Consider the following 144,179-nt stretch of genomic DNA (forward strand, 5'->3'; position numbering starts at 1 on the left):
CAATTTCAGACTTCAAGTTATATGACAAAGCTGTAATCATAAAGACAGTATGGTATTGGCACAAAAACAGACACATGGGTCAATGGAACAGAATAGAAAACCTAGAAACAGACCCACAACTATATGGTCAACTAATCTTCAACAAAGCAGAAAGAATATGTTGGGGGAAAAGACAGTCTCTTAAACAAGGTGTTGGGAACACTGGACAGCCACATGCAGGAGAATGAAACTGGACCACTTTCTGACACCATACACAAAAGAATAAATTCAAAATGGATGAAAGACCTAAATGTGAGAGATGAATCCACCAAAATCCTAGAGAAGAACACAGGCAGAAACATCTTTGACATTGGCCATAGCAACTTCTTACTAGATATGTCTCTGGAAGCAAGGGAAACAAAAGCAAAAATAAACTATTGGGACCTCATCAAAGTAAAAAGCTTCTGCACAGCAAAGGAAACAATCAACAAAACTAAAAGGCAATTGCCTACGGAATGGGAGAAGATATTTACAAATGACATATCTGATAAAGGGTTAGTATCCAAAATCTGTATAAAGAAATTATCAAACTCCACACCCCAAAAAACTAATAATCCAATCAAGAAATGGGCAGAAGACATGAATAGATATTTTTCCAAAGAAGACATCCAGATGGCCAACAGACCCATGAAAAAATGCTCAACATCACTCATCATCAGGGAAATGCAATCAAAACTATAGTAAGATATCACCTTACACCTGTCAGAATGGCTAAAATTAACAACACAGGAAACAAGAGATGTTGGAGAGGATGTGGAGAAAGGGGAACCCTCTCACACTCTTGGTGAGAATGCAAACTGGTGCAGTTCCTCTGGAAAATAGTATGAAGGTTCCTGAAAGCATTAAAAATGGAACTACCTTACGATCCAGCAATTACACTACTAGGTATTTACCCAAAGGATACAAAAATACTGATTCAAAGGAACACATGCACCCTGATGTTTATAGCAGCATTATCAATAATAGCCAAATTATGGAAAGAGCCCAAATGTCCATTGACCAATGAATGGATAAAGAAGATGTGGTATACACACACATACACACACACACACACACACACACACACACACAAATGGAATATTACTCAGCCATTAAAAAAAAGAATGATATCTTGCCATTTGCAACAACATGGATAGAGTTAGAGAGGATAATGCCAAGTCAGTCAAAGAAAGACAAATACCATATGATTTCACTCACATGTGGAATTTAAGAAACAAAACAGAAAAGCATGAGGGGAGAGAAGCAAACCATAAAACAGACTCTTAACCATAGAGAACGAATTGAGGTTGCTAGAGGGGAAGTGGGCAGGGGATGGACTAAATGGGTGATAGGTATTAAGGAGGGCACTTGTTATGAGCACTGGGTATTGTACGTAAGTGATGAATCACTAAATTCTAAACCTGAAACTAATATTACAGCACATGTTAACTAAATGGAACTTAAATAAACACTTGAAACAAACAAACCAAAACCAAAAAGAAAACAAAACAAAAACAAGAAGAAACTAGTTTCTAAAACATTGTTAGACTTGGAATTTTTAGTCTATTCATTTTTTTTTAATAACAACAACAACAACAAACTACACTTTGCCACAGATTCCCTGGCTGCACTTCTATTCTACTAACCTTAGGAAACTTAGGAAGGATAAGCTAAGAATATTTGCCTTTTAGTCCTTTAATTTTAAACCAGATGGTGGGGTGGGGCACCTGGGTGGCTCAGTGGGTTAAGCCGCTGCCTTCGGCTCAGGTCATGATCTCAGAGTCCTGGGATCAAGCCCCGCATCGGGCTCTCTGCTCAGCGGGGAGCCTGCTTCCTCCTCTCTCTCTGCCTGCCTCTCTGACTGCTTGTGATCTCTCTGTCAAATAAATAAATAAAATCTTAAAAAATAAATAAATAAATAAATAAACCAGATGGTGGGTTTACTTTATGTGAGAAATCCAGTTTACATGTTATTGCCTTTTGAGGGAAGAGTTACTAATTATATGAGTCATGTCAACTCTTTCACATTCTAGGCCATTAAAATAATTCTGACAATGGGGGAGAAAACAATAAGGGAAAATGACTGCAACCATTAGATGCTGATTTATTTTTGTACAAATTATGGGAAGGCCCGCAGTTAACTTCCATCCTAGATTGTCACTCTTTGAGAGACTAAGAACTTGGAGGTTTCTTTTGTGTTTCACTCCACACACACCGCTTCCTTACTCACCTTCTAGACTCAAAGATTATACTCAATACATATTCATTAAATCCAGTGAATTTTACAATTAAACTAATTAGTTTTCTTAAAAGAAAAACTTTTCCTGTTATTTTACCCAAGTTAAAGACTTTTAGGTCCATATTTGCTCAAGTATCCAATCAATTCTAAGTATCATTATTAAAGAAAAAACTTCAGTTTTGAAATAACAAAAGAAAAATTGTGTGAGATAATGTTCTTTAATTTTAAAAAGCCTTTAGTTGTTTAAGAGTAGGAACCTGCAGGGTTGCCGCCTGATTGGCCCAGTAGGAAGAACATGTGACTCTTAATCCAGGGGTTGTGAGTTTGACCCCTACATTGGGTATAGAGATTACTTAAATAAATAAATAAATTTAAAAAAAAAATTTAAAAAACAGTATGAAGTTGCAGTGAGTACTAAATAAACCATAGAGATCTAAAGCACAGTATAATAAACAGATAATATTGTACTATAACAATGTTATGCAATGAATATCACTGCAATAGGAACCATATTACAATATATAAATGTATAAAAGTAATATGTACACCTTAACTTTACACAATGTTATATGTCAAATTTATTCAACAGGAGTTTACAAATAAAAGGGCTTTACAGTTCAAAGTATGTTCACATAATTTCACCATATATATATATGTATACATATATATATATACACACACATATTTTTTACATACACTTACTATATGTGTGTGTGTGTATAGGTGTACATATACATACATATTATCACTTAAATCATAGTCACAGCTACAGCATATTCTTAGGTTTTGCAGACAGGGCTATAAAGAAATTGCCAGAATTAACAAAAATAGTTCAAAATATCACACATTTATGAAAATTCCTAAAGACAGGAAACTTTCCACTGGCAAAATATATCTTGGGAGAAATTACATGATTTCTTCTCCAGTAAAGTCTTGGAAGCCGTGGCAGTTTCCAAACCTCAAGTGAGACCACTGAGGGTAGTCTCTTTTCTACCATAAGATATTGATGAAAGATACTCACATCAGCATACACTGAAGCATTATCACCAGTGAAATTTTTTTCCCAAGAAATAAGAAGAATAGATATGAGCTAGGGTTATTTTATAAATCATATTTTGAATTGTCAATTTTTTCAGGTGACTAAACTGAAGGGTAGAAGATAGTAAGCCATTTGCCATTTAATCCATTTCATTTAAAGGATCACTAGCTGTATTTAATGACATCCAAAAATAAACTCTTCAGATGCTGAAATACTAGGCTGGGAAGGCAGGCAGTAGAAGCAGGAAGGTTATTCTAGTTTTATTTCATTTTCTTGAAGGGCAAAGGCAGCTTCTCATTCATAATAAGAAACTGACCCCAAAGTGACAGAAGGTAAAAAACTATTCCAGGCCTATAGAACCTGAGTTGACAATTGATATCTATCCACAACAGCAGCAAATTGTTTCCTCCTATAAAAATTTAAGACAGAGTCTCTGCTTTTTATGAAGCTAGATACTGTGGTGATTAGTTCATCTAAATAATATAAGAAAGTTTTATGTACCAAAGTATAAGCAGACCAGCTGCTTGATTTTGTGCAAACAGTTCTTAGTGATTGCATAATGCATGTTTTTCAAAGGACCTAAGACTCACCAGAGACTTATTTCATTGAATATTTTCAACACCCATTGTAAGTGGGCCTTTTTGTTCAACAGTGCTCAAGTGCATTAGCATCATCAAACTGTATAAGAACATCAAGTTCTGAAACTTTCTCCTTATTTTTTGTCTTAAATTTGCATATTAGGGTTTTTTTTTTCTTTTTATTTCTGGTGCAAAAATACCCACCTAGATAGTATCTGTCAAAAAGTTGTCTTCAGTAATTAGGCAGCTATTGCACAGTTAGATGGTTTAACTAGAGACAGTATGTAATACTTTTAAAACAGTTCTTTCTTGGGATATAGTTGTCTCTATTAAACACTGTGCTTCTTATTGCCTTTTCTCCTCTCTAGAGCCCCTGTATTCTAACTATGGAGATCTCTGGCTTACTCATGTGGAATCCATTTATTTTTATCAAGGTGGTAACCTAATTTCAGAGTCAGTAATTATTGGTGGGACACAGGAAAGAGTCATAACCTGCCAAAGAACATCATACCAGGATCATCTATAGTACTTTATCAAGGTGCACACTGTAGACCTCTGTCACTGGAGATTTGGCATTGCTTTCCCTGGAAGGTGTGAATGGGAGAGTATAGGACATTCTACAGGCTGAGAACAAGTGGCACAATGAACTACTGTTGTCAACTGTGAATATGTGGTATCCCTTAGCTGAGTTGGTGTAGAAAAAAATTGAAGACTACTCTTCTAAGTATTACCCACTCAGAAATACACTTAACACCTCTCTTCAAGCACCAGGCCTTATATATATTAAGTGCACAGAAAATGTTAAATAAATGAGTTGATCAATTTATAAATAAAATGCAAGCTTTTCATATAAATTGAAAATTTTAACATTTGGATTTACAGTCTAAAATTCTTGATTATCATTGTGGGACAGGTGATTTCACAGTAAACACAGCTTCTAAACAAAGCATTCTGAGATCTCTATCGGTGAATTAGTAAAGTGAGTATACTAATTCTGTGATATCTCCAGTAAGGATTCAATGTAATCAAAGGTTATAATCTTCTTCCCTCAATAACTAAATCGATCTTCCATCCAGTGGATCTACACTTGCTCTAAAAAAAAGCAAGGGGTTTATGGAAGGGTAGAAAAGACAACTACCTTTTTACCATCTATGCTCCCTCAACAAGCTACCATACCTCTTCAGTTCCAATTTAGACTCAATCAAACTGAGCGTCCAGAAGTCAACATGGCTAAAGGCATAAATAGTTCCTCATGGCTGAGATAGCTAGCTGTCCACCATATGTGGGGCTCCTCTCTTCCATAATATAAGCTACTGTTGAAAGTGGCTGTCCAGTCAAGGACTACATTTCCCAGCTCTCCTTTCATCTAGGTGGGGCCAATGTGACTAGTTCTTGCCAACTGGATGTCCACAGAAGTGAGATGTGTCACTTGTGGGCTAAAGCATTTGAAGAAGTAGATGGACCTTCTCCTCATTGCCTCTTTCCACTTTTGCCAGTCAGACATAGAGACAAAGTCTTGAGGGATGGCAAAACCACAAGATGGAAGGAGCCTAGACCCTTGAATCACCGTATGGGCATAGAAGAAAAGCACCTCCAATCGGGAATGCCCTCACTGCCCCTTACACGAATAAGAAGTAAATCTGTATTCTGTTTAGCCACTGAAATTTGGAGATTCATTTATTAAAGCAGCAGGAATTATAATAATAAACACACTCCTCCACCTTTTGTAATTTATGCTTCAGCAATAACAATCTATGTACAACTTCCCAGATCAAACATGCAGGTTCATGCTTCCATGTTTATACATGCTGATGCTTCTGCTTATAATCCGTAATTTTCTTTACCTATACTCTCTCCTGTCCGGTCCTTTGTCTTTGAACAATTTGTATTAATCCTTAAAAATCTAGCTTTAAGCTTCTGTGAAGATTTATTCTGCCAGTGTGCTCCATTCCCACCATGTACATCCCTAGTTTGTACATAATTCCACTTTTGCACATGTCACAATATTTTAGAATTCTCCATCTATAAATATGTCAACCATATAACATACACATTTGTCATGTTTCCATACTCTAAGGCTCCTAGCAGAGGGGTGATACTGAAGAGATTTATGACTCTATTAGGTCTTCCTATCTAATTAGGACTTTGTTTATATTAAATTAATCTGATCTGTGGAGGATAAGAAACAGAATCTATTAACCACTAGAATATGAGGAAGCAATGAAGGAAAGGAATCCTGTTGTATGCTGATAATTAGTCACCGAATGAGGAATAGCACTACAAACTTGCAAGTAAAAAAAAACAAGAGAACACGTGCACTTCTACAGATTTCTAAATTTGGCAGAAGTTCAAGGGAAACACAAATCCTGATATGGGGCAAGGCCTGATTTTTTTTAGATTAAAGCCGAGTGGTTCAGCATAAGATGTTTATGGCATGCAGATTTTCACACAAATGGATTTTATTTTAAAAGACATAATCCCATTTTTGCTGCCATTTTTGTGAGGATTAAATTAGATAATACATGTAAAACCACCCAGAATAGGGCCTAGAACAAAATGAATATTCAACAAATGTTGGATAAATGTACTGTAGAATAATGTCAATGAGGGACGCCTGGGTGGGTCAGACAGCTCTGTGTCTCTCTTCAGCTCAGGTCATGATCCCAGAGTCAGCATCAGGCTCCTTGCTCAGCAGGGACCCTGCTTCTCCTTATCCCTCTGCTTGCCACTCCCACTACTTGTGCTCTCCCTCTGACAAATAAATAATATCTTAAAAAAATAAAATGTAAAGGACCAAAACAGTAACTATTTTTCAGCCAAATCCATGTGGTTTTACACCTAAGTGCTGACCTAGATTTTTCATTCTCCTAATCCTTTCTCAAGCAGGGTGAGAAGATGATACAAGAAGGAGAATATGAGACACTGTTGATAGTCATAAGGCATTAGGAGGTGAGGAAGCATATTTAGAAACTCCTCTGTGCCCCTCATTTGGTACAAATATGAGACAGGTTGTTTTTCAATTTAGAAAGAGAACCTCTCATTGAATTTTTCTTTTTAAATTATATTTTATTCTAGTCACTAGTTTTACACTGGTCCCAATAAAATGCACATTATAAAAAATAAAAAACCTCATCTGATAAGCCTATTACCTTATGTTCATGGCTGCCAGATTTATTCTATTGAATTCAAATTTGCCTGTGGCAGTGCCTTGTATCTAATTTGTGACTTTTACAAGGTGAACCTTGCATCATTTTCCTTTGCCTCTGCTTTCATTTATCTAAATGAAAACAGTTTCTCTTAATGCATAGGTTTGCTTGAGATGCCATTAATACCACAGATGGGCCCTGAAATGCTCATAAAAAAAAAGCATCACAATAAATATTTATTGTTGTTTCACCCAGACACACAAACCTGGCATATTTTTAATATGGCTGGCTACTTGGTTTCCCTTTTAATAGAGCGTATTTACTTGATTTCATTTTCTCAAATAATTGCTCTTCCTCTGAGGGTTATTTGAGGGGAAGGGGTGGCTGAAAGAGCGGAATGAATTTTGAAATATTTGAGAGTGAGGCCAGTGGTACATTTAAATTGATTAGAAGGAGACTGAAATGAAATGAGGGTCAAGTGTTTTGTGCTTAAATGGATGAAACTGTATGGAATTTATCTAACTCAGAAAAATATCTGTGTTAAACACAGCATTTCATAAACACAGCTTAGGGAGAAACAAATAGTTTTCCCGGTTTGCTACATTTCACAAAGAATAATTCTCAAGGGGGAAAAACAAATCATGGCGAAGCTAGTGGTGTTCTCTTCAGCTTCCATATCCTTTATGGTTGGTGCCTTGTATATTTTTAAATCATATTTATATTCCAGATGACTTCTACCAAAAGATAAGCAATATTTGCTGACCTTTGAGAAAATCCTTAGGAACTACTTAGAACAATCAATTTCATTAGACAACACGCAATGAACAGAAAAACTGCCCTCTTGTCGGCAGAACTCTGCGAAACACACCTCACTAGACGTACAGTCCTGAGGGTCCAGAACTCATGGTCTGATGGAAAAGGCCACGTGAATGTGCCCAGGATACAAAAAGGGGCAATCGGTCCAGTGTGGGTTTCAGGGGGCCTTTCTTGGATGATGTGGCAATGGAACTGGATTTAAAGAATGTGAGGATATGTAGGAAGCAGCGGGCAAAAAGGGAAGTGGAGAAAAGGAATTCAGTCAGAGAGTAAAATACGAACTGAGTTTGCCAGGTGTGACACAGCAACATGTGCAAGGGAGATTAAGACTATTTCTACATCTAGAACATGTTTTCACACTATTTTCTCGATGGCATTTATTAAGCACATTGCTTCTAGGAGTTTTCTCTTTTTCACTACTAGTTCTGCTGAAGGTTTATGTAGTTAAACCATGTTTTTAAGCACACATAATGTTGAAGACGGAAACATGGAAAACTCTCTCTAATGTCCGTTGTACAAAAGGAAACCTAGGGGCACCTGGGTGGCTCAGTCGGTTAAGCGTCTGCCTTCAGCTCAGGTCATGGGATCAAGTACTGTATTGGATCCTTTGTTCAGTGGGGAACCTGCTTCTCTTTCTTCCTGCTGCTCCCCCTGCTTGTGCTCTCTCTCTCTCTCTGATGAATAAATTCTAAAAAAGCAATTAAAAAAAAGGAAATCTAATACCTGTTATATTTATATTTACTACATGTGCATACAAAGAACTCCAAGGCATCTGATCAATTGTGAAAGCTATGGGAAGAAAAAGGAGCACCTTGAAAATACTAAGGTTTCCTTTTTAAAAAAAAAAGTGATCTTCAAAACTAAGAAAACTTTTTTTTATTTTTTTTACTTAGAAGCATTTTATATGGCTTTTGGTAATTAAGGGAGAGCTTGGGGTGAGTTAAGAATCTTTATTTAAAAGAATGATAACTTTAAAGAAAGTTATTTGAAGAAACTGTAAATAAAAGTAAATTTAATCTATTTAAGCTTAGATTTAAGAAATCCCTGGTGCATCATTTGAGCCAAATGAAAATTACCTCCTATAGATTCCTTTAGATATTTCCCTAGAAACAGCATCTCCTGGGAACCAATAGAGATATGACTACTATTGGGGAAGTATACCCTTACTACAAGGGAAATGTATTTTTCTTGGTTTGTATTTCCATGGGGTTTTCCATGCTGATAGTATAATATTTATTTGTTAAAAGAAGAGATTCATTTCTTAGTTCCTCATTTTTAATCCACCCACTTTTAGGAGTTATATGCATCTGAATTTATACCAATTCCTAGCAAGCAATTATATGTGGCTTTTCTAATTAAAGCTTCCTAAATTGAAGGAGAAAATAATTTACATTTTGTCAGAGGAGTTGAGTCTGCAGAGGATTCTTGTTTTATAGGTGGAACATAGTGCTAGGACCAGCATTAATCTTGCAAAAGCAGATTTTGAAAATCTTATTTCTCTGACCACAGCAATGTTGGGTGGGCTCGAAACTATTCAGAAAAGTCCTTTATGATAAACTGTAATAGGCAATCTAGTTAATAGCCTTCAGTAACCTTTCCATATGTATAGATATTGATTCCATAATTGGATTGGTAACTCCTTAAAGGTAGGAATTACTGTGATGTGTACTATCTTGAAAACTGATTTTTCCTCTGGAAGAATCTATTATTTCCAATTTTCATATTAATCAACAAATGATGATTACTGTCTAACTTTTCTATTAAGGGTTTGTCTTTTTAGAGCAGTTTAAGGTTCACAGTGAAATTGAGAAGGTAAAAAGTTTTCCCATATTCCCTGCCCCCACACATGCACAGCCTCCCTCATTACTGATATCCCCCACTAGAAATAGCACATTTATTACAATTGATGAATCTATCTTAACACAACATAATCACTCAAAGTTCATACTTTACAGGAGGGCTCACTCTTAGTATTAATACATTTGAAAGGTTTAGACAAATGTACAGTGACATGTATCCACCATTGCAGCATCACACAGAGTATTTTCACTGCCCTAGAAATCCTGTGTTCTACCTCTTCATCATCTCTCTCTTCCCCATTCCCAAACACTGGCAACCATTGATCTTTTTACTGTCTCCATAGTTTTAAGCCTTTCACAGAATGTTATATAGATGGAATCATACAGTATATGGTCTTTAAAGATTGGCTTCTTTCACTTTCCAATACACATTTAAGGTTCCTCCATGTCTTTTCATGGCTTGACAGCACATTTCTCTTTACCACTGTATAATATCCCATTGTCTGAATGTACAACGGTTTATTTATCCATTCACCTACTGAGGGACAGCTCAGCTTCTTGTAACTCTTGAGCAATTATGAATAAAACTGAAATAAACAGCCATGTGCAGGTTTTTGTGTAGGTACAAGTTTTCAGAACCTCTGGGTAAATACCAATTAACATCACTGCTAGCTCCTATGGTAAGAGTATACAAGAAACCATCAAAGTGTCTTCTAAAGTGATTGTACCATTTTGCATTTCCACCAGCAATGAATCAGAGTTCCTGTTGCTCCACATGTTCACCAGCATTTGGTGTTGTCAGTTCACGGATTTCAGCCATTCTAAAAAGTACATAGTAGGATCTCAATGTTGTTTTCATTTACATTTTCCTGATGACATATACTGTGGAACATTCTCTCATGTTATTTGTCATCTATAGTTCTTCTTTGGTGAGGCATCTATTAAAGTCTTTGGCCTATTTTCTATTCTGATTGTTGGTTTTCTGAAGAGTTTCCAGTTACCTTTTTAACTTGAAAAATAACCTTTGGAGCATTAGTATGAACTAGAGTAATTCTCAAACACAAAACCTATCAACTAAAGGAGAAGTGACAACCCATAATAAATGACCCTGCAACACTGGGCAAATGATTATAGCAGTGATCCCTTCAGTTCTCTCCCAAAAGGACTGACAGCCACTTACTCAGGTATCGATATACTGAGGGAAGGGAATACTTGTTGGATACAGGGTCCAAATTATGCTGATTCAGCATCTAAAGCACCATAATGGTTCAAGCAGGGACATATGGGTATCATTCAGGTAATAACTAGAGTTCTGGCCCAGATCCATCTCCCAGAGTGTCCAAGGTTCCATCTTGTGGTCATTTCTCAAATAAATATATGGAGTGGATATAGTAAGCACTAGTAGACTCCTCGGATTGATCCTCTGACCTATAGCATCAAGAGTTATTATAGTAAGAAGCACCAAATAGAAGCCCCTGAGACTACCCTTCCACACCACCAAGACAGTAAATCAAAAACAATGCTGCAACCCAAGGGAATAGGAGATTAATGCCACCTTCCAGAATCTAAAAGATGTAGGGGTTGAAGAGACTGTCTATTTAATTCACCAATCTGGTCTTTCAGAAACAAGATCTATCATGGCAATGACAGTGGACTACCAAAACTATCAAATCACAGCTCCAGTTACAACTGCTGTGCCGAATATGGTACCTTTATTGGAAGAGATTAACACAGTCTCATGTATATTATATTCAGCTGCTGATATGACAAATGCCTTTTTCCCATACCTATTAGGAAAAGGGATCAGAAACAGTTTGAGTGCATTTGGAATGTACAGTGGTGCATATTCACAGTGTTGCCCTAGATCTATGTTAATTCTCCTGTTGTCTGTTATAATACAGTCCAAAGGAACCTGTATGATCTGATCATCATACAGAATATAACTTTGGTTCATTATGTTGATGAATCATGTTCATAAACCTGATAGGCAAGAAATAGCAAGCACTCTGGATGCCTTCATAAGACACATAAGATTTAGTAGGTGGAAGAAAAATCATGTAATGATTAAAGACCTTCAATATAGGCATCTTGTGTTCTGAGGCATACTGGAAAATCCTTTTTAAGTATAAATTACATTCTACCATTAAGGTAAAAAAAAAAAAAAAAGCACAATGACTCTTATTTTGGGTCATATGGAAGACAGGTTGACTTGAATGGTGCCCCAAGAAGTCACAGGAAGTCTTTGGCATGCTAGAAGAGCTTCAGAAAAGACCTCTAGGGTATTAGAGCAAGGTCAAATAATCTGTAGCAGAGAAAATATTATCATTGAAGAATATATCACCAGTCCTAGCCTGCTACTAGGCCCTGATAGTATTTTGCATACTGCAAAAGAGACACTAAACGGTGTTCGCACAATTATCATGAACAGAGTAGCCATAGTGGCAGAGCTGGAGGTGCTGCCTGGTCCCAACAGCTTAGGCTCACTCTCACCAAAGCTGACTTAGCTACTGCCACTATGGACTTGCCAGCAACAGAGACTAATGCTGAGCTCCCTATCTGAGTACCATCCCTCACCAGCAACATCCAGCCATTTGGTGGCTAGTTGATTACATTGAGCCCCTTGCACCCTGGTTTTCTATTGACCAAGAGAACATGTATTTTAGGTATGGGGTTGACTTTTCTGCCTGAAATGCCTTGACCAGCATGACTATCTAAGGTATTATAAAGTATCTGCTCTACCCTCATGGAATCTCACGTAACAATGTCTTACAGCAAGAGATCTACTTTAAAGCAAGGGAAGCTCTGTGATGAGGAGGTGAGTGTGTGTTATAATAATCCTATCACACAGCACACAGTTCAGAGGGTGCCAGAATCACCAAGGAAGAAAATGGCCTCTTAAAGTCACAGCTAAGGCACAGCACAGCTATCCAGCTTGGATGCGACATCCTGTAAGAATATACACTTTAAACCAAAGCGATTAGATGGTACTGTGTCATCAACTGGGAAAAAATACACGGGTTTGGAAACCACAAGGTAGAAGTAGGAGTATCACTGGCCATCATCACTCCCAATGACCCACTTGGGCAATTTGTGCTTCCTGTCCCTGCAGTTTTTGGCAATACAGGATTGGAGACCTTGATTCCTAGTCAGGGAAGCTTAAACTTAAAGCTAGCCCAGTAGAAGTGCTAACCAAAGTGGAGGGAATCTAGAACTAGTGATGGAGGGGGAGAATGAGGAGGACCACTTATAGCCTGGGCTCCACTATAGCATCAGGACTGATGTCCCAATAACATTCCTCCTGTTAGTTTTCAGAAATTATAACCAAGCAAGAATCCTGCAGAAGCTGTGTCTGGATAGAGCAAAATTAAGGTGAAAAGCAAGTGTTTCTGCATTGCAAGGGTAAATCTGTAATGAACACTAGTGATGCCTAGCCTAGACTACCCTTCTGGCCCATACATCCCTCTCCTAGAGGTTAAGTGTTGACTGCTAATGGCTCACAGCTGCCCCCTTCTGGGAGCCTCCTGGTCCTGGAAACTAGTACTTCCCTTCATAACCATGAATGGGAGGACCTCAGCCAGTGACTGACCTGAAGTGCACACCAAACGCCATCCCCTAGCTTCACGATAGATTACTTCGGTACCACAATTTGTGCTTCAGAGCTTCCTTGTGGAATAAGACTAAAGCTAGTCTATGAGGCCACATCCTTGCTTAGCTTTTTCCTCTGACCCATCCCACTTCCCCTGCTCCCCTTCTCCTGAGATTGTTCCCTCAGTAAATCACGTGAACAAGAATTCCTGTCTCAGGCTCTGCTTCCAGAGAGCCCAATATAAGACACTATTTATATAAATTAAATATACACACACATCAACAACAATGCAAATTTGCAAGAATACACATAAATAAAAGGAAGTACATCAAACACATTATAAACATTGCCTCAATGGGGAATCTGCATAAAAGAGAACAAATCAATAAACAAAATAAAAGACCAATCTACACTGACCAATGTAGATACTAGGACAGGAATTGAGGAATGTGATTAACTATGCACTGTACACCTGAAATCTAAAAATAAACAAACAGGTAGTTAGATAACTCTTTTAAGCAAATTCTTTTTTTTAAGATTTATTTATTTATTTGAGAGAGAGAGAACATAAGCGGGTAAGGGACAGAGGGAGAGGGAACAAGAGAATCCCAAGCAGACTCCCCACTAAGCACAGAGCCCCATGCTGGGCTCAGTCTCACCACTGTGAGATCATGACCTGAGCTGAAACCAAGAGTTTGATGCTCAACCAACTGAGCTACCCAGGTACCCTACAAACTCTTGCCTTATACTATGTAAATATATTCAGGGATCAAAATGTGCTTTCCTTAACATTTGTTATTTGAATGTTCTTTTACCTCCCAAGAGGTCAACTTGAAAAGATTCAGAAAGGTTAAATCCCAGTTGGTTTTTATGGGTCTGGACCATCCTTCTATCTCATATTCTAAATAGAAAATTTGTAAATGATGCTGAATTTCTTACTTTAACTAATCCCTACCTTTTCTTCTGTCTGCTTGGCTCCCAGGTCTCCCTCACCATTCCCCATCGCCACCCTTTACACGAACAATGTGAAAACCTTAAAATCAATATCAAATCTACCAAAAGCATTTCAGTCTGAATTATTTTCTTTTGGCAAGCCCTACAAGTATGTAGTAACACCACAAAAATGAAAGAACAGAGAAAAAGGCACTGAATAATGGATTTAGCATAGGAACTGAATAACGGATTTCCTTCAGACTGTGTCTTATGTGTTTTGGTGTCTCCATAACACTAGGCACAATATGTGGTCTGCTTTCCAACTGAATTTGCCACTATGCTTCTTTTCTAATTCAATTAGGTTCAACTTGTAGATATTGATTAATGATCACTCTTGGTTGCTGCAGAAATCATTAAGACGCAGTCCATCTATTTAAAAAGTTTATCATCAGTGTTAAGGAGAATATTTGAATATACTGGGTCTTCCTTCAAATTTTGGAGGGGAAACGTTCACATTCCTAACTTCTAAAAGTGTTCTCATTTCTATTCTTTTAAAATGATCTCTATTCTTTGCCTAATAAAGAGTTCAAATAATTTTCTGATATAATCTTTCTTTTCAAATCTGCTTTGTAAAAGTTTTATATTATCCATAATCTCTTCCTTGCCCTGAGATGGCAATGTTTTATTTATCCCGCCCTTTTGGAATGCCAAACTACCCAGAAAATTCTTCACAGATTTTCAAATGTCCGTAACAACACTGCTCTTTCTCTTGATAGCAGAAGTGGCTTGAGACTGTAGGGATGTGAAGGGATTTCATCAGAATAGGTAATTTCTATAAGAAGCTCTCTGGGTTTTTTTCAGGTACAACTGACTAAGTCATTGAGAATATTGGGAAGCTGTTCTGTGCCCTGCTTCTTCTGTTTCCAGAGCCTCAGAGTCCTGCCAACTCCATTCATATATAAGCAACTATCCTGTTATGTCACTTGGTATCTTCTTTATAAAGCAGAAGCACAAAGTTCAGACTGCTAAACTAGCCTCACAATCTGGCAGTCAACTATTTTACTTGATTTACATTCCCAGTGTGACTTCTGTTTTTCTTTCTCAATATTCCCAAGCATCCCATGAAATTTCACTCCTGAGTGGTACTATACGTATAGTATATATACATACAGATGCAGTGCCTGTGCCCCCTTACTCTACCTGGTAAACCAGGGCTCATTTGGTGAATTCATGACTGAATGCCCACATCTCTCATCTCCTATGGTCTCAGTGCTAACAAAAGTTATTTGTGGGTAAGATATTGGTGTTCCAGAACAGCTTTTATTCCTACCTGGTCTATATCTGATCAAAAGGACTGGCTGCACAACCCTTCCCCAAGTCATCCTCAATTCAGGCAACACAGGAAGAAACTCCAAGGCAAACACTTTCACTTTTCCACTTAGACTTATTCCTCTCACAGACAGAAGTACTCACCCTCTCCTCCTCTAAATTTCATCCAGCTCTCCACTCCAACCCCCTCCTCTCTCTCACATCATCTTTCACTTGCACATGTTCCTCTACCCCTGAGGATAGAAGTGCCCATGTAAAGGAATTACTGGCTCTTTAATGTCCATGTGCCATTTTCCATTCATGGGGTTTATCTCTAGTCCAAGATTAACCTGAAAAGTTAACTCTCCTTTTGAAATACTACACATAGTTGAAATTCATTCTTACAAGTCAAGGAAACTGGAATTACCTACTTTGTTCGCATGCACTTTCTTTATCCCCCAGAACACCTTCCAGTAAGAAGAACAAATCCTTAGTGCAAAACTCGAACCACTTTAATTACGGGATATAAGAGCAGCAAAGGTCCCAGGACCAGCTTGATTATTGGTATCAAGAGTTCCCAGGAGAATCGGTTCACTTCAGCAGAAGCTGACCCCTTCGGAGAGACATGATCCTTCTCTCCTCTCTTCAGACACTAGAGACAGCTGGGAACACTTGGTGGGAAAATTAGGAGCAGTAAAAACCTTCATGTCTCACATCTTTCCCTCACTAATCCCTACCATGCTCTGGGATCCCACACCCACAGATTCTTCCCCTCAGATCTCCCCGCTGTGTTCTCTGGAACATCCATAGAATCATAAACAGAGTATCCCACATCCCCAGTTTCTTGACTGAACATTTCATCTCCCACCTCTCCATACTGAAAACTGGCTTTTCTCATCAGACACCACATTTCCTGTGGCTTCACGAGAAGGGCCAGTGTCACCTTACTTCCCAGTGCCACCCCCATACCTCTCTTTTTCTTTCCAACGTGTGTAGCAAATATCTGCCTCTTTGATGCTTTCCCTCTCTGGCAATATCCTCCACCTCACCATCACTCTTTGAAGACATTAGCACCTATCTCATTAATTTTTCCACCTCAAGATCTGATGTCATTCTGGGGAAAATTAACAACCACATGAATTACCCAACACCTTAACCTCTCTCCTTGGTCTTTTCATTGCTAAGGGCCTGCATATCCAGTTCACTCACAGCCTCCCTGGACTCTAAACAGGTACTTCTGACGACTAAATTAAAGCATCCTGCTTTGGCACCACAATCTTCACTCCTGCCAGCTACCCGCTATAATTACTCCTCCTATTCCTTTAACTTTCTGATCCCTCTGGTCCCACCATGTTTCCACTTCATTCCAAGCAACAAACCCCTCCTCACTTCATTATTTTCCTCTCAAGGTGAGCCTCAATATTTCAGTTCCTCAACAATCACGTGCCAATATTCTCAACTCCTTTGAACATAATCTCCCCCTAGCTCCCATGTGGAAAAAAGAAATCAACTTTATTTTTACTGTTTTATTCCAATGTTTAACTTGGGATACACTATATATTTATCTTACATGTTATTTTTTTAATTTCCTATGTCTTACTATATTTTAACTTTTAGGTGATTTTTCCTATTTAGCATTTCTTAAAATTTTCTTAACTGTTTGGAATAAAGTACCATGTACTTGAAAATGCCATGCAGAGCAGAATACATGCTGAAAATATAGATAAGTAAGATGGTTTGCAGCCTGACTGCAAGCCTAGCCAAGAAAAATTCTGAATAACCAGGTCCCTTGTTTGCTTCATGGGGAAAATTGGCCAATTTTTAACTAAACATTTATAATATTATACTTTTTATCTCTGTCTGTAAGAGAAGCAGAGGAGTTGCAGGTGAGAGTACAAGGATTAGGTAGGAGTCTGTTGCAAGGGAAGTCTTCTGCTGTGTCTCCCTATATGCAACCCTGTTAATCCTCCATGGTAAGTGCTTCCAATCAGGGCCATCACAAATGGTTGCACAGGTTACCCCCTGAAAAAAAGCACCTAGTAAGGAAGTAAATAGGACTAGAAATGAATGTACATGCTCTAGTCTCTGACCTGTATGCTCTGGCTTGAAGGAAGAAGTACATTTTTCTAATTAATATAAGGGCATAATGTAAATGACCTTTTCCCCATCCCCCCCAATGCTGAAAAACATTTGAGACAAGTTGATCCAATAAAACTACTACTGATATCCTTCTTTATGTATGGTGTCTACAGTCTGACATACCCGAATTTGATCCCAGCTCAAGTGCTTATAGACTAGGACCTTAGACAAATTACTTGACCACTCTGAGCCTCAGCTGTCCTCACCTGTAAAATGGGTGGGTACTAAGTTTTTATAAAGAGTAAATGAGATAAAAGTAGTGAAGCCCCTAGTATAGTACCTGCATATAGCATATACATAATAGATATTGGCAGTTAACTAATAAGAAAGCAAGATGAATGGATGAGTGGATGGATGGATGGATGGATGGATAGATAAAGCAAAATATAGTTTTGGGCTGTTTCTAGTAACTCTGCCTTTAAAGAAGTGACATACAATCTACATGACTAGAGTAATGATAGTGGAGGAGAGAATCCTAAGGAAGCAACAAGGGAAAAATTTGATAAATGAATTTATGCCTACAATTTCTGCCATTTATTTTATCTGACCAAGGCAGAGTTTTATTACTACAGGACAAGAAATGATACATATCGTGGAGAATTGCCCACCTCTCAAGTCTCTGACACTTCACACCTAAAATTAAAGACCTTACGTATTTTATGAACAAATTAAGTGAATTACTAGCATTGTAGGTGCTCAGTTTTACTGATAACTTGTTTACAGTGACATCTTATTTCTAAGAAAATGCTACTTATCTAATTTACAGATACATAGCACATGGCGTGAGTAAAATGATATTAATTAATTTCAAGCAGAACTTATAAAAAGTGAAGTAAGTAATTAAAAAATGAGAGCTATTCTCCATGATTCATACTTGTTTCTGTGAAGAACTTCTACAATCATTTACTCATTGAACTTTAGATGTTTACCAAATATATATGATTGTTCCTGAATGTAAATATAGCAAAAGCAAGATAATAGCATGACTTAGCAAAAATGTGTGTTAACTATGAAATAATTATTGCTACATCTTGTTGTCTCCTTTAATTAGTCTCTCCCTTCCTATCACTACACACACACTCACACACATGCACACAAATATCCATGGGTCCTGTATTCCAGTTGGAGGAGAATGACCACTCTGCTTAGCTAACTCCTAGGCATTATGAAGAAATTGTTGCATACCTGTTCCAACATTTTAAAAAGTTTTAAAAGGGAAAAGAATTTTTGTAAGAAAGAAGAATAAGCTGAAGTCCCTGTATTAATTTCCTAGGGCTGCCATAGCAAATTAAGACCAATTAGGTGGCTTAAAAAAATAGAAATATATTCTCTCACTCTTCTGAAGACTAGAAGTTTAAAATCAAGGTGTCAGAGTTGTACTCTCTCTCTCTGAAGGTTCTAGGAGAGGGATCTACCCTGCAAAAATCTTACTGGTCTAAATCTTATTTACCTGTTGCTTATTGATTCTCATTTCCTTCTTTTTCAGATGCAAAGTACAAACTACTTCACTAATCTTCACATGTTTAATTGCTCTCTCAAATTGGACTTGGGCCAAAATCTGTCAAATATTTTTTGCTCTATAATTCTGGGACATAGTGAAGAGCCAAGAATAAAATGAGGAATTATCATTAAGACAAATATGGCTATAACAGTCACTTAAGCCAAGAAATGAGAAGAATTCTAAGTAAGGATAGCTATTTGTCTTATTTTTAAATATCCATGTTCATTCTCAAGTGACTCCATATGAATTTATTCAAGGAAATTCCTCTTTGCTTAATTTCTACCAATATATTTTAATAGATAAGCCATTTTAGAATATTTAACATTTTCCTTTATTAATAACTACACTTATGATATATTATTAGTCAATTAAAAATATTAATTTTATAATATAAAAACATTTTGAGGTCATTACCAATAGTCTTGAAAATATAGTGGCCTTGGGTGGGAGGAGGGAGAATTGGAGAAAGGTGGTTAAACATACAAACTTCCAGTTATAAGATAAAGTACATGATGACTATAGTTAACCCTGCTACATGGAAAATAGGAAAATTGTTAGAAGAGTGGATCTGAAGAGCTCTCATCACAAGGAGAATTAATTTTTTGTTTTTACTATATATGAGATGTTAAGAAGTTAATTAAACCTATTGTCATTAGTAAAATATGTATAAATCAAACTTTATGCTATACAACTTAAGTTTATGGAGTAACATGTCAATTATTTCTCAATAAACTGGGAAAAAAGAGGTTTTTGTTTGTTTTTTATTTGTTTGTTTTTTTTTTTAATTTTATTTATTTGACAGAGACAGAGAGAGATCACAAGCAGGCAGAGAGGCAGGCAGAGAGCGAGGGAAGCAGGCTCCCTGCTGAGCAGAGAGCCCGATGCAGGCCTTGATCCCAGGACCTTAAGACCATGACCTAAGCAGAAGGCAGAGGCTTAACCCACTGAGCCACCCAGGCACCCCTGTTTGTTTGTTTTTTAGAGAAGGGGAGAAAAAGAGAGAATCTTAAGCAGGTTCCACACCCAGAGCCACCCAGGTGCTCCAAAAGATTTATCTAAATATCCATATTAATCATTACCATTTTCAATCATCTTCAATCACCAATCAAGTCACTACTACCATCAGTAGTTTCTTCGCCTTTTTTGCAGAGCAGAGCAGTATTCTACCATATGGATATACCACAATTTATTTATGTACCTGGTGAAAGACATTTGGGTTGTTTCAAGTTGTTTTGGCTACTACACATAAAGCTGAAACATAAAATTATGTTAAAAATAAGATATTGTCTTACTGTGTTAGTTTCATGTAAATTAACTAATTTAATCTTCACAAATCTGAGGTAAGTGTTATTATTGTATCCATTTTACAGATGAAGCTGGGCCTAGGGAAGTTACTGGCCAATAAGTGGCAAAAACATTACTACAAAACAGATGGTGTAGCTCAAGAGTCATTCTCAATTACCAGGTCCTACCATGTAGTAACACCTTGCACTATGTGATGTTTTGCAGTTTACAAAATGCTATCACATAATATTCTTTCCAAAACCAAGAGGTAAATATATCCATTTTCAAACTGAAGTTGCTGAGGCTCAGAAAAGTTAAGTAATCTTTCCAAAGTCTAACAGCTGAGATGTGATAAATCCAGGAAAAGAAATCCAGTTTTCTTCCAATCTGTATTCCTTTTTCTATACTCTGCTTCCTATAAAAGAGTTTAAAATTATCAACCTATAAAATACATGGTGATAGTAAAAATTCTTGTTTTCTTGTCAAATCACATTGTTTCCTTTTAAATATCCAGAATTTATCTGTTACATTTTTTTGCATGTGTGAAAAACATTCATGCTCTAATGATGAATAAAAGGATCAGTTTGGGAATTAAAACTTATAAGAACAGTATTTTTTCTGATCAATTATAACTTTTTACCAATTTACATCATCATTTGACATGTGCTAAATAATAGAACACTGGAAAGGGGGAATTAGAAGAGTCAACTTCCAGTCGTGGTTTCATCAGTAACAAGTGAAACCGGATGGTCACTTAACTGCTGTAGGCTTCAGTTTCCTCACCCATACAATGAAAGGACCCTCCAAGTTACACACACACATATAAAACAATAGATTCATTCTAAATCCTCAGAAATTTCACTTGTTTATGAACTTTAAGCAATTAAAAGTTAATATAAAAGGAAAAATAATTAATTTTGAAAACTGTAAAGATACCGCAATGTCAAAGTAATGCTGAGCATCTACTTGTACTACAGTATGTGTTAAAACCCATTACATTTTTGTTTCATTTCCCTAGGTACAAATGTGTTGATGCAAATTATATTTAAACTTGTTCTCTTTATTTAAAAGCCTTATGTTTTGTGTTAGGAGAGGATAGTTGTAAAATTATTAACTGTACATTAGTCTCATACTGATTTCAGAGGCTATTAACAATACAAACAACATCTTGGTGGTTGGGAACCAGCCTCAATCACAGCATATTCCATATGAGTTCATCTTTACAATCTGTTTCATACTGTATGCAAAACACTAAAGCTATATGCAACAGAACTGTTAAAATAGCAAATGAGGCTTGTATCTTAATAAGTATTTGGCAGGTAGGAAGGATCAGAATGGATCTTTGCAATGAATGGATGACATTTGGCCTTCTCGACAGCAACATATTGTCTTTACTGAGCATCTAATATGTGCCAGTCACTACTCTGAGCAACAGGAATATCATGGGCAGTATTATACCATCCTTTTCCTTGGCAATAACATACCAAGAACAAGATTTCTTCCATTATTTCAGCTCAAGTATTCAAAGGGAGTCAGCTAAAATATTTCAACAAATAAAACCTTCACTACCTATATCTACCCAAAAGTAAAACAGCATGCCTGGGGTCAATTGAGTATGTTGACCCTTATTTTTGGTTTTTCTTCTACTATAGGGCTAAAACCTTTGGGTGTTTGTGTTTAAGTATTTCATGTTTGTATATTCTATGTAATACAAATAGTACTAGAGAAAGATAATTTTTCATATTATATTCAAATTAAACTGTAACTGGTGTTTAAAAATTAACTTCCTTAATCATTTACTTAAAATTTGATAAAATCAAAATACCTACAATAAAAATAGATTAGCAAACATATGTGTTTCCTCAATGTAGATTTCTGAATTCATATCAAGTTTAGAGTTATCAACACCAACAATGTCCGTGAAAGCTAAGCTATGATATTCTGAGCTCAATACAGAAGGAATTCTGGAAAGGCTGTGCATATTTTTCTCTTCCAAATTTAAATACTGGAAAACTGAGGTAGAATCTAAGACCAGTGAAATGCTGAAAATTCTGGTTCTTTCTATGAGTATGATTGATATACTCTCTGCAAAGACCAGGAAAAAAGGAAGCTAGATAAAATGCAGGGGAGTGACTTAGTTGATCTTAAAGAAGGGTCTCTTAAGCACACTTATAAAAGTGGGGCAAATAATAAACCCTGCAGTATTAAGAGATTTAGAAAACCATGAATAATTTGACTAGTCACCAACTTGCAGACAAAGCATATGGGCTCTGATTTATGACTCTAGATTAATTCATATATGTCATATTTAAATTCACTTTTATGCTTATCACCTAGTACTTAACTACACTAATCAGTCGTTGATAACCTCTTTTTGTATTGTGCAAGTTTTCACTTTTAGCAACACTTTCTACTTAAACCTAAAATAAAATGTGACAACTATTCAGGAAATTTGAATAGTCATTGTATTTGAAGAAACACAATTTCTATTTAACAGAAATTTTAAGTCCAGCTATCAGGCAGAGTCCCAGTAAGAAACAGAATTTACCCTAGAAGGATCATTGAAGACTTCCAAAATCCTTATAGAAGTGTGGATAGGGATGAGGAAATAAATAAGATAGAGACAAGCAATAGTGGGAAACCATTACAACCCCTAAGACTAAAGGGATGAAGAGAGGAAATGGTGCTCCTGGAACCAAGTGAAAACTGTAGCCATAGAGAATGAGCTTTCCAGAATGAACTAGACACTTGGAGGAGTGACACTACTGCCAAAGACTCCATACCAAAGCAGGGAGGGAGCTGAGAAGAAATATTCCAACCTCCCACCCCCAGACCTCTTGCCTGTGCCTCCTCTTAACCAAATCCAACAAGAGGCCAGAACCAGAAGCCAAACCCAATCTCCTATTGAACAATTTAACCAAGGTCAGCCAGCAAGAAAACCAGATGATATCTTCAGTAGTAGTCAATCTCCCCAGGAAAAGAGCAGGATAGAAGATACACAATGGATTTGTGTGGTATGGGGGTACAAATTAATTAATCATCACACCAGAATAGCTAAGTCTCTTTTGTTTGGTGTTTTGTTGTTGTTGTTGTTGTTGTTGCTGTAAGATTTTATTTGAGAGAGAGAGATGGTTCAAGTACGGTAGGGGATGGGGTGCAAAGGGGAAGGGAAAGGGACAAGCAGGCTCTGTGCTGTGTGCAGAGCCCGACTGGGGGCTCCATCTCATGACCCGGAGATTATAACCTGAGCCAAAACCAAGAGTCAGAAGTTCAACCTATTGAGCTTCCCAGGAAACCCAACAAAGTGCTGTTTAGATTTAAAGTATGAATTGAAAACATTAACATGGTCCTTTTTCAGTTCACCAAGTGACAACAGTGTGAAGAGAAAAAGCATTCAAATGTATTCCCTAAGAGAGTGATCATTACAAAGCTATCACAAAATGGCAAATCTAAAACCAATGTTCCTACCACCTGGGCTGTTTCTCTGAAAAAAGATATGATCCTATCTTCTGGAGTGAAGAATGGAAGTATAAAGTCACATTCTAAAATAATTTGTCCTTGAAAATATTATTTTAACGGACCCTGTGAGCCAGTTACTCCATTTCAGGTACGTACCCTTGAGAAATATATATATAAGTGGAACCATCTACAGGGATGTTCATTCCAACAATACTCATATTCACCAAAATGTCAACCCAAATAGCTATCCACAAAAGAATTCATGTGGTAGGTATATTCATACATCTAAATACTCTATCATAATAAAAATGAACATACTAACACTATACATAGCAACATGGAAAATTGGGACCAACCTGATGTAGAGCAAAAGTAGCAAGATGGAGACAAATACATTAACAATATAGTTCTATCTATATGAAGTTTAAAATCTATATTATTTAAAGATACATTCATATCTGGAAAAAGTATAAAGAACAATAAGGAAATGATTACCATACAGATCAGCATTCTGGTGACCTCTAAGGGAAATGTGATAGGAAAGAGACTCACTGGGGGCTTCTGACATTCTGGCAATGTTTTATTTTTTATTCACACAGCATATTAGTTATCTAGAGATGCCTTAACAAAATATCACAGATTGGGTGGGTTAAATAATAAGCATTTATTTTCTCATAATTCTGGAGGCTGGAAGTCCAAGATCAAGGTGCTGTCAGGATTAAGTCCTCTCTCCCTGGCTTTTGCAGGGCTGCCTTCTCACTGTCTTCATATGGCCTTTCCTCTGTATTCTAATGGAGGGGGACAGAGCTCTCTTGTCGTCTTCCTGCCTTCTTGTAAGGACAATAGTCCCCCACCCTTATGACCTCACTTAACTTTTATTATTGGCTCTATGACCAAATACTGCATACTGGGATTAGGGGTTCAACATATGAATTTTGAGAGAATAAAACTCAATGTCATAACAGATGGTCCTTACATGGATTTTGGCTTTATAATTATTCACTACAGTATATGTTTATTTTATGTATTCTTCCATATGTGTGTCACATTTCACAACAAAAAATGTTTTTTAAATTATTACCTGAGTTCCTGGGGCGCCTGGGTGGCTCAGTGGGTTAAGCCGCTGCTTTTGGCTCAGGTCATGATCTCAGGGTCCTGGGATCGAACCCCGCATCGGGCTCTCTGCTCAGCGGGGAGCCTGCTTCCTCCTCTCTCTACCTGCCTCTCTGCCTGCTTGTGATCTCTCTCTGTCAAATAAATAAATAAAATCTTTAAAAAAAAATTATTACCTGAGTTCCTTTTACTTGAACATTTTGAGTTTTACAATGAAGAGGTTTCTTGATAATTAGACACGTAATTCCTTTCCAGGAAATTTTATGCTTTGAAATAATTTCCTCTGGTTCCTAATCCTTAATTATAGTACTCACCAGATATAATAAATTAGAAGGAAAAATCCAAAACATCTTGTTTCTGCAATGTCTTTGGGAAAGACATCATAGGTTTATCTCTATTGATGAAGACTATTTGTCCCAGAACACATGTGTCAAGCATCTGTTTTTAGAAGGAGATATAGCATAGAAAAATATAACTGCATTGTTTGATCTCAGAAGGGAAAAATTATAGTATGGAGAAATCATAAATAATAATTAAAATAATGCCAGTGTGTAAAAAAATACATAAAATTTTATTCTGGTGAGTTTGGACTGGGATTAATCACAGTAAGGGTCAAGTTTACTGATGAGAGTAGTGATGTCCTCAGGGAAGAGAAATAGAGAGAAAGCAACTGTAGGGCAGGAGGAAAAAGGCCTTCTGAAATTAAATGCAATGAAAATTGAGTCCTAATTAGAGCTGTGAAATAATTTATTCAAAGAATAATCTAGCCTTAATATGACATATTTGATTTCTATTCCTTGAAATTCCAAGTTCCATTTCACCTTGACATTATTTTCCTTTCATATGCAAGCATTTATCAGATATAATAAGAAATACTGAAGTAACAATTTAGGGGGCTTGAGTATAAACATTTTCTGCCAATTTTCTTTAACTTTTTCATATTTTTTATTAAGTTTTTTTTAAGATCTTATTTATTTATTTGACAGAGAGAGAGATCACAAGTAGGCAGAGAGGCAGGCAGAGTGAGGGGGGAAGCAGGCTCCCTGCTGAGCAGAGAGCCCAATATAGTGCTCAATCCCAGGACCTTGAGATCATGACCTGAGCTGTTAAGGAGAGGCCTAACCTACTGAGCCACCCAGGCACCCCATATTTTTTATTTTAATTCCAGTATAGCTAACATACAGTATACTATTAGCTTCAGGTATACAGTATAGTGACTCAGCACTTCCATACACACTTCCTTACTCCCCATCACTTGTTTCTCCCATTCCCCCCACCTCCCCTCTGGTAACCACCAGTTTGTTCTCTATAGATAAGAATCTATTTCTGGGTTTCTCTCTCCCTCCCTCTCTCTCTCTCTCTTTTTTCCTTTGCTCATTTTATTTCTTAAATTCTGCATATGAGCGAAACCAAATGACATATGTCTTTCTCTGACTTATATGGCTTAGCATTATGGTCTCTAACTCCATCCTTGCCATTGTAAATGGCAAGATTTCACTCCTTTTTATGGCTAGATAATATTCCATTATATATATACACCACATCTTTCTTATCCATTCATCTATCAGTGGACTTTTGGGCTGCTTCCATAATTTGGCTACTATAAATAATGTTGTAATAAACATGGTGCATGTATCCCTCTGAATTAGTGTTTTTGTATTTTGTGGATAAATACCCAGTAGTGTGATTACTGGATCGTAGGGTCATTCTATTTTGAACTTCTTGAAGAAATTCCAAACTATTTTCCACAGTGACTGTACCAGTTTGCATTTCTACCAACAGGGCAAGAAGGTTCTTTTTTCTCCACATCCTAATCAATACTATTTCTTGTGTTTTTTATTTTAGCCATTCTGCCAGGTAATATGCCATTGTATTTTTGATTTGTATTTCCCTGATGATAAACGATGAGTATCTTTTCATGTGTCTGTTGGCCATCTGGATGTCTTCTTTGGAGAAATATCTGTTCATGTCTTCTGCCCATTTTTAATTGGAATATTTGCTTTTTGGGGTATTGAGTTTTATCCCTTTTTTATATATTTTGGATACTAACCCTTCATTGTATAGTCTTTTGCAAATATCTTCTCCCATTCAGTAGGTTGCCTTTTAATTTTGTTGATTCTTTCTTTTGCTGTGCAGAAGCTTTTAATTTTGATGCAGTCCCAACTTCTATTGTATTTTTACTAATACGAAACTTCTTTTCCCAACATATTTTTCTCATGACCTGACATTTCTCTGCATTAATTATGTTTTGATGCTTCCTCATTTTTTTCTTTTCTTATTATTTTTTTCTTTTAAATGAGTTTCCCTGGAAACCAAATCCTAAAATGAAAAAACACCATAAAAATACTCTCCAGACATCAGCTTTCCCTTAAGGTTATTACCTTAATTCTGTCTTTTCCTTCCCTGACAAACTTGTTAAGAAAGTCTATGCTTATTCTGTCGACCTAGTTATTCCCAACCTGTTACAATGGGGTTTTGCCCCTCCATTCTACTGAGACCACTTTTGCTGGGTCATCAACTACACTGTGTTTGCAAGATTCAATGATTTTTTGGGCTCACATGCTTGCATCTGACACTTAACACCCTCTTTTACTTTTAACCAAGGTTTTGCAAACTGCAGCCTACTCCCTGCTTTTATAGAGCCCATGAACCTAGAATAGTTCTCACATTTTAAAATGGTTTAAAAAAAACCTCAAAAATGATATTTTGACGTATGAAAAATATATGAAATTTGAATGTCAGTGTCCATAAATAAAGTTTTATTGGAACACAGACACAACTATTCGCTTATCTATGGCTGTTTTCTCACCTCATAGGCGAAGTTGTAAGGCTGTCTCAAAAGCCTGAAATATTTACTATCTGGCCCTTTGCAGAGAAAGTTTGCCAATGCCTACTTAAAATTCACTCCAGCCAAGTTTTTAGGATGCCTGGAAAAGCTCCTACTTCTTTGATAAGATCTCCCAGAGCTGTTGTGAAGATTAAACTAGACAACATATGCAAAGTAACTAAGATAGCATCTGTCTCACAGTTTGTGTTCAAAACAATGTTAGCTCTCTTGTCTGCTGACTCTTCTCCCTCTATCACTTAGATGTGTGTTTCCCAAGATTTCATCTTCATTTTTTTCCTTTTTTCTTTTCACTCTCTTTTGTAAACCTCACTTTCTCCCATAACCTCAAGCATCATTTCTACACTCATGAGTCCCAAAACTACATATGCCAGTCCAGACCCAGCTTTACTTATACGCTCTTCAAGAAATCAAGCTGAGCACATCCAATATTAAAATCATCCTTTCTCTAAAATATGTTCCCTTTTGGTATTCCTGAATTCAGTTAATAGCACTGCTATTCACCCACCCTCCCAACCCAGAAATCTCATCTTTTCCTTTGTGCCTCTCTCTCACCCTTCATATCCAACTAGTCAGTCAATGAATCCTTTCCACTGCAATTCAGAAGCTTGTCCCACCATCCATAGAGCCAGCACTTTAGTTTAAGTCCTCTTCATTTTCTTCTGATATTTTTAATTCATCTCCTGGAATTCCTCACTCAATGGGCCCACAATCTGGTCCCATTTGGATATATCCTTTACATTTCCACCAGAATTACTTTTTACCTTCTTACATAACAAATGAGATCATAGGACTCCCTGCTCCATGATCCCCATGACTCTCATTACCCAAAGGATAAGTCAAATACTTGAACCTGGCCTTTCAAAATCTTACCCTCACCTCATTCATTCATCCCTTCAACAACTACTTATTGAGCATGTATCATGCAACAACTGCTATGACAGACTATGGGTACAGAGTGAATAAGGTCACCATGATCTTTGCTTGCTGGATTCCAATCCAGCAGAAGAGATCAAGATTAAACAAAGAACCATTTCCCTTCTACCCATATTGGAAAAGATACACTGTAAGATACACTGTAGATACAGTGTCATCTGCACATGTAGTGACTCTGTCTAGATTACCCTATGGTAACTTTCTCCAGCTTGGCTATCAGAGTTAATTCTGGCCTTCTTTGCATTCTCTGAACATATCTCTAAGGTTTAAACATAGTGTTATACAGCCCTGCTCATTTTACCTCCCTGAACTGTGAGCATCTTATATTCAGAGGCTGTGTCTAATTGATGCCCTCATGCCTAATCTGGTAGTTATTATAGGTGCTTTGATTAATTAGTAGTATCTCTTCTGTGATTAAAGGCCCAAAATTGGTTTATGTCTATACTATAAGAATAAGCACTATTTGAAAAAAATCAAAAGTAAGAAAATATTTAAAGAGACAACATATGTTGTTCATGGATAAATAAAATAGCATTTTATTTGCATTTTTAAGTAATTAATTTAAAAATGTTTACTTTTACATTTTGTTCATTCAGGAAAGGCCAAAAGATTTGCCAATAAAAGTATATTTCAGCTGCTAATGCTTAATTTTTATCCAGTAATTTTATTTCTTATGTTAGTATGTTCAAAGTATATTTTAGTAAAATATAAATCTCTTTGCTAAGAAATATTTGAGGATATTATCCTCACAGTAAGATATTTGTTTTATATGAATAATATATTTACATCCTGTAGATCTTCAAGTCATAAACAATGCAGAAAATAGAGAATGATGGATGGGCTGCAGAAAGATTCAAGAAAATAATTATAATAATAACTATTCTAATCTTTAAGATGTGCCAAAGGGGAGATCCAGGAAATTACCAAGCAGTTAACATCAATACTAGGAAAGAATAAGAATAAATAATAATAGAATTGATCAAGAAGTACTTAGACAAGAACAATTTAATGAACAACTAGCAGCATGAGTTCATGTAGAAAGATCATGGAATATTAACCAGACAGAAAGTGTGGGTATAAGCAGAGTCAGCCAAAGGAACCTGAACGTCTATTTAAAATTATACAACAGCCATTGAAAAAGTCTTAAAATAATCCTATAAGGATAAATATGAAATTAATGTTTGGCTCATATCTAGAAAAGACAGGACTTCATTTAAAAAGTTACTGGTCAAAAGAAACCTTCGACCCAACCACACTTCCACCACTGGATTCAAAGTGGCATATATGAATGCTGATGTTATTACTTCAATATTCTTACTCTGTCTCCCAACAAACAATTGCTCAAACTTTGCTAATAAGTAGGGAAGGGAAAAATGAAACAAGATGGGATTGGGAGGGAGACAAACCATAAGAGACTCTTAATCTCACAAAACAAACTGGGGTTGCTGGGGCTTGGGGAGAGTAGGGATAGGATGGTTGGTTTATAGACATTGGGGAGGATACGTGCTATGGTGAGTGCTGTGATATGTGTAAGCCTTATGATTCACAGAACTGTACCCCTGGTGCAAATAATACATTATATGTTAATAAAAATAATTTTTTTTAAAAAGTGGTTTTCAAGTCATCCAAATGAGGACTGTTGATATAGGCTGTCTTTGTGAATGCCTGAAACTAGTGTAGATGAAATCCTTACTAGATGACAGCTGTTAGCAATGGCAGCAGGTGAGTGCATCAAGTTTTTCTTTTTTTAAAGATAATTTGTTTACGTGTAGGGAAGTACTTTGAGGCTGCATGGTGAAGTGAAAGATTCTAAACGGGCCAGAACAAGCTTCATTCATTAGGAATGGTCTCTAACCCAGTGGAGCTCAGATCAGCTATAAACATCTCCCCTGTCAAAGACATGCTTTTCACTGATTAGGAGGAGCCTGCTGCTTGGACCAGGAATCCTGCAGCTCAACCAGCAGGGCAGGACTGTATCCTGGGCCAGCATGGGTGTTCTCAAGATGGCCGGATGCCAAAGAAGCATCAGCCACGTGGGTAGCCTGGTATCATGACCTCTGTAGTGAGAAAAGGACAGCCAGCATGATTGTGTGAATGAACAATCTGATAGTCAATAAGGGGCCAACTAAAATTGAACCAAAACAAGAAATGTGGTGGAAAATATTCGGATTGTACTATTCCAATGACAATGGGAATTTAACTAAAATTGGGATAGCCTAATCTCCTTATTGTTCTGCAACCAGTTAAATTCAAATGCAATTTTACAAACATAATTCATTTTGCAAGAATTTTTAATCTGAAAGTTCTGCCAAATTCTTTATATGGGTTAAAATATATCCTGCTTGCCACCCTAAATACCTACCTTGTTCTTCCTGAATACTTCATTTTTTAGCACCTCCAACTTTTTAGCAATGATATAAAACTTCCCTCTTTTAAATTAAATATTTAATAAATTTAAACAACTCTTACGTATGTCACTTCCTCTATCCAGAGTATGATATATCTATTCAATGATTATTAATAAAAATGTTCATGGGGCACCAAAGTAGCTCAGTCAGTTAAGCATCTGACTCTTAGTTTCAGCCCAGATCATGTTCTCAGGGTTCTGAGATCCAGCCATGTGTTGGGCTCTGCCCTCATCAAGAAATCTGCCTGAGATTCTCTCTCTCCCTCTGTCCTTTCCCCAACTCATTCTCTCTCTCTCTCTCTTCCCCTTTCTCAAATAAATAAATCTTTAAAAAAATAATGATGTTCATACATTTAAAAACACTCACATATTACAACTGTCTGGTTGGGAATTTTATTTGTATAGTATTTTTTCATTCTTATCATCTATCAACATTTTTATTGGTGAGTATACTAACCTTGCTTTTTTTAGAAAGTAAAATTTGTCCAATACTAAATTGATCCATCTCATTTATTATATCTGACTTCATCTCTAAAGTTAAGAGTATCTTTATTCCTATTAGTTTTTCCTCATTCCTCATCAACATTTAAATAATTTTAAATGTTTAATCATAGTTAAAGCCAAATATAACTTAGAATAACATGTTTTACTCTTTTAGATGTGTCCAAGCCTCTACAGATTATATTTCACATTTGCCAGCTTACTGGATAACATTTATTGGACCATGCTTATGCTCTGGTGAGTTACAGAACCTTGCAAATGTTCATTCTCTATCTTTATAAATGAAGGTAGTAAGAAATAGTAGAAAGACTGTCTAGTTAATGATATATCAAGTTTATAACTCTGTTTTTTAAGAGGTTACATTTGTAAAAGGTAGAAAATAGAAGGGGTAAGACAGTTGTTTACTCACACTACGTATCAGTTTCTGAGAATATACTACCTGGACAATTTAAATAAATTTTCCTGAGACACTGATCCTCATTATAATACATAGCACTGTAAACTCAATTATACTCAACAAGGCTATCAATCTACATGCCCCAGTCAAGAATATTCACCAATGCTTTTTTGTTGTCATAGTCATCTCTTTCTCTATATTCCTGTAAAACTATTTAAAGCAGGAATATCAATTTTGGTAAAGTACATTGAGTAAGACAGACTCCTACCTTATCAAAAGGATTTCTTAGAACAGTGACTATATTTGAATAATTGGACAACATACATGCTTAGAATTAATGGTGTTAACTTTTTTTTAAAAAGCCAACATTTGTTTAAGTACTAATTATAGAACAGGCATGGTTCTATTTGCTTTACATGTATTACTTCATTTAATCCTTATTCACAATGAATTAGCTATTATTAGTACTCACATCTTACTAATGACTAAACTCAATGATAAAAAGGCTAAATAACTTGCTCAAGTTCACATAACTTATAAAGAGAATACTGGAAAACCTTATTTTAGGAAAAGATCTAGATATCCACTTGTTTGGCCAATCTTCACTGATGGCTCATGAGAAAATGGAAAATGGACTCCAGGTCACTAAACATCTTTTCAATAAACTCATGCTACTTTATATATTCAAAAACAGTCACATAAAGTTCAAAGGAAAAAGTGGTAACTTCTGGCAGATGTGAGTGGGAAAATTAAAAACTGGCACGTGATCTGAGTCTTTGAAGATAACCAAATTTTCAAATGGCAAACACTGGAAGGTAATCTAGACATAGATCAATATGGGCAAAAGATAGAAATTTAAAAACCTGAAGAGAGGCGAAAGGCACATCTGAGAGAATCTAGGAATAGAGGTAAAAATTTTAAAAGCTGGAGAAAGAGAAATTGGAATCAAAATGAAGTTCTTTCTGTAACTTTAAACTTGATGAGGCTTAATGATACATTCTTTGGGAAAATTTTTAGAAGAGAAATACAGAAAATGTTGATTTTTTCCATTCTGAGTAATGTAAGTATCCATTTGCATAAGTTCCAATTTACGATTGCCAGTAGCTATATAATGAATTCATTTGGAAATACTATACATAGGATTAAAGTATATGATGTGGTATTTTATCCAATGTTCTCTCTGAAACAATATAACCAAACTACATGCAGTACCAGATTAGGTTAATGTTTGTTATAGTATTCATCTGAAAAGCATGGCTCTATTCTCTTAGAATTTCTGCAGTCACTACATCAGACTTCCATATACATTGTGAATATATATGAACGTTTATAACACTTTTTCCTCAGATAAATGCCAAATACTAAACTGCCATAAATATGAGAACCAGTTGTATATTCTAAATCATAGGAATGCTCTAGAGTACAGGTATAGGCACACTCATGTGGTTGCAACATTAGGCCTTCAAGTTTAGTGGCAGCAAAATGTGTCCACACAGATGTTTCTTGCTCTCCAAACAGTTCCTGTGCTAAGCTCTCTACCTTCTAGTTCACCCTGCTATACTGATGTAATTGTTACAATAAAATTTGGGTAACATCACAAGCATAAAAAGCAAAAATCGTCTAAAAGGATCCATAATTATGACCTTCAAACAACCACTTTATACATTTCAGTGAAATGCATATGCATGTGTATATATATTTGAAACTGGGTTTCCAATCCATGTCTCTAGTCATAACTCTAAGGCTCACCTTTACCTCTGTCCTTTCCCCAACTCATTCTCTCTCTCTTTCTCTCTTCCCCTTTCTCATCCAGAAAAGCCAAGTGTATAAACTATACTATTACTATGACTATACTATTACTCAGCTGATTCATCACAATAATAATGATGCCATTAATTTCTTGGGAACTTTCCCTTCTCATCTGCTTGTTTCTGGTGATAAAATATCCTTAAGAGCAAAGCCTGCCCTTTCAAATCAGTTTCACTCAAAACAGCTGACTCTCTAAAGAACTTCCAGTCCTCAAAACTATCACCATTTCTAAAACTAAGGTGGAATTCAGTACATGCAGGATTATGGTTAATGACTTATAGCACTAAATCAATTAAAAAATATAAGACTCTCCTGAACCTCATATAATAATTACAGGAACATTCCCAATTTCACTCAGACTCTGGCATTTGGTTGTCACATTAATCGAAAAGACTACTTATTCCCCACTGAATTGTATTAGTCCCTTTATCAAAAATCAACTGACCATAATATACTAGAATTTCTGGACTCAATTCCATTCCATTGATCTGTATATCAATCTTTATGCCAGTAAAATCCTGTTTAAGTTATGACAGCTTCATAGTAAATTTTGAAATCAGGAATATGAGTCCTCCAACTTTGTTCTTCTTCTTCAGGATTGTTCTGGATATTCTGGGTCTCTTGCACTTCCATATGAATTCAGGATCATCTTATTAATTTCCTTAAAAACAACTTATTGGGATTTTGATTAAGATTGTGTTTAATCTGTATGTTCTGTGGAGATTATTGCCATTTTAACAGCATTAAATCTTCAAATCCATGAACAGAGAATGCCATTTGTTTAGGTCTAATTTAATTTCTTTCAATGTTTTATGGTTTTCAGAATACAAGTTTTACACCTTTTTAGTTAAATTTATTCCTAAGTATTTTATTTTTTTGATCTACAGTAAATATAATTTTTTTTCTCATTTCATTTTTGGACTGTTCCTTGCTGAACTTATTAGCTCCAATAGTATTTTAATTGATTCCTTAGGATTTCCTAAATTCAAGATCATGTCATTTGCACATAAAAATACTTTTACTTGGGGCACCTGGGTGGCTCAGTGGGTTAAGCCTCTGCCTTCAGCTCAGGTCATGATCTCAGAGTCCTGGGATCGAGCCCCACATCAGGTTCTCTGTTCCGCAGGGAGTCTGCTTCCCCCCACTCTCTCTCTGCCTGCCTCTCTGCCTACTTGTGGTCTTTCTCTCTCTGTCTCTGTAAAACAAATAAATAAAATCTTTTTTAAAAATACTTTAAAAAATACTCTTACTTCCTTTCTAATCTAGATGACTTTTTTTTTATCTTTTTCTTGCCCAACTGCACTAGCTAGAACTTATAGTACAATGTTGAATAGAGGTGAGGAGAGTCAACATTATTGTCTTATTCTTGATTTTAGATACAAAAACATTCAGTCTTTCGCCATTAAGTATGATGTAGTCTTTCACAGATGGACTTTACATATTAAGTAAGTTCCTTTCTGGTCCTAGTTTGTTGGGTATTTTTATCATGAAACGGTATTGAGTTTTGTCAAAGCTTTTTCTGATTTGTTAAGGTGATTCTATGGTTTTTGTCCTTTATTCTATTGATATGATGTTTTACATCAATTGATTTTCAGTAAACTAATCTTGCATTCCTGGGATAAATCTCCCTTGATCATGGTGTATGATTGTTTTTATATGTTACTGGATTCAATTTGTTAATATTTTACCTACATTCATAAGAAATATTTATCTGAGTTGTCTTTTCTTGTCATGTCTTATCTGATTTTAGTATCAGGGCAATACTGGCCTCACTGCATGAATTGAGAAGCGATCCTCTTTTGTTTTTTGTTATAGCTTGTGAGGAAATTATAGTAATTCTTCCTTAAATATTTGGTCATATTTATTCTTTTACTTTTTCTGTTTTTATACTTTTAAACATGCACTCTGACAGCATGTTCAATAGGAGGACATAAATGTTACACCCTTCCACTCTGTAAACCTGAAATTAATATATGGTATCTATGATCCACCAGAGTATTGTCAAAGTTTGAGTTACAGGAAAGAGAAGTTCGCTAATTCCTCCTTAAAAAGTTTTCCAAGCTTAAAAAAAAAAAAAAAAAGTTTGGAAACATTTATCTCGGACCTGAACTGTTTCTCCTGTACCCCCAGCTCTCTCCCATTTCGCGACCCTCCCCAATGCAGAGTTCCAGCCACGTGCGCACAGATCTGAGAGGTGACCCTGGGGTAAGATCCTGGCATCCTCCCGCTTCCGTCAGCATCTGGAGGGGGAGGAGGTTGGGCCAAGAGGGTCTCCAGAGGCGGGGCGGAGGAGGAGAGAATGCAAAACAGTGCCTCGTCCCTGGAACCTCCAGAGCAGCAACGCCCCTCGCTATAAATTCAGAACTGCCTCATCGAGGATGATTCCAGCGCCTGTCAGCCAGGGCCCCAGGCAGTGGTGACAGGCAAGGGCTAGCAGCTCTGCCGTGCTAGGGCGGTGATTGATGGGGAGCAGTCCAAGCGAACCCCAGGAGTGAGGGCGCACTGCCGGGACGCGGAAGCGGCGGGCGGAAGCCCCGCAACAGCGCTGCCAGCTTGCGGTCCGACGTGGGCTCAGTGCCCTAGGCGCGGGTGAGTCGACACCAAGTCCCATGCCGGGTGTGGGGGCTGCGGGGCGGGCCTGCTCAGTTTTATGTCAAGGTGTCCTAACTGCGGGTGCTGTGTTGTTAGGCTCCCGGGGACGAAGGAGAGAGCGAGCTTAGTTCCGGCCGGCGCCCACCAGGAACGGGCAGCCCTCCCCCAAATCAGGTGAGGGGCGCCAGGGTTACATGGGCCAATTTGAGACTGCTCGCCGCGTGCCCCCAAAATTTCATTCTGATTTGACCAGACTCTTTTGAGTCCAAGCAAGAAATCTGCAAAACTGGGATGCAACCAAGTAAACTTTCTTCCTGGCTTACTGGCTTTTAGCCAACTCTTGTCTTTTCACCGTAGCTTGAGAGAGAAGTCGGTATGACTCCGCGGGGCGTCCATTTAAAAGTTGTGCTATTACTAAGGTGAAGTTTGGAGTGTCCCCAGCCTCCCTTTCTGCTTCCCAGGCAACACCCCAGCACAGCTCATTTCCCTCTCACCCCTCCCTGCAAACTGTACTGGTGGGTCCTTGGTACTGGGCATCACCCCCATCTGGAGCAAACTCTCCCACCTTCAGGTGTTCCCAGGTGTCCTTTGATTCATTAGATTGGCAAGGGGGAGAAGCAGGGGAAGCTCCACACCCCAATCTCACAGCCCTGGCAGTACACGTTTGTAACTGAGGCAGGATTTTAAGAGAAAATCTTTTTGGCTCCCTTCCTCCACATCACCTACCTCGCACTCCATTCTTCAATCCTCTTAACTGTCCAGCCCAGTCTTTCTATACCGCCAGGCTGCTACTTCTCCCCAAGACCTCAGCAAGTCTTTCTCAAAGTGTCTCCTGTCCCATTGTCTTTGGGCAGCTAGTAGAGACCCCACTATTGAACCCCACTGGGCTTCTTTACCTTTTCTTTATTTTTTGGTGGTGTATCAGAATTCCACTACTGGCCTTCAAAGCCCTCTCCTCTCAGTAAACATTTGGGTGTTCATTTTCTCCTGGGATCAAATTTGGGACTTAGCTACATTTATTTCTAGTGTCATTGAGAGAAAAGAAAGTTAACAGTGAGGGATGCAAGAAATCTGGGATGCTACTGTTCTTTTAAAACTTTGTTGAGCGACTTGTTTCTCCTAAAGGTATTTAGTCCCCAACATGACTCTCTTGGTAGACAGCATCTGAGTGCCCAGGATCCCGAGGCATTTATTTCCTTTAGCATAAGTTGTAAGCTTTTTCTAAGTCCTCTCTAAGAAACTGCCTGCTTCTGTAGTGCTTCCCTAGCTCTAAAGGCTCCACACAGATAATCTCTATTTAGGCTGTGGTGGATTCTACCACCTTCACAAGCAGACAGTGCAGGGGCAGGGAAGTGCCAGGAGCTGGGAATGGGGAGACCCACTTAAGTGGCTGTGTACTATCAGGAGAGTTATTTCACAACTCTGAACCTCAGGTCCCTGCCCTTAAGTTTCCCAACAGTAATAAAATTCCTTGATTCCTTTTGTTTCCTAGTTATTTGCTTAAAAAATAATAGTCGAAAATAACTACCCATTTAATCCATATTTGGGACCCTCAAAACCCTCTAAATAACTGTCCTGGTAAATTATCTATTCTGGAAAATCATTAAGTTTCCAGTGCTGGCTCCAAAAGTCCATCCCTACTCCCCCCCAGATTATGGCTGCCGGTTCCCATAACCTGGTTTATGGCTCAGGGAGTGTACCCCCAGTTGCCAGGTCTCAGCATTTGTTAAAGTTTCACAGTTATTACTGTCAAGTCTGTCATCTCCTCTGTCTCTCCCCGCTTTTTCCCCCCTGATTTCATTATTCTTTGTGCCCATCATGAAGCCTTCTTCTGTGACCTTAAACTGAATCAAATTCTCCATCATCCAAGTCAGAAGAAAGCTTGTTTTCTTCCACTGTTTCCGCTGATACCAAAGGAAGACTTATCTTAAGATGTATAAAATGTCTCTCAGTCACTGTTGCTTCGGCAGTGCTCCCTATCCCGAGTTTCAAGCCTAAATCTTTCCTGTCACTCTCTAATCCTGGTTCAGTGTTCAAAAACCAAACAATCTGAGGATTATTCAGGTTTCTTACATTGTGTTTTTTTCCCTCTAGTTCCAGGTAAGAAGTGTGTGTGTGTGTGTGTGTGTGTGTGTGTGTGTGTGTGTGTGTACATTTTTTTGTTTGTTGCTGCTGCTTATTACTGTTGTTGTTACTATCACTAATTATTTGCCCTATGCGGGAGGGAAAATAGTGAAAGAAAATTTAATCTGCTACTTAACCAAAGCCCTGGTAAAATACTTAGCTGAGAGAAGTCTAAAACTAACAGCTTAAATGTATGATGCGTATTTTCTACAGTTTTATCTGTGCCACCACATCCTTTTCAAGCAAATAACAGATATGCTGTATTTTGTTTTCAGATCTGTTATAGAGTCCTAGTTCCATAATACTTGCATGGTTTGGCTGCCTGATGCAGGCTTCCGGCCTTTAGCCCCACACTCATTAGTTTACCTAGTGCTTTGACTGCTCAGTCATGACTGGCCTATGCCAGAGAGTCTCCCAAGTAAGCAAGCAAATTAGAATTTTATTTAGATGTTTGAAGTAAATCCAAGTGTTGTAAAGATTAATTAAGCTGTGTTAAAGACACACTGTGGCAAATAACAAATACAGAGCCAGACCAGCTAACTATGACAAAGCAATCAAGGCCAGATTAGGAAAGCTCTTCTCCCATTTTAAACTCATCACCACTGAAAAGTGCTATTATTTTTCTTCAAAATAGTTCTCTAAGCCTTCCCTTTCAAAACTGGATTACATGGTCACCGGATTACAGGTTTGTGTTCCCTGTCATGTAATTACTTATTAAAATAGTATATCAAAGTTCACATAAGCAAAAGAAGGTTTGTTCCATTTCCAGCCTAAATTTAGCTATCATTTTACATTTTTCTATTTTATTCATTATATGAGCTTTAGCTACCAGAATTCAATTTTTTGATGGCTTAATATATAAGCTATCTTAAATCGAGGAGTGTCCATAGGGGTTTAAGATCATTTTCAACTGATTTGACAAATGACTACCATTACCCTATTAAAGCTCTAAAACACATCCAAAATAAATCACAGCCAAAAACAAACAAACCAACAACAACTAAGGAGCTATACATGAGCTATATATATATTTGCCAAATGTTTTATTAGTCAGTGTTCATTTTAATGACAAATTTGATAACTGGAAATAGAACATAAAGTATATATAGAGAGAGATCATAGAAATGACAATGACTCTTGTCATTAGTCGTCATATTAACATTGAAAGTTCTGCTGATTTTTGATCCTCTGTAGCAAACGATCACAAGGGAAAACAATTCCCTTGAGTGTTAAAACCATCTTTCAAGTATTTTACTAACATAAGATTCACTATATGCTATAAATATTGTATGACTGCTGTATTTTACATTATTCTTACAGCTCAATTTAGAAGTTTTTGTTTTATTTATCTGGTTCCTAAATAGGTGCATCATCCAAATGTCTGAAGTAGAAATAAATGTCTAGAATTTCCCAGTGATTACTACAGTTTCCTCCCTATATCTAAGAATATTTTAAATTGTGTTACTAGTCTCACATTTAATTACTTTTCTAACATTTAATAGTTTAGAAAATGGCTGAAGAAATGGGTATGCTTTGTTTTTCTTAACCGCACTATGCCTTCATATTCCAAGTCTTAAGTCTAAATGTCCTTAGAATTTAAAATCATAGAATTAATAATCATTCAGTTTGGGTCAAGTTTTATATGATTTCTTGTTCACTTTATACACAAATAAGCTGTTTTATTCTTCGCCAAATGATGTTAAAACTTATTTAGATTTAGATTAACTTTGAATGGTTAACTTCAGAGTGAGAATATTGGAGAACACATATATGATTGTGTACTATTAAAAAGAGTTTATGATTGGGGCGCCTGGGTGGCTCAGTGGGTTAAAGCCTCTGCCTTCGGCTCAGGTCATGATCCCAGGTCCTGGGTTCGAGCCCCACATCGGGCTTTCTGCTCAGCAGGGAGCCTGCTTCCTCCTCTCTCTCTGCCTGCCTCTCTGCCTACTTGTGATTTCTCTCTGTTAAATAAATAAATAAAATCTTAAAAAAAAAAACAAAAAACAAAATCATTTAAAAAGAGTTTATGATTGCTAATTTGTTCTCTAAGATGTCTTTAGATATTTACCTATTAATATTAATCAAAGTTCTTCTAGCCGCCTTGGAAAATGAAGAATTATATGTATTAAATGTATCAATAATAGTAGAAGATACTTACAGAGGAAATACTATAGATCTGAGTAATATTAGCTCCTTAAGAACACTGAAGTATAAAAATGGTCTTTGCCCTAGAGAGATGTTGGTCAAGCTAAGTACATATTTGGATATGAGACTCTCCAGGCATCTCAGCGACACTGGGGTGGGAAGCCATTTTTAAAACAAGCCTCCTTCTGTCCTCCTTTTCAGACCAGCTGGAACATCTAATGTGGTCACATTGTTTGATTCCAGCCACTTCCACAACTTTCCCTTCCTTAGGGGAGTATACCTCCTTGATAATATATGCACCACATCCAATGCTTCTTTGTATTCTTTTACTAAATGCTTCACAATTCACTTTCTTCTTGCTTGTTATTTGTTTTTAGCTAAAGCCATGGAAAATGTTAAATACATTTCTCAGGTCCCTATATTTTTTTTCCAAAGATTTTATTTATTTATTTGACAGAGAGACAGATCACAAGTAGGCAGAGAGGCAGGCAGAGAGAGGGAAGCAGGCTCCCTGCTGAGCAGAGAGCCCGATGAGGGACTCGATCCCAGGACCCTGGGATCATGACCCAAGCTGAAGGCAGAGGCTTTAACCCGCTGAGCCACCCAGGCACCCAGGTCTCTATATTTTAGAAGAGATATGCTAGAAACCACTCTTCAAAGCTCATTTGAGTATAGTACCCTATTACACACAATAAAATGACTTGAAATAGATGCTTTACTCTTACTAATTGGGGAACTAACTATTAATACTATTTTTTTAGTCTAAAGCTGTAAAGGCAAGGGGAAAGTAGAGGAAAGAGTAAGAAAAGGAGAAACAATAAAAATTGAAATGTTGAAATGGCAAATCAGTGGTTCTTCAGGCTTTAGGGAAAGGGTAGGGCAAGCATATTATAATCACTTTTTAAATCTGTATATATTGTCCAAAGTTTCCTTAATCCCACTGCCCCTACTGAGAACCACTGTACTATATATTAGGAGCAATAATCCACAATTACCTCAAGTGTCAAGGCAAAGATCAGCATCATGAGCATCACATGGGAGCTTGTTAGAAATGCAGACTTTCAGACTCCACCTAGACCTACTGAATAAGAATCTGCATTTTAACAAAATTCTCAGGTGGTTCAAACACACAATGAAGCTAGAGGAGTCCAAGTATACAGCACCTAGGCCTTGTTTAGAATGATCACCTAGGATGGTTCAGTCAGTAAAGGGTCTGCCTTGGGCTCAGGTCATTTCCCAGGGTTCTAGGATCCAGCGCCATCAGGCTTCCTGCTCAAGGGGGTGTCTCCTCCTCCCTCTGCCCCACCCCTCTCATGCTTGTGCACACTCTCATGCTCTCTCCCTCATAAATAAATAAAATCTTTAAAAAAACAGAATGATCACCTAGAGGTTATTTCATTGGTTTTTTGATAAACTAACATTTTTACATAAAGCTCACATTTATTGAGCACAGATAATATACCAAATACGTTCAGCCTTTAATACTGTTTTTATTTAATTCTCACAACATCCCTATGAAATAGGCACTGCTTTATCCTCATTTTGTAGATTGGGATACTGAGTAATAACAAGATAAGTAACTCACCCAAATGTGGTAACTAGTAAAGACTTAAACACAGGAATTTTGATTCCTGTGCTTTTAGCTGCCACCCCACATTGTCTACTCTACATTTGGCTGTCTCCTTTTTAAGGCCAACTAATTATTTGAGAATTTACTTAACATTATAATTTGAAATCAAGTTCTGTTTCATAGAAAAAAAACAAGATTTTATTTGTAATATTTGTCTGTCATCTTACCTTTAAGTGCAATAATGAAGAATTCTAGAAATTCCTTCTTTAGTTGGAAAATAAATGCTAAAGCTATGACAGCTCATTATTTAAAAGTTAAGGTTTGCTATCTCTGTGTTTTTTCATAACTTACCTAAAATTTATTCTTTTTACCTTTTGGTGTTCTGATGCTATAAAAAAAACTTTTCTCTTGAACAAGTGATTCCCTACCTACACAAACTATTCAGCCTTCCAACTGAAATTTTATATCACTCTTTTAGCTTTAATATAAACAATTATCTACAAACATGGCTCATAAAACTTGTTGAATGTAGTTACTAACCAGTCAGTCTGCAAGCAAATGGTGACTTCTTTTAAGCCAGTGACTCTCCAAATGATTGAGTCTCTGAACAATTTCTCCTAGTGCATGTAGATTCTCTGAGAGATGTCAGCTGGATCTGGCCAAAAGCCTGTTGTTCTGACAGGGGCTCACTGACATTGGTCAAAAGACATAAGGGAGTCTGGGTTCCCTGTGATCACGTTTGAGAGGAGAGGTGTGTCAACAGGACTGAGTATCTACAATTTTCCCAGTGACAAAGAGACATCATTGGGAGATGGAACTTCACCAGCTGCTTAGATCTGGAAGTTTAGGCATCACTAACACTACAGTATCTAATTTGTAACTTATGGCTTAGGAGGCAGTCAACCCAGGGCTGCCATAACGCCAAGTTGTAGGGGCCTAGCAGGGTGGTAGCGCCTAGGAGACATACTGCACACAGCAGCAGAATGTCTTAGAGCTAATAAATGATAAAGTACCAGTGATTCTCTTATGACCCTGCTGGTCTCAACAAGCCCAAATATTTGCGACTGCCATTGCACAGAATCTATACCAGGTTTTCTTCTAAATAAATTGAAAAACATGGGATCTCTTCTACAAAATTCATATATTTATACTTTCATTATCACATACATTTTTCTTCACCTTTTGACCCAAACTCTTCTCATTAATCCAATTCAAATGCATTTTACATGCTTCTAAATCTGTGTAATACACCACTAGAACAAGAATGTTCCATGAGCCCAGCTTTAGTAATTTTCTGTGCAAATGATGTCACTTTACATAAAACACATTGTACCCTGATGGATCCCAGCCCTTAACCTTCACACAGTTAAATGCGGCCACTTTATCAGGAATGGAAAAGTATCTGATGTGATTCCTACGTAATGATTTCTTGAATGTGTTCTGGCATTTAATCAACTAGGTTAATAGAATAAATTTTTAAAAGAAACACAAATCCATTCTTTTTTAAGTTCCTATTAGGTTAAGCTATATGATGAGACATTATATAGTCATTTTTACATATTTAATAATATTTAATGGCAAGGAAAGATAATCATAAGTGAATAAAGCAAAACATAAATCATGAGTGTGATTCAGCTTGTGTGTGTGTGTATTTGATAGCTTCTTGTCAAGTTGACATTATGACCTTATTTGGGTCTTTAGTGTTCTAATGAAAATAGTTATATTAGCACTGATGTGTGGTTAAATTCACTGATATACTTTTTAAATGTCTGCATCTTTGTAGACCAGATAAGACTAGGAAAAATATATAACAGATCTTAAAAGCTTTGGAGAGTTATTAAGATCAAGGCTAAGATCAAAAGTGACTTTTTTCTTTCCTTTTTTTTTTTTTTTTTTGGTATAGATTTCAGATCTTTAGACAACTGCTACTAACTCTGTAGAAAATGATACTGGCAAATCCGACCCTTTCTGATTTTTTTCCCCTAAGATACATTAGGGCCTTACAGAAGTTCACAAGGTTCATAACAAGGTGGTATTTTTTTAAGAGAAATAATCTTATGAGAAATATCTTATTGCTATAACAACAAAAACCACTGAAATTCAGGGATAAAAAGAGATTCTTGTAATGCCAAAATCATTCCAAATAAGAATGTTATAGTAAAGTTGGTATATATTGTGGTTTAAAAAGTAATCTGTAATATACCTATTGTCTTCTTGAATAACTCTTCAGCTTTAAAAAAATTTTTTACTTAAAAATGTCCCTCAGGGCTCCTGGGTGGCTCAGTAGGTTAAAGCCACTGCCTTCAGCTCCGGTCATGATCAAGCCCTGCATGGGGGGCGGGGGGTGCTTTGCTCAGCAGGGAGCCTGCTTCCTCCTCGCTCTCTGCCTGCCTCTCTGCCTACTTATGATCTCTGTCTGTCAAATAAATAAATAAAATCTTAAAAAAAAATCCCCCAAATCCATAACGGAAAATATTGGTTAAATTAGCTACATAAAAAAATTAAAATCATCATATGTAAAAAGGACAATAAACAAAGTCAAAAGATAAACAGGAACTTGGGAAAGCTATTTGCCACACATTACATGTTAAATGCTAGTTTTCCCAACATAGTATAAGCTCTTTATTTTTTTTTTTTTAGAGATTTTATTTATTTATTTGACAGAGATCACAAGTAGGCAGAGAGGCAGGCAGAGACAGAGGAAGGGAAGCAGACGCCCTGCTGAGCAGAGAGCCCGATGCAGTGCTCTATCCCAGGACCCTGGGATCCTGACCTGAAGGCTTTAACCCACTGAGCAACCCAGGCACCCCAGCATAAGCTCTTTAAAATGAGAAACAGTGAACAACCCAATTGAAAAATGAGCAAAGGCCATTACTGGGCAAACTAGTAGAAGAATAACTACAAAAAATAAGAAAACAAAAAAGCTCAATCTCATTCATAACTAAAGAAATGCAAATAAAGACAAATATATGCTTTACATTTATCACCCTGAGAAAAAAAAACTGAGATTTGATAAAAGCCAGATTTTTAGCATCATATAACCTTTATAGAGGACATTTTTAACTATCTCTCAAAAACATGAATTATACCATTTGCTTCAACAATCATTTTAAACTTTTCTAATGATACATAGTTTAAAAAATGCACATGTATAAACAGGATCATTCAGGCATGTTCTTAAGCAGCCAAAAAGGGAAACTGAAAAAAAGAAGACCGTAAGGCCCATTAACAGGGAGCTGGTTGAATAAATCATCATGTGTCAGTGCAATGAATGAAATATTGTATAGTCATCAAAATAAATGAGGCAGATGTATATATACAGTATAGATAGTTCTAGCCATATTAAATTAACAAAAAGGCAAAGAGCAGAATAGTATGATGTGTAAAATGACAAAAAAATGTGGATATACACATTTGTATGCATATGTATGCTTTTTTAAAAGTCCTAAAAAGATGGGGCGCCTGGATGGCTGTGGGTTAATAAAGCCTCTGCTTTTGGCTCGGGTCATGATCCCAGGGTCCTGGGATCGAGCCCCGCTGTTTGGCAGGGAGCCTGCTTCCTCCTCATTCTCTGCCTGCTTCTCTGCCTACTTGTAATCTCTGTCTGTCAAATAAATAAATAAAATCTTAAAAAAAAAAAGATACATTTGAAACTGTTAGTAATAAGTACCTCTAGGAAGTGTATCTGAGACATGAGACAAGAGCTAGGAGACACGAACTTTTATTTTTATACTCTTTTATAACTTGATATTTATACCACAAGATGTGTCACTACAATGAAAAATAAAAACAGACATACAAAAAAACCCAGATCTCTTAAAAAGATTTATTTTCAGTTCTGATGCAATCACACTCATATAGGTTTATATTAAAAAGAATCATTTATCAAAGTTTAACTGTAGATTCATAAGTATCTAATCTATTATGATATTTCTTATATTACTAGTTATGTCTACAGAAGTGTCTTAGAATAAGATTTTATTTTACCCAAAAACATTGTTTTTCTCCTCTAGTGTGTATCTACAAGGGTATGGGGGAACATGTTGACTGTAACGAGGAAGAAGATGAAATCCCACATGACAGACTGCCACTTTGTGCAGCCTAACTCTACATAAGGACAAACATATCCTTGATATGGACCAGACAGTTTCATTCCCTTCAAAAACACATTTAAGATGTAGTGTTAATATTTATTCTATCAACTAAAAAATGAAAATCTGACCATATTCAGTGAATCTCATTACTCTTTTCTCTTTTCAGGTTGAATATATGATAAATTGGTCTAAAATGGCTGAGCTTTCATCTGACTAAGACGTAGAAGCCATCCCAGAAGTTCTGCATCCAGGTAAAATATCTTATACCTATAGCGCTGCATCTGTCAGTGGTTTTTCTCTAATGTGTCAGTGGTGGAGGTAGCACAAGAAGCCACACACACCATTGTCTAATGACAGAAACAGAGGAAGCAGAAAAGAATGAAATTCCAGTCTTATCTCATCCCTTATATGTAGCTTTAGAACATATATATTTATATAATTTTAAATGTAAACAATGTTAGAATTACGATGATATTCATCTGTTAATGTAAACCATGTGAGAGATTTGCAACCCCTTGGCAAGGATCTCCTTGTGGCCATTGGTGGATTGTTCTTCATACTCTGCAGGGCTTTCAGAGAACCAAGAAGGAATTGATGGTGTTCTCTCCTCAGCCACCCCTAATTGGGGGTTTGGGCTCTATGAAGCACTCACTTCTAGAAGCACATGTCCAAAGACCATATGTCCAAGGACCATAAACCTTAAAACTTGACCTGCTCACCTTCAGAAAATCCAGATGTCTCTGAGTCTCATTCTTGCAAAAGTTTCCCCTACTCCAGTAAGATATAGGCAAAAAGGGCAATGTGGAATTGGAGGCAAAGTACCCTTTAATACCCATATAGTCTAGCCCCCTAGTAGGCATGAATCCCATGGAGACATGCAGCTGGGCATTACACTCAGAACCTAAGAGGGCAGCGTGGGTAATCAGAGACTGCCCCGTCCATCCACTTCCTGTCATATTGTTCTACCTGATTATTTTTCATAAAAAGACTCCTGTATTTTCCAGATCAAAAGATTTTTTTTTCTCCTCACAAAAACAGCTCAAGGAACAAGCCCTCAACCTCCTAAATTAACAGGGGAGACACTCCATAGTCCCCCCAGAGAGAATAAAGAGAGTAGCTTGTCCTCTTCTCAATATATTGTGATTACATTTTATCAAAGCAGAAGACAGATAGGACAGGTGCTGGGTGGGCAGACAAATGTTAGAGGTGATTTTCTTTTTCTTTTTATTTCTCTTTTATTTGCTTCATTGGCAAATGGGAAACAGTTGCTGGAAGGCACTTCATGGTGGTATTAGGAAACTATTTAGGATTGCTTTAATCTTGGAGACAAAAATAGAAACATTCTACAGAGTTCTGTCACTGGAAATCTTTAGGTTGGGGTGTTGTTTGGTTGTTTTTTGTTTGTTTGTTTTGTTTTGTTTTGTTTTGAGGTATAGTTAAGCTTAGAAAGCTGGGCTATACATGTTTTCAGCAAAAATCCAGCTCTAGAAAAAGTATGTTGAAATATATCTCCTAAATAGGAAGCTTTATTTTATATCCTAAGAGTTCTGAACAGAAGAACTGTTTGTCCATAATACTCCATCAGCCTTATAACAGAAAAAGCAAGACAGTAATCCAGGGGAGTTCCTGATGGAAATGATTCTATGAACAGCCTCCCTTCTCTTGTTCTGGAAGCCCTCAGTTTCTAACAGTCACATATTTGTAGCAAAACTTTCAAAATAGTATGTTGTTTTCCTTACAAACAACAAAACAGTGAAAAAAAACACTATAAAATCTTCAACTTTTTTAAACCATTAAGTTACAGATGAATGGGCAAAATGTGCTTACTTCAAAGAAGTTATTTTTTGTTTGTTAAAGTACTAAGGCTATACTAATTCTGCCACTGACTAGCAACTTTGCCTTTGGTTTCTTGTAAAATAATCTCCAAGGCCCCCACCCAATCCATAGGCACTCTACCGAAATACAAAAAGTGTGTTTAGAGTTTCTGAACATTGCAGTGCCTGTTTTACCAACTTACAACTAAAGAACTCTGACCTCTTATCGATTTAAACCAGTAATGTGTAAACAGCATTTCAGAGCTTGTTTTATAGGACCAAAAGAATTTAAGTTGAAATCTACTTAGGAAAAATAAGGAAAACAGGACATTTAAAAGAATAAATAAAGACTTCAGTGGCTTAAAATCTGTAGACTTGCACTGTCCAGTATGGTAGTCATGTGCCATGTATGGCTATTCAAATGTAAATATAAATCAATTATGATTAAATGAAATTAAAAATTCAGTTCCTCAGTTGTGTTAGCCACATTTCAAGAAAAGACACATATAATTAGTGGCTAAACTGTTGGACAGGACAGATTTACAACATTTGTATCATAGAAAATTCTAGATACAAATTCTAGATACAACATTTGTATCATAGAAAATTTGTTTATTGCTATAAAAAACTTACTAATAATTGCAGTGGATTTCCATTGTTACTTCGTAAGAAATTTTTATGGTCTTTTAAACTTACTGAGAAATTTTAAAGTATTTTTTTAAATTCTAATTTTCTCAGCTGTAGGATATCTAATATATAATTCTCATAGTAATTTTCTCTTTTTCCTATTTACTTGCATATTAAAATACATGGTGTTAAGTATCTTATTTACTCTCCTAAGGTTAGAGGCTCTTGTTTTCTTAAAAATCATGAGAAAAGGTACACGCAATTTTATTGAACTAATAATATATAGCTGTTGGTTTTTTTTAACCTCCATCATTGACATCTCCAAGTAAACAAAACTAGAAAAGAAGTAGGATCATTTCTAAAGACCCACATTTTTTTTTGTTCTTTATATTCTGTGAGATTTTTTTTACTGCAATGATAGATATGTCTCAATTATACTGAGGTAACTACAGATGACTTAGCGTTTTTTCAGAAATTGGAGAGCCATGCAAAATAAGTATTAGATGACTTATTTTTTTCTCTTTTTCTAGAAATGCACAAGATATTAGGAGTCTCTGTTTCCAAATTATTCGTATCACAGAGAACAGTAGTTTGTTTTCAATTTTTAATTAATGTAATCACCACCTGTTATAGTATATTCTTAAAGTACTTGGTCACCATGTCACCATTTTTCCACTAGTATTGATCCCATTATTAAAATGTCAGTCTCAATTACTTTCCAGTCACTTATACCTAGTAATTCAATTACATTTGGTTCCTAGACTAATGGTTGTGTGTTACACAAGGCAAAAAATTAAAAATGAATTTGTCTTTGAGTCATCGAAGCATCAAGGATTTGAAATAGCTATATAACTAAAAGGAAAGCATATAAATATCTTGCCTGTATTCCCTTTACACATTATTAGTATTATTTTTCAATAAATGCATATATAATAGAAGTTAGCACCTAGTTTGGAATTATCAAGTATGAATCCTTGAGTCTTACCAATGGGGAAAAAAAAAAAGGCAAAGTAAAAGTTAGTCATTTGAGGGGTGGTTCTTACAATAAAGAAAAATATAGATTTCTTTATAGAGTAACAGGTTTACTCCAAAGAACCTATTATCCATAGTATATCTATGGAAACACTGTTCCTAGGCTTGAAAAATAGAGCTAGATATGCTTAGCACATAACTGACCATATAAGAGACTCAAATTTAGGTTACTGTTAAGATTTTTTTTTTTTTTAAGATTTTATTTATTTATTTGACAGAGGTCACAAGTAGGCAAGAGAGGCAGGCAGGGAGAGAGAGGAGGAGGCAGGCTCTCCGAGGAGCAGAGAGCCCAATGCAGGGCTTGATCCCAGAACCCCGAGATCATGACCTGAGCCGAAAGTAGAGGCTTTAACCCACTGAGCCACCCACGTGCCCCTAAGATTTTTAATAATTAAAAGAGTTCAGAGAATTAGCACCAAAATGTGGAGGCTTTGTTTTACTGGCAGAGAGAACTTTTGACTAGTACCAAAAATACTGTCATCCTTCCCCTTCAACTAGTCATTCCTTTTAAGACTTTTAAGAAGATTTAGACATTTAGGAATCATTTTTTAAATTCCAGAAAGGTGTAAGATATTTTAGAAATGTAATAACACAGCACAGATCTGATGAAAGGTGGTTATCTGGAACTAGGTCTTGGGCACCTTTCCAGCACTTAAATTCTAGGGAACCCTGGCACAACAGGAACAATGTCATATTGCAAGTCCAAAATCCAGTCAGGAACAGCCTTCCTCCTCCTCTCACCCAGGCAAGGCCAAAATACGTCTATACACAGCATAGGTCACCATAAAAAGCAAATAGAGCTGCTGTAGATTAAACAAGGCAGTGGATAAAGGATAGACCCTGAACCTTGGCTTCTCAGTGATACTCCCACGTTAAAGAGGAAGAACAAAATGGGCATTTCACTGCTTCTGGTCCCTCTAGTATGGTCAGTGTACAGAGCAGGAGGATAAAACAATTGTCTTAACAGTGTAAAGCAGAAAGTTCAAACTGCTTTGGGCAGTGTGAAAGCAATGCAAATTTGACTCACTAAGGACAACAGCTTCTCATGTGATATATATAATACTAATAGGTTGGCTATATTTTGTTCAACTCCAAACCATTAATGAATGCTTATCTCCATTTTACATAGAACATATCTATACACAGTTGAACAAATAGGGAATGGCCCTATTTGTGAGAACTGTTGCCCACAACACATGAGCTTGGTGGGACAACTGAAGTAGTAGTAAGCTCCTCTTGGATTTCTGCTAGAATTTAGACTTAATTAGATGGATGAGTTATACAGAACTTACCACCTGAATTAAAGAGTGAGAAATAGAGTATAAACCAATTAAGTGAAAGAAAATCATATTATGAATAAAACAATAAATGTCAATTAATTAAAACTTTTATTTTAGCTTCCTTAAGGTAATATGACAAATTTAACAGACCTAATTCAACATCTTAAAATGAAGAGATCTAGGTAACCTATTTTATGATTTTTATCTTCTTTGGAAGATGTTTGACATCTTTAATTTTCATATTTAATCAATTTTGTTTCTGTTTTTAGTTTCTGTGGTGTCGCTATCCATCAACTCATATTGGTTGAGTGTGTGTGTGTGTGTGTGTGTGTATCCCAAGAGAAAGTAATTCTGCAATCCTCCTCAGCAATTCATTTTAACAATTAAGAACCCTTAAGCTAAATAGAATAATTCAATTCACAGGAAACTTTATTCAATATGTATAATTAGTTTTAGTTAACTTTATTAATGAAATGTCGCAAATCAATTAGGTTTGCAATAATCAGATGCTGAGGACCCAAGAGGGGCTATATCTCTCACAAGAGGGGAAGGTGATATACAATTTAGTTGGGAAGCAAATGTAATTAGATTTGATCAGTTGAGTATTCCTGTCCTGTTGTAGATTCGGGCACATACCCAGACCTGTGTATATAGTTAAAAAGAAGTAGAAGAAACAATGTGACTTGGAAAATGTCTTCATGGTCCTCTCAGCCACATACTGATAGCTGAAGTGGACCTTTGAAACCACGGGTAGACACATTTTCTTCAGACATTGCTATCTTTCAAATTTATTTTTCAAATCCAAATGTCTGTAAGTAGGGCAGTATATATAAACTCTCCTGTTTATCACAGACCCCATTGTTACCTAATATCTTAAATAGGGTGCTTCACACATTTATTTAACTGCTCAAATCCTGATGACATTTCAGTTTAAAACTATTGTGATCTAGAAGTTGGTTACTGAATGGGTATTGGTTAATCCTGAAATTTCTTCCTCAGACTCTAAAATAAAAATATCAAATAAAAATGCATGACAGTAAGAATCCTTCTGAATGAGAATGATGTTAAAAACAAGCTATCCCTATTTAGAGTTGTGGTTTGCAACGAATTCTGCTGTGATTCACTGAGTATTTCTGTCAGATACCTACATGTCAGGCACTATTCTCAGTCCCGAGGACAAAGTGTGAGTAGCAGACAAAAACCCCTGGCCTCAGAGAACTTATAATCTAGTGCATGTGGACAGAAAAACAATCAAGTAAAAAATGCAATATGTTGCATGACATGGAGAATGCAGATAGAAATGAGAGGGGAAGGAAGGAAAGCCTCCTTTGTAAGAAGGAAGGAACTCTGTGGACATCTGGGGAAAGATTCCTCTAGGCAAAAGCAAAGCATAAAGCAAAAGCAAAGGCCCTAGGCAGTACTATGCCAGCAAATTCAAGACACAGCAAATAGGCCAATATCCTTAAAAACCACAAAAGAAGAACATATAACGAAAGAGAAATCAAGTTATTGAAGGATAGCAAGACTAACAGGTAGAAACTGGAGACTTTAAGAATGGATGTTAGGAGAAGAAACAAATGGAACTTTAAACCTAAATGATTTAAAGACCTAAAATGCTTTGAAATGTACTGAAATGTTTCCAAAATGTTAGATTTTTAAAAGAAGTCAGGTCTGTGGTTCAATCCCCAAGAGTTGGTTCTGTGGCTATAACTTGAACTCTAAATATTAAAAAATGTGTATTTGATGTCCGGTCCTCCTGGACACCAACTGATTTGTTTGGGGCCTTTGGTATACTTCAAAAACTCTTTGCCTATCACTGACCTGTAATCCCTGGTCTCTGGGCCTGAAAGTAAAACTCAAGTAATAAAGACTTGGGGGTATATAACCTGGCCTTTAAATTATTCTTAGTGAAAGTTTTGCCATCTTAGACAAATATATCAGTGAACTTAACACTGGTGAACTTAACAAATCCCAGGGATACTAACAAATGTAAAATGATTTTATATATTAGTTATCCTATTTCAATTATTTTATCTCCAAGTCCAATAAAAAGAAAATTCTAAATAAAAAGATACATTTGGGATTGTAAATGTGGCATTCATCCACATATAACAAGGAAGAAAATTACTTAATAAAAATTTTCAAATTCAACCAACACTACAAATGTAGGATAGTCTGAATGAGAAGGAATAGCCCTGACTTTGCATTATATTTTAGTGGTGGTGTTTTCTCATAATCCCCATGCTTTTTTCCTGTCCTGCTATTCTACAAGATTTCCTAATGAGGATTAGGGAACAAGTGTATTTAACAATCTGTATTTGCAGGTTGGAAACAAGAAAATGAAGACTAATGGTTTCTCTCCTGCTAATTTGATTTTCTACAGCTTCTCTCCTACCAGCACAGGCAAAAGACTTAGTTACTATTTCTAGCAGATGGGCCAAGGAAGAGACAAGCATCTGTGATGTCATGCTTCCCCCAAATGGGCCAGCTGCCCTACAGGCCTCCATTAAAGACTTCCCCAAGAGTAATAAATGAGAAGTGATCATGAACAGAATAAGAAAAAAAAAAAAAAAAGCAACTTCCTTTATTCTAGAAAAGCAGTACTCAGTGGCTGGTTAACAATGCTACCGTAAATGTTTTTGTACATTTCTTTTGCACAAGTGGAGAGTTTTAGGGTATGTACTCAGAAGTGGAAATGGTGATTTGATTTCCAAAGTGGTGGTGATATAAGGAGATTCCTGGGAATGGGGTTGTACTGAGTTGACAGAAAGACGTAGGGGTTCAGTCCTTAACTGCCAATGTGTGGCTGGCTCTCTAAACTGTAATATGACCCCAAAAGAACTTTTTCTGGTATACTTCCAGGTCCTAAGGCTAGTTAATAGTACAAATGGTTGTTTATTGATAATTATTTAGGAATTTATTTCCTAGTACCCCACATATCAATGACATCCCATAAAATCAGCCTGCCAAGGAACTAGAACATTTTGAGTACACAACACATAACTTTAAATGAGAGGTTTTCCTTTTCTCACATAAAAACATGAAAGTCAGTTTGAACTGATGTGGACTCCTGTCCAGTTGAGTGCCTCTGATTTCAGAAAGCATGTACCTCTTTTGTAACTCCAGCGTGTCCTTGGAAATTGCTGCATAAAGGCCAAACTGCCAAGTCTAGTCCTTCTCTGAGAAAAACCTTTTTAGTTGTATGTCAGTAGCTGGTCTTTGTTCTCTTCAGTGCTCATTGCAAAATACAGCAGTTCTAATTCTAAATCCTAATAGTATTGAGAAGACAAGTTGAGTTAAAATAATGCCTGTAATTTAATCAGTATTCGGTCCCTAATAAAAAGCTAGTTAGTCACAACTTCCTTCCCAATCCCTCTCCCACAGATTTCTCTCCTGAAAGGAGATACTTACTATACCTCATTTTAGGGAATACAAACTTTCCTCAGTTGCTGGGGCTGAAGTAATGAAAGATATGAAAATAGTATTTTAAGCACGATCACATTTTTCTTTCCATTCTTGGAGGTTCAACAGATTCTTAATTTCAGTTTTTTTAACTTCCCTGAAAATAATTTGTCCCTACTTACCTACTATTTCAATGCATTATTTTATCTTCTTAATCTGGTAGACTCAAAAGTTTCAGTCATCATCCAGATCAGAAAAAATAAGTGAGATGTAAAGCATCTAAATGGCAAATCTTCTCACTCAAAAAGCTAAAAAAAAACAAAACAAAACAAAAAACAAAAAAAAAACTCAAATCCAGGAATGAATTATCCTTGAAATTCTCCCAACTTGGAGTTTAGTTTTAAGGGTGAAAACTTTGGGAGACCAGTTTGGGAAGCAACCATGCCAGGTACTGTTTGATACACATAATCTTAACTTCCCACAACACTTAGGAGGTACTATGATGTTACAATTGTATTATATTGTTATTTTATAAATGTAGACACATAACAGCAGAAAAAATAATGCCCATTAACTGGACACTTACTGGATCAGGCACTGAGTCAGTCGCTTCATCTGCATTTTCTTACTTAATCCACCAAAAAGCAAGCAAACAAACAAACCCTATAGGCAAAGTTCTCTTATTGGTTTCATTTTTTTTCGTGGACACTGAGCCTAAGGGGTCCACTTTGCTAACCAATGTCAGGACCAGAACTGGAATTTGGGACTGACTCCAACACCCTGGTTCTGATCATTTCTTTTCCAGATGTAACCCATCAAGTTCTCCAGAGCCTGATAACTTCCTGCCGTTGCTTTTAATTAACTGCTACACCATCAGCATTTTTTACCATATATGTATCTAAGTGAACACCTTGTTAATATTTGCTTATACGGATATAGGGTGCAAGTTTAAGCTAGCATCATTTTGTATAGTAGGAGAGTCCAGAGCTCTGAAAGGAATGTTTAAGATACGGTAAAGCAAATATTTTTGTCACATTTCAGTGAGAAAACTGTTAATTCATATGCCACCAGCCAGACACAAAAATGCAATAGGAAATGAAGAAAAAAAGTAGCTACTTTAAATAATGCGGTATGTTGTACAAATTAGTGCACTGTGAATTAGTTTCCTTCTTCTCTAGAACTGATCATTTGGATTATGTAGGCAAGCAGTGTAAGACATTACTAAAATTATCATTGAATCCTAGCTTTGAGATCTACGGAAGACACTAGGCAATTTGCCTGAGAAAACACTTTTTAAAAGGATAGGGATGGGTTATTTCCCTCTCTGTTAAATATTAGCCTTTGAAATGAACCCAGCTGATCTGCTAAATAACACTTGCAAATTGTTATGTTTTAATAAAGTGACAGACTGAGAGAGAAGTCACACTAGACCCGCTTATGCTTCTGGAAGCAGTACAGGCCAGAAACATTATGCAATAATGCCTTTTAAAAGAAGGGAGCCTCTTAGCGTTACACCTTGCCTGGCAACAAATGTAGCCACTTACTCCAAATGCAGGCATAATTACAATCTATGAAAATCTAGCATCAGAATCCCAAACCCCTGGTGCAATACACTGTAAATTATGGCTTTTATGTCTCTAATATTTTCCACCATTCCTTTTAAATATGTGAATATATGAGCGTGCTGTGTTTCAAGGAGCCTTGCTCTGTAAGGCTGTAGAAAGGTTTTACCATTATCAATCGGGTATCCTGTAAACAGGACACCTCATTTTTAGATTTCTGGAAGGTTCAGAGCCTGCAGTGCTACTGGCAGAGGGCAGGTCCAAATGTGCTACTCCTAATAAAAAAATCTCCGTGCAAACATGGAACACAGTGAAAACTTGAGGGACCCAAGGTGTAGGCGCCACTAACAATCATCACCTCAATTACAGCTTTAACCATGCAAACCTGGGCTCATTCGTTGGTTTATAAAATTACAGCAGAGCCTTATAAAGTAAGCGTGAAAGAACATTAATTTTTAGTCTAATCTTGGATGACCAATAAAAGAAAAATCTTTTCTTAAAACCCTCACAAAAGTTGTAAAATTGGTGTCTTAAAACTGAGAATAACTTCAGTCAAAAGAGAAAAATAAATGCTTTAAAATCTAAAGTTAAAAAACCCAGACATCTTAGACTAAATCAAGGGAATAACTATTTTGCAGAAAATAAATTTTGTTCCTGTGATTTGTGACTGGCCATTGAGTTTTGAGCTTGAGTATGAAGCTGTGCTCAGCTGTATAGTGGAAATAGCAGGGGAAACAGGTTCTTCTGCTTCATTTCCTAAAGCGTGGTGATTTTTTATTCCCAGGTGTTATGTCTTAAAAAGATCTTAAATCTTAAAAAACAGAAATAGATTTTGAAATTGAGTGCTGAAAGTTTCAGCTAGTTGGGTATGATTTTTTAAATAGGTAATACAGACCTCTAGTGGTTGAACAGTTTGAAAGCCTCAGCAAGGAAAAGAAATTGTGAGGCAAGCGCAGGCATTTTAAGGAGGAGAATTTTTTAAAAGGAAGAAGGTGGGGAGGGGAGGGGGAAGGGGGGAGGAGGAGGGGAAGGAGGGGGAGGGGGAGAAGAAGAAGAAAGAATAGTTACTAGTTAAAATCACTCACATTGCAAAATGCACATATTTCACACAAAAAAAAGGTAAGCATGTGCTTCAAGGAAATGTGAAGCACCTGCCATCTTCACTGTGCTCCTTGATTCTCCTAAAATAAGCAAGGACCTTCCCACCAAAGTTCCGTCAAGAAATCTGGATCTGGGGGGCGCCTGGGTGGCTCAGTGGGTTAAGCTGCTGCCTTCGGCTCAGGTCATGATCCCAGGTCCTGGGTTCGAGCCCCGCATCGGGCTTTCTGCTCAGCTGGGAGCCTGCTTCCTCCTCTCTCTCTCTGCCTGCCTCTCTGCTTACTTGTGATTTCTCTCTGTCAAATAAATAAATAAAAATCTTTAAAAAAAAAAAAAAAGAAATCTGGATCTGTATTGATTTTCAGCCAAAAGATTAACATCCAGTTCATCTATTATATGAATGGACCGGACAGATATTTGTGTTATGTGAAACAGATTTTCTCTCCTTGGTACACAGTTCTGCCTCGTTGGGACTCTTCTAAATTCCTCATGAAAGCGCTCCCCAAGAAAATGCAACAGACCCTCACACAACCGAAGCTTACCTGTCCTATTCCCCAGTCCCTCCAACGACAGCCCCACACCACCAGAGTGGGCTTAGTGACTGGGGCCCTCTCCAGTCTGCAGAAAGGGCAAACTGTTGGGTCCATGCACAAGCTTAAGTGATTACTAAATGTCCCACTAGACTAGGTTTCTAAACTTGAATGAATGCACAGATTACCTGAAGAATCTTGTTGAAATGCAGATTTTGGCTCAGTAGGTGAGAATGGTGCCTGAGACTGCTTTACTAGTAAGCTTCCCAGTGTTGTTAATGTGCCTTATCCAGGGCCAGCTGGTAGTAGCAAGGAAACTCTTTAGTAACATCTCTTCTTTTTTAATTACACTATTGTTTTTACTGATTTCTTTATTTTTTAATGGCATCTCTTAGAATTTGATTTTTGAATTTATAAAACATTTTAAGTTCTCTTTCACTTGACTCTATGTATGTATCACTGGGAACCTGTTACTCAAGTTTTGTGAAGATGATCTTAAACTTTAAAAATAGATTCAGTGTCATCTGTTTCGCCTGGTGAGTTCATGGTGATTATGAGCGCCTCTCTAAGCACTTGCGGCCGTCAGGCACTTGTAGCCACAGTTAAATATCTGATCAGCCATACTGGGACAGTGGGTGAGATCAGGTTTTGTGCATGTTGAAAAACTATCTAAGGTCCCAAAGTAACCTCCACACCATAAAATCAGGAGGAATAAAAAGCAAAAGCTGAAACTGTAAGAGTCAACAGATCAGAGTAGAATATGGAAAAATATATTTTTCAGACAAAATGTATTATAATTCCATCATCTAAATAATTTCCTATTATAGCATATTGTCAACCTTAATTTTGAAATCCATAATTTTAGAACTTATGTCACTGAGTAGTCTTTAAAAGCCTCTTGCAAACTTTTAACATCTAGTTTCAAATCAAAAATAATATATTAACAAGCTGTAGCATGGAGGGAGTACATAAATTATCATCATTGCCCTGCATGAACAGTAATTCACAGGTTTGGCTCAGACACAACTTAGATGAAATAATTAACTATGTACAGTACTTAACAGTAAAAAAGTAATTAATCTAGCTGCCTCATACTGGTTTGGCCTAAATAAACATGCAATAAAAAAAGCCATACAATTTTATTATTTTCTCACATTCCTAAGTTGGAATTTTAATATGTCAGAAAAAAGATCTTTTCTTTAAAAAACATCACTTTCTTTTCAAATGTCAATGTACTGATTATAAGCTGAATGAGTTCCAATATTTATAACTGTGGGCAGATGTTCTCAATATATAATGCAGTTTACTTCATAGGAGTTTGGTAAAAGTGATTAAATTAAGGCGAAATAAGGAAAAAATCAGTTTTTAACCACAAATTACACAGATTCTGTTAATGGTACTATAATTGTGTGGTGTTATAGCTTTGGCAGAATGTTTTGGATAAACCTGTTTTTTGCCCCATGGGTTCTTGGAGGAGACAAGTTGCCTCTTGGCTTATAGACCCTTTACTAGCAGACCCACAGGTAAAGGGCAGGGTCATTATTTGGAGTGAGGGCAACAATTAAGGCAAGTGTCCCTGCTAGGGAGAAAGTTCATCCCACTCAGGTATCGTGTTTTGTTTAAAGTTCACTTTCAGGGGGCGCCTGGGTGGCTCGGTGGGTTAAGCCTCTGCCTTCGGCTCAGGTCATGATCCCAAGGTTCTGGGATGGAACCCCGCATCGGGCTCTCTGCTCAGCAGGGAGCCTGCTTCCCCATCTCTCTCTCTGCCTGCCTTTCTGCCTACTTGTGATCTGTCAAATAAATAATTCGTTTAAAAAAAAAAATTCACTTTCAGTGTATGGATACTCCTTTGCCTAATCTCATAGACTATGATATGTTCTCCCCTATATGATACCATCAATTAATCACTGTATTATTATCTCCATTTCATAAATAGAAAAGAAGAGGAAAAGGCTGAGTAATTCTTCCAAAATCAAATAACATGCAAGACGTAGGGTCAAAATCAAACCCAGAGACTTCTGTATCCAGCCAAGACAGACTAACAGGGATTTACTTACCTTCTCACCTAAGACAGTAACTATATAATACACACACACACATACACACACACACACACACACACACACACATAGGTAAAAAAAATGATTTTTTATATATATGAAACAATATATGAGGAAAAATGGCTTTCAAGACAGTATATACCAGGCAATGAAGGGCAGTAATTTCTAAGGGATGGAAAACAAATGAAGTGAACCCTGTGGTTGTCCCAGCTCACTGCCTGGGGATAGTTTCCAGCCAAGGCATAAAGAAGAAGAATCCAGAAGGAGCTCCCTGAGTTGAAGAGATGTAGCTAGGTCTCCTAGTTGAGATGGAGCTAGGAATCCAGAGAGGCAAGGAGCTAGAGTCACAGGGCAGTGTACCACGGAGTTTTACAAAGGAAGGGCCCAGTAATCTACAAAGTATCCCCCTTGTGTTTCAGCGCATGTGTATGAGTAATCATCCAAAAGGATTAGAGTGTATCCAAAGCCAAAAAATGGTTTCTCTTCCCACCAGACAGGGTAAAAACCCCTGTAATTCATGGGGCATCCGGTGGTATACTCAGAAGGATTTTTTTTGCCTCCAGAGTAAGAAAAAAAAAAAAATCAGCCCTAGACTAAATGCTCCTCTGGTCCCACCTAAGAAAGCATAAAAGCCAGATGTGAAGGGATCAAACCGTTTGCAAGTAACTTAACTGCTTTCCAGAACAAAGCTGCGGAATAATTTGTAAGAATACAAAAACATCCAATAAATAACAAGGCAAAATTCATAGCATTTACCATCCATTCAAAAATTATCAGGCATGCAAAGAGGCAGGAAAGTACCATCTATAAAGAGGAAAAAAACAATCAATGGAAACAGATTCAGTTATGATACAGATGAGAGAACCTACAAGCATATTAAGTGATTATTGTAAGTGTGTTCCATATGTTCAAGAAGCTAGAGGAAAGTTTGAATATTCAAGATATGTAAGATATAAAAAAGACTGAAACTGGATTTCTGGAGATGAAAACTACAGTATCTCAGATGAAAACATACATCAAGACTTTAGATACTAAGATGTTCCTTCTACTGTACCCACAATATTCTTTTCTGGATCCTGAGTTTGATCCCAGCAGCCTAATACTTAATACTTGCTTATTACTACAACTCCCAAGCAAATGTTGCCTTTAGCAGGTGGTTACCAGCTAAAGACAACAGCATTCCTGAAGTCATGGAGCCCTCATCCCTATCCCATCTCACTTTGACCCCTCCCCATCCCATCTCTGCCCAATGAGCAGATTCTACTACCCTCCATGGACTGCCACTCCTTCATTCTAGCATGAAGACTTCTCAGTAGAGTAGCTGCTAGTGGTCCTCAACCATAGCATCTCCTGAGTTATAAGGAAGTTTACATTATCAGACCAACATTTTCTATCTTTCTTTACTGTCTTACTTTAAAAACTCTAGAGCTTGGAAAAGCATAAAGCATGAAATTTGATCTTTTACACAAAATAAAATTAAAATAGAAGTTAATACTTTTACAGCTCCCCACTCTTCCCATCTAAGGTACTATGTGTAAAACCATGAACTGTGTTCTTCCAGCTAACCAGGCAATTAATCAAAATGTACATGTTGTCCTTTGCAGAATGCAAAATATGCTTACGAGAAATATTTTGTCTAATGAAACTGAAAAATCAACTTGTCCAGGAAACTATTAGGGCTAGAGGCCAAAGAAATGTATCTGCTAGCCAAGTGTTACCATTCATCAGAAATACTCCATATTCAGTATTAATCCTGTATAATTCCCTCAATGTATCCACCTAATCAATACCAGATACATTCTCCCTATGTACTTCTGTGTTTGTTCTTAAACCTGCAGTGAATTAACTTAGAAAATATATTGGTATCCAAAAGTCAAATGAGTAAATAATTTCTTGCTTGGAGCATCACAGTTCACTTTAGAAACACTTTACTCAACAATGAATAAATAACATAATAATAAATTATTTATTTCAAAAATAAATATTTGGGGCACTTATTAAAAATATTTTAAAGTTTAACCTCATTACCAGTTATATAACCAGAGCCATAGGGCTGTGTGGCTCTATGAAATAACATCAGTACCTTTCATTATTGATCTTCCTTTTGGTACTAGATGATCTTTTTTGAATAAATGTTAAAATAACATGAAATATTACCCAAATGTCACAGATTCTATACTGTATTCACCCATTTGGAGATTTTGGTTAAGTGCAGCAACAGCTCTAAAAGACTAATAGTATCTTTAGCAATACGGAACAATGAAAAGGGAAAAATAAGTTGCTATTAGGAACAGTGAAGGAAGGAATGACATCTAGGCTGCCCTTCTGGGAGAGTTCTCATCATCTGAGCTAGTCTCCCCTCCTGCACACCCAGATGGGGAAGATGGGCTGGATGAGAGCAGGGATGAACAATAACCTCAGCCCATCACATCCACTACCTCCAACTCCTCAGTCTGATTGTTGTTGAATATGGAAATGGAAGGGGAATTTCTAAAAGAGGTGTACTTCAAGTATTTAGTGTAATATAAAAAACACTGAAATATAGGGGTCTGCAGCATCTTTCTGAGGCTTAGGGTCTGCTTTCTTAGTTGTAAAATTAGGCCATTGACCTGGATCCTAGGTTATAAATCCGCAGCCCTCAGACCAAACTTGATCTGCAGAAGAGTTCTTTTCTACACAGTGTTGCTATTATTATTACTATTATTATTATTACTATTATTATTTGTATTAATTGAATACATTTCAAATAAAATTTTAAATTTCCAGCTTATCTTCAAAAAAAAAAAAATCAGCCTGTGCCTCCCTACATCACAATTGGCACAATTGGCTATAGTTGAGAAGTAAGACTCCCCAACCCCCACCTCCTCTGAGAAAGAGGAAGGGTCCTCCATTCACTACTAGGACTGCTTCACTCAACTGTTATTCCCAGCCCCTGTAAGTATTTGAATATGTGAACTTTGGTGCATGTAATTTCTAGAGACTATTCTAGCAATAAAATGTTATGAATTTCTGACTTAAGTTGTTTAAATAAAAGCAAAAGACTGTAGATAATAATAGTTCAACTACATTACAGGTGAAACTAGACTTTGCTTGGATAACCTGATAACAAAAACACCATACAGAATATAATAATTGTGTATTTTCACAGGGACAAAGGGTATATATATATTTTAAGTGTATATATATATATATATTTCTAATATAAATTAAGATACTAGAAGCATCTTTAATATATATATGCCCTTTGTCCCTGTGAAAATATACTATATATATATATATATATATATATATATATATATATATTCCTCTGAAGAAAAGCAGTAAATATGACCTATAAACTTCCTTCTACAGCAGAAATTTCTGTGACTTCCTGATCCACACTGAGATAAAACTGCTCTCCAAACCGAAACTAAAAGACCATTCAAAAGTCGTTCAACTTTTTATGTAAAGAGAACATCTTAATTTGTTGGCATACCATAAACCATGCAATTTATCTAGAGAATGGTTGTAAACTGGCCATTGACATGTATGCAACTATGCCTACTGAAATACTGATTTCTGAACACTTTCTTTGAATTAGAAGTTCTTCATATCAAGATATCCAAAACTATTAGTACACTGTTAGTCTCACAAAATGCTAATGAACTTCACAAATCTGCCTACTGTATTCTGAGTACAAAAATACTTAGCTTATTTTGTTTCCCCATTACTTTATATAGTAATAAAGTAATATCAAAAATGTTATTACCAGAAACAATAGTGTTATATAATTATTAGAAAGTGAATCTCATGAAATCATATTAAAGAACAACAATTACCACATGTTAAGTCTGATAATTCAAGGAAGAGACTTATATGAATACTAGGGGAGTTGTTGGCAAAGAAAATCTTTTCTCTGAATTCTGCATTTTGAAGGAAATTTTTGCCATTTAATTAGTTGAGGTATGATTCACCAACCAAAGGTCTATAGTTTGATATTTTCCCCCTCCAACTTAAAGTAATCTTAAAACCATCTGCCCTTTATATGTTCATACTTTCACTTCTTTTAAAAAAAAAATGGATCCTTCCTGGGTCCTTTACATTGCTTTATGACTAAGTATCAAAGAAGGTGAATAATTTAACCAATTACATGATTAAGTCAAAGGTGGAGCCTTTATCTTAACTGACTTCTGTGACTGCAAAGCTTATGGGTTATTTCTTATGATGCCTGACAGCCAACAGACTCTACTAAAGTTAATGTTTCCTTTTAAAATTCTAAGTGCTGAACATATACCTCTTAATATATACATTAGCTTTCCACTTCAGTCATGGGTTAAACTTGTTTTTATTGTACCTAGTCTATTCACACTGAATGGGTATAATATACTGTCTTTTAAGGAAATTATGTTAAACATGTAATCTTACAACATTCTTCCACTGGCAAGATAGAGGCTTTGTAGTCTCAGTCCCATTTGTCAGGTCAAAGTCCAATGAATGTTTAATGCTTTGCCTAAGGTTTCAATTTCTAGAGAGACAAAGAGAAAGCCCCAAAACCCCCCACCCCCAGTTCTAGACTAGGGTTTGTACTAAATCTTTTTTTTTAAACCCTGCTAACTTCAATCAACTGATTTCTACTCTTCAATTTCTTAAATTATGTTGATCTCTTACTCACTACTTTTGGTTTTATATAGTATTAAGATTTGACATCAACATTCACTACATCTTTTCACTCTTAATTCTGAGTGTTTCCATCTGATTGCTTATTTTTGTACTTTATGGGTTTTTTTTTTTCTTATTTCTGTTTTACCCCAATTATCCAGGAAAGGCTGCCTGCATCTTTTGAAAGCTCTGATGTTCTCAATGAAAAGACCTTCTAAATGACCTTGTTTGTCTCCCATGGAGTTGCATATCACAACTTCAAATGCCTCACTAAAATGTTACCAGTTTGGCATCAGTATACAGAAAAGGCTGCACTCTGTGATAAGAAGTACAGTGGTGTTTTCCTAGTGAGAGAATAGAAAATAGTGCCATTTTTTTCTTAACGGAAAAAGGGGTAATATAGTTTCCTCAGATTTAGCTGCTATTTCAAACACAATGGTACTAGAACTAGTTCATAAGGAATTTGTAGTGACAGTACCACATGAACCAATAATTAATATTCTGGTCATTGCTCTCTATTAGTGTTGCTCCTTTAGAAATCCTTTTTTCTAGAAATGTTCTTCCTTGGCAACAAAAACAATTACTCAGTGCCTTTATGGATCAGAAAAGAAGTTGGGTAGAAGAAGCAAGTACGAGAGACTCAAACTAAGTAACTGAAACTCCTGGGTTGCCAGACTTGCAGAGAGTTATGGTTTGTAACTAATGGTATGTTCAACCTCTTTCTCACTTTTGTGTACTTGGTTTTATTCTAATGAGAACCTTGATGACAGACTACATTTAATGTGTTATTCCACAGGGGATGGGGGGGAAGCCCTCATGTGAATATAAAGTTGAATTTACATTTAAATACTGCAAAGTCAGTTCAGACCCTAACACTGCAGACTGACTCTGGCCCTGTCAAATTCCCAGCGGTGTCTATGGCAGTGATGCCACCAGAGGGCAGGGTTTGACTTCCAGACATGGTGTCTTCCTCCTTCCAGAGGTAACTTTGGGGCTGCTACAATAGCCATCAAATCCCTTAAAGCTCTTATAATGATTCTAAGCCCAAATCTCTCTTCTGGTGTACTTATGCAGGATCCTGGAGTTCTGGAAAATGCTTAGAGAGGGTAATTTCTGGAATGATCTGGCACAACAAATATTTAGTCAACTCATAATTTCAGAGCTCCTACTAAGTACTCAACATGGCGTCAGATATTTGAAGGTCAGTCAGCAGGATTTTACCTTTTGATCTATAGTTTCCCTGGAATGATATGAATATAATACTTGAAATAAAAGCTACTAATAAACTATAGTATACAGTTAACTTATTCCATTAAAAAAAAAAAAACAGGAACTATAGATACCAAGAATTGAAAAAAAGGAGGAGGGACTAGAATAAGGTTTCTCAAGAGCTGCACAATTGACATCTTAGGCTAGATAACTCTTTATTGTGGGGTCCTGTCCTGTGCCTTGTAAGATGATTAGTAGTATCCCTGGTCCCTACCCACTAGATGCAAGTAACACTGCCTCTCCCCCATCCCCCTGTTCTAAGAACCAAAAATGTCTCCAGACATTGCCAAATGTCCCTGGAGGGCAAAATTACCCCTCATTGAGAAGCACTGAACTAGACTATGAAATGATGACCTTAGCCCAAAAACACCTTGAAATTTTAGAATCTCTAAAATATGGGGGGCCTGGGTGGCTCAGTGGGTTAAAGCCTCTGCCTTTGGCTCAGTTCATGATCCCAGGGTCCTGGGATCAAGCCCCGCATTGGGCTCTCTGCTCGGCAGGGAGCCTGCTTCCTCCTCTCTCTCTGCCTGCCTCTCTGCCTACTTGTATTCTCTCTCTGTCAAATAAATAAATAAAATCTTTTTAAAAAAATGTAAGGACCTGCTCTCTCAGCCTCAGTTTCCTCATCTGAAGAATGGGAATAATGCCGCTTATCCTCACAGGCCTTATTGTAGTTTTGTTAAGACTACCTTAACAAAACACCACAGCCTGGGTGGCTTCAACTACAGAAATTTACTTTCTCATGGATCTCCAGGCTAGGAGTTCAAGATCAAGGTGCCAGCAGGGTTGGTTTCTGGTGAGACTCTGTCCTTCACTTGCAGATGGCCACTTTCTCATAGACTTCTCACAGACTTCTCACATTGCTTTTCCTTCATGTAAGCACATTCCTCTTAAGAAAATACCCATCACATTGGATTAGGGCCCCAACCTCATGACCTCATTTACCAATAATTACCTCTTAAAAGGTCCTACCTCCAACACAGTCACATTGGATATTAATGTTTCAACCTATGTATGTTAAAAGGACACAATTCAGTCCAAAACAGGGCTCTTATATATAGGAAAGCAATTATCATGATGCTTGGTACATAGTAAACATTCAATTAATCATTATTCATAAATATTACTAATGTTGGGGCCCCTGGGTGGCTCAGAGGGTTAAGCCTCTGCCTTCAGCTCAGGTCACAGTCTCAGGGTCCTGGGATCAAGCCCCGCATCGGGCTCTCTGCTCAGCAGGGAGCCTGCTTCCTCCTCCTCTCCCTCTCTCTCTGCCTACCTCTCTGCCTACTTGTGATCTCTGTCAAATAAATAAATAAAATCTTAAAAAAAAGACTATTGAATATTACTAATGTTAATACTAAGCCACATTTATAAGTCCTTTGAGTGAATCACATACCAGTAAAATCACAGAGTATAAAATAACTGTACATTAAATAAGTTTATTTGAACACTGAGTGTCACTTTGTGCTGAAGTTATTAACTGAAAAATTTAAATTGACATTTTCCCCACTGATACAGCTAATCGCTTCAATGATGCTCTATCTTCCTTTATGTGAAGTTCAAAGGGCAGTAGGTCTTGCTTCCCCAGCATCTGATGAGTAGTTAATATTCCATAAATAAACTTGTAAGTACTTTGGGGGATTTCTCTGTGTAAAGAAAATACAGTAGTCCCCCCTCCCCCACCTTTATGTGTGGTTTTGCTTTCCACAGTTTCACTTACCTACCGTCTGGAAGCAGATGATCCTCCTCCTGACATACTGTCAGAAGGCCAATAGTAGCCTAATGCTAGGTCACAACCTATGTCATTCACCTTACTTTATCTGGTCACATCAATATTTGATCATCTCACATCATTATAAGAAGAGTCAGTACAATGCAAGGTATTTTGAGAGACCACATTCACATAACTTTTATTGCAGTATATTGTTACAATTGTTCTGTTTTATTATTAATTGTTCTTAATCTCTATGCCTAATTTATAAATTAAATGTTATCACAGGCACTCATGCAGAGGGAAAAAACTCTATAGAGTTCTACTCTTCATGACTGGGGGTCTTGGAATGTATCCCAACAAATAAGGGAGGAGTACTGTAAATATTTCTCCAAGAGGAGGCTTAAGAATGATAATTCATATTCACTCTCTAATTTGTTTTATAAGCTTCATCTATCTACAGAAGATAGACCCAAAATAAACTACGGAGAAAAAAATAGTTTCAAACATCCATGGTCTTCAGCGAGAACCAAGTAACTATGGAAATTTTGAAATTGCAAAGGAACATGGACCTTCTTTAGCCAAAAATATTTGTTTATAAAAACTTGAGGATGTTAGATATTTCTATCACACTGGTTTAGCATTTGAAATTTCTGCTGGCTCAAGTGCAGTTTCGCTGTCCTATTTCTGACTGTGGGGTTCCCTCCCTAACCACAACTGATTTCAGATTGGAGGCTAATAACTCTGAGGACAAGAACAGAGTCAACTTAGCTAGCTGGAAAAATAAGAAGAATTTTACTGTTGTGAAGAGAGGGAAGCGCTGTTGTTATAGCAGGTTCAGGAAGAGTGGAGTTGACGTTGGCAGTTTTTGATTTGAACAGTTTTGTTGTTGGTCATAAAAGCAGAAGTTGCTTGCTGAAAGCAAAGGCCAGAAAAGGAGAGAGTTGCTATGGCTAAGTTCAAAACAAGAGGAGATGGTGATCTTGGTGTGGCAGAGAATGTTCAAAAATAGTCTCCTTGTCCTTAAAGAGTTGCCGCTGCATGAGTAATGTGCCACTTCACTACATAGCCCTTCTATGCAGAAATGCTATATTTCCACTTTACAAACCAAGGGATACATTTTAGTTTACAGTTAGAGGAGAAACATACAATCAAAAGCAAAAATGGTATACTATCTTATGCAGCTCTCTGGGAAAGAGTTCATCTTTTGCCCTACCACTCAGACTGCACACAAATACTAGGAATATATTTTAATTTCAAATCTGATGTGTGACATCTGGTAACCCATTTATTGCTAATGAAGTTTTCGCAGAAAGCAGCCGTCACCAGTATCTCATTGTATTTTTCAGCTGGCAAAGTATTGTTACCTTTCATTGGCCCAGCATTTGTGCCACTTATCATAGGCAGTTTGGTCAGAAAATACAAGTAGTCCCACATAGAAATGAATGGAATGGTAAGTAACAGCAGATAGAATGGTCTAAACTTCTTATTACAATCAGAAGTAATTGTAATTTATACTTAAAAATTATATAGGTATTCAAGAGAATGACTGGAGCTGGCAGAACCATCCAGTCCAAGTAGCTTGTCAGCAGTGCCCTCAGCCTCCCTCTCTGAGCCTCCTTACCTCTTTCTGGTACACTCGCTTCTTCCACTTGCAGTGCCCAATGCAGTTTCGCAGTTCCCCTTCTCCAGATTTGCTTATAAGGAGGAAATCTGTCGTTTATACCATAGCGTAATTTAATAACACTAACAAAAGTCTCAAATCCACAAGATCTTAGGACATCACCACATACATAATCTCATGAGGTTCCCAGCAATGTTGTGAGCCTGACAGGACAGGTATTTTTTTACTTCTTCATTATCAATTATCATTTTTTATATGAAGAAAATGAGTCACAGGTTAAGAGAAAAGCTAGACTCCATAGCTCATAAGAGGTAAATTCATGTACTGATTTGGATCTTTTTGGTTCCCATCACCTTACTCTTCCACTGTGTTAGTCTGGCTTTCACCTGAGTCGGTGTATCTCCTCCCTCAAATAGATCTTGGAGGTATGGAAGTGGGTATTCCCAACCCGATTCCACTTAAAGAAATTCCAGACATTTATGAATGAGTGCAGAGAGTATTTTATTAGATAATATCCTTTGGGGCACTCCTTAACTACACTAGTCCTGAATGTCTGGAAAAATACACAGTCTAATGAATAATTCTCAAGCTGTATTTTACGAGTCTGTCATACTTAGTTTGGGTTTTGATGCCTCAGAAGAGCCAAATGAAAGCATTTCAGCTGAGGGCACTTTTGTCATTTGTTGGATTTGGTTTTGCCTATTAATCATGATTAGCAGCATACAAGCCAGAGTTGCAAATTAAGACGAGAGTAGGGCAATGATTTTAAAACATTACTGTGCATCAGAACTACCTGGAGGGCTCATTAAAACATAGCCTGCTGGACCCCACCCACAGAGTTTCTGATTCAGTAGGTCTGGAGTGCAGCTTGAGATTTGCACTCCTAAGGAATTCCCAGGTGAGACTGATGCTGCTGTTCCTGCGACCACGTTTTCAGAACCATTGCTAGAAGGGCTCTGTAGGTGAGAGAAGCATCTAACGCTGTATTGTCCAATTTGGGAGTCAGCCCCAAGTGATGACTGAACTCTTGGAGTGTTCAGCTACTTTCAACTGAGATGTGCTGGAAACATAAAACTATATTCCTAATTTTTAAGAACTGGTACCAAAACAAAGGTAAATTATTTTCATTTTTATATTGATTACATGTTTAAAGGATAATATTTTGGAAATATTGGATTAGATAATGTATTATCAAAATTAATTTCACCTGTTTCTTTTTACTTGTTAAGTGTGGCTACTAGGAAACTTTTAATTACATATGTGGTTCCCATAAAATTTCTTTTGAATAGCACTGACCGAAAGAATTGGAAAATAGCAGTGGGATTAGTAAACCACAAAAATAACAAATCCCAAAAGCTGTAAGTGCTTCAGGATCCAAAGAAAATAAATCGGTTGGTCAGATTTAGTCTCAGGGCTCCACTTTATACACAAGACATTTGCTGCCATAATATTAAATGTAGAAGCCATACAGTATCTACCATTTGACCTTTCTTTCAGCATTAATCAAATGCCTCATTATAATTCTTGAAATAAATGCCTTAGATTAAAATAATGAAAAGCATTTCTGCTGAATTTCTGAATGAAAAAAATTCCATTAGTTTTTGAAGTTCTGAGCTTTCCTTCATTAAGTTTCACTTATCCTTCCATTACAGAAATCATATTGTAAAATTTATATTTTCAAAGTGCTTTTATGTCTTCCTAAGACTTCACTGTTTACCTTTAACAATCTATGAAACAGAAGTGAGAACAAGGGTATTTCCATTCTAAATCTGTTGTAATAGCTAAAGAATAACAAAGAGGTTAAATTACCTCTGTATGATTGTGTCAGTGGTTAGTGACAGAGCAGACTCTGACAGAACCCTTGTCCAGTGCTTTCTCTAAGAGACTATTCTGCTGTCTCTTAGTTTTTACAGCATTTGGATGTTTAAAAAAAAAAAAAAAGCATACAAAACTGTGCTTTAAAAAAAAATGTAACTCGGGGCACCGAGTGGCTCAGTGGGTGGCTCAGTGGGTTAAGCCTCTGCCTTTGGCTTGGGTCATGATCCCAGGGTCCTGGGATGAGCCCCATATAAGGCTCTCTGCTCCATGGGGAGCCTGCTTCCTCCTCGCTCTCTGCCTGCCTCTCTGCCTACTTGTGAGCTCTGTCAAATAAATAAATAAAATCTTTTAAAAAAAATATAACTCTGATAAGATCAAACATTACCTTTACAGAATTCACTTTCATAGGACAAAAGTCCATTTATCCTTCAAAACACTGACCAATGTAATACTTCAAAATATTATTCTGAATAATCTATTACTGTGAGGTTCTTTTATAATACTCTGCCTTGACCTCTGTTTTTTAATCTGGGCAACTGAATCCCATTAACTATTTGCTAAGCTTTAACAAGTTGTTTTTTCCCCACAAAGAAATCTGAACGTAGGTTTGTTTTGTATGAGTTATTTTAACAATAACACACTGTGCCACTTTTTACATAGGATGTTATAATCCTGACTCCCTAACTGTAGGGCATGCTTGTAATTTTGATTTGCAGCCATGAAACAATCCTTTCACCTGGAATTGCCAGTGAATTACACAGGTGATGCCTGAGAGGTTCATGGTCTAGAAACCAATCAAGCTAGTCTAGATTAAGGCTGAAATCTATACCTTTGACCTCAATAACCTAGGGTCATAACCAGCTATCCAAATGCTGTGCTGGGAAAATATTTCTTTGATTAGATAATCTAAAAAATGGGGAGAAAAACCAATGTCACTGTAATGTAATATTCTTACACAGAGTTTATCTTCAGTAAAAGGTAAAATTCATTTTGTTTTTAAGAAAAAGCCTTCTTGTATTTAACTATCAAATCTTATTAAATCATTGTGGCATTAATAACATCCATATCGATAGATAGATGTTGGCAGATTTAATGATTTATCAATAGGTCATTTCTACTTGTTAAGCCATCATTGCCTTTGTCTTCAAAAGATACATACCTGTTCTAAAGAAAGGTTATAAAATTTCAGTGTTTCAGGAAATTTCTTTAACCATTTACCAGTTCCCTGAGAATGCAGAGGTCTAGAGGAGCTAAGTGATTGGTTCAAGGTCACTTAGTGAATGAGAAAGCCAAAATTTGAATCCTAGTCTCCTTATAATTGTGTAGGACCAATTTGTAGAATATCATTCAAAAAGTATTTCTACTGCAGTCAGAACATTTGGCAATTTGAGGAAACATATACAATATGGGTAATATTTAATCCTTCTAGCTTGTATGATTATGTATGATTTTGTGATTTCTATAATGTTAAAATTTTTAATCTGAAATGAATTGCCATGTGGCCAGTAAACTCTTTTTTTTTTTTTTAAGATTTTATTTACTGGAGAGAGAGAAGGGGAGCAGGGACAGAGGGGGAAGCTGGCCCCCCGCTGAGCAGAGAGCCTGATATGGGGCTCAATCCCAGGACCCTGAGATCATGACCTGAGCCGAAGGCAGAGGCTTTACCAACTGAGCTACCCAGGTGCCCCTGGCCAGTAAATTCTAACCCAAAACTCATAATACATATAAATTCTATAATAATATCATAATTTCTAAGAGTACAAATTAATTAATGCTTCCTTTCTTTCCCAGTAACTTTCCTCATACCCTTTAAAGTGGAATGTGAAATAAAATAGGCAGTTTCTGCTGCTGATTTAAAGTCTCAGAGAAGGAAATATGAAGTGATTTAATATATAAAATTTGGGATTTTGCTCACAAGTTGGGTAAAACTGCTGTTGATGGAGATGCCCACATAGGCGCTGCCTTTTTCATTTATTGAAAAAGAAAAGCTTGTGAACAGTCTCCAAGAGTCCTATTATTAAAAATGATGTTTCCTCCCTTTTGATGAATGGCTGAGATGCTGATCCTTTGAAATGTGGTTATGATTCCCTTCGGGAAATTCTATGAGTCCCTAAGTTGAGGAATTTGGGAGTATATGAGAACTGGAGTTTATTTATATACAAGCTGGATTTATTTTCCTTTTCTCTTAGTCTGTGCTCTTTCAACTCTTTCTAGGCTCACTAAAGCCTTCCATGACCCTCTATTTTTAACATAAGAATATTTTCTACTAACACCAACAGGTCAAAGGACGATTTCTAGCATATGATTAGACTTAATGACATATATCTCATCCCTACCTGTTTCTCTTTTCTTTTTGAGATTAAAAAAATTAAAAATACAACAAAAGACAGCCAAGAGTTTAGTACAGAAAAAGAGTAGGAAGAAATATCATAGGAATAAAGGGAGTTGTTTGGGGGCTTGAGATATTCATCACAAGTGAAATATTTGAACTGTAATTTATGATAAATAGCATCTGAAGTGGAGAGAAATTGAACTGTAATTTAGTGTTACATTATTGATACTGAAGTACTGAATAATTCTAATAAGCAAAAATTTAGGATTCCCATTTTACTTTCCTTGAAAGTGTATACCCTAATTTGGAAGGAACTTCTGAATTTCCTTTCATAAAGCTGAGTTCTTTCTATTCTTGGGCTATTTTGGAAAGCAGAGGGGAGGGCTAGTTGAGGATGGCAGAACATTTAACCACCATCACCACAGTTTGTTACCATTGGTTATGTGCAGAAATAAGAAGACAGTTCCATTTTCATTTCTTGTGAGAGCAGGCCACAATGAATGATGTTGACTTGGAAAGAGGGCCAGAAGCCATTGTTTACCACTTAGACATATCATACAGCCATTCATTAAGTTTAAGGACACTGAATCTTGAGCACTTATTTAGTATGCATAAATAATTGCAACAAAATATATTGTGTGTTCTAAGAGAAATATTCACCTAGGAATTGAAGAGGTAAACAAAATCATCTCCCAGAAAAGTATTTAACATATAGAGTTTAGTCTAGGATTGCCAGTCATTCTCTCGTGCATCTGATTTAAAAGCATTTCTGGGGGCGCCTGGGTGGCTCAGTGGTTTAAGACTCTGCCTTCGGCTCAGGTCATGATCTCAGGATCCTGGGATCGAGCCCCACATCGGGCTTTCTGCTCAGCGGGGAGCCTGCTTTCCCTTCTCTCTCTGCCTGCCTCTCTGCCTACTTGTGATCTCTGTCTGTCAAATAAATAAATAAAATATTTAAAAGCATTTCTGGTCACTTGCCCCATGGTGCCAAGCTCTCTGCCATGCTTCCTTCTTCATGGCTGTCAGGATTACCATGATGGAGGAGGGTACCACCAGAAGGGCTTAGATGCTTCATTAAAAGGCATGAGGGTGGCAGGGGTGAATATGAATAAGGGCAAGACTATAATCCAAAGTTTATTGGGTCCAAGCAACTTAGCCATTATCTCCAAATAATGGAGGGCAACTTCTAGTCAAGATAAAGACAATGAACTAAGCAATCATGGACATTACCCTTCTTTCTTGAAACACATAAAATATCAGATGACAGCTCTGAGTAAGAATTGAGACCACATGTGGCGCCTAGGTGGCTCATTCGGTTAAGCGTCTGCCGTTATTTAGCTCAGGTCATGATCACAGGGTCCTTAGATCAAGCCCCGCATAGTAGGGCTTCCTGCTCAGTGGAGAGCCTGCTTCTCCCTCTCTCTGCCCCTCCTCCCAGCTCATGTTCTCTCTTTCTCTCACTAACTCTCGCTCTTGCTTTCAAATAAATAAATAAAATCTTTAAATCTTTAAAAAGAAAAAAGAAAAAAAGAATTGAGACCACATGGGCCGGAGAAGAACCAATACCAGTTAACACAACCAAGAGAAGGTTTTAATCAGTTTACCAGGATGAAGTCAAGACCATTAGACGCAGGCACTAAAGGCAAGTGAAACCGGCTTTCCTGGTTAAAGCCAGAAACTGCAAAATTACTGCCTATTATGACCAAAGATGAGATAACTTCTGCAGACCAGCTAAAAATTGGAGAATGGGCAGGAAGCCCAATCTGCATTATCTGAAGAAAAAGTATGGCATTGGAAACTAGGCTGAGAACTAGTATTAAAAATTTATCCAGATCAAGTGACTACTGTATACCCAAGCAAAAATTTCACAGGCTATCATCATCCAGACACCAAGCCTCCTAAAGAAGTTAATACCACTACAGATTAACGCACAAAGATTACAAAATTTAAGATGTAGGTAAATGCCAAGCAGAGGGTCGGTAGATGAATCAAATAGAATCTACATGAGAAGAGCTATGAACTACAAATAGGAAAGCAATTGGATAGGGGCTCTTAACATACAGATGTTCAAAATGTTTATAGAGATAAGGGTACAAATAGACCCCATAAAATAGGAACAGAAGGTTAAGAAGTAAGAACAAATGGATTTGAAAAAGAAACAAGTAGAAACCCTAAAAATTTTACTGCCTACTTCTATGATTCAATGAATTCACAAATGGATACTGACTAACAGTTGTTCCTGTAGAATGCCTCATTCATTACTGAGAGAAAAAAACACAGAGGAGCAGAAACAGTTGTTTTCTAAAGTCTGAATTATAAAATAAGAGCAATAAAGAGAATGACTTTTGAACAGGATGGTTTATTGAGCTGCCCAGCACTCCAAGCAAATGACTTACAAACACTACTCTACTCTTCTAGATATTTGAGAAAGATACTTTGATAGAAGATTATTCTAAAATATAATTACTTTGTCTTTTAGTTCTCTCTTTATTATCATAGGAAACTATGTGGTTTTTTTTTTCCTTAGATTGAAAACTCATTAAAAAAGGAGCTTGTAATGAACAATTTAATTAGATTGGCTTTGGCTTGCCTAAAAGCTTAAGAAGGTATTAATATTCTAATCATAAGTCTTGGGGAAATATTCTTAGAAAGAAACAGAGGAAAAGACTGAAAGATGAAGGAAGGGAGGGAGAGAAGGTAGGTGGTAGGAAGGAAGAGGAAAGAAAGAAAAGAAAACCTTCCTTCTTAGGCTTGTTTTTAAGAATAAAGGAAGCTGTCAAGGAACACAAGGTATCTACAATGAAAGCAAGCAGTGGATAAATGTAGGGTAGCCACTGTGAGCCAACGTTGTGTTTACAGCAGACCGAAAGTTCCCACCTGACTCATGGCCAGTGTATTCAGCTGTTTAAGATGATTTTTTTTACTCATACTTTGAAAAAACATCCTGGTATTTTTAGCCTTTTATGGCAACAGAAAAAACTTACCAATGATAAACGTTTTTTTAAAAAAGGATCTTTTTTTTTTTTTGAGCCATGGCTAGGTCCACGTTTGCCTTGCATTCAAAAATTATTGTAAAAATTAAAAAAAAAACCCACATTTATTAAATGCATTCTGTTTGAAAGATATGCCCAGTGTTTTGGGTTATCTCATTTAATTTCTGTAACAATCATGTACACTAAGAATCACTGTTCCCATTCCTTCAATGGGAATAATATAATAAATATATTAAAATAAAATATAATAATAAATAAGGGAACTGAGGCTTATGTTCAGAGAAATAGGGTGACTTACCCAGAGCCATACAGATTTCTAAGTGGCAGAGGAAGATTCCATTATAAGTGGTGTTTTTTTTAAGATTTTATTTATTTATTTGACAGAGAGAGAGATCACAATTAGGCAGAGAGGCAGGCAGAGAGAGTGGGGGAAGTAGGTTCCCTGCTGAGCAGAAAGCCCAACGTGGGACTCGATCCCAGGACCCTAAGATCATGACCTGAGCCAAAGTCATAGGCTTAACCCACCGAGTCATGCAGGCACACCCCATTATAAGTGTTTTGACTCCAAATCCCATCTCTTTCCCCCCTAAGTAGAAATGGTGCTATGGAATTCATATAAGGCACAGAGCCTGTGTAAAAGATGTGGTGAAACCAAGAAATAGGGAGAGATGGATCCTCCTATTTTTTTTATCAGTACATCCTACCTGCCTAAAACTCTACTGGGAGAAGTAGTACAATGAAAATTAGCTGCTTTTTGGGACTTTTAAGTTTGCTATTCCAAATAGATCACATCCTTTTCCTTTGGCTCTTCATCAAAACAGCATCCTTAGGGGTGCCTGTGTAGCTCAGTGGGTTAAAGCCTCTGCCTTCGGCTCAGGTCATGATCCCGGGGTCCTGGGATTGAGCCCCACATCGGGCTCTCTGCTCAGTGGGGAACCTGCTTCCCTTTCTCTCTCTTGCCTGCCTCTCTGCCTACTTGTGATCTCTGTCTGTCAAATAAATAAATAAATCTTAAAAAAAAAAAAAAGCATCCTTTCAGCTTCAAAGAGAAAAGACCCTACTCTTTCCCACTCATTTATCATCAATCACAGGTGCCCACTAATCACAAGAGTTCCATTTTCCCTCTTTCCTGAGAATCCAGTTTCTCTAGGAAAGTCTATCAGTGGCAACAATGCTGACTGAGAACGATATTCCTTGCACATCACTACGGCCCATGTCACCCTCACATCCGGCGCACATTCAGACCCTACACCGCTGTTCAGGGGTTGTGTGGTATCTGTAAATTTACAACAGCAGTTTCCCGTGGATGATGCTGCAGACATTCATAAGGAGGGAAAAGTTCAAGTGATGAGTCTCTTCTCTACCTCGGCTGACCCACTGTCACCTTTTAAGTTCTTACCCCTCTGTTTCCCATACATCCTCCAAAGTCCAAATGCCATCTTCTCTGGGAAGTGCCCTTGATCACTCCCCCAGTCTCCCACCACACCAAGCTGGGTCAATGATAAATACAGACTATTCCATATGACCCTGTTATGGTACAGTATTCAGCACTGGGGATAATTCTGTCTTTAAAGCTCTTGGCTGCCCCCACTGGTAGACTCAAATGCCTAAAAAGAGAATATGAACTTTTTCACTTTGCATCCCTAACTCCAACACATAGTAGGTGTTCAGTGAATATATGATAAGTGGATGACTGCCCACGGAACACACGATTTGCATTTGTGCTTCCCTGTGCTTGCTCCCACTGTTTCTATCATCTAAAATTCCTCTCCTCTTTCTGATCCCCTCAAATACGAGAAAATTTGTTTCCTTACCAGACAGGAAGTCTTGGTCATTACGTACATAAATATGTATGTAAAATGTTCTTCTAATTAGTATACTCAATGTGATGTCTGGAGTTTCTCAAGTGATATGCACATTTAAATGATAAATGTCTGGAACACCTGAAGATTCAGTCAGTTAAACATCTGCCTTTGGCTCAGGTCATGATCCCAGGGTTCTGGGATAGAGTCCTGCATTGGGCTCCTTGCTCAGTGGGGAGCCTGCCTCTCCTTCTGCCTGTTCCTCTCCCTGCTTGTGCACTCTCTCTCTCTGACAAATAAATAAAATCTCTAAAAATTAATTAATTAATTAATAATAAATTTCTTACTAAAATATCCAGGTATGTTTCCCTAGTTGTTCAGAGCAGGCTTCTATATATTAAACATTAATCAATATGGATCAGTGGGAACTGAAAAAGAAACCAACCTCAGATTGTGAAGGAATTGGAGTCCAAAACTCCAAAATGCAAACTTTTTCCCATAGAAATTCTTTAATAAATGATGTTTATAGTTCCAGACTAATCAACAAAATTCTACTCATTCCAGACACAGTATTAATGGAACCAGCCTGAGACATGTACTCTTAGAGTTAGGATCAAGAGAGAAAGAAGAGAAAGAGGAAAATTTCCTCCCTACTTTCAAGCACCCAAGCTCATGGCACCCAAGGGATTCTAAAATATTAAGTTTATTCCTTCCTATCTGTTAGTGCCCTTATGGCCAAGCTGAAACAAATATTTACCTCTGTCCTAGTTTTCAGTTATGGAGTTCACCCAGGCTGCTTTTTAATCTTTGAGATTCTTTAACCTTGACATTTTCACTTTTTTCCTAAGCAAAATCCAACTGATCTTAACCAGATGTTAAAAGAACAAATAAGTAAATTAATACACATTAAGGCGTAAATGACTGCTAGCCCATAAATCTTTTATGAAGCATTTAATTTTTAATAGAGAATAGTTGTTTACCTAAAGGAATGCATACTTCTAAACTGGCATAATTTCAGTAACTTTAATAAAATAAACTGAAAAATCAGCAAAATGTAGGGAAATCCTTCTGGGTGAGGAAGAAATAGGTCATATCTCCCTGAGAGACTAGCCCTAGTTTCCATTATATTTATCCCTTCTTTTCATCATCTTCTGTTTTAGAAACCACATATTTCTAAAAGTACTGAGGATTTTTTTTTTTTTTTTGGTCTGTTCGGTTTGGTTTTGCTTTTGGTTTTGATTTTTTATCCAAAGTGAGACCGAGGTTAACATTAAGCATCTTCTATAAGATCATTTCAGGAACAAAATGTAAATTACTTCATTAGGCCCAGTCTCAATATGCTATACCCATAGCTTTTAAGGTAAATGCTATTTACTCATTCTTGTGTCCTCTGGCTGCATTATTTGTCAAACACTTATCATCTGTCCCCTGGATTAGGCTGGGGCCTCCATCAATAAACAAGATTATTTGAAACAGGCCCTACCATCAAGAAGCTGACTTACCAGTGGAGAAGACAGGTCAACAGACAATTATAATATAGTACCAATTCCTGCATCCCAAGGGCCAAAGTGGCTTAGAAAATGAAACATCCAATTGCCCAGACAAGTCAGAAGGGCTCCATAGAGGACATTTGCTTGTTTGTGGATACTAATGCTCCCATGAATGAAAAGAGAAGAAAAAAATTTTCAATTATGTAAGACTGAGTATAAAAGGAGGAGATAATGGGGACATGAAGCCAAAACCTTGGATAAGAATAACTCTTGAGAGAGGCAAAGAGGCCACTTAAGAAACTCTTTCTTCCTAGTGTTCTCTCTTAAAATCTGGCTACTTGAGTCTCATCCTTCTCACAGCACGACTTTACACCAAGATGAACACTAGCTAGGTGTTTATATTTGTCCAGCTCTCCTGGATGCCAAGCACAGCTATCCTGGGAAGATTAGTAGTATCTTATTTTGTCCAGGATACTTTGCTACAGCAGGAAAGCACAGCCATGCTCTTCCAGGGACCTGCTCCTGGTGTAGCAAGAGGATCTTTACTCAGCACCCTTTTCCCACCCAGCGAGCCTCACCTGTGCCGGATGCTGAGCTTTTACCTCAGAGTGTGCCTGTGCCACATGGTGTGATGTTACTACCTTCATGGCATCCTCAGCCTTCCTCCCATGGCTTTTCTGATGGACTCTGCTAGGGCAGAATATGTTGATTTTCTAAATCACATAAATGAATAGCTTGATTACTTATTATGTAAATTATTGAAGCAAATATTTGCAGAAGTCTTTATGGAGTTCATTCCTGAGCATCTGAGTCTTCTGAAAATCCTAAAGAACTGCTACTATCTTAAGCCCCCATGAAAAACATGTTTTATTGATAATCCTGGCCTATTCTGCTCACTTGATATTCTTGCTATACAGATGGTTAACCTCAGAGTTCACTCCAGAAATGGCTGGCAAGCACATAAGTTAGGATATTCAGTCTCTTGTGCTAGACTGAGTTTGAAGTTAAAGAATAAAGTGGGTATTGCCCGAAGTGGCCTGGGAAACCATGACAAGAATACTTTTCCACAAAGTTTTGAGCCCTCCCCATTATCCCTTCCTAAATCAGTTCCCACAATGACCAATTTCCTCCATAACCTAGAGACAGCTATTCTGACAACTTCAGGGAGGATGCTAATAAGGTTTATATTTAAGTAAAGATTGTGAAATGAAAGAAATGGTTTGATGAATAAGATACAGATGTGTCACATTTCTAAGGTTAAAGACAAATTAATTAGTCTCTGGCTAATCTACCTCTGGAAAAACTCGTCTTCCTCAATAACTAATTTAATTCAGTGTTATTTTCTGAGATTTAGATTAGGAGTTTTTAATTAATTTGGAAGCTAGGATTTACTTCTAGAAAAAATACAAAGGACCTAGATAAGTTTATTCACACAGGAGTGTCCTTTGCATTTTTGTCTGGAGGGTATTTATCTGGAGGGTATTTATCACTTTCTAGAAAAGCAATTCTAAAAACTGATTCAATGTGTAAATTAGACTTTCTTGGTTCAGTTTTTCTCCAAAAAATATGATCTATTTTTTCCTAAGACTAAAGTTGAGTCACAGTATTTATGATTGAAAAATAAAACTATATGTTTATAACTGAAAGTTCAATTTTTTTTACCTCTTCATTTTTATTTTCTTTAGGTGCATCTGGCCTAGTGTCTAAGACTAATTAATAACCCAAGAGATCAAAATGATTCTCAACTCTTCCACTGAAGATGGTATTAAAAGAATACAAGATGACTGTCCCAAAGCTGGAAGGCACAATTACATATTTGTCATGATCCCTACTTTATACAGTATCATCTTTGTGGTTGGAATATTTGGAAACAGCCTGGTAGTGATTGTCATTTACTTTTACATGAAACTGAAGACTGTGGCCAGTGTTTTTCTTCTGAATTTAGCACTGGCTGATTTATGCTTTTTACTGACCTTGCCATTGTGGGCTGTCTACACTGCTATGGAATACCGCTGGCCCTTTGGCAATTACCTATGTAAGATTGCTTCAGCCAGTGTCAGTTTCAACCTCTATGCCAGTGTGTTTCTACTTACATGTCTAAGCATTGATCGTTACCTAGCTATTGTTCACCCAATGAAGTCCCGCCTTCGGCGCACAATGCTTATGGCCAAAGTCACCTGCATCATCATCTGGCTGCTGGCTGGCTTGGCCAGTTTGCCAACTATAATCCACCGAAACGTATTTTTCATCGAGAATACCAATATCACAGTTTGTGCTTTCCATTATGAATCCCAAAATTCAACCCTCCCCATTGGACTGGGCCTAACCAAGAATATACTGGGTTTCTTGTTTCCTTTTCTGATCATTCTTACAAGTTACACTCTTATTTGGAAGACGCTAAAGAGGGCTTATGAGATTCAGAAGAACAAGCCAAGAAATGATGATATTTTCAAGATAATTATGGCAATTGTGCTTTTCTTTTTCTTTTCCTGGGTTCCCCACCAAATATTCACTTTTCTGGATGTATTGATCCAGCTGGGCATCATACATGACTGTAAAATTGCAGATATTGTTGACACCGCCATGCCTATCACAATTTGCATAGCTTATTTTAACAACTGCCTGAACCCTCTCTTTTACGGCTTTCTGGGGAAGAAATTTAAAAAATATTTTCTCCAGCTTCTGAAATACATCCCCCCAAAGGCCAAATCCCACTCAAGCCTATCAACAAAAATGAGCACACTCTCCTACCGTCCCTCAGATCATGGAAATGCATCCACCAAGAAGTCTGCCTCATGTGTTGAAGTTGAGTGACACACTTGAAACTTGTCAGTGAAGTAATCTTGTCAAAGAAGGAGCAAGAAAAACATTCCTCTACAGCACTTCACTACCAAATGAACATTAGTTACTTCTCAGAATTTAAGAAGAAAAAGGTTTTATGGTCTCAAAGAACCATTCCAAAGCTCTGAACAAAAGCTTTTCTTTCCCTGTGCAGCAAAACAAAGCAAAGCCAGATTTTGCATTAGATAGATGAGGGCCACTCAAAGAACGATGTCAGAAACTGGATGAATGTGTTGATTGGAAAAATTTTACTGGCAGAAATGCCATCTCCCCAGTCTGCTCTTTTTCTGCTATTTTTGATTTCCACATAAAGGTATTTGGAATATGTTAAACCCTGAGAGGGGCAACAGGGGATCAGAGCTCAAGACAGCTCTGCCCCATTTCCAAAGGGCAGTGAAGCTTTTGTTCCTATTTACCTATTAGCAACTCTGACCCACTTGTACCTGCTACTGCACATTTTGTACATAGACCTGCTAAGCAATAATCGTCAAGTTTCAGAAACTTCTGTGAAATTCAACTAATGTCTTATTGATTCACACTGCCAAAATATGCCAGCTAATAGGTTTATTTGTATATAGAACTAAAAAGTGAGATATAACCCAAGTAGTAGTGTCTTCCTAGTCATATCAGTTTTGTTTCATATCTGAGAAGTATATATATTTTGTGGTAAAAAAATTATATATCATAAAATATGCCTTACAGTTATAAAAAATATATGTTCTATCTGTATATCTCTAAACTGTTGTTACTTGATTTGGCAAAATCTGGCAAACATATTTACATTAAAATAATTTTAATGTATTTAATCTTCATTACTTATAATGAATACTGATTTATTTTTAAAATGACAAATATAACTACAAACACATTTCCATTTAAACTTTAATACAACAGATAGTTTAATGCTATTGCTTATAGATTCTATATTTTGCCATTGAAAAGGTAAATAATACATTTTATTCCATTTTAGTCCAGCATATAATAAATACACCCTTTTGAGTTTTTCAAAGTTTTTCATGCAACAAAGAAAAAAACTCATTTCTTGCAACACTAAAATAAAACATTATTTTATACATAATTATTTAATAATAGGACTTTTCTAATTACACACATGATCATTATAGGACACGAAGATATAGGAAAGCATAAAAATAAGTTTTATTTAGTTCTCCTGCTTAAAAATTGCCATTTTAAACATTTGGGTATATTTTCTTCTACTTTTTTTGTATTCATTATACACACATACATATACAAATCATGATATTTGAGTCAGAATATGTATAGTACTTTGTATACAGATTTTTCACTTAATGTAATGGCTTGTTAGCTTGCTACACCATTAAATATTTTTCTAAAACATTTTAATAATTGAATAACATTGCAAAATACAAATACATTCTGATAGAGTTAGCTAATCCTGAAACTGGAACATTTAGTTTTTGATTTTTCAGTATAATAAATTGCACTGTGATAAATGTTCAAGTACTGAATCTGATAAATTTCTCAATGCAGTTCTAGAAGTGGTACAACTGAGCATACAGATATAAATATTTTTAATATTCTTAATACATATTACCAAATATTTTCCAGAAAACTTATAACAATTTATAATACTACCAACTATGTATGAACATATCTCACCACAGTCCCAGCAGCATGGAATATTTACTAGATTTAAACAAAAAGGAAATTTTACTGTAACCCAGGTACAGCATGCAAGAACTGGGATGCACATGCCCTAAAGAAAGTACTGTAGTATTTTGGCTCCCCTTGGGCAGTTGCCTCATTTTTCTCCCTAGAGGACTCACTGGCTTGGAAGTCCACACGGAGCAGGCTGATGTGATCATCTGACTCAATAAACAGTGGTAAAAGATGGAGGTGATGTATGAAATAGTCAATGGAAGCTATGGAGCCGGCATTCAGAGAGCCATTGGTGGGCTGGACAGAATCTCCACAAAGCAGCCTATTACACTCACATTCCCAAGGATATAGAATTTATTTGATAATAAATGTGGTTACATATGTCTCATATTATCTTCCTTTTACATTGTTTTGAATTTCACTAATATAATACCAGCCACTAACTCCAAAGTTCTGTTACTATTTTCACAAAGTATCACCTCTAAAAAAAAAATTCTTATCCCAAATTATAGTGCAAACTTATCCTATCTGAATTCCCTCCAAGTCAAATGTATAACCTGTTCATTTTATTTTATTCAATAGTCATCTTAATCTAAATGATTACAAGTACTTCGAACTTGCCAAACCATTTGGTAAGTTACAGTTGTTAAGCTTTCTGGCAGATAATTGTATTTAGATACCCTCCATCTCATCTGTATTTATTAGATGGCATGAATAACATGTTCCAAGCCTTGTTTTCACTTTAATTTAATCAAATCATATTATTGTGATTTTTTTCCCAATCCAATTTTGTGAAATGGACATTGGTAACTTCAGTGATTAATATTGTTTTTTCAGTAAGACCAACTTAATATTGTAGACTCTACTTACCAAAATGTTAAGATGAGATGCCATAATTTACTCTTCATGGACATCATCAGAGGTTAGGGGAACTCTGTATTTTTTGGATTATTTTTAAAATTTATGGTGAAAGGAGTATTTACCATAAGAATATAGGTGCCAAATCATCCCAATATGCATTCCAGTGGTAAACATTTCAATCAGCTGCTGTGGGCAGTATGAAAGAGAGCCAAGTAAGAAGCAGCCTGATTGGCAAGCCATGGAAAGGCTCACAGAGATCTGATACCACCGATTCTCAGTTTTATAACTCTATATACTGGGCCTTTTTTTTCCCCCAACAGAAGATGCCAATCTAGGGAACCAGAGAAGCGAAAACAGATTCAGACAAATCACAAAAGTAAAGTGAGTGAAGAGAGTGAGTCCCAGGGAATTTTGGCTATTGTATGAAAGATGATTTCCCAAGGATAGAGAAGAAAGTAAATCAAGAACAGATGAGACTAAGAAATGAACAGAAGCATGGAGGCAACCATACACTGTCTCAGTGCTCAGGGTGCAACCCTCACAAATGAGCTACATACGGGGGTTTAGGTCCCCAGGATCATGTGTATCCACTGGATCCAGAATAACCACAGCAAGATAGAATCTAAATATTAAGGAGGGAAGCAAGTTATAAAAACAGTAGACAATGGTATGGGGCAAGATCAACTTTGATTTTTATATATTTAAGTCTTCATGATGGGAGAGAAAAGATCTCTAGAACCACACTGGAGGCTTTGATGAGACTGAAAAATAAATGTAACGGGTTAAGAAAATGGAAGAGGTAGAACATCAGAGCTAATGGTTAAAGAGTCAGATTTTTCAAATTTAAAAATTTGATTGAATCAGTTAAAATATGACATCTATAACTATATCCACTATTGTCTGATATATTTGTATAGTGAACACCTGTGGAACTATCTACGCACTTTTCCTTCACCCCTTATCATAAGAATTTCCCCACCTCACCCAAGGACAGGACCACCTCAGAATGAGCCATTTTCCTACCTAATCCTATCCCCAGACCACAGTTAATTGGTTGAGGCTTGAAGTGAACCAATCAAAGATTTTTTTTCCCCCTAAGCATCTTTCAAACAAATACTGAAGAATAGCTGGCCCTTCCCCAATGCTAGAAGTTGTAAAATGTAAGCCTGGATTCTATTAGCAACTATATCCTTGGTGAGAATGAAGTTAAAAGGCAAAAAGCCCTGAGATGCTTGAGTCCTTGATTTTACCTGTGCCTGATGCCCATGTCATACTTCAGAATCCATGTCTTTAATCAAGGAACAGAATATAATGACCTATAGTGTGATAACTACATGCATTCCTTCCCACTTGACCAATAAGAATTTCCTCTCTGATGGCCAATAGACACATGAAAAGACACTCAACATCAGTAATCATTAGAGAAATGCAAATCAAAACCACAATGACAGATCACCTTATGCTATCAGAATGGCTAGAATAAAAAGACAAGAAATAACAAGTGTTAACAAGGATGTGGGGAAAAAAGGAGCCCTTATGCACTACTGGTGGGCATGTATATTGGTTCAGTCACTGATGAAAACAGTAGGGAGAATCCTCAAAAAATTAAAAATAAAATAAAAACATTAATTTGAAAAGATATATGCACCCATATGTTTATGTTTATGGCAGCATTATTTACAACAGCCAAGATATGGCAGCAACCCAAGTGTCTACTGATAAATGAATGGATAAATAAGATGTGATATACACACACACACACACACACACACACACACACATACATATAGAATGGAATATTACTCAACCGTTAAAAAAAGAATGAATGTTGCTATTTGCAACAACATGGATGAACCTAGAGGGTATTATGCTATGGGAAATAAAGAAAGAAAGACAGGGCGCCAGGGTGGCTCAGTGGGTTAAGCCGCTGTCTTCGGCTCAGGTCATGATCTCAGGGTCCTGGGATCGAGGCCCGCATCGGGCTCTCTGCTCAGCAGGGAGCCTGCTTCCCTCTCTCTCTCTCTCTCTCTGCCTGCCTCTCTGTCTACTTGTGATCTCTCTCTGTCAAATAAATAAATAAAATCTTTTAAAAAAAAAAAGAAAGAAAGAAAGACAAACACTATATAATTTCACTTGTATGTGGAATCTAAAAAACAACAAACAAACAAAAAGGAAAAACAGACCCATAAATACAGAGAAAAAAACTGATGGTTGCCAGAAGGGAAGTAGGTGAGGGGATGGGAAAAACGGGGGAAGGGGCATGGGAGATACATGGGAGATACAGTTATGGAATGAATAAGTCATGGGAATGAAAGGTATAGCATAGGGAATATAGTCAATGGTACTGTATTAGTATGTATGGTAACAGATGGTAACTACACTGTGGTGAGGCATAGCATAACATGTAGACTTGTTGAATCACTATGTTGTACACTTGAAACTAATGTCACGTTATGTGTCAACTATACTTCAGTTAATAAATAAATAAAATTAAAAATTGTTTTTCAATTTTTAAAAAAAGATCTTCCTTTTAATAATGGCTAGCACATCACTCACTGGCCATCTAGCAGGTATGATAACAATCTGGGTTCCAAAATATCTTGGTCCCTAACTTAATAAAGGATCATATTGACTGTCCCTCTTTCAAATGTCTCCTTACAAGAGGGTGACGACCAGGATATCCAATGTAGTAAATGCATTAGAAGGGAAGAGGTGTGGAGATATGAAAGAATTTATAGTTGGATGGGACTAAAAGAACTTACTGATAGTACCCACTGTTAAAAATTATTGTAAATGGAGCTCTCTCCCTGAGGTAGCATACTGATAAAACACCCTGTGTTGCCCACACAATTATAATAAGTATTATCTAGACCATGAAATGGTGGTACATGGAAATGAGTACTCCGTATCACCTGAGAGCTCCAATACATTCCCCTCTCTCTCTGTGATCTCGATGCTCTCTAAATCTCTTCAACCTGCAAATATCACATCCTACCCTGCCCAAATCCAATGAACAAGACCTTCATTCAGCAAGCTGACCTACCTTACTTGACAAATGAGGTAAATAAGGTCTAAAATATAAATTTTCATAGTCATAAAGAGCCAGAATTAGGTTACTGTCTTTTTTCAAAAGACAGTAAGTTAAAATGAGCAATTTAGCTTTTAACAGTATTTAATTCTAAGTCACACATATACAAATAAGCTTTGTATAGTAACCCTCTAAGAGTTTAAATACCTGAGATTTGCCCTTCAAGCAGTATAATAGGAAAATAGTTATCTATGTGCACAAGAGATGTAAACTTGATGAATAAATGTTCATTTTGAAACTTTTTAAAGATTTATTTATTTATTTTAGGGGAGAGAGGGAGAGAGAGCGAGAGAGCACATGTGGACGAAGGGGCAGAGGGGGAGAGAGAGAGAGAGAGAATCTCAAGCAGACTCCCTTCTGAGCCTGGAGACTGATGCAGGGCTCAGTCTCACCAGCCTGAGATCATGACCTGACCTGAAATCAAGAGTCTGATTCTTAACTGACTGAGCCACCCAGGTACCCTTAATTTTGAAACTATTAAAAGCCAGTTTGCTATCATAACTGCTTCAAATATCAAAATGGTGATGAGCCATATATGCCCCTGAGTCCATTTCTTCATTCTTTCCAGGTCTTAATAAGCTTTCCTTAAAAAACTGAACAAGATGAAAAATAATAATCCTGGCTGACCCTCCCAGTGAATTGGGATGTATTTCATGGAAACTCTTGCCAAGCCTGATGAAGTTCTGCTATTCCACTATGCCTTATCAGCACACACAGTTGTTAAATGATAATTTTCACAAAATAAGCTTCAATTCTGCTAAATGGCTGAGCACAGGCTTGGATTAGCCCATAGCAAGAAGCCCTTATGGAGTTCATTGCAGAGAGGAAAAAACATCATACATACAGATCTCTGAGCAGAGGTGTTATGAATCAGCCAGCACTGTGTGATGGAAAATCCCCCAGATCTGCATCTGCTTTGATTTGGCATCCTCCTGGCAGATATTGTTACAGCCAAGTTTCTGAGTAGTATTGAATGGACACAAAGCAAAGTATATTAGGCAGAGACTATAAAGCTGTACTTCAATTTTAATCACTGGAGACATGCGCCAACAACAAGGAAGAGAAGAGAGTCTCCAAACATATAATCTGATGCCTTTACAAATAGGTAAATGTGATTTTCATTCATTCACATAACAAGTGGATAGTAGGAAAGAAAAAGAAAAGAAAAAAGGAAGAGAAAAAAAAAGAAGGAAAAAAAAGAAGGGGGGAGGAGAGGAGTGGGGAAGGGAGGGAGGGAGGAAGGAAGAAAGGAAGGAAGGAAAGCACCTTTTTCCCTGATGATATCACCTTTATGGCTGCTCCTTGAGTCTGTTCCACCTTCTTCCAGAAACAGCCACCTATTTCCACTTGGTGTCCACCAGTTCCCACATTTAGTCCAGAGTCTGATAGAGCTCTACACCCACTGCCAACACATCCAATATGGAATGTGACAAGACCTAACCAAATCTACCCATCATACTCCCCTGACTGCAATGGGATGGGCACATAAACTAAATGGAACCAGTGAAGGTGACTCTCCTGATTTTGAAAGGGGCTACAAGACAAAATTCTTTTTCTTTCTTACACAGACTGTAGGTGGATGTGAGGAGCAGTTGCAAATATTTGGTCATTCCAAAGGGAGATGCAAGAACTTTCTGGAGTTCTCACTGGAAGCCTAAGAATGAAGCCAATGTATGAAGCCAACATATGGAAGGCTACACTAAGAAATGGGGAGAAACCAAGTCCTTATGATATTAAAATTCTATACCAGAACTAGCATTACTCTCCAGACCTTTTTTCTCTTAAGCCAGTTAAGAATAGGTTTCCTGTCAACAATTATCTACCAAAGTCCAATCTTCAGCAAAATCTAAATTACAGCTGCCAGTTATCAAATTCTTACATAGGACAGTCACAGAGTTCTCTGTTTATATGTGTTTTACTATTTAATCCTCATAATGATCAGTTTTATCAGTTCCATTATTATCCAATGAGACAAAAAGAGGCTTAAAGATTTTGTACAATCAATGCAAGATAACATTACTGGCAACTGCTAACCCAGGCATTTTGACTTCAGAATCTGTGCTCTTATTTATTAAACTATGTTGCCTCCCTCCAAAAAAGGGGGGGAGGAGGCATCACAAAATACGAATCATGTAGGTACCTTCCAAAATATTGCCCACATCTGTTTATTAAATCAGTGTCAGTAATATTTTACTTTGTCTTAAACTCATACTTAACTGGGTTTCAAGCTAGATTTCAATAGTCTTCGTCCTTGAAAGTTGGGCTCATTAATGGAAAGTACTAATTGACCTTATACAACATAACATTGGATTTTACACTTATTGTAATTTGATTTTGGATGAGCTTATATGGAGTCTAGCAAATAAACAGGCTATGACTGCTAACCATCACAATAATTAGTTCAGTGCTCTCTGGTCTTTTCTGCACCCAAGATTTTAGATAGCATTTCCTAAATAGAAGGGGGAAGGAAATTCCTAAAATAATTTTCATGTCAAATTTTACCTTCTTACAACCTAATGGAATGATGTTCTTTTGAAAAAAAAACATTGTGGAGAAACTATATTACATTCTGAGATAGATTTCCTTTTAAGATATACAGTTCAGATTTGGCAATAAATTTAGATGAAGAATATACCTGGAATAACGAAAACAAAAGTGTGATTTATTACAACTGTGCCCAGAAAATGGGAGGATAAAGATGAAAGATCACAGCCATGAATCCTGAAGACAGTTCTAGGAGCATCATAGAAAATCACCTCAAAATGGTTGGTAGTCAAAACAGTGAGAAATAAGAAGAGAGTTGCAACTGATCAGGTAAAGCATGTTCACCACCTCACCTTTTGCTTCTACTGCAGGGCAATAGAAAGCAGTAGTTATATATGAAACATTAAAAAACAATGCAATTCAGCGACAATCTGAGAAAATGACCATGACAAGATGGAAGTTTCAGCAGCCAAGATGAATCAGAAAGCAGTGATGAAATCTATCATGATGGGAAAGCAGGCATAGAGGTAGATAGATCAGTGATTCTCAACTGGGAATGAGTTTGTGCTCCAGGGCGTATTTGGCAATGTGTGGAAACATTTCTGGTTATCACAACTTGAGTGAGGAAAGTGCTACTGACTGGCACCTGCGTATAGAAGAGATGCTTCTAATTGTCCTATAATGCATAGGACAGTTCCACAAAGAATTATCTAGTCAAAAATGTCATTAAGGCCAAAGTTGAGAACCCTTGGGATCAAGAAGGAAGAGGAGAGCACCATTCAAGCAGCATGTATTAGCAGCCATGCATGGTGGTAAATGACAAAATATCTGGTCTCCAATTTTTATGACACCCCCTCTCATTTACCTGCTTTCCCCCTTTTTCCCCCTCTTTTATGTGCTTCCACTCACCTTATCAAATTGTACTGCATGTAAACTTCAACCAAACAATCTATTTCATGGAAAAACTAATAAAATGTGCAGTGTCAGGGCACCTTGGTGGCTCAGTCAGTTGAGTGTCTGAATCTTGATTTCATCTCAGGGTCATGGGATTGAGCCCTGTGTCAGGTTCCCGGCTCAATGAGGAATCAGTTTGAGATTCTCTCTCTCCATCTGCACCCCCTGCTCACTCTCTTTCTAAAATAAATACATAAATCTTTTTTTAAAAATGCAGTGTCATTTCTTGGGCTAAGTACACAAATCTATTAGGTGTGTGCAAAATGTGTATTTTAAATTCACTCATGAATGTTGGGAACAAAGGCAGTTGGTAACATAATATAAAGCCAGCGGTTACACCTCCACTTCCATGGGAGTCAAAATGAAGGTGTGGGTCCCACTGAGCATCTAATCTTCGGAGAAGATACTAACTGCAGGAATGAAATACGTGGGCATGACAGTGCAGCCAGCAGCTCCACCAGGACACTCTATAGTATTTCTAGCATCTGATGTGATTCTAATGAAAATTTTTATTGAACAAAATCAAACGTATATTTTATTTCTACTTTAAATATTTCCACAGAGGATTATAGCAGCTTCCAATAAAGAGCACATTAAAACAGCGTAATATTGTGGAAATCAGAAATAACAACCACAAAAAAGAAACAGCAAAATGACTGATGATGCAGGCTAACAGAGTAGTTGTGACTGAAAAGAATATTGGGTTCTGAACTTCCTTCAGGTGGGATGAAAATAAAAACATTACAACACCTTCAGCTCTTTTTATCAAAGCAACAGAAGACCAGGTTCTCAAGGAAGAGTATTCTTGACACTGGACACCTTAACAGAATTTCTCATATAAAGAGTCATATGATGGATCATTTTTTCATTAGGCCTGATTTTTATATGGTTATTTTTGATATTTCTATAACGACCAAGAGCATGACACCACCAATCCAATGAAGGTGGTGACGTGAGGGTACCCTGTAGTGTGGTATGAGAGCCATCCAATGTTGTGCTTGACAGGAGTAGTGATGGATTTCTGATGTTGGTGGAGACCTCTGGGTCCACTGAAATCTAGGTAAGACTGACTCAGACTCCCTGAGAAAGTCCAAGATCTTCAAAATTTTCTGCAGAAGTCTGAGAAATTTACATTTCCATGGTCTCATTTGAGCCATCTGCTTCCCCCAGTTCAGAGATCATTTCACTATTCCACAGAGGCTGTCAGATGCCCCCATTCCATGTGATACAAATGTGAAACAGCTCCATTAACACACACACACACATGCACCTACATGCACACATGCATACACACACATTCACAGGCATTAAAGGATACCTTTGATTCAAAATGTCCTCCATTGGGGGAGGAGTCAAGATGGCAGAGAAGTAGCAGGCTGAGATGACATCAGGTAGCAGGAGATCAGCTAGATAGCTTGTCACACCATTCCGAACACCTACAAATCCAACAGGAGATCGAAGAGAAGAAGAGCAGCAATTCTAGAAACAGAAAATCAACCACTTCTGAAAGGTAGGACCCGCGAAGTGAATCCAAAGCGATGGGAAGATAGACCACAGGGGGTGGGGCCAGCTCCCGGCAAGCCACAGAGCAACAGAGCACAACATCAGAACTTTTAAAAGTCTGCTCCACTGAGGGACATCACTCCAGAGGCTAAGCCGGGGTGAAGCCCACACGGGGACAGCTTGGCCTCAGGGCCTGTGGGGTCACAAAAGGATTGGGGGTGTCTGAGTGTCGCAGAGCTCACAGGTATTAGAGTGGGGAGGCTGGCTACAGAGATGGAGCCAAGGAGCTAGCGCTCAACTCGGGGTCACTTTGAACCATGATCTGTGGCACAGGCCACTGCTCTGTGAGCGGGGCCCTACAGGATCTGGGGAGACCCACCTGGAAGAGCTCAGAGATCTGCGGGGTTCAGAGACTCCAGGCGGGGCTGTGTGCCAGAGACAGACACACTTGTTCACAGGCTGGGTGAGCTCAGAGCGTGGCTGGAGGCCAGGGAGACAGGAGTGATGGAGCACTTTTCTCCAAGGGCCCCGAGCTCTCGGTTCCTCCAGGCCGGCTGGAGATTGGGAGGCCGCCATTTTCATTCCCGTCCTCTGGAACTCTATGGAAAGCATTCAAGGAACAAAAGTTCCTGAAAGTGAACCCAAGCAGATTACTTAGCCTGGCCCCTGGTAAGGGTGGTGCAATTCCACCTCAGGCAAAGACAATTCAGAATCACTACAACAGGCCCCTCCCCAAGAAGATCAACAAGAAATCCAGCCAAGACCAAGTTCACTTACCAAGAAGAACAGCAGAATTCCAGAGGAGGAGAAAGCAAAGCAAGGAATTCATGGCTTTCTCTCCATGATTCTTTAGTCTTGCAAAGTTATTTTTTTTTATTTTTTTCTTCTGCTAAATTTTTTTAACTTTTACCCTTTCCTATTTTAACATTTGTTAACTAGTTTATCTTAACAATACCTTACATAAAAAAAAGAAAAAAAAACTTTTTGACCATTATTATAGCTGTATTTTATCCTTCATTGTATCTAACTTTATTTTTTGTATACACAGAGGGTTTTTTCTTCTAAAAAAATCTGGGGTGCAACTTTTTCTAATAGATTAAAATACACTCTAAATCTAACACAGGGTTTTGTTCTAGTCTCCAGCATGAGCAAATTCTCTTCACCTTCTTTTTCTTTATTCTCCTTTATACTCCTTTTGTAGAAATTAAATTTTTTTTCTTCATTATAGTCATATTCCATCCCTTCATTGTGTTTACCCTTATATATGTTTTTCAATCCTTAAAATTTGGGAGGTAGTTTCTTCTAAGAGACCAAAATACTCCCAAAATTAAGTGGGTGACCCTGTTCTAGTCACCAGTCTAATATATATTTTTTTCTTTTTTACATTTTTTCTTTGTTTTATTATTTTTATTTTTTTTTCTGAACTTCTTTTTACCCCCTTTCTCCCCCCCCCACGATTTGGGGTCTCTTCTAATTTGGTTAAAGCACATTTTCTTGGGGTCTTTGCCACCCTTTTAGTATTTTATTCGCTCCTTCATATATTCTTATCTGGATAAAATGACCAGGCGGAAAAACTCACCACAAAAAAAAAAAAAAAAAAAAAAAAAAAAGAACAAGAGGCAGTACTGAAGGCCAGGGACCTAATTAATACGGACATTGGTAATATGTTAGATCTAGAGTTCAGAATGATGATTCTCAAGGTGCTAGCCAGGCTTAAAAAAGGAATGGAAGATATTAGAGAAACCCTGTCTGGAAAAATAAAATAATTAAAATCTAACCAAGTTGAAATCAAAAAAGCTATTAATGAGGTACAGTCAAAAATGGAGGCTCTTACTTCTAGGATAAATGAGGCAAAAGAGAGAATTAGTGATATAGAAGACCAAATGGCAGAGAATAAAGAAGTTGAGCAAAAGAGAGACAAACAACTACTGGACCATGAGGGGAGAATTCGAGAGAGAAGTGATAACCATAAGACGAAACAACATTAGAATAATTGGGATTCCAGAGGAAGAAGAAAGAGAGAGGGGAGCCGAAGGTATATTGGAGAGAATTATTGTAGAGAATTTCCCTAATATGGCAAAGGGAACAAGCATCAAAATCCAGGAGGTGGGGGCGCCTGGGTGGCTCAGTGGGTTAAGCCGCTGCCTTCGGCTCAGGTCATGATCTCAGGGTCCTGGGATCGAGTCCTGCATCAGGCTCTCTGCTCAGCAGGGAGCCTGCTTCCCTCTCTCTCTCTCTCTCTCTCTGCCTGCCTCTCCATCTACTTGTGATCTCTCTGTCAAATAAATAAATAAAATCTTTAAAAAAAAAAAAATCCAGGAGGTGCAGAGAACCCACCTCAAAATCATTAAGAATAGGTACACACCCCGTCATTTAATAGTAAAATTTACAAATCTTAGTGACAAAGAGAAAATCCTGAAAACAGCCCCGGACAAGAAGTCTGTAAAATTCAATTGTAAAAATATTAGATTGGCAGCAGACTTATCCACAGAGACCTGGCAGGCCAGAAAGAACTGGCATGATATATTCAGAGCACAAAATGAGAAAAACATGCAGCCAAGAATACTATATCCAGCTAGCCTATCATTGAAAATAGAAGGAGAGATAAAAAGCTTCCAAGACAAACAAAAACTAAAAGAATTTGTAAACACCAAACCAGTTCTACAGGAAATATTGAAAGGGGTCCTCTAAGCAAAGGAGAGCCTAAAAGTAGTAGATCAGAAAGGCACAGAGACAATACACAGTAACAGTCACCTTACAGGCAATACAATGGCACTAAATTCATATCTTTCAATAGTTACCCTGAATGTAAATGGGCTAAATGTCCCAATCAAAAGACACAGGGTAGGGGGTGCCTGGGTGGCTCAGTGGGTTAAAGCCTCTGCCTTCGGCTCGGGTCATGATCCCAGGGTCCTGGGATCGAGCCCTGCGTCTGGCTCTCTGCTCGGCCAGGAGCCTGCTTCCTCCTCTCTCTGACTGCCTCTCTGCCTACTTGTGATCTCTATCTGTCAAATGAATAAATAAAATCTAAAAAAAAAAAAAAAAAGACACAGGGTATCAGAACGGACAAAAAAACAAAACCCATCAATATGCTGTCTACAAGAAACTCATTTTAGACCCAAAGACACCTCCAGATTTAAAGGGAGGGGATGGAAAACCATTTACCATGTTAAGGGACATCAAAAGAAAACTGGGGTGGCAATCCTTATATCATATCAATTAGATTTTAAGACAAAGACTATAGTAAGAGATGAGAAAGGACATTATATCATACTCAAAGGGTCTGTCCAACAAGATCTAACAATTTTAAATATCTATGCCCCTAACATGGGAACGGCCAAATACATAAACCAATTAATAACAAAATCAAAGAAACATATCAACAATAATACAATAATAGTAGGGGACTGTAACACTCCCCTCACTGAAATGGACAGAGCATCCAAGCAAAAGATCAACAAGGAAATAAAAGCCTTATATGATACACTGGACCAGATGGACATCACAGATATATTCAGAACCTTCCTCCCAAAGCAAAAGAATACACATTCTTCTCTAGTGCACATGGAACATTCTCCAGAAGAGATCACATCCTGGGTGATAAATCAGGTCTGAACCAGTATCAAAAGATTGGGATCATTCCCTGCATATTTTCAGACCACAATGCTATGAAGCTAGAACTCAATCCCAAGAGGAAATTTGGAAAGAACCCAAATACATGGACACTAAAGAGCATCCTACTAAAGAATGAATGGGTCAACCAGGAAATTAAAGAGGAATTGAAAAAATTCATGGGAAGAAATGATAATGAAAGCACAACGGTTCAAAATTTGTGGGACACAAAAAAGGCAGTGCTGAAAGGAAAATATATAGTGATACAAGCCTTTCTCAAGAAACAATATAGGTCTCAAATACACAACCTAACTGTGCACCTAAAGGAGCTGGAGAAAGAACAAAGAAAGCCTAAACCCAGCAGGAGAAGAGATATAATAAAGATCAGAGCAGGAATCAATGGAATAGAAACAACAACAACAACAACAAAAAAACAATAGAACAAATCAACGAAACTAGGAGCTGGTTCTTTGAAAGAATTAATAAGATTGATAAACCCCTGGCCAGACTTATCAAAAAGAAAAGAGAAAGGACCCAAATTAATAAAATCATGAATGAAAGAGGAGAGATCACAACTAACACCAAAGAAATACAAACAATTATAAGCACATATTATGAGCAACTCTACGCCAGCAAATTTGACACTCTGGAAGAAATGGATGCATTCCTAGAGACATATAAACTACCACAACTGAACCAGGAAGAAATAGAAAACCTGAACAGACCCACAAACATTAGGGAGATTGAAACAGTCATCTAAAATCTCCAAACAAACAAAAGCCCAGGGCGAGACGGCTTCCCGGGGAATTCTACCAAACATTTTAAAGAAGAATTAATTCCTGTTCTCCTGAAACTGTTCCAAAAAGTAGAAATGGAAGGAAAACTTCCAAACTCATTTTGTGAGGCCAGCATCACCTTGATCCCAAAACCAGACAAGGATCCCATCAAAAAAGAGGATTACAGGCCAATATCCTTGATGAACACAGATGCGAAAATTCTCACCAAAATACTAGCCAATAGGATCCAACAGGACATTAAAAGGATTATTCACCACGACCAAGTGGGATTTATTCCAGGGCTGCAAGGTTGGTTCAATATCCACAAATCAATCAATGTGATACAATACATTAATAAAAGAAAGAACAAGGACCATATGATACTCTCAATAGATGCTGAAAAAGCATTTGACAAAGTACAGCACCCCTTCTTGATCAAAAGTCTTCAAAGTGTAGGGATAGAAGGCACATACCTCAATATCATCAAAACCATCTATGAAAAACCCACCGCAAATATCATTCTCAATGGGGAAAAACTGAGAGCTTTTCCGCTAAGGTCAGGAACACAGCAGGGATGTCCATTATCACCACTGCTATTCAACGTAGTACTAGAAGTCCTAGCCTCAGCAATCAGACAACAAAAAGAAATTAAAGGCATCCAAATCAGCAAAGAAGTCAAACTAGCACTCTTTGCAGATGATATGATACTATATGTGGAAAACCCAAAAGACTCCACTCCAAAAGTGCTAGAACTTGTACAGGAATTCAGTAAAGGGTCAGGATATAAAATCAGTGCACAGAAATCAGTTACATTTCTTTACACCAACAACAAGACAGAAGAAAGAGGAATTAAGGAGTCAATCCCATTTACAATTGCACCCAAAACCATAAGATACCCAGGAATAAACCTAACCAAAGAGGCAAAGAATCTATACTCAGAAAACTACAAAGTACTCATGAGAGAAATTGAGGAAGACACAAAGAAATGGAAAGATGTTCCATGCTCATGGGTTGGAAGAACAAATATTGTGAAAATGTCTATGCTACCTAAAGCAATCTACACGTTTAATGCAATCCCTATCAAAATCCCATCCATTTTTTTGAAGAAATGGAACAAATAACCCTAAAATTCATATGGAACCAGAGAAGGCCTCGAATAGCCAGAGGAATATTGAAAAAGAAAGCCAAAGTTGGCGGCATCACAATTCCAGACTTCAAACTCTATTACAAAGCTGTCATCATCAAGACAGTATGGTACTGGCACAAAGCATACACACATAGATCAATGGAACAGAACAGAGAGCCCAGAAATAGACCCTCAACTCTATGGTCAACTAATCTTCGACCAAGCAGGAAAGAATGTCCAATGGAAAAAAGACAGCCTTTTCAACAAATGGTGTTGGGAAAATTGGACAGCCACATGCAGAAAAATGAAACTGGACCATTTCCTTATACCACACATGAAAACAGACTCAAAATGGATGAAGGACCTCAGTGTAAGAAAGGCATCCATCAAAATCCTTGAGGAGAACACAGGCAGCAACCTCTTCGACCTCAGCCGCAGCAACTTCTTCCTAGGAGCATCGCCAAAGGCAAGGGAAGCAAGGGCAAAAATGAACTCTTGGGACTTCATCAAGATCAAAAGCTTTCGCACAGCAAAGGAAACAGTTAACAAAACCAGAAGGCAGCTGACAGAATGGGAGAAGATATTTGCAAACAACATATCAGATAAAGAGCTAGTATCCAACATCTATAAGGAGCTTATCAAACTCAACACCCAAAGAACAAATAATCCAATCAAGAAATGGGCAGAGGACAGGAACAGACATTTCTACAAAGAAGACATCCACATGGCCGACAGACCCATGAAATAGTGCTCCGCATCACTGAGCATCAGGGAAATACATACCAAAACCACAATGAGATACCACCTCATACCAGTCAGAATGGCTACAATTAACAAGTCAGGAAATGACAGATGCTGGCGAGGATGCAGAGAAAGGGGAACCCTCCTACACTGTTGGTGGGAATGCAAGCTGGCGCAACCACTCTGGAAAACAGCATGGAGGTTCCTCAAAAAGTTGAAAATAGAGGTACCCTACGACCCAGCAATTGCACTACTGGATATTTACCCTAAAGATACAAACGTAGTGATCCGAAGGGGCACGTGCATCCAAATGTTTATAGCAGCAATGTCCACAATAGCCAAACTATGGAAAGAACCTAGATGTCCATCAACAGATGAATGGATAAAGAAGATGTGGTGTGTACACACACACACACACACACACACACACACACCATGGAATACTATGCAGCCATCAAAAGAAATGAACTCTTGCCATTTGCGGCGACGCGGATGGAACTAGAGGTAATTATGCTTAACGAAATAAGTCAATTGGAGAAAGACAACTATCATATGATCTCCCTGATATGAGGAAGTGGAGAGGCAATGTGGGGGTTTTGGGGGGTAGGAAAAGAATAAATGAAACAATATGGGATCAGGAGGGAAACAAACCATAAGAGACTCTTTTTTTTTTTTTTTTTAAAGATTTTATTTATTTATTTGACAGAGAGAGATCACAAGTAGACGGAGAGGCAGGCAGAGAGAGAGAGAGAGAGGGAAGCAGGCTTCTTGCTGAGCAGAGAGCCCGATGTGGAACTCGATCCCAGGACCCTGAGATCATGACCTGAGTCGAAGGCAGCAGCTTAACCCACTGAGCCACCCAGGCGCCCCACCATAAGAGACTCTTAATCTCACAAAACAAACTGAGGGTGGCCAAGGTGGGGGGCGGAGGGAGAGGGTGGTGGGGTTATGGACATTGGGGAGGGTATGTGCTATGGTGAGTGCTGTGAAGTGTGTAAACCTGGCAATTCACAGACCTGTACCCCTGGGGCTAATAATACATTATATGTTTATAAAAAATTTTTTTAAAATATGAAAAAATAAATAAGTAAAAATAGTTTTAAGGAGGTTTAATTGTAGGGTTTTCCCTACATCTGGGATTGAATAAAGAGTTTTTAAAATGAGGAAAGTACTTTGGTTTCAAATCATTGTAAACATTCTCAAAGGTATTTTACTGTAAGAAATAACCTTCATAAGATTATCTAAATTAAGTTTAAATAAAATCTGTAACTTAGCCAATCTTTTGTATTCCTTAGTACTCCAAGGACTAAAATTTGTATTTTATAGTTTCTAAAATAAGAAATGCTACTAATTATCATTTCATCCAATAGCATACATAGTTGTATTCAAGCAGATTTTTATAGTTACTTATAAGGACAATGCATTTTAAAATGTGGTTGTACATATAATTATAAGTTGAGTATATCCATTTTATGATTTCATCTTAGAGTACCCTGAAGTAAATGTTTGGGGTTGTACAGCTTTTTTTTTTTTTTTAAGATTTTATTTATTTATTTATTTGACAGACGGAGATCACAAGTAGGCAGAGGGGCAGGCAAAGAGAGAGATGGAAGCAGGCTCCCTGCTGAGCAGAGAGCCCGATGCGGGACTCAATCCCAGGATCCTGAGATCATGACCTGAGCAATAGGCAGAGGCTTAACCCACTGAGCCATCCAGGTGCCCCGGTTTGTACAGCTTTAAGAAAAATAACCAAACTGAACCAAACCAAATTATGGGTCTATATGTATCCCAGATACAGACTTCATATTAAAGTAGTTGTTTCAGACTTACCATCATTAGAGTGTTTATTTATTTGCTTAACTCTTTACCCTATTATTTTGCGTGGAAGTGCTCAGAAGTGTAAATCACATTTCTAATTGTTGTGTTCTTTTGAATTGACTACATCTCCATAATCATTTGAGACTGGTTTTCCAATGATTTTTTTTCCTTCTGTTTCACATTATTTTTCTCATCAACATAAGAAATGTTCACTTTTGTTGTTTCATAGTCTCTTTTTGTACTTTCCCATCCTTTTTCAAACATAGAAAATGATAATATTTTACACACTGGGGTAAATAAGACCACTTGATTCAGTAGCCTTGAGGCTGAAGGGCCACTATCTCAGATCACTTGACCCCCGCTGGTATACCTGTACCCTTGGAAGTGGCATGCCAGTTGGGAAGCCTTGCATGATTCCATCTTGTCTCCATTTCATTAGGATTTCACCTATGTGGTCTGAAATTCTCTTATGCTTCAGCCATTTTTGCACTTATTAAAACTTTAAAACTTCTGAGTAAGTGAACAAACACTTAAAAAATGTATAAAGTTTTTTTTTTTATTAAATACTGAAGTCCTCAAATGCATATAGCTGTTAAGTATGGTCATCACCTATACATCATTGGTCCTCATCAATGTTTATAAGTGAATGGGTGTGACTTTCTTGGAGTCACTGGGTGCTTGTGGGTGAGTTGTTTTGAGTGTTTAGGGGAAAAAATATTGTCAACTGAATCTTGAGATCTTGAGGAAATTAACTTACAGTTTTATAAACATGCACACATATTAGATACTAGTTTTATATGATTACATTGTACCCTTCTCTTTTTCTCTCCTCCCTTCCCTCCTCTTCCCTTCTTTTCCTCTTTCTTTTCTTAAATCTAGTCCTTTGAGCAATTTAAGGCAATGAAGAATTTATCACTCATCTTTTGAGTTTTATCTTATAGTATAGGAGTTTATTTATTTTAAGGAAAACAGTCTCAAAACCATATTATTTCAGAAGGGGATACTACTTTCTAATTGCCAATTTGTGTGAAATAAAGAGAAAAGACTCTTTTAAGGGGAGGCAGGAAGAAGTAAACATTTACTGAGAAACCCACTTTATGCTAGGCACTACCTTAGCCTTTCTTATAAATATAAGCTGTTCACATTATTACCTAATATAATTACATAATATAATTATTACATAATATAATTGTTATATGCAACCGACACTTTCTATTTTTGTCTTTGCTGCCAAAGTGGAACTGATATCCAAGTACAATTATGATCTTTCTTTGATTTCCTGATGGAATGATCTCTTCCCTTCTTTTATATGGTTCTTATTTATCTTTTTATCTTTAAATGCTATAGTGCACCTATCTTTTTTATATGTTCCTTCAAAACTTTTTTCTGAATAACAAGCATGGACAAATAAAATGAGTATTGGAATAGATGACTGTGAATGTATATTTCGACTAGGAATATTCTGTTACTTTTTAGTGATAGTGTAAAAATTTACCAGATATTCAAAAATTTCTCTTTGATCTTTCCAATTGAGGAAACTCCAGTTCCTTAGTCTTAACCACAATACCTATGAAATTTCCACTCCAATGAGGTGATTTTACTTCACTTCAAGAGCATCTAATTTAAAGTTTTGGCACTTCATGAGCATTTCATAAATTTCAAGATCTATGGGGGCATTTTCCTCTGAGAGGAAAATATACTAATTTATTAGAAATAATACTAGATTCAGTTTGATAAAGAGAAAAAAATCTCAAAGAAGGTCTTTGTTTCTTGGAATATTTTTGCTCCATCTTAAAAACACCTGAGCAAACTCTGGCTGTGAAATAATATCTTGGGGACAAAGTCTTTTTGGGTAAAACCAATAGATTATGAATAGTGGAGACAACAGTAGACTGAGTGAGGCTCAAGGGAATAATCTGAGATGTGTGGAAAGGCTATGGACTTTGGAGATAAAAAGAGATAGATTCAAATCCCAAATTCCCAGTTTACTGGCTACCTGACTTCATGTAATTTCCATAACTATTGACTCCCATTTTTCTTATCTATGAAAAGAGGAAAATAATACTCACTAGATTGGGTCATTCTAAGACATCAAGCATTGAGTTCCATGCCTGGCATCTGGTAGGCTCCATGTAAAAAGTAGCTGTTATTATTAATATCAACAAAGCCCTGGTTTAAGTTCTGGTCTTGGTGCTATGTGATCTTGGGCAAATCATTTTGTTTCTCTAATCAAGTTCATAATTCTTAGCCATATCTCCCTGGGGAAAATGTTATAAATGTTGAGAATTCTGTCTGGTATATTCATCTTGAGTAATAGTTAAGAACACCTCTGACGGGGGTGACTGGGTGTTTCAGTCAGTTAACCATCTGCCTTTGGCTCAAGTCATGATCCCAGGGTCTTAGGATTGAGCCAGGCCTCTGGCTCTCTCCTAATCCAGGAACTTATTTTTCCCTCTCCCTCTGCCTCTCTACTGGCTTGTATGCTTGCTCACGCACACACTCTCTCTCAAATAAATAAGTCTTAACAAACAAACAAAAAACACCTCGGATGAAGCTTCGGTGTCTGGATTTGAATCTGAGCCTCAGTGCTCACCCATCATTTAGTCTTGGGCAAACTGCTGGTTCACTTGTTGGGTCTCAATTTTTACATTTGTGTTATGAGGATAACAATAACTTCATCTTTCCCATAAGATTGTTGTAGGAATTATATAAGTTAATATATGAAAGTAGTTGGCACATAATAAATACTTAGTAAATATTAGGTATTAGTGATACTTGGGTCACTTTCAGAAGAATATCAGTGCTGGTATTGAAATGCATCACAAAGCAGTGTGGTATAGAGGAGAGGGCATGAGCTTTGGCATGAGACTGAGTAATGTTCAAATTTTTACTGTTTCCCAGCCTTTCTGTTTCAGTCTTTTAAATGGAAATACTATTATTAACCTCTTATGGCAGTTGTGAGGGTTAAGTTACCTCTTGGTTTCTTATTACAGTGGTGAGAAACTTAGTAGGGGGTAATTCCATTTTCCTAGTACTGGAAAAGTGCAATGGGGATAGTAAATCAACCAGGAACTCATAGTGACAGAGGCTGTTTGTAACCTAGGATTCATCTTTAAGCTCCTTAAGACCACCCAGGGGTGTTTTAGTCTACCATTTTCTCAAGTTGAGGAAACAAGAAGATGCTCTCTTTCATATCTCCCCTCTGGCACTCTTGCTTGAAACAGGCAGCTGTCATTGATTTTACTAACATTTACTGAGAGCTTGACACCTACCAAGTTCTTTACCACACATTATTTTGCTCTACCTTTCCAATAACTCTGAGGCTGAGCCAGTATTTCTGTTTGATGGATGATTAAATTGAAGCTCAGAGAGATGAAGTGACTTGCTTTAAGAGTACATGACTCATGAGCAATTGAATAAAGACTTAAATGGCCCATTGCACTGCACCCAGAGTCCTCCCAGTGAACCAAACATGAACCTCCCACTGTACCTGCAGGAAGACTATGTCCATCAGTTGAGCCTGCCAGCATAGAAAAATGGCACTCTTGAAATCCACTCTAGCTTGAAGTAGACAAATTTGCCGTTTAAGCTTGGAATCAAGATAGCAGGTTTGCAGAAGCAGAGCCTAGATCTGATAACATTTTTTACCTTGACCTACTTAAATTTGTTCCCAGTGGTTCTGGAATAGATAGAGCCAATGACAAAATTGACCTCCATGGGGGCCACATGCCTCCATGGTAACCAATGCCTGATGAGACTGTGGAAGTAGAGTAAATTCCTGGTTTATATGGTCAGTTGCCTAGGGTTTCCCTCCAGGACAATTCTGTTAAGTTCAACCACAGTATATTTTTGATACTGTTTTCACATGCAAAACTTGCATTTTGCACAAGTGTATTGCATAACTGAGTGTTGAGCTTCTCAGTTTGCCTACTAACATTTGTAATAGACACAACTGTCATACTCAAGAAGACTGATGCAATTTTAGAATATGGATTTATGATAATAACACAAATGGCAGACCTTTTGGCCATGTGCAGAGTTTTGCAAATAGTGGCAAAGGAAAAAGTGTGACTTTCAGTCTTATTATTGGTTGAGACATCTTTGACAGAAATATTAGAATAGAATAATTAGTGATTTATCTTTTATGATCTGTAGGTTACTGAATGGAATTTTGTGATATTATTTTTTAATATAACTACAAGGTATAGTTACATGTACTAAGACAGGCTTAATGAAGAACACATTTATGATATGGTTAACCTTGTGTCCCATTATTGGATTCCTTGAAGTATACTCTAAATTCAGGTGTTCATAGTTTATGTCATTATTTTGTGTGTAATGCAATTATTGCATTTCCTTGTTTTTATAAAGATTCACTACAAAATTCAAAGTTCTAAAATACACTACAACACCAAAAATTCTGTTTTGGCATTTTTTATTTCTTAATATATCAGAGCTTCAAAAATAGAAGTGTCCTGGAGCCTTTTTGGCTTTTATAGACTTTGGCTGTCCAGTGTTTTGTGTTGTTTATAAATACCATCTCTCTTAGATATAAGCTATATGTTCCTAGAAAGCTAGATCTATATTTTTACTTATTTCTGGTCTTTATTACTTCCTGCCTTATATTTGCTTTGGGTTTATTTACTATTCTTTTTCTACATTTTTGAAGTGGGAGCTTAGATTATTGATTTGCTAGTTTCCCTTTTTACTCATATGTGCATTTAGTACTATAAATTTCCCTTTTGACACTGCCTGTATCTTATAGATGTTGATATATTTGCACTGTTACTCAGTTCAGTGAAATTTTTGCCTTCCTTTGAGACTTCCCCTTTGACCCATGGTTTATTTAGAAGTATCTTGCTTATTTTTCAAGTTTTTGGAGATTTACTTTCCCGTTACCTTTCTGGTTACTTATTTCTAGTATGATTCCACTACTGTCAGAGAAAACACCATATTAGTTTGCTGACAGTGCCATGCAAAAATACCACAGGCTGAGTGGCTTAAACAACAGACAAGTATTCTGCAGGCTCCAGGTGCAACATCAAGGTATTGGCAGGTTTCAAGGCATCTGTCCTTGGCTTGCAGATGGTCACCTTCTCACTGTGGTGAGAAGAATGTGAGGACATGACCTTTCCTCTGTGCACCACATCCCTGCATCTCTTCTTCTTATAAGGGCACCAGTCCCATATTGGATTAGGGTCCCACTCTTATGACCTCATTTAACTTTAATTGCCCCTTTATTTTTTTTAAAGATTTTATTTATTTGAGAGCGAGCGAGCAAGAGAGCACAAGCAGGGGGGAGAGGCAGAAGGAGAAGCAGACTCCCCAGCGAGCAGGGAGCCTAATGTGGAGCTCGATCCCCAGATTCTGGGATCATGACCTGAGCCAAAGGTAGACGCTTAACCAACTGTGCCACCCAGGTGCCCCTAATTACATCTTTAAAGGCCCTGTCTCCAGAAAAAGTCACATTGGGGGTTAGGAAGATATAATTCAGTTCATAACACATACTATGTATGATTTCAATTTTTTAAAAAATTTGTTGAGGTTTCTGGCCTAGGATATGATCTATCTTGGTGTATGTTCCATGGGTACCTGAAAATAATGTGTGCTTTCTACTGTCATTGGGAGGAGTGTTCTATAAATATCAGACTCTTTCCTTACTGGTGTTGTTGCGTTCTATATCCTTACTGATTTTCTGCCTATTTTTTTCTGTCAGTTGTTGAGAAAAAGGTAATGGAGTCTCCACTTATAATTACGAACTTGTCTATTCCTCTTTTCACCCCTATCAGTTTTTGCTTCAAATATTTTGCAGCTCTGTTGTTTGGTGTATACATATTTAGGATTGCTACATCATCCAGGTAGATTGATCTTTTTCTTATTATATAATGTCCTTCTCTGTCTCTGGTAATTTTCTGTTTCTTTCTCTCTCTCTTTCTTTCTTTCAAGGGAGAAGAAGGGCAGAAGAGAGGCAGAGAGAGAATCTTTTTTTTTTTTTAAGATTTTATTTATTTATTCGACAGACAGAGATCACAAGTAGGCAGAGAGGCAGGCAGAGAGGGGAAAGCAGGCTCCCTGCTGAGCAGAGAGCCCAATATGGGGCTCGATCCCAGGACCCTGGGATCATGATCTGAGCCGAAGGCAGAGACTTTAACCCACTGAGCCACCCAGATACCCCGAGAATTTTTTTTTTAAGATTTTTTAAAATTTATGTATTAGAGAGATAGCACAAGCAGGGGGAGCAGTAGGCAGAGGGAGAGGGAGAAGCAGGCTCCCCTTCTAGCAGGGAGCCCGATGCAGGGCTCCATTCCAGGACCCCAGGATCATGACCAGAGCCAAAGGCAGATGCCTAACAGACTGAACCACCCAGGTGCCCTGGAAGAGAGAGAATCTTAAGCAGGCTCTATGCTCAGTGCATGGAGCCCAACGTGCACTTGGATTTCACAACCCTGAGAACATAACCTGAACTGAAATCAAGAGCTGGTTCCTAGACAGACTGAACCATCCAGTCTCCGGTAATTTTCTGTGCTCTGAAGTTTGCTTTATTTGATATTACCGTAGCCACCCTTGTCTTCTTTTGATTTAATGTTTGGATGATATATCTTTTCTATCCTTTTATTTTCAACTTGCCTATATCATTATATTTGATGTAAGTTTCTTGCAGACAGCATATAGTTAGGTCATATTTTGAAAAACACTTGGCTACTCCCTTTTAATTGATATATTTAGATCATTTGCATTTGTATTAGGCAGAAAATGTTCCCACAAAGATGTCCACATCCTAGTTTCCAGAACCTGTTACCTTACATGACAAATATATTACCTTATATAGGAAAGGGAAATAAAATAGTGGATAGAATTAATATTGTTAATAAGCTGACACTGACATGGAGATACCTGGATTATCAGAGTCCGCACAATGTAAACATATAGGTCCTTACAAGTGAGAGAGGAATGCAGAAGAGAAGGTTAGAGTGATGCAGAATGAGAAAGACTCTACCTGTCTTTGCTGGCCTTGAAGATAGAGGAGGGAGCTACAAACCAAGGAATGCAAATACTCTCTAAAAGCTAGAAAAGGCAAGGAGATTGATCCTATACAAACTTTTTAGAAGAAGGCAGACTTGCTGATACCTAGCTTTTAATTTTAGCCCAGGGAGACCTTTGTCAGACTTCTGACTTACAGAACTGTAACATAATAAACTTTTGTTGTTAGAGCCATCAAATTTGTGGTGATTTGTTACAGCATCAGCAGAAAACCAATACAGCTTTTAATGTAATTATTGTTAGGTTGGGATTTGTTTTATTCTTTGTGTTCTGTTTGTTCTCTCTGTTTTTCATTTTTCTGTTTTCCCTGTTTCTGTGGGTTATTTGAAAAGCTTTTAAGAGTTGTATTTTATTTTTGTATAGTGTTTTTGAGTGTATCATATTGTTTAGCTTTTTTTTAGTAGTTGCTCTAGGCATTGTGTATACCTAACTGCTTGCAATCTACTGCTATTGTCATTTTACCCTCCTCTATTTATAATTGTTTTAATTATTTTCCCTACATACACTAAGGGCCACATCAGATATTGTTACACTTTTTATTTCAACAGTCAAGCATAATTTAGAAAACTTAAGGAGAAACTATTGTATTTACCATATTTTTTTCTTACTGTGTTTTTTTCTTCTTTCATGAGGTTCCACGTTTGTTCCTTTCATTTGCTTTCTGTTTAGAGAATCTCCTGTAGCCATTCTTTTAGAATAGTTTTGCTGGTGTCTGTAAGTTTATCACTCTTGACAAAATATAGAAGTGTTAAGCCATCTTTCCGTGACAACTTTTTTCAGCCCTAACCTCTTTATCCTCCCTTTGTGGGGCTCTCATGACATGAATGTGAAAATTTTTGTAATAGTCTTCCAGGACCCTGAGGCTCTGTTTTTTGTTTATTTTTTTACCATTTGTTTTCTCACTCTTTCATACTGGGTAAGTTCTACTGTTCTTTCATTTCTCTGATTCTTTTCTATGTCTCCTCTATTTTGCTGTTGAAATGATCCACTGAAATTTTTATTTTGGTTATTTTATACTTCTAAAATTTCCATTTGGTTCTTCTTTATATCTTCTGTTCATCGCTGAGAGTTTCTTCCTTTGTTGAGGCTTTTAATTTTCTAAAAATTTGTTTTAAGGGTCTTCATAATTGCTCATTAAAACATTTCTGTGCAAGTTGCTTTAAAATCATTGTCAGATAATTCTAACATCTTTTTCATCTCAGTGTTGGCAACTACTGATTTTCTTTTTCATTCAATTTCAAATTTCCTGGTTCTTGGTGTGATGAGTGATCTTTTACTGGAGCCCTGGACATTATATTGTGAGACTGCAGATCTTGTTTAAGCCTTCTGATTCATCTGACTTTTCTGATGCTACTATGTCTGGGGAAGGCACAGTGCTACCTCATTGCTTCAAGAGGGAGTTAAAAGTTCAGGTTTCCCACTTAGCCTCTTCTGACACCTGAGGTGGGGGCTCTAACCTAACTGCAGGGAGGGCTGGGAGTTCTCACTTACTGTGTGGTCTCTACTGAGAGGAGAGTGTAGAATTCCAAGCTTCCCAGTGGTCTTTACTGACATTATAGGAGGACATTATTTCTGGCCAGAGGAGATGAAAGTCCCAGTTCCCTACTTGACCAAGGGCACCCTGGCGGTGCTGTTGGGACACCTCTATTACAGCCTCATGCAGGTGGAAGTTTAGGCTCTGTATTTGGCCTTTGCCTAGTGTGGGTGAGAGTGAGGCCACAGGTTTTTTTTTCTTTTTTTTTTTTTGTGGTATTTATCTGGAGTAGAGCAGTTATTATCTAAGTGTCCAGTCTTTCTAGGCTGCCCTTTTCCTAGCCCTCTGGTTCGAGACAGCAAGTTTTTGTTGGGGCTCATTTTTGTCTATGCCCATTGATGTTTCTGCATTGTCATATTATTCAACTTCAGAATGAAACTCAGGAACTCAGCATCATGTCTTTCCTGAAGTCCCTGTCCAGTCTGCTGGCTTCTCTCCATCTTTCAGAGTCTTCTTGGTTTTATCTTATATATAATGTCCATGGTTTTAGATGTACTTAGTGGGAGGAATGAGGAAAAGCACTTCTACTTCATCTTCTCAGAAATGCAGATCCCCAGGGGCTATATTTTTATTATTCATTTGGTACTTCCAACTCTTCCAAATGCATGTGCAAAGTGCCATGCACGTTTTAGGAAACAAATATATTTAGGAAACAAATTTTTAAGAAATAATATTTGCTCTCTTGTGGCGCACTTATCTATGTTCATTCATTGATTTGACAAATTTTTTCTAGGTGTAGAGGACACCACCACAGCTTCATAACTGGTCTGTCTGTGTGCACCTGCACCCTCCCTAATGTTTATTCTTCACATAGTTGCCAGAGTGAGCCTTTACTAAAGTAAAGCAGATCATGAACTCTTCTCCCTAAAATACTCTGATGATTTCCCACCATAATTTTGAATGAATTCAGTGTTACTATACTCAATTCAAGTAAGAAAAAATTCCAGAGTGAAGAGCACTGGAGTTCTGACCTTGACTACCACGCAGAAAAGGGTGTGACCTTGAGAAACCATTTGATCCCTCTGGACCTCTCTTTCTCTGAATTAAAAACCGGGGAGTCTGGGCGCCTGGGTGTCTCAGTGGGTTAAGCCGCTGCCTTCGGCTTGGGTCATGATCTCAGGGTCCTGGGATCAAGTCCCGCGTCGGGCTCTCTCCTCAGAGGGGAGCCTGCTTCCCTCTCTCTCTCTCTCTCTCTCTGCCTGCCTCTCTGTCTACTTGTGATCTCTCTCTGTCAAATAAATAAATAAAATCTTAAAAAAAAAAAAAAACGGGGAGTCTGGTGACCCATCCCAGACTTGCCACTATCCTTTAATATTCTATGAAGATAACAGACAAGTATACTTATGTACTTATGTTATAGGACTTTTCATATTTGTATAGAAGTGTATCTCTCCTTGTTTCAGAAGGAATCCAGAAAAATTCTACTGTAATGTTACTTAGAATAAAAATTATAATAACCCACATAATCACTGCAAAATTTGCACATCCTCCCCACTTTGCATTTGCCAATCTTTCTGTCTGGAATGTTCTTCTCCTGGATATTACCCTGGTTGACTTCTCATTACCTTTGTTCAAGGTCACCATCACAATGAGGTCATCCCTCATAATAACCTATTTGCAACAGAATCCCTGCCCCACCCCTAACCCCGGCTATCACTATCTTTTTGCCCACTTAATTTTTTCCATAGTATTTACCACTTATATGTGGTATATATTTTATTTTCTTATATTCTACTTATTTTACTTATCTATCCCATTCATTATCTTCTTACTTCTAGAATGCAATTTCTGTGATAGCAGAGGTTGTTTCCTGGTTTTTGTTTTGTTGTTTTTTTTTTTAATGTTTAAGTGCTATATATCCAACAACTTAGAAATGCTAGGTACTCAAAAATATTTGTTGAATGAATGTTAAATTCATGTCTGGTTGTGCAGTTTAACTTTACTTTATCATTAAGAATGATAAAGAGAGAGAAAGAGTTGACCCTCTCAGAAAGCGTAAAGCCTCCAGCTTTACTTGCATTTATCAGTTGCCCAGCACATTGAACCACGCTCCTGAACATATATTTCATTTAAGTGTAATATCAAATTATCAAAGGGAATCAGATTCCAGCAACATTTGGAACATGTGAGAACGATATTTAGGACAACAAAATGCACAACACACTAGTATTGTCTACTGAACCTACCAAGATTTTGCATGTTGGAGCATGATCTCACACATAGGAAAGCACTGATTGACACAGCACATAGTACTGTTACCAAGACTGACTTATCTATGTGACTGTTTCAGCTCTTGATGACTTTGCTAAATGCAGATGCTGAGCCATAGCTCAGTTTGTGGGGTGAACTGGTAGACTCCTTCTCCACATGGACACACCTACATTTTTGTGGACCCGGACACCTTAGCTGGTGTTTTCTCTCCTTTTTGCATCTCCCCTTAAAAATGAATTTCTCTCTGTGAGCCAAGAATGAATCAAAGGAAAAGCTGGGACTATTATCTTCTTAATTTGCTTGAAGGTGAGATTAATCTTACTAATTCTAAAATGCCAAATGGAAAGGAGCATTTTATTTAGAAAAACTCAAGGCATAAATGTTCAAGTTTTCAGTGTGGCCACCAACTTTGAGTCTGGTGAACAACTAGCTTAAGAGTGTAAGGAAAAAAACATTTTTAGAAATAAGTCTTGATGTTTTTATGCCAATATTTTTTATGGGCTCAACATTCTTAGCAGCGACTAGCCAAATCCTGGGTCTTTCTGTGAAGATTTGTAGGAATATATAGAAAAAATAAACTGAAGCCTGAAGGAGAGTCTTCAGTTTGTTTGGTGCCTGCACCTTTGGCCTCCTTCCAATTATTCTGGGTCTGTGTAGGTTTCTGCTGAGTTTTCAGCAACAAGTGGGGCCTGACATTTCCTTAGCTTATCCATGAGGTCAGTTTTATTTCTTAGTCAGACTATTTATCTTGTTCATTACAGTTAACAAACCACTGGGATGAGAAACAAACTGGCTAGGGCAGAAGCAACTTCCTTAATTCATGTTTGTACATGAGAGGAGGTTGCAACATTGCTACACTGTATTAAACAACAACAAAAACAAACAAACAAACAAACAAAAAAAACAAGAAAGCCCCACTGAACCAACCAACCAATAAACCAAGAAAACAAAAAGTCCTCTCCTATAGATTTGGCAGAATCTCTGCATTGTTTTATGCTCTTCCTCAGTCAGAATGATTTTGCTTGTTATGCATTGTAGGTGATGATGCAGCTGGTAGGATTTACCCTCATGTTCTTTTATTTTATTGAGAACCAGGGCCTGCACAAAATGCCACACATCATTTGAAAGAAGATAGATTGTAAATGGAAGCCATCACTAAGCCCTGAAACATGAATCCTGAGCCTGAATGGTGGCTTAAAAAGTCATCTCCTCCTAGATAACCTGACTTGATAGAGTAGATTGGTGAGAATCTCATATATGATATGGTGTGTTTATAAAGTTACAGGTCATTTCCTTTACTTTCCTAAACATGTTTTTCAGATTGGTTTCAAGTTGATCCAGCTGCCTCTAGCAGAGTATCTCAAAAGCATAACTGCCCTAAATATGACAGATAGCTAGCAGCTGTTGTTGCAAAACTGACACTGCATTGAAACTTCCTCAACAGTGAAGCTATGCTTTGCAGCAGACACACACTCTGAAATATTTGTCTTTGTGCTAAGCTTTTGCATGGAGTCTGTCCTAATGGTAACACTAAGGAGGTGCATCCTGCTATCTTCAGATTTTGTTATAAATCTTTCCAAGAGACCAAACTAAACCGAGAAATGTTATGTACACTTAGTTCAGATTCAACATTTTCTACACTGATTTCACAGATATTTTGGTTTCCTGTACCATATCCCACAACTTGGACTCTCTCTCCATTAGCCGTTAACTGTGTACATTTGGATTTACTTTATAATTTGGGCCCTGATGAATGCATTATTTCCATGTAGGTAGAAAATATGGCAATATACAATGTTAAATGGGTCTTTGGGAAGAAGATGGAATTTATAAAAATCATCTAATCCATGTGGATATTTTCCAGCTTGTCTTGGTGCTCTTTTAATTCAAGCTTTTTCTTAAATACTGTATTTGCAATTTAAGCACTGCCACATGCTGCCATTGCTGTTACGAAGATACATTAGATTGATAGAATGATGCTGCATTCTTTATGACTGGAGAAAATAATGACTTCCTCTGTTCTCTCTAATCATGTTTTTATGGTTTGTTTTCCAAAATACTGCATACTTGACCTTAAAAGGGGAAAAAGACTGCACATTTCATTTAACAAGTAATAAAAAGTTGGGTTCTCATTTTGCATTTAAACCTATGGGGAATACATTTTACTATAAGATATTTTCATCATGATCCCTAGGTCTCACACAATTCTGGCTGACTCTGGCTGCTTGAGGACTGTATGTCTCAATAATTGAAAATAGATGCAGCGGACTTTGACCTATTTTACTTTCTGTGTCTTGAGCTGAAAACTACTTTTCAGTCTTCCATGAGATTTTAGGAAGCCACTATTTTAAGTAAAAGGAAAGAACAAAGCAAAACTCATACCTTATCCTCTCCCCCTCATTATGTTACCTTTTAATGGTACTCTTATTACAAATTCTAAAATAAAGGGTAATAATGTTACTCTCTGTCGCACCTTATTTAAAAGGTAGAGAACTTTGAATGTGCTCCTTGGAGAGAACTACATTATTTGAATGCTTTTCTGATCTAAATTGTACATTTATTTGTGGAACATAAGGAATAGCATGGAAGATATTAGGAGAAGGAAGGGAAAAATGAAGGGGGGCGGATTAGAGGGGGAGACGAACCATGACAGACTATGGACTCTGGGAATCAAACTGAGGGTTTTAGAGGGGAGAGCGGTGGGGGGATGGGTGAACCTGGTGATGGGTATTAAGGAAGGTACGTATTGCATGGAACACTGGGTGTTGCAAACAATGTATGTATGCAAACAATGAATCATGGAACACTACATGAAAAACAATGATGTACTCACTGTATGGTGACTAACATAATAAAAATTATATAAAAAATAAAATATACATTTAAGAAACCTGGCCCTCTTCAGATTTTTAGATCTTTCTCTCTTCTCTCTTTTAAAAGATTTTATTTATTTATTTGTCAGAGAGAGAGAGAGAGCATAAGCAGGGAAAGTGGCAGAGGCAGAGGGAGCTCCCTGCTCAGCAAGGAGCTGGATACAGGACTTGATCCCAGGACCCTGGGATCATGACCTGACCCAAAGGCAGACACTTAACTGACTGAGCCACCCAGGCATCCCCTAAGCTTCAGGTCTCTTACATCAGGCAATTCGTGTGTCCAACATCATTCATATAACTGGGAAGAGCCCCAAAAGAACACTAAGGATAGTTAAAATAAAACTGTTTCAGGGGTGCCTGGGTGGCTCAGTGGGTTAAAGCCTCTGTCTTTGTCTCGGGACATGATCCCAGGGTCCTGGGATTGAGCCCTGCATGGGGCTCTCTGCTCAGCAGGGAGCCTGCTTCCTCCTCTCTCTGCCTACTTGTGATCTCTGTCTGTCAAATAAATAAAATCTTTAAAAAAAAAAAGCTGTTTCAAACATAATAAAAAGCATCACTATTGCATTCCTTGAGAAATGAAATGACATCATAGATAAGACAAAAAATTAATTTGGAACTTTTCCTTTAGTTGGTTAAGAGAACCTAAACTCACCCAATTTTGTTTACATAAACCTTACTCCTCTAAGTTAGAAGTTAAGGAATAGAGGTCTTTTTTGGCAGATTTACAAATTTTCCACCCATTAATTTGGTGCAGCGACTTTTAATAAAAGTACATTTCATTTGTGTAATGCAGTGTCTACAGCACTTCAGTCATGCTAGTTAATTTAGTAAACTACAAAATTATGCATGGCTCTGGTTACTCATGTAGATTAGAATGTTTACCTTAGTTATTGAAAATAATACAACATTTACCTTTAAGCAATCTTTGGAAATTTTAAGCAATATATTTTACAGAGCATATTTCAGGGAATCTGTGTGCTTTATTTTATTCTGACCGGCAATAAGTGAGTAGCAATTTGGTAAATCTATTTGTTTTCTCTTGGGCTAATTATAGAAAGATGCTCAGAGGTTCTGTTATTCTAATTATGCTTCTCTTAGCTTCAGTAGTGTATTGAATCCATGTTCTATAGCCTCCTTTCCGAATGCATTATTAGTTTCAATGAAACCTAAAATTCATAATCCATCTAACTCATTCACTGATCATTCAAGAATTTGGTATTTCTTTTGCTTTCTAACACAGTGTGGGAAACATGTTTCACTTATCATTAGGATTTATTTGATGAACGTCACTTTATTTTCAAAATAAGTGAATCGATGTTAAAATTTAATCAGAAATTAGTGACTAAATTGTCACTCAGTCTATACATAATCCAGAAAATGTACTGCCATTTGCTCAGTAAGTTTTTCAGATTTGTTATTTTTAGTCTTCATAATTCACACTCATAATTAACGCACTCACTCCATAAAGGAGGGCAAACAGCAAAACTTGTTTGGAGGTTTGTGTGTGTAGAAGAGGGGCAACGGTGAGGGGGTGATTTTTGGTAAGTGTCCGTTCTGCTCTGAGCATACTAGGTAACTACACAAGTCTCATTTTTGTAATAAGCAGTTGTGTTTGGAAAGCAAATCACACCTTGACCATTGTGGCTTATGCATAATTTTAGTTTCTCAGCTCTTCCTGCTCATTTCTTTGTTGTTGCTTATAGTAAAACCAGAGACTGGGAAGCCTTGGAGACTTTCTTATAGATCAGTGAAAGGATTTACCAATGGGATCTTTAGAGCTGTTAGAAACTTTAGAGCTCATTTAGTCCAATCCCCCAATTTTTGGAGGAGGAAACTTGGAGAGGTTAAACAACTTTCTCAAGGTCCCACAGTCACTAAGTTTGGGCTTATTGTACTTCGGGACCATTTCCTTGCATTTCAAGTTTGCGGTGTATGAGTGGGCTTTCTTAGACCTAAAATCTCTGGATTAGTTGGATTCCCTTATCTGGTTTTATTGTTTATTTCATTGTATATTTATTTTATTTCATTGTCTACCTTTGTTTTTGGTGCCATCTTGTTCTATCTCTTTTGGTGGCATCTGGATCTTTGCAGATATCTCACTGTTGCTGTGTTGGTCTTGGGGATTCTGAGAAATCAAACCAGAAGTTTGACGTTATAAGGCTTGAGTGAAAGTAAATGAGGACTTATCAAGATGTATACCAGGAAGCTCAGTCACAAAGCTGATTAAAAGACTGAGCCTGAACCTACATCTCTTCCCATGTGTTACATGATGCATTCTTTGGTGCCTGCATTATGTATTAAAGTTTTGTAAGTTTTTTTTTTAAAGATTTTATTTGTCAGAGAGAGAGAATGAGTGAATGCACAAGCAGGGGGAGCAGCAGGCAGAGGGAGAAGCAGACTCCCCACTGAGCAAGGAGCCCAATGAGGGACTTGATCTGAGGACCTTGGGGTCATGACCTGAGCCCAAGGCAGATGCTTAACCAGTTGAGCCACCCAGGCATCCCTATAAGTGATTTTTTTGTTGTTATTGTTGTTCAAGCCAGTCTTAGAAGAATGAAAATTTATGAAAGGATCAAAGCATTTATTCCTCAATTTCCTTGAGCTATAGTATGAATCCCTTGACATTGGTGAATCTATTCATAGAAACATGTGTTTGTCAGAGAAAAAGAAGTCACTCAGTATCCAGTCAGTGAAATATTCATTGTGTATGTGCGTATGTGTATGTTAGTATGTATCAGGATATGATAAATCATTATTTCCAAAAATCCCATATTTTCTTTGGGCTGGTAAGGGGATACTACTCAACAGGCTGCCTTGAATTCATTATGAAAATAATAATTTTCCCTGAACTCTCTAATAAGTTTGTTTTGTCATTTTTACTTCAATAACTAAATGTTGAAGATATCTTAAGATAGCTCGTGAAGATATTTGTTAGGATAATTGAAAATAACCTTCCTGGCTTCCAGCTTTCATCTTCATGAAGTTCTTTTCTCAATGATAGTCTCAGGCATGTTTGCACCATTGTGAGGAGGGCTGCCCTCTCAAGTGTGTATTGGTATATTTAGAGCTGGTTTTGGTTGACGCAAATTAATTAGAATTGTGAATTATTATATAACTCTTCCATTCTTCATTGGGAGCTGTAGTTAAAATGCTGGCACTGGCTAATTAACAGGCTGGATTCTGCCTTGTCAGTGAGGCTAGTCCATAAAGAATTTGATGCTTTCTTTCCTGAAACAAACAAAAACAGCTTTGGAACTGTCAGGAAATAACAGCAGCTCTTGAAGGCTAATCATTACCAGCTTTTGTCATATGGTTGTAATTGTTGCATGAATTCTGCTTCAATCAGGGAAAAATATGCTTAAGTGCCAGTAAAAGTTTTTATGCTGCTATGAAATTTTGCAATTTATGGCTTTGTACGGATCAGCCTGTGTTACTAGGCAACACTTATGTGTCGTTCACTCAAATTATTCCTTAATCCCCGGCATTGCTACAAACTCCAGCTAAAAAAAACAAAAAACCATAATAAACTATTATAATATAGGGTTAAATCTGATGACAGAATTGAAATGGAAGTTACAATGCTGAAAAAGAAGCAGCATTTAAAAAAATACACTGGATGGAAAACAATAAGAATATTTAATGCTTAACCATGTTCACCTCACACACACAAAAAATAGTAGTTCAAAGGGATTTAATGATCATATAGTTCTCTGATTGGCCAGGTTTTTGGCACTTAAGCAATCATATTTGTGATGCTGGTTTTAATTAAGAAGTACACTGCAGGATAGTCAATGACCAGGGAAGTGTGGCATTGTAGCTTGCTTGCTGTGCATCCATATGTGTTTGAGAGAAGATAAAACCTTGGAAAAGATATAATGGCTCTTTCTCTCCATCTTTAAATAGACAGTCTGCCTGAAACATTGCTGCACAGACTGAGTCTTAGAATTTATATGAAGTCTAAGCACTGTCATTTAACAGGCAAAAAATTTCAACTTGTTGCCCAAAGCAATACTACATTAAATGGCAAGGATGTAGTCGTAGACACTTCAGAGATGTTCAGTGACTGGGAATGAGATTTGAGAAACCCTAGAATCAGTGTGGGAGCAGCCGTAGTAACCTTGGTTTGTGGTTTGAAGTGTTTTCTGGTTTGAATGCAATACTTCATAGATAGTTACTGTGTCGAAAGTAACAAAAGTCAAGTTTTGAGCAGAAGTTCCCCAAGATTCATTTTAGTACAATTCTCTCATAAGAATATCTTCCTAGGTGACAGGATTTGGCTTACTTACCTAGGAAATAGGAGATCTGAGCTCATATACTGGCTGAATGCTGACCTCCAGTAGTGACTGGTTCCTCACCTTCCAGTTGGAGAAGATAACACTTACAAACCAGGGTTGGATTTTTCCCTGCCAAGGGTCCTTTGCTTTGTAGGTTCACTGTCTCAGGAATTGGGAATCCTGACCTCTGGGGCATGTGGAAGTTGTCACTATGAAAAAATAATGATGAACTGCTACTGAGCTGGGTTTGGCTTATTTGAGCAGCTTCCTTATGAAGCTAGGCTTCTCCTTCCTAATTACCTGCAAACCTAACTTCCCTTTTTCCCCTTCCCCAGATCCCCTGGAGGGTGACATGTCATTTCCTCTAATTGCCTTTTCCTAGTATCAGGATTGGCCTATGGTGTGATTTTAGGAGTCCTAGAAACAGCTGCTCCAAAATTCTCTCCCCTCTGTCTCATATTTAAGAGTTGGAATCCCGTTTTAAAAAATCCCATTTCTTGGGGCACCTGGGTGGCTCAGTGGGTTAAAGCCACTGCCTTCGGCTCAGGTCATGATCCCAGGGTCCTCGGATCGAGCCCCCCATCAGGCTCTCTACTCCGTGGGGAGCCGGCTTCCTCCTCTCTCTCTGCCTACCTCTCTGCCTACTTGTGATCTCTGTCTGTCAAATAAATAAATAAAATAATTTTTAAAAATCCCATTTCTTGTACAGCACTGTCCTGTGTTAAAGCAGAAACCCTCCATGAGGGCTAGGTTCACCTTTTAGGGCTAAGGTGTCATTGCCTATGAAATGAGGGCATTGCAGAAGATCATATCCAATGATACGATCTTTCCTAAAGTTGATAACATGGGAAACTTTATTAGAGCCTTTCGATGGAACAGAAACTTGCCTTAATAAGGGACATGGGAAAAAAAATTTATAGAAGTGTAAGGTATTTGGTAAGTAAGAGATTACCCTGAAGGTTACAAAAAGAACATATAGTTCAAGAGAACAAAAATTAATCTTTAACTTCAATAAAATTAATCACCTGCCACCAATATATTTAAAAATGTGAGGTTGTCTTAACATTGATAATTTTTATGCCCACATATGGTAAATGGAGAAATGATTACTTAGAATGTGAACATTAGACATTAGCTACATAAGGATTTATATTTTAAAGTAAAGGTGATGTTGTTTTAAATGTTTCAAATAACTGTGGCATATGAGAACTTCTTAGAAACTAAGCCCAGTGATATGTTAAATGGATATAAGGGGAAAAGTTGAGAGGTTGGTCCCACCTAAACATCCACTGGATGAACCCCATGAATGTGCCTTCAAGAGTGGATATCCACAAAGATCATGAGGGCACTTCTATAGACAAAGCAGTAGATAGGCCCTGGCAAGTAGGAATAGTAGGAAGTGGCATATCAGACTGGCAGAAAAATACAAAGATTGATGGAGCATGAATCCTGAATAAATAAAAATATGAATAAAATTATTTACAAAATAATAAATAAAAAATTATTTATCAAATAAAATTATGAGTTTTTCTGCTTTCCACCATTTAGGACTAGTACTAATATTGAGCACCATTAGACTCCTCTAATGGTGGGTAGACGGGCTTGAACAATTCTCTGCCTTAGTTGTGTGTGCTAGAATTTCTCTACGGAAATATTCTGGCAATCTGCTTGGGGAAGAAGCTGAGCCTCCACTTTGGGTATGGTTGATGTTCAGCAGTGAAGAGCTAGTGAGATGAAAAAGGTAGGCTGCTATATATGAGAAAATAAGAGAAACTGGGCTTTTTTTTTTTTTCCTTAAGGGAGGTGCTAATATTAGAGGAAATTCCACAGAAAGAAAGGGATGATGTATGAGATGGGGTGAAGCGGGGTATTGCCTGGGGTCTAGGGAGAATGCCCAAAAGGATGGAGGACTTTTTATTTAATAATTTTTAAATTTTTTTATAAACATATAATGTAGTATTAGCCCCAGGGGTACAGGTCTGTGAATTGCCAGGTTTATACACTTCACAGCACTCACCATAGCACATTCCCTCCCCAATGTCCATAACCCAACCACCTTCTCCCTCCACCCCCCACCATGGCCACCCTCAGTTTGTTTTGTGAGATTAAGAGTCTCTTATGGTTTGTCTCCCTCCTGATCCCATATTGTTTCATTTATTCTTTTCCTACCCCCCAAAACCCCCACATTGCCTCTCCACTTCCTCATATCAGGGAGATCATATGATAGTTGTCTTTCTCCAATTGACTTATTTCGTTAAGCATAATTACCTCTAGTTCCATCCGCGTCGCCGCAAATGGCAAGAGTTCATTTCTTTTGATGGCTGCATAGTATTCCATGGTGTGTGTGTGTGTGTGTGTGTGTGTGTGTGTGTGTGTGTACACACCACATCTTCTTTATCCATTCATCTGTTGATGGACATCTAGGTTCTTTCCATAGTTTGGCTATTGTGGACATTGCTGCTATAAACATTTGGATGCACGTGCCCCTTCGGATCACTACGTTTGTATCTTTAGGGTAAATATCCAGTAGTGCAATTGCTGGGTCGTAGGGTACCTCTATTTTCAACTTTTTGAGGAACCTCCATGCTGTTTTCCAGAGTGGTTGCGCCAGCTTGCATTCCCACCAACAGTGTAGGAGGGTTCCCCTTTCTCTGCATCCTCGCCAGCATCTGTCATTTCCTGACTTGTTAATTGTAGCCATTCTGACTGGTATGAGGTGGTATCTCATTGTGGTTTTGGTATGTATTTCCCTGATGCTCAGTGATGCGGAGCACTATTTCATGGGTCTGTCGGCCATGTGGATGTCTTCTTTGTAGAAATGTCTGTTCCTGTCCTCTGCCCATTTCTTGATTGGATTATTTGTTCTTTGGGTGTTGAGTTTGATAAGCTCCTTATAGATGTTGGATACTAGCTCTTTATCTGATATGTTGTTTGCAAATATCTTCTCCCATTCTGTCAGCTGCCTTCTGGTTTTGTTAACTGTTTCCTTTGCTGTGCGAAAGCTTTTGATCTTGATGAAGTCCCAAGAGTTCATTTTTGCCCTTGCTTCCCTTGCCTTTGGCGATGCTCCTAGGAAGAAGTTGCTGCGGCTGAGGTCGAAGAGGTTGCTGCCTGTGTTCTCCTCAAGGATTTTGATGGATGCCTTTCTTACACTGAGGTCCTTCATCCATTTTGAGTCTGTTTTCATGTGTGGTATAAGGAAATGGTCCAGTTTCATTTTTCTGCATGTGGCTGTCCAATTTTCCCAACACCATTTGTTGAAAAGGCTGTCTTTTTTCCATTGGACATTCTTTCCTGCTTGGTCGAAGATTAGTTGACCATAGAGTTGAGGGTCTATTTCTGGGCTCTCTGTTCTGTTCCATTGATCTATGTGTGTATGCTTTGTGCCAGTACCATACTGTCTTGATGATGACAGCTTTGTAATAGAGTTTGAAGTCTGGAATTGTGATGCCGCCAACTTTGGCTTTCTTTTTCAATATTCCTCTGGCTATTCGAGGCCTTCTCTGGTTCCATATGAATTTTAGGGTTATTTGTTCCATTTCTTCAAAAAAATGGATGGGATTTTGATAGGGATTGCATTAAACGTGTAGATTGCTTTAGGTAGCATAGACATTTTCACAATATTTGTTCTTCCAACCCATGAGCATGGAACATCTTTCCATTTCTTTGTGTCTTCCTCAATTTCTCTCATGAGTACTTTGTAGTTTTCTGAGTATAGATTCTTTGCCTCTTTGGTTAGGTTTATTCCTGGGTATCTTATGGTTTTGGGTGCAATTGTAAATGGGATTGACTCCTTAATTCCTCTTTCTTCTGTCTTGTTGTTGGTGTAAAGAAATGTAACTGATTTCTGTGCACTGATTTTATATCCTGACCCTTTACTGAATTCCTGTACAAGTTCTAGCACTTTTGGAGTGGAGTCTTTTGGGTTTTCCACATATAGTATCATATCATCTGCAAAGAGTGCTAGTTTGACTTCTTTGCTGATTTGGATGCCTTTAATTTCTTTTTGTTGTCTGATTGCTGAGGCTAGGACTTCTAGTACTACGTTGAATAGCAGTGGTGATAATGGACATCCCTGCTGTGTTCCTGACCTTAGCGGAAAAGCTCTCAGTTTTTCCCCATTGAGAATGATATTTGCGGTGGGTTTTTCATAGATGGTTTTGATGATATTGAGGTATGTGCCTTCTATCCCTACACTTTGAAGACTTTTGATCAAGAAGGGGTGCTGTACTTTGTCAAATGCTTTTTCAGCATCTATTGAGAGTATCATATGGTCCTTGTTCTTTCTTTTATTAATGTATTGTATCACATTGATTGATTTGTGGATATTGAACCAACCTTGCAGCCCTGGAATAAATCCCACTTGGTCGTGGTGAATAATCCTTTTAATGTCCTGTTGGATCCTATTGGCTAGTATTTTGGTGAGAATTTTCGCATCTGTGTTCATCAAGGATATTGGCCTGTAATCCTCTTTTTTGATGGGATCCTTGTCTGGTTTTGGGATCAAGGTGATGCTGGCCTCACAAAATGAGTTTGGAAGTTTTCCTTCCATTTCTACTTTTTGGAACAGTTTCAGGAGAACAGGAATTAATTCTTCTTTAAAATGTTTGGTAGAATTCCCCGGGAAGCCGTCTCGCCCTGGGCTTTTGTTTGTTTGGAGATTTTAGATGACTGTTTCAATCTCCCTAATGTTTGTGGGTCTGTTCAGGTTTTCTATTTCTTCCTGGTTCAGTTGTGGAAAGACTATTTTTATTTTTAGGGCAAGATATAAAGTCAGGATATAAAGTCTTCACAGTCCATGAATACTCATTGCATTTCGTTCATTGTGTATTGTTAAAGTAATATCAAAATGGAAAGTATAAAATCAGTTAGTTCTCAAATCACTATTTGATTTTTTTAATTAACATAAAATGTAGATGATTCAGGGGTACAGGTCTGTGATCATCAGTCTTACACAATTAACAGCGCTCACCATAGCACATACGCTCCCTAATGTCCATCACCCAGCCACCGCATCCCTCCCATGCCCTTCCCCTCCAGCAACCCTCAGTTTTTATCCTGAGATTAAAAGTCTCTTATGGTTTGTCTCCTTCTCTGATTTCATCTTGTTTAATTTTTTCCTCTCTTCCCCTATGATCCTTTGACTTGCTTCTCAAACTCCACGTATCAGTAATATCATACAATTATTCCCTTTCTCTGATTGACTTATTTCACTTAGGATAATACCCTCTAGGTCCATCCACATCATTGCAAGTGGCAAGATTTGGGACCTTTTTGATGACTGCATAAAAATCCATTATATATATATATATATATATGTATATATATATATATATGCATACCACTTCTTTATCCATTCATCTGTTGATGGAAAGCCGGGCTCTTTTCATAGTTTCGCTATTATGGACACTGTTGCTGTGAACATTGGGGTGCATGTACCCCCTAAGATCACTACATTTGTATCTTTACAATATCAAGTATTACAATTGCTGAGTCACAGGGAAGCTCTATTTTCAACATCTTGAGGAACCTCCACATTATTTTCCAGAGTGCCTGCACCAGACTGCATTCGCACAAACAGCATAGGAAGGATCCCCTTTCTCCGCACCCTCGCCAGCATCTGTCATTTCCTGACTGGTTAATTGTAGCCATTCTGACTGGTGTGAGGTGGTATCTCATTGTGGTTTTGATTTGTATTTCCCTGATACCAAGTGATGTTGAGTACATTTTCGTATGTCTGTTGGCCATCTGGATGTCTTCTTTGCAGAAATATCTGTTCATGTCATCTGCTCATTTCTTGGTCAGATTATTATTCTTTGGGTGTCGAGTTTGATAAGTTCTTTATAGATTTTGGATACTAGCTCTTTATCTGATACGTCATTTGCAAATATCTTCTCCCATTCTGTCAGTTGTCTTTTGGTTTTGTTGACTGTTTCCTTTGCTGTGCAAAAGCTTTTGACCTTAACAAAGACCCAAGAGTTCATTTTTGCCCTTGCTTCCCTTGCTTTTGGTGATATTTCCAGGAAGAAGTTGCTGTGGCTGTTGTGTCCTTCTCAAAGGACCTCTTCGACCTGAAGAGGTTGCTGCCTGTGTTCTCCTCAAGGATTTTGATGGATTCCTGTATCACATTGAGGTCTTTCAATCATTTTGAGTCTCTTTTTGTGTGTGGTGTAAGGAAATGGTCCAGCTTCATGCTTCCGCATGTGGCTGTCCAGTTTTCCCAAACCATTTGTTGAAGAGACTGTCTTTTTTCCACTGGACGTTCTTTCCTGCTTGGTAGAAGATTAGTTGACCATAGAGTTGAGGGTCCATTTCCAGGCTCTCTATTCTGTTCCATTGATCTGTGTGTCTGTATTTGAGCCAGCACCATACTGTCTTGATGATGACAGCTTTGTAACAGAGCTTGAAGTCTGGAATTGTGATGCTGCCAACTTTGGTTTTCTTTTTCAACATTCCTCTGGGTATTTGGGGTCTCTTCCGGCTCCATATAAATTTTAGGATTATTTGTTCCATTTCTTTGAAAAAAATGGATGGGATTTTGATAGGGATTGCATTAAATGTGTAGGTTGCTTTAGGTAGCATAGACATTTTCACAATATTTGTTCTTCCAATCCATGAGCATGGAACATTTTTCCATTTCTTTGTGTCTTCCTCAATTTCTTTCACGAGTACTTTGTAGTTTTCTGAGTATAGATTCTTTGCCTCTTTGGTTAGGTTTATTCCTGGGTATCTTATGGTTTTGGGTGCAATTGTAAATGGGACTGACTCCTTAATTTCTCTTTCTTGTGTCTTGCTGTTGGTGCATAGAAATGCAGCTGGTTTCTCTGCATTGATTTTGTATCCTGACCCTTTACTGAATTCCTGTACAAATTCTAGCACTTTTGGAGTGGAGTCTTTTGGGTTTTCCACATGAAGTATCATATCACCTGCAAAGAGTGAGAGTTTGACTTCTTCTTTGCCAATTCGGACGCCTTTTATTTCTTTTTGTTGTCTGATTGCTGAGGCTAGAATTCTAGACTGTGTTGAATAGCAGTAGTGATAGTGGACAGCCCTGCTGTGTTCCTGACCTTAGGGGAAAGCTCTCAGTTTTTCCCCGTTGAGAGTGATATTTGCGGTGGGTTTTTCATAGATGGCTTTGATGATGTTGAGGTATGTACCCCCTATCCCTACACTGTGAAGAGTTCTGATCAAGAAAGGATGCTGTACTTTGTCAAATGCTTTTTCAGCATCTACTGAGAAAATCATATGGTTCTTGTTCTTTCTTTTATTAATGTATTGTATCACATTGATTGATCTGTGGTTGTTGAACCAACCCTGCAGCCCTGGAATAAATCCCACGTGGTCGTGGTGAATAATCCTTTTAATGTACTGTTGGATCCTACTGGCTAGTATTTTAGTGAGAATTTTTGCGTCCATGTTCATCAGGAATATTGGTCTGTAATTCTCCTTTTTGATGGGGTCTTTGTCTGGTTCTGGGATGAAGGTAATGCTGGCCTCATAAAATGAGTTTGGACGTTTTCCTTCCATTTCTATTTTTTGGAACACTTTCAGGAGAATAGGTATTAATTCTCCTTTAAATGTTTGGTAGCATTCCCCTGGGAAGCCGTCTGGCCCTGGGCTCTGGTTTGTTGGGAGATTTTTGATGACTGCTTCTATTTCCTTGCTGTTTATGGGTCTGTTCAGGTTTTCTATTTCTTCCTGGTTCAGTTGTGGTAGTTTATATGCCTCTAGGAATGCATCCATTTTCTTCCAGATTGTCGGATTTGCTGGGTGTATAGTTGCTCATAATATGTGCTTATAATTGTTTGTATTGCTTTGGTGTTGGTTGTGATCTCTCCTCTTTCATTCATGGTTTTATTAATTTGGGTCCTTTCTCTTTTCTTTTTGGTAAGTCTGGCCAGGGGTTTATCAATATTACTAAATTCTTTCAAAGAACCAGCTCCTAGTTCCGATGACCTGTTCTGCTGTTCTTTTGGTTTCTATTTCATTGATTTCTGCTCTGATCTTTATTACTTCTCTTCTCCCACTGGGTGTAGGCTCTCTTTGCTGTTCTTTCTCCAGCTCCTTTAGGTGTACAGTTAGGTTGTGTATTTGAGATCGCTCTTGTTTCTTGAGACAGGCTTATATTGCTATATACTTTCCTCTGAGGACCACCTTTGCTGTGTTCCAAAGACAGTTGTGCTTCCATTTTCATTTGTTTCCATGAGTTTTTAAAAATTCTTCCTTAATTTCCTGGTTGACGCATTCATTCTTTAGCAGGATGCTCTTTAGCCACCCTGTATTTGAGTTCTTTCCAACTTTCCTCTTGTGATTGAGTTCTAGTTTCAAAGCACTGTGGTCCAAAAATATGCAGGGAATGATCCCAATCTTTTGGTACCAGTTGGGACCTGATTTGGGACCCAGGATGTGATCTCTTCTGGAGAATGTTCCATGTGCACTGGAGAAGAATGTGTATTCTGTTGCTTTGGGATGGGATGTTCTGAATATATCTGTGAAGTCCATCTGGTCCAGTGTGTCATTTAAGACCCTTTATTTCCTTGTTGATATTTTGCTTAGATGACCTGTCCATTTCAGTGAGGAGGGTGTTAAAGTCCCCTACTATTACTGTATTATTGTTGATGTATTTCTTTGAGTTTGTTATTAATTGGCTTCTATAATTGGCTGCTCCCATGAGAGGGGCATTTAAAATTGATATTTAAAATTGCTAGATCTTTTGGTTGGATAGGCCCTTTAAGTATGATATAGGTCCTTCCTCATCTCTTATTATGGTCTTTGGTTTAAAATCTAATTTACCTGATATAAGGACTGCCACCCCAGCTTTCTTTTGATGTCCATTAGCATGGTAAATGGTTTTCCACCCCCTCCCTTTAAATCTGGAGGTGTCTTTCGGTCTAAAATGAGTTTCTTGTAGACAGCATATCGATGGGTCTTGTTTTTCTATCCGTTCTGATTCCCTCTGTATTTTGATTGGGGCATTTAGCCCGTTTACATTCAGGGTAACTACTGAGAGGTATGAATTTAGTGCCATTGTATTGCCTGTAAAGTGTCTGTTACTGTATATTGTCTCTGTTCCTTTCTGGTCTGTTCCTTTTAGGCTCTCCTTTGCTTAGAGGACCCCTTTCAATGTTTCCTGTAGGGCTGGTTTAGTGTTTGCAAATTCTTTTAGTTTTGTTTGCCCTGGAAGCTTTTCGTCTCTCCTTCTATTTTCAGTGACAGCCTAGATGGATATAGTATTCTTGGCTGCATATTTTTCTCGTTTTGTGCCCTGAATATAGCATGCCAGTCCTTTCTGGCCTGCCAGGTCTCTGTGGATAGGTCTGCCTCCAATCAAATGTTTCTACTGTTGTATGTTACAGATCTCTTATCCCGAGCTGCTTTCAGTATTTTCGTTTTGTCACTGGGACTTGTAAGTTTTACTATTAGATGATGGGGTCTGGACCTATTTTTACTGATTTTGAGGTGAGTTCTCTGTGCCTCCTGGGTTTTGATGCCTGTTTCCTTTCCCAAATTAAGGAAGTTCTCTGCTATAATTTGCTCCAGTATACTTTCTGCCCCTCACCCTCTTTCTTCTTCGTCTTGATCCCAGTTATTCTAATATTGTTTCATCTTATGGTATCACTTATCTCTCAAATTCTCCCCTCGTGATCCAGTAGTTGTCAGTCTCTCTCTTGCTCAGCTTCTTTATTATCCATCATTTGGTCTTCTATATCACTAATTCTCTCTTCTGCCTCATTTATCATAGCAGTTAGAGCCTCCATTTTTTACTGCACCTCTTTTATAGCTTTTTTAATTTCAACTTCGTTAGATTTTATTTCTCCAGAAAGGCATTCTCCAGTATGTTATATGCTTTTTTCAAGCCCAGCTAGTATCTTTTTAATCATCATTCTGAATTCTAGTTCTGACGTCTTACTGATGTCCATATTGATTAGGTCTCTAGCCATTGGTAGTGCCTCCTGTTTTGTTTGTTTGTTTGTTTTGTTTTGTGATGAGTTTTTCCACCTTGTCATTTTATCCAGATAAGAATAGATGAATGAGAGAACAAAATACTAAAAGAGTAGCATCAACCCCAAAAATATATACACTAACCTAATCAGAAGAGACCCATAAATGGAGGGAGAAGATAGGGAGGAAAAAAGAGAAAAAAACATATATGTATTTGTGTGTGTGTGTGTGTGTGTGTGTGTGTGTGTTTATATTTTCGACTGGTGAATAGAACACAGCCACACACTTGATTTTGGGTGTATTTTGGTCTGTTAGAGAAACTACCTCCCAAAATTTTAAAGAAAGAAAACCTTACATATATACAAAATAAAGGTAAACATGATGAAGGGGTAGAACATGACTGTATAAATGAAAATTTTAAAAGATTCTAAAAAAGGAATTGATAAGATAGGAAGTTGGTTGAAAAAGGAAAAACAAAAAAAAAAAAAAGAGGAGAGAATGTGATCAGGCTGGAGACTAGATCAAAGCCATGCACTAGATTTAGGATATATTTTGACTTTTTAGAAGAACCTGATCCCAAAATTTTAAAGAAAAAAAAAAACTGTATATACGCAAAAAATAAGGTTAAATACAATGAAGGGATAAATATTACTATAACAATGAAAATTTAAGAAGATTTTTAAGAAAGTATGAAAAAGATAAGATAGGTAAAAAAACATTAAAATAGGAAAGAGGAAAATTTTTAAAATATAGAATAAGAAAAAAATAAAGTTAAAAAAAATTTAACTTTGAAATACTATTGGATCATGGGACAAAAAACATGAATTCTATGTTTTGCTTTCCCCTGGCTCTAGAGTTCTATAGTTCTCATTGATCAGTAAACTTGGTCTTGGCTGATGTTCTTGCTGATTTTCTGGGAGAGGAGCCTGTTGCAGTGATTCTCAAATGTCTTTTCCTGAGGTGGAATTGTACCGCCCTTGCCAGGGACCAGACTAAGCAATCTGCTGGGATTTGGTCTCGGGAGCTTTAGTTCCCTAAAAACTTTCTATACAGCTTTGGAGGTTGAGAAGGAAAATGGAGACCTCCCAATCTCCTACCTTGTAGAAGCCAAGAGTTCAGGGCCACACTCCTCAATGCACCCTCAGAGGAAAGCCATTAATCCCTCCCTTCTCCCTGGTCTCCAGCTGCACTCTGAGATCACCCAGCCTGTGACCAAGCGTTTCTATCTCTGGCGCATGGCCACATTTGGAGTCTCCAAACCCAGCTGAGTCCTGCAGTGTGCTCTCCTGCTGCTCCTCCCGAAGGAGGGAGGTGAGTCTCCCCAGATATGCTGCTTATTGGGTCCCTGCTGGAAGAGCAGTGGCCTGTGCCAGGGATCACGGTTTAAGGTAATCCTGAGCTGAGAGCCCACTCCTCGGCTCTGTGTCTACAGCTGGCTTCCCCACTCCAATACCTGGCAGGTCTGCCACACTCAGACACCCTGGGTCTTTTTGTTACCCTGCAGGTCCTGAGACCACATTGTCCCCATTAGGCATCCACTCCAGCTTAGCCTCTGGAGCGAGGTCCCTCAGTGGAGCAGACTTTTAAAAGTTCCGATTTTGTGCTCCCCTGCTCTACTGCTTCCTGGGAGCCAGCCCCTCCTGCCACGGTCTATCTTCACAAATGTTGCCTCAGATTCACTTCTCCACACGTCCTACCTTCCAGAAAGTGGTTGCTTTTCTGTCCTAGAATTGCTGCTCTTCTCTTCTCTCTTCTGTTGAATTTGTAGCTATTCAGAATGGTTTGATAACTATCTAGCTGAACTCTTGGGACCTGATGATATTTAGGTCTCCTACTCCTCTACCATCTTGCTGCTCCCCCCTGTGTCATAGAATTCTTAAAAATGTATAACTGCTCACTAAGTGATTTTAAAAGAGGGTAGTTTCAAGACTTAAGTGAATGGTACATTTTCATTTGAAATGAAACTGTGCTTTAGTGAGAGTTTGAATGTGGATGCCAAAGTATATTTCAGAGGTAGGAGATTATAGATAATTGTTGAAATCCTGCTTAAGTGTTCAGATATTTTTGATAATAGAGTTGTTTCAAGTTGGCTTTGGTCATTCCAGATGCCATAGTTGTCCAAACAGACCAAGCATTTTGAAACATCCATGTCTCTGTTCATGCTCTGCCAGCTGTTTGAAATACTTTCCTTTCCAAAGTCCAGCTAGGGAAATCCTTCACCTCCTTACATTAATTCATTGAGCTCAGAGCACAGTGTTTCCTGCAGCCTGCCCCCCCAATCCAATTTTAATATGTCTCAATTAGCTGTGGTTCTTAAAATGAGCACCATGTCATAATTGAATTGGTGACTTTTTTCTTAATGGTATGTAAAATAATGGTTTATTTTATAAATGATGGTGATTTAGGTTTGATGAAATACAGTATATGCATGTAAACTGCCAGTGTGTTATCCAAATGGGAATGTGCAATAAGCAGTTAGAAGTGATGAGGTCTCTGGAGAGGTGAGGTGCAAAATACATTGACGCATCTCAACATACCCCCAAATCTCAATGCATTATAGCATCAACCCTAAGGCCCAAACTACTAAGATTTCATGTAAACTAATAATTGGTGATGAAGTAAATTAACAAAGATGAGTAACTATCACCAATATTCAATTTCAGAACCTATTACCCCAGATAAATCTCTCAGGCCCCTTTGAAGACTACCCTTGCTCCCACCCTCAAGTTCTAGGTAATTACTGATATACTTTCTCTCATGTTTTTATTTTCTGGGTATTTCAAATAGGTGGAATAATAGAAAATGGGTCTTTTGCACCTGGCTTCTTTCATCTAGCAAAATGTTTTTGAGATTCATCTGTATTGTAGCATCTATCAGTAGTTTGTAACTTTTTTTTGCTGAATAATATTTCATTGTCTGGGTGGGCCACATTTTGTTTGCCCATTCCTAGTTCATGGGCAGTTGGAATGCTTCTACTTTTTGGTTATTAATTATGAGTATGCTACTAAGAACTTGCACATTTAAATCTTTGTGTGATATTTGTTTCCATTTTCCTTGGGTAGAGACAGAATAATTTCTTGATCAAACTATGGATTTTTGTCTCAAAACATCTTTGAAATTTTCTTTTTTACTTGGGGTTATATTGAGACCTTCAGTTATATACCTAAAAATTAAAATACTAATGAGTATGTGAATATGAGAAGTGCAGCTAAAAGGCTATTAAAATCTACTTGACATCTGGTACAATTTACTGTCATTCACTGGTAACTACCTCCAGTATTCCTGTCTGGAATAAAAATGACATATACATTATATTTACTACTCTGCTAATACCATCAAAAAGCCTAGCAATTGTCATTTCCAGACTGTCTGCTGTGAGGTGATGTAGCAATCTAATTCTTTAAAACTGTGTCTTTGAATGTATCATTTCATTTCCTCCTTTTTTGTCCTTTTATGGTTGAAGGGCATTTCACATTTGAAAACTGATATTTAGATTGATTCTTAAAGGGACCAAGAGGAAAAAAATAATTTGTTTTAAAACCTTTCTAAATCCAGAAAATAAGATACTGGAGAATTTTCCCCATCTCGATTTGCTCTGTTTCCTGTCCTCTTACACTGCAGAGCAATGTAGAGCCTAATTTTACATTTGCACATTCTTGACAGCATGAATAGGGAAAATGTTATGATGACGACTATTAAAATAATATTAACAACAACACTTCTCAGGACATTTCTGCTGTAAATTGGTAGCGATTGATTAAAATTCAGAATATGGTATTCATTAATCCATTACTAAACTAGCCTTTTATTATTTCCAAAGATATTTATGTAGCATCTTCCACGTGCAAGGCACTAAGCTAGGTACCTAGATGACAAATGTGAACAGCAGTTTAAATTGTACATGGTAAAGAAAGAAGCTGTTTAGTAGGTGATTTTCCCAATTAATTTAAAGAAACTTAATTTTGCTTAGGAGAAGAAATTTGCAACTTTTGGTTACTTGATTTAAAGATCTTTGGGGCTTCCCTTTGCCTCTTTGGTGGAATACCTTGGTGGGCATTTTTCCTGAATAACCTGTGGGTTTGGTATTTAACAGCTTCTAAGACCAGGAATAAACATGATTGAGAACAAGAAGAATCATTTTCTAAGGTGAAAGGTCCAGGACCTCCAAGATTAGCTCTTTTGAACCCTACATCTCTTGTTGAAACCTAAAGAAAAAGATATAAATATTGCTCAAAAATAAAAATATGAGGTTAATTACAAATACTTCATACAGAGTAAAAAATATTGTGCTGTGTCCCACATATTTAAAATTCTTGCACATTTTCTCACACTATTGATATTGTACAAGACGTTTAGTGTTTGCTTAGGTTGGATGTGACACAATAGATCTTCAGTTAAAAATGACTCCTCGCTTGGGTACCAGATTCCCAGATGAAGCATAATTTAATTTTTAAATTCAGACTTTGCTGAATCACAACAAGCACTCATCAGGTGACATCTATGGAGTGAAATTTCTTATAAATCAGAAAAAATGCTAGTCTAAATGTTGAAAAGAAAGCCTAGAAACTAATGATGCTATCATCTAAGAGCAGAGCCATTTTCAACATAGGTACATATCAAGTTATGCTTCAGACTTCTAATTTAAAGGGCTATGGAGTTGTCCAGTCACCTTACAAAGAAAATCATACCATAGTGCAAGATCTATATTTTCTACAGTGTGAATATACATAATCCTGGTTAAGCCACACCAAGATCACTCCTGTTTTCTCCTAGATTTTCTTATGTAATATTAACAAACATCGAGTTCCATATTGTGATTCTCTGATCTATAATAAGAAATATATATTTGGTCTTTGTTCTTGTTCCTAGCACAGAACTTCTAAACCCTTGGAATTTCCTAAATGATAAGAGTGATAAAGATGTCTTGATAGCCAAAACAAGCCCCTTTCAACCAAATCTTAGTTTAGGCTAATGAGGTGACTTTTGGAATGCACCTAAGGATCTGGGTGGGTTGCCAGGGCCTTGAATAGGGGGTTGGAACTTTCAGTTCCACCTCCCTGACTTCCTTGGAGGGGAGAGTAGGTGGAGGTTGAATCAATCTCCAGTGGCCAATGATTTAATCAGTCATGCGTATGTAATGAAACCTCCATAAAACCCCAAAAGGTTAAGGTTTGGAGAACTTCTGGGTTGGTGCACACATGGAGATTCAGGGACAATGGCCTTCCCAGAGATCATGGAAGCTCTGAGCCCCTTCCCACTTACCTGGGTCTATGCATCCCTACCATCTGGCTGTTCTGAGTTACATCCTTTTGTAACAAACTGGTAACTGAATATGTATAATGTTTCTCTGAGTTCTGTGAGCCACTCTAGCAAATTAGTGGAACCCAAGGAGGGGGGCTTTGGGAGCCTCTGGTCTATAGCCAGTCGGCCAGAAGCACAAGTGACAACCTGGACTTAGAACTGGTGTGGGGACAGTCTTGTGGGACTGAGCCCTTAACCTAACCATTAGCCCTAGAACAGTTTGGGATCTGATACTATCTCCAGGTAGTGTCAGAATTGAGTTAAATGACACCTGGCTGGTGTCACAGAAAATTGCTTGGGTGGTGTTAACAACATTAACAAACCCACACACACATGCACATACACACACACACACATCAGAAATATCAACAAATGCCAAATTAGTAAATTCATTTTAAAGATTCATTGTCAGTGTAACTTTTAAATAGAAAAAGTTTCATTTGGTACTGAAATATTAGAATGGAAATATAGCTATTATGTTCATCATTTTCTGGGATTAGGATCAGAGAGATCTGAGTTCCATCAACACACCTCCACAACTGCAGGCCCACTGGAAGAAATTGGGGTTTTGAATACCAAAGGAAACAGGCCCTAAGGAACACTCAGCCTCCTGTTTTCTCCTGGTGCTATGCATATGCTGATGGTGGCCAGGTGGAGGATTTGGCTAGCCCAACTAATTGCTTCTATCTGGAGGAATAAGCAAATAGTGCAGTAATAGTGTACTACCCCTAGATACAAATTAAACCACGCTAAAGTGCACTTAGAAGAAATTAACAAAGCTCCAGAATGGAAAGTGACTTTAAAAAATTCATTCTCTTTTTATTTCAATTTTACGATTAATGGGAAATGAATAAATGAAAAGACCAAGGAGAGAGAGGAAATAGTAAGGGATTATTACCACAACACAAAGTCTTTATAGATACTATGTTTGAATGGGCTGAATAAAGGAGATGGAATTTTAATCATTTTCCTAGTTTTAAAAAAATTACTATTACTTTAAAAAATTATTAGTTTGGAAATCCTCAGGCTAAACCAATATACTTTGTATTTCAAACTATAGAAATCACAAAATTTAATTTATTCTAATAGAAACAATGGTATAGCTGTTCTCTGTCCAGGTGGATGTGATTTGTGTGTGTGTGTGTGTGTTGTCTCAAGGCAGGTGATACAGAGTAAGAGGTGCTTACACTTGAAGTTAAAATCCTATTTCTACCAACTTTGATGTGTGAAAAATGGCACACCATTGGCACACCACTTGTGTGTATTTCACCAACTATAAGAGGAACAGAATAGATTTCTATATAGGTAAAAAAGCATTCCCCATTACACCAAATTCAGTTCTGTTTCCTTCTCCAAGTTTGGAAATATTATCTGGTCAATTGAATGGGTCAGCTAAAGATTATCACTGAATTATTCACTGAGAACTTACTCTGTGTCAGGTGCAGAACTAACAATTTAAAGTGGATTGTTTATATTGATTTTCATAATTGCTCTTTGAATTATCTCTATATTATACTTGGAGAAACTGGGACTTAGGAAAAAGTAACTGTCTAAGGTCACACAACTGGTCAGGAGCCAAGATTGGAATCAGAGATATCATGTTTATTTGTACTTGAAACAACAAGCAGGGAGAGTTATGTAGTCTGGAAAGGGATGAGTCATATGAGAAAGAAGTGTGCAAATTTAGATGTGACTTTGACAGATGCTTCTATCTCCCTCCTGGTTGGCTCTTCTTCATGAGGAATTATGAATAAAACAATGTAGAAAGCTTCCTGTCAGAGCATTGAAGTAATTGGAATAGTTCTCATTTTCTTCCGCTAAACGGCATGGTATTAAGTGCTTTTCCCCAATTGGCATTCTTATAAATTATTATTATTTCTTCAGTTTTCTACCCAGGTGGCTGAGTTTTTTTGTTGCAAAATTAGTTCAGATGGTCTTACACAAAATTACATGAAATGTTGTTACACGTGCTTTATTGAAATGAAATATTTAATATTTAGTGAATTCCCTTGCCTCATTGGTAAGTCTAATCTATTCAGTATAATTTAAAAATAAATTTCATTCATGAGCCTCTTGTTTTCCTATTGTTTCCACATTTATTCAGTATTTTTTTTAACTACTTATTGGGGGACTTAATGGTTTTCTGGATTACCCAGCAGTGGTCCAGAATGGCGACCAGAAAATTCAGTGGCCTCTGAGAGAGTAAGCATTTAAGATGCTTTTAGAATATTATTTCAGGAGGAGGATGGGAATTGTGCACATGAAGTATGATTACATTTTTGAGTGCCAACAGTGTGGTTGTGTGTTTGAGGTGAATAATAATTTTAAGTGTTTAAATTTCCTTACAGTCTTTTTGGCTGTCCAGAAATATTTTTATTTTTGTTAGTACAAACAAATTTCTATTATGATATGGGATTAACTAATGAAACCTTAATTTCTGTTGGAAGAATTTGATATTTAAGTGATAAAAAATTGTACCTGTAAACATTCTACTTTGGAGATTGGTTAACTTTACTGATCATATATTGACTAAAGTAAGCAAATAATTGCCCTCTTTCTTTCTGAGCAGTAGATGCTGCTTTCTTTTTTTTACTTGTGACAAAGAGGCCTGGCCTGGAGCAAGCTGCATCCATCTCATACACTGGCTGCATGTCATAGTGCATTTCCCTTTTTGCCCAAACTTCATCTGTTTGCCATGAACAGACCAATTCAAGGGTCGCTCCTGGTGATCATGTGCTGAGTGTACTGAGAAGTGGATTATGGAAAATGAGAAAAGAAAAATAAGTGAAGGAACGAGGAGGAATTAGGGAAAGACAAATACAGGGGAGAAATAGGAACTGCAGGAAAAGGGGACAGAGAAGGGGAATAAGAGACTCAGGACAGGGGCGCCTGGGTTCCGGGATGGAGCCCCACATTGGGCTCTCTGCTCAGCAGGGAGTCTGCTTTCCTTCCTCTCTCTCTGCCTGCCTCTCTGCCTACTTGTGATCTGTCTGTCAAATAAATAAAAAAAATCTTAAAAAAAAAAAAAAAAGAGATTCTGGACAAGTCCGGGGAAAGAAAGGAATAGAAAGAAGCAGAGAAGATTCTTCTTTACTTTTCTTCTTCTAAGGCAGGATTCTCAACCTGGGGTCCATGGAATAAATTCAAGGGGTCCATGAGTTGGGATTTAAAAAAATTACATCCTCATTTTCTTGCACTTCTAACAGAAATTTGGCATTTCCCTCAACTGTGAATATAGGCCACAAGTCACTGTAGTATTAGCAACATTGATGGTCTCGTCTTTAATAGAAATAACAAATATTTTCATATCACAATGAAGTTATTATAAATATCTTAAAATATCACTTATACTCTTAACTACTTGGAAATTACGGTCGTTACTAGATTTGCCACTAGATCTTTTTTAATGCTTTAATAAAAAAGCACATTGACTATATCATACATTTGGTTTTAAATATTTTGTAACTGTACTTCAATATAATCAGTTTCCTTTTTAATCCTATGAATTTATGTATTTAAAAATATTATTTTGAGAAAGTTTCTGTAGGCAGCACTAGATAGATACTAAAGGAGTCTGTGGCACAAAAAAGGTTAAGAAACTCTGCTGGACAGCAGAGCTTCCCACATGAATAGTGTACAATGTGCTTGAGATGTTTATTTATGCTCTCAGTCTCCAGCATGCCAGAGCCTTAAACAGCCTTGCCTGTGCAAACATTAACTTTATGTATACTATCATATGAGAAAGGTAGGGGAGCACTGATCTAAGTCACTCAGGATTTCACTCTTTTAATACTCTGGTCCTCCAAAGACCTCTCACTTGTTCAAATTACATCATCATGGTGCTGGTATGGGTTACTATTGAGCACAGACAGCCAGTTATCAATGTAATCTATGTATCTCATAGAGCATAATGCTAACAGTGTCTTTAAATATAGGTAGTTATAAAAGGGGTAATTTCTTATCATTGCTCAAAAATTTTTGTGAGAGGTTTGACTGGTGACTTTCTCTTCATGTAGTTTTTTTTCTGTCTTTTTATGTAATATGTAAGGTTAAATTTTAAGAAATCCACAGTCACACTTCATATGTCATTTGGTTGTCTTTAGTATATATTTGCAGACAGTGCCTCCTTAATTTTTGAATAATGAAATTGTAGTTGTTAGAATTGTAGTTGATTGGATTGCTGGATCTTTTTATGGTCTCCTGAATTTCTCACTGTGTCACTTGGTGTCCAAGTCCCTAACTTTGCAGTAAAAAGCTTTAAAGAAGATGGAATCTTTTCTCTTCCACCAACAATGATAGTCCAAGGACTGCACTGGAAATGTCACACTCAGATGAGCAGTACTGAAGTATAGAACAAGATCACTAACTGGCCATCGATGACATATCTTGTTTCTCTGTATCTAGGAGACTGAAAATCATTTGGTTTTCTTTATCTAGGCCACAGCTGTCTTGGGCCTGATTCCAATCATTTTGATCTGGTGAGGATTCTTGTTGGCAACATTAATGCAGTTGAAGAGGGGCTGTAATGACATGGTAGTGACAGCTGAAATGCATTTCCTCATTTTGATCTACGTGAATGTTCTCAGTAGTATTACTGGAGACCATATGCCTATTCCTCTCACACATCTAGGAGATTTTCTTTTAAAGGAACCAAAAGGTTTTTTTTTTTTTTTTTTCCCATTAAACTCCGGACAAAGAGCAGTTGTGAGCCAGAGTTGGTTAATTCATCAAATTATAAAGTATAAAAATCAATAAATAGAAAAATGCAAAGTACCCCTCTCTGCTTCCCCTCTCCCATCTCCAAGGAATTCATTCATCAGGAGAGAGAGCATCACAGCAGATTTGTTAGCCTAATTATGATGTATTTTCTTTTAACCAGTTTGTATGCAATAATTGATCAAAAGTCTTCATAACAGGCTTCCCAGAACAATTCATTAGTTCAGTAAAACAATGTGAATAATAGTTGGAACACACTTGCCTCATAATCATTTTGCTAGGGGAAAAAAACCCCCACAACAGCTGTAGTTCAGTGTGGATGGCCATCAGAAACAGTTGATTTATCAAAATGAATTGATCTTGGCAGTTTCCATTCTGGGGCTTAGATAGAGCAGCACAATTAGAGTTCAGTGCTGCTCACATAGCCAGAACAAAGTAATGTTGGCTCATTTTCCACTAATATTATGGGTTACACCATAGATTGAAAATTCAGAATTTATCCAGCTGTACAGATTAAGCCGCAGAACTAAGTGATCAATAAATGGAGTAAAAGCATTTCCTGTTCTCACTCCATAGGAAAATGGCAGGTCAACACCTTCTTTCAAACCTGGACCTACTACCACATCCCAAAGCACAGAGCATCAACAGTAATATAGCACATTCGGCATACTGGAAAATCAATGGGCCTAGAGAGTTAAAGCTAAACTTGTGTAATTACTTCCCGCAGCATTCCTCCCCCACTCCCCTACCCAGAAATAGATTATTGCTCTGACTCTCCATAGGATAGCATTGTGCTTTGGGAAACGTTCAATTAGTGCATATAATCCTGATTTTTAACCATAGATCATAGCCCTATACAGTTGCATGCATCTATAACTTCTGTCTTTTTCCAATCCACATTCTCTCTCTTCTTAAAAACTATGGCTTGATTCATTTGGTTTAGCAGCTGCCTCCTTATAGCACTTGCCTCCCAGATACAAAGATTACATTGATAACCGGCCATCTGTGCTCGACAGTCACCCACACCAGCTCCAAATCTTTTTGGCTTCTAGTTCCAAGCTGCCAGTGGGATACTTGACCCTCAGGTACTGGGAAGCAGTCAGAGATGCAAAGAGCTCTGGATTACACACAAGGGATGCAGAGCTGAATGACTCCATGAAAGTGGCCTATTTGGGAGTGTGACACCCCCCCCCCATTAAATGCAGATAGATTCAGTAAATATTTAAAACTTATTTTCATATTACCTACCTTGGCTTGCCTGAGAGGAAGTGGATTTTCCAGGCCAATGCCCATTTTTTGTTGCCACTAAGCTTTTAAGATCCAAATCAGGCTCTCACTCACACTGCCAGGAAGCATGCTCAGTTGAATATATTATCTGCTTCTAACATTTCCTTATTCTGGAGACTTTGTGGTCTGCCTAACTATGTTGTCTTGGGTGCCAAGTCTGTTCTGTGGGGACCAACTGGGGAACTTGCTCAGTGAACTTGCTCAGATGCTAGGAAAGTCATAATCACAGGGCTAAGGGAAAACAAACAAAACTCCGAAGTTTCACTGTGAAAAGTCTGTGGCTTGCTGCTGAAGGCAGGAGTGAAAGGGCCATGGCTGGATTATGGATAATCCATGGCTAATAATCCATGACTGGATTATTAGAGGATGGCGTGACTGAAGGGAATTTCTCGAAGGTCCAAGTCTGTTTGGTAGTCCTAGGCCCTGCCTTGACATCATTCTACTCCATGTTAAGCAGCATTAACTCCCAAGAGCTGCCAAGTGCTTATGATCCAATGTATTCATGAACCACAGCGCAATGGGAAAAAGTTAGTATCTGGGATGAAGAGAGTAAAGACTAGAAATTTGATTTGTATGCTTTTACTTTGTTTTCTGTGAGAGCTAGCCATTATTGCACTTTCATTGTGCAAAAGACAGACTGATTAAACAAATGATTATGAGAACTAAGAACCTAGCATTGGGATCTTGGCTTGCCTCCAGAGCTAATCTGGGTTATCAGCCTCCTCTTTATCTATGTTCTTAGCATGAGATAAAGAGGAATTGATAATTACTGAGCAAGGATGAGTTCCTCTCTTTATCAGTCTTCAGATTATGTGATTTCAGGATATTTTGAGCATTTTCACCAAATCCCTTGCAGTTAGCTAGTAGCTCTTATTGCTGATTGATTCCCTCTACTCATGCCTTCCCCAAATTAAAATGTCCTCGTGGATCTTATTTTCCACATATTTAAGGTCATCAGTAGTGCCCACTAGAGGAAGGCCAGAGGGGAGATAGCATGGCTTGGGGACAGGGCATTGAGCTGGGGGCAAGGTGCAGAGGGTAGCTGTGTGATGTTGGACAAGGCACTTAACATTTCTGAACCCAGTGCACTACTCTGAAAAGTGAGAGGGTTCCTTTGACAATAAGATCCTATAGTGACCCTTAGAAAAATCAAGCACTGCCAGAAGTTTCCAAGCACATATAACAGGTTTACATTAGTGTTTGTAAATATAAACTATATATGTTGGTACCAACATATTATAAATAGAAAATAAGTAGTATATTTTGGCATTTACTTAAAAAGTTTACTTCCTTTCATAACCTTTCCTATTCCATTTCACTTTATAGTTTTGCTGTTCCTTGGGAATCTTGGGGATATTATTTAATATTATCAAGAATGGGACATAATTAAATGGCCATTTTATGGTATAGTTAGTTGTCTTTAGCCGTTTATGAGAAGGGCCATTCCCGGTGTTGCATTCTTGCCGATGTCCAGGGCTTCTCCTCATCTCATCTGTTGCCTTTTCCTCAGAGCCCAATGTCAGAGGAATGCACGCTTAAGTAGGCTCTGTCAGGAAAACTTGTGGTGATCCTGGAAATGCTATTTTTTTTTTAAGATTTTATTTATTTATTTGACAGAGAGAGATCACAAGTAGACGGAGAGGCAGGCAGAGAGAGAGAGAGAGAGGGAAGCAGGCTCCCTGCTGAGCAGAGAGCCCGATGCGGGACTCGATCCCAGGACCCTGAGATCATGACCTGAGCCGAAGGCAGCGGCTTAACCCACTGAGCCACCCAGGCGCCCCCTGGAAATGCTATTTAACCTTTCCATGGATAAGCATCCAAACTACAACCCTAAAATGACAGAAGCTGCCTCTTTCACAAATTTAGTTGGTATGACTAAGAAAAGAGACCGTAAAACACTGAAAATCCAAAGTGCTACAGTCAAGTTATGTTAAGAATTCACCAGCTCACACCAGGCAGTCATCACCATACCCTTAAAACCAATTGCTTAGCAGAAGTCCAGGTCATTTCTGACTGGAAATGGCAAAAACGTGAATGACAAAAGTTTTCACTAGTATTAGATAATTGGGGTTTTTTTGTTTTTTGTTTTTGTTTGTTTTTAAAGATTTTATTTATTTATTTGTCAGAGAGAGTGAGCACAGGCAGACAGAGTGGCAGGCAGAGGCAGAGGGAGAAGCAGGCTCCCTGCTGAGCAAGGAGCCCAATGTGGGACTTGATCCCAGGACGCTGGGATCATGACCTGAGCCAAAGGCAGCTGCTTAACCAACTGAGCCACCCAGGTGTCCCGTATTAGATAATTGTTAACAGGGAAACTATGGATATTCTGAAGTTCCTGTGAGGTATATCAGCACTATAAGAAAGTGGTTCTCCTCGGCTCACAGTGAGGTCACAAAGACTGTTAGTGTGGCTTCTTTCACCTGCTCTAATTTCACAGAAGTCTCCTTGTAACAAGTTTTTTTTTTTTTCTTTCTTTCTTTTTTTTTTTTTTAAAGAGAATAAAACAGATTTTGCTAAGTTATGTGACAGCCACAATAAGGTTTTCTTATGTATGGAAGACATTGCCAATCAGCCCCACACGGTTTATGTAATTTGAGAATACAGTTTTAAAAACATATAACAATTGGCAGTACTTAAGATTAGTACAGAGGCCATTTACCTTTTATTACATGTTTTATTAGCACTTAGCAGATTACTTTGCTATAAAAATTATCATAAGAAGGTGACACTAGGGGCGCCTGGGTGGCTCAGTGGGTTAAGCCGCTGCCTTCGGCTCAGGTCATGATCTCAGGGTCCTGGGATCGAGTCCCACATCGGGCTCTCTGCTCAGCAGAGAACCTGCTCCCTCCTCTCTCTCCACCTGCCTCTCTCTCTACTTGTGATCTCTCTCTGTCAAATAAATAAATGGAATCTTTAAAAAAAAAAAAAAAAGAAGGTGACACTATACTCCTCAGTTTTAGGAGAGAAAGTTGTGGAAAGTTTTCTGCAGAGTGTAGCTGATCAGAAGTGATCTTCCGGGAGAGACTACCTAAAGAAAAATTAAGAGAGGATTCCTCTGGGAAGGTGGTGATTGTGGAAAGGCCAAAAGGAGTATGTTTATAATGGGGTGTGGGAAAAAGAAGGAGACCAGTGTAGACAGAGGGAACAGCATATACAAAGGCCTCAGATAAGAAAGAGGTTGGCATGTTCTGGGAGCTGGTCTAAGAGTATGGCTGGGACATCATGAACAGGATGGAGCATGACAAAGTGGAATTTAAGACATACGCAGTTAAACATTTAAAAAAAATAGTTTGTAACGTGAAAGCTTAGTTTACTTGTTCATGAATCAAAAGTTACTGTGTCTATAATGAAATTGTCTACATAAATTTTAGCAAGTTATTCCATTTCTAAGGATTCTAAGGGCATGATTTTTTATATATACATATACACACATATGTATACACGTGCAAACACATATATAGTATTTTATATCCAAGGATGTTTATGATGGCATAGCTAACTTTTATTTTTTAAATAAAAAATGAATAAAAAATAAAACTCAGTTTCTATGGCTTTATTCTTTATCAAGCTTTCTATAAGATTGATCATGTTTTCTGTTACTCATTTTTTTCCTCTACTAATTTGAAAGTTTTTCATTCTTTTCTACTTTGTTACCTTTCAATATTTATGTGCCTTTTTAAATTCTAAAAAGTACATCCTCCTCTGAGCCAATATCAAATCCTTAACTCTGAAAACCGCCCCCATTTTCTTTGTTTTGTCCTATATTTTAGTCCCCTTATTTTAAAATCATTTCTATTCTAGGTTCCAAATGATTAATTCACTATTAGCTGCACCTGTTCTACTGCTTAACATTTAATTTTTTTTTTTAAGAAGAATTTTTTTTTAAGATTTTATTTATTTATTTCACACAGAGAGATCACAAATAGGCAGAGAGGCAGGCAGAGAGAGAGAGAGAGAGAGAGAGGAGGAAGCAGGTTCTCCGCTGAGCAGAGAGCCCGATGCGGGACTCGATCCCAGGACCCTGAGATCATGACCTGAGCCGAAGGCAGCGGCTTAACCCACTGAGCCACCCAGGCACCCAACATTTCATTTTTTTTT

At 37.5% G+C, this 144,179-nt stretch overlaps 1 protein-coding gene across 2 annotated transcripts; it reads left to right on the plus strand.

Moving 5' to 3' along the window:
* The first annotated feature begins 36,191 nt into the window (after positions 1-36,191).
* AGTR1 (angiotensin II receptor type 1) lies at positions 36,192-83,102 on the plus strand. 2 transcript variants are annotated; one of them, XM_047727362.1, is made up of 4 exons: positions 36,192-36,442; positions 36,542-36,619; positions 46,545-46,629; positions 81,146-83,102. In XM_047727362.1, the coding sequence occupies exon 4, from the start codon at positions 81,195-81,197 to the stop codon at positions 82,272-82,274; it is 1,080 nt and encodes a 359-aa protein (XP_047583318.1). In that variant the 5' UTR covers positions 36,192-36,442; positions 36,542-36,619; positions 46,545-46,629; positions 81,146-81,194; the 3' UTR covers positions 82,275-83,102. The 2 variants fall into 2 exon arrangements, with proteins under 2 accessions (XP_047583318.1, XP_047583314.1); XM_047727358.1 differs by lacking the exon at positions 36,542-36,619.
* The last annotated feature ends 61,077 nt before the right edge of the window (positions 83,103-144,179 follow it).

The sequence above is a fragment of the Lutra lutra genome, chromosome 1, assembly GCF_902655055.1.
Source record: "Lutra lutra chromosome 1, mLutLut1.2, whole genome shotgun sequence".
NCBI classification, from domain to species: Eukaryota; Metazoa; Chordata; class Mammalia; order Carnivora; family Mustelidae; genus Lutra; species Lutra lutra.

Coding starts and splice junctions, on each gene's coding strand:
- AGTR1 (XM_047727362.1), top strand. CDS start 81,195: ATGATTCTCAACTCTTCCACTGAAGATGGTATTAAAAGAATACAAGAT.